We start from the raw sequence: 144,179 nt of genomic DNA on the forward strand, positions 1-144,179 counted from the left end.
ATTTATCGTTGCGTTAACTTGGAAGCCAAACAAAGAACAAAAAGGTGAAAGCACAAAGAAGGATTTTTTCTAAATTTAGGTTGAAAAGAGTTTCATAAATGTGGCAGCCGGCTGCAGCACATATGAGCATTACATGTTGCACATGCCTTCATGTCTTCACACGTTGCCTCTGTATGTTAGAGGACTTGCAGATGCAAAAGTATGTTCCAGGTTTAAAGCAGTAGCATGTAGTTCAAGATACAACACATGAAGGTGACACATATTCATTTGGACAGGGGGAAATCCAAACATTAAGATAAAGAAGAACGCCATGGATTGATATCTGTGTGGGCTGCTTACTGAGCTGAGAAGAGGAGAGCCCTGACCCAACAGCACAGACAGCCTGAGAACCTCGAGTAGAGACGAGAGAGAGACTGACAGACGGGGACACAAAAGGAGGGAAAAGAAAGGCAGCAGCAGAAAGGGGATGAAAGGGAATGTGAGAGAAAGAGGTAATGGCAGATTAGACGGGAACTCAGCAAGTGTAAAGGAGAGGCAAAGAGAAAGAACGCAGGAAGGGGGAGAGATTTGTCTGGCTCAGATGGAGTCAATATTTGCTCCATTCCCCCAATCCTGTGCCAGGGTCCGGATCAAAGCAGGGCGTGTGTGCTCTAAAAAGGGTGCAGAGAGCCAGAGGAGAAAACGGTTGACATCTTTACAGTCTGATAGAGAACCAAGAGAGACACTTTTCCACTAAAAGCATTCCGGCTTGAAGTTCTGTGAAACCGTAAGCACAGGTCATTGATGGACCTCAGGTAGGAAGATCATTGTGGATGAGAATAAAAAAGAAAAGGGAAACTGAGGGTTCAAAAAGAATAAAAGAGGGATATACGAGGATCGATCAGTGGAGCGCTCTAATGAGGAGTTACAGTTGTCACTGGCGAGACAAGGGCATGAGAGGGAGAGAGAGAGCGAGGTCAGCTCAGTTGGACCCTAATTGGCTGACAAAACTGCTGAAATTACCATGTTCCAATTATTCACATAAAGAGCAATTGTTGCCCATTCAGAGAAGCCACTGGGCCACATATGTACACATAACAACAACAACAAAAAACAGGATCTATGTCTGTGTGAACGGGCATGTATGGCTTGGCACAGTGCAAGCATGTTTGGCCCCGGACACACCGGCCCACAAGAGATTCTAAAAGCAGGACGCAGCTGGCTAATAAAAGCTTCGGTATGTTTATGGTTGATTGGTTAAAGACTGCTGTGCGTTGTATCACAGCCTAAATTTCAATTAACTGCTACTACCGCTAGTGAATTCCTGTCATGTTTATTCAAGGAGATCTCGGTCGATGATGACAGACCTGACAGCCATCCGTAATGTATTGTCATTACTTTCACATTACTGTGCTATATTTTACAGAAAAAAAGTTCTGTTTAACTTAAAAAGAGAGCAGCAGGTTTTGGCAGGTGTACAGTAACTAGAGAGGTTAAAAGCTATTCATGCTCTTAATAGCTCTACTACCATTAATACAAATAATCACGATAATCAGAATAATTTGAGATTTGGGAAAGCTATGCTGATTTGTGTATACTCTGCAGCCATGCACGGGGCTCTGTGAGGCTGTACTTAGGGACAGCAATGCTTTGAGCTAAATGCTAACACCAGCATGCTAACATGCTCACACTGACAACGTGTGAAATGCACCATGAGCCCCAACTAACTGTTGTGTGAAGGGGCCCGAATCTCTACACAACAGAGACGCAAGACTGGATAATAATGTAGGACTCTGAGAGAGGCCCCCCATCAGTTGAGTTGATACTGTGCATGAATAGTGCACATTCCCACACAAATTAGCATTTAATCAAATAACCCATGAACAAATGAAACAAGGTGAATTTGGGGAGAACAGGGCGCCTCGGCATTTGGGGCCCTGCGGCAGTGGACTGCCTTGCTTGAATTGTAATCCAACCTCAATAGAAACAATTCTCCCTAAATATTATCCGAGTTCTGAACGCTATGTGAAACATAGACAGTCTGGAAGATTAAACTCTCTGAATTTAATGTCAATGTGTCTACAGAAAAAAAATATTGTTTAAAGGAATAGTTCAACATTTTGGGAAACACAATCAAGAAAGCGAACATGTGATTTCCCAAAATGTTGGACAATTTCTTACATTTACACGACCATTAGATTCAAATTCTCTTAAAACAACTAATCATCTTGTTTGTCTATCCGTACTGTATCAAATGAACTCTCTGCCATGCATATTTAAGTCCAACGATATTGGAATGAAATAGTATAGTATATATCAATCATAACACAGAAAAAGTTATTAAATAGCTGTGTTTCATTTCATGTTAAAGCCCTGCAACATTTCTAACATGCCCTGAGCCACTTCCATGTCAAGGATTTGGCCGTGTACTCCAGCACCTCCTCCCCTCCATTAGCCTTGTATGAACTGACCGGTCTGTCTCTCCTTCCCTCGGCCAGGTTTAAGTTACAGTACCCTCCACAAGCAGGAATCCTGAAAACAACCTAAGGTCAAAGCCTGAGGTCAGCCTCTCCTCCTCTTACTCCTCAAAGCTTCACTACTCTTTGCACAGCATACTGAGATGAGGAAAGGGGGTGAAAGTTTAATCAACATGCTCTGGATGTACTACATGCACACATCATTGTAGAGCTGAATTTCTGAATAAACACCTTCTACTGTGGCTTCAATTACAGTTATGGCATAGTTAGAAAAGAAGCAGTTATTAATTGTATTTTACAATAAATTATCTTTAATAACGTCTGCTTTGCAATGATTTCTAATATGTATTCCATTAGTGCAGTGATAAATGACTTTCCAGTAATAAAATATCACATAATTTTCATTCAATTCAATCCAATTCAAAATGTTGTGTAAGCAAGTGAATCAGCTCTTCCAGCTATCAGTTGTCACTATTAAATAGTTAACTTGCATCTTGGAAGTCTCTGAGTCTGGATGTACACCCCACCCTCAGATTTTCTGCCAGCCCCATGATTTCTTGAGTCTGCCTTGGTTCTGTTGCGTCCTGTCAGATTTTTGAACAACACAAGCAGCAGTGTAGAATATCAGAGCATGGGCGTCTTCCATATGGGTTGGCACAAAGTCATGCAAGCAAATTCAAAACTGATGCTTGCCTCACGAGCCTTCCCTTCTTCTCCTCCTCCTCATACAAAATGTAAGAATTCACAGTGAGTTGCAGCGGGAGCAGAATTGCAACTGTAAATATTTGTAAATTCAGAGAGGGGTTGATTTATTCTCCTCGCGTACAAACCTGGCCTGATAGTCAACATGACCTCTGACCTTCCCCTGAACCCATAAACTCCTTCCTCCTGAGAGCGATTCAACAGGTTGGCTAGAATAATAAACCAAATGCCTCTTTCGCACAGAGAGACTTTTCTTTCTCTGGCCTCTGTCTGCTCTCTCTTCTCTCTAGGTATCCCACTCTGATGAGAGCAGGAAAGGAAATCAGGTCAGCAGTGTGTTGAGCATAGCAGACATATTTGGGAACAGACTGAGGCCAGGCTGAGACTGTACACTACTGTGCTGAGTTATGAGCTATCTGTGTGTCTTTGTGAATTTTGTGTGTCTTTCCCCGGACTGGCACAGTCACCAGCTCAGCGTGAGTGCATGCATGCAGGAGCATCTATTCCCTTAAAATTAATCTAAAGCCAAGTGCAAGCACACGTCTAAATCAAAGGCCTGAACTGCGCACCGGTGGATTAAAGTGGAGACCGTCTGACGGGTTGAGAGAGCAGCCAGATCAAATAAAGAGCAACATACCCCAACAACTTTTTGTATAAGCTGAGAGTTGGGTGATAGGCCAGCAGTTACCGGACCCAGAAAAGTGAGGGGGAAGGAAAGAAGAGACAGAGAGGGAGTTGGCGAGAGGGAATGAGAGTCGAGCCTGTTTGACCGCGCAGCGCGGGTGGGCTGAGGTTTTGGGGTTGAAGAAGAAAAAAGCTTTCTGGCAACTTTATTCCGCAGTTCTACATTTAAAAGAAAGAATATATCCTGATTGTTGCCCAGGCAAACAAGAAAATGAGTCCCAACACAGCTGCATAGTTAGGTGTTTTTATGTGTGCACTAGTGCTGCACTGCTGTAATATATTTGCATGAAAAACATTTAACCCCCCGGGACACCTGTTGAACTGAGTAAACAGTCCAAACGATCTAGTGAAATTCCCTCAGGTGGTAAATTACAAGCCCATTTACAAACATTACCGGCTTAAACACACACACACACACACACACAAAGGCATGGAGGCTGAATATTGGTGGGAGAAGGAGGGTTCTATTAGTCCAAATAAAGTGTGTGTGTGTGTGTGTGTTTGTGTGTTGAGAAAAGGTCAGCGGAGGGTCTTGACAGCTGGGTACCTGTCACAGTTTGGCTCTGAGCTCCGGGACCTCCTGTTATTGTTTTCAGTGGCTTCACTTTCTAAGGCTGCCTTGGCAGTGATCACATTTCTGTCTCTCTGCTCACACACTCTTTCTTTCTTGCCCCTACTCTAAGCACAAAATATGTGTTTTAGCACACACACACACAGGTTATTTATAACGGGGTGGAAAGGAAAGGCAGCCTGTGGGACCTATTTTGGAAGGTTCAGCCCTCAATCAGTCAGGCTGACAGTTCCTCAGTGATACCAGGAGAACAATACAGAGCAGCCTGTTTATCTTCCTCCAGCCAGCCTGTCAAGCTATGCCTCCCTGCCTGGGTCACCGTCACCGTGACTCCCTCTAGGAAGTCACCGTGACTCCCTCTAGGAAGTCACCGTGACTCCCTCCAGGAAGTCACGGTGAAGACTTTTGTCATTGAAGTCCAGGGCCCTCCAGGGCAAAAGTAATCTCGAAACAACTGCTGTTGGGCTCCCATCATGCTTCTTTATTAGGAAATGCTTTCTCTACCCACTGTCATTTTAGTGAACACTTAAAGCTGCTGAAGACTTGGCTTCAAATCTAAATTACTTCTCTAAAACACAGATATTCATGACTAAATAAGCAAAATACATTTTTAAGGTATGATTTATAAAGAGTTTGACACTCAATGATTAGTCAGTTAATTGATTAGTTGAGCGACAGAAAATTAATCAGCTATTTTAAAAATCAAGTCATTGTTTTAGTCATTTTTTTAAGCACAAATGCTGGTTCAAATGTGAAGATTTTATGCTTTTCTTTGTTAATAATGATAGTAAACTGAATATATTTGTGGAATTGTGGATATTTTTCTCTAAATTCTGACATTTCATAGGTAAAATGATTAATCGAGAAAAGAATCGGCAGATTACCCGATTATAATAATTGTTAGTACAATAATAATAACAATAGTCGTTAGCTGCAGCCCTGACTGACAGTGACTAAATGCTAAATCCCAATTGGTGCACGAAGTATGTGACATCAACTTTTCCCAGTTAAAAGAGTACAGAGACAAAAAGGAAAGTTCTTTATGGTTTTCCCAGTAGGACTTCTCTTATATTACACTGCTGTAGATATCCATCTATGCCTCCCTGAATGAATTCTCTTTATTGTCTCACTATATACTAAAAAGGTTTGTTTTTTTCTACACTGCCTCACAGCAGCTTTCTTTTTTGGTAAACCCCTTTAGCTAAAAATAATTTCCTATGAACTCTCTGCGACTCCACCAGTTGAATGAAGGAATGCTTTGTGTGGGGGTAGGGTAGAGGGTGGGAGCAATGGGAAAGTGAGGAGGGCGAGGGGAGCCTGATATTGTTATCTATTAAGTAAAGATTTCAGTGTTCACTGGAGCTAATGGGTTGTGTCATCACTACGCAACTACTGTACAATGCTGGCTGGAAGCTGTGCCACATTTAGCACAAAGCCGACAGCAGAATAGGAGCATAGGCTCGCAACAAAGAGTACTATAAATATTAACGTGGTATGATATTAACAAGAAATCAGTGAGAAAGAACTTGTGTGTATTCTGCTTCATGTGCTTGTGTAACATAACGCTGAAGTGAAATAACTCAATGGATTACATTTGGTACAGACATTCAAGTCCCCTTCAGGATGAACAGTAACAAATTTGACCTCCTGGGATTTTTCATCTAATGCCACCATCAATATTTCAATTTGTCCAATACTTATTGGCGTAGGACTAAATACCTGCAAAACTAAGCACAGTCTCACAGTGCTGCTAGCACTGCTGTATACTTAGTCTTGTTTAATTGCTGTTTTTCCAACTGTGAGCAACACAAATTAAGTTTCATTCACCTCCATTATATTACGATGCCAGCAGAAATCTCATGAATGTCAAAACCTGAGATGTAAAACCAACTAGAATTACCACCTTGCGGTTGTTATGCCTCTGCAACCAGTCAAGTTACAGTATACCCTTTAACACCATACTGTTGGGCCGCAGGTCTTTTGAAGGCCTTCTGTGATGCCCCCACTTAGCATTACCCACCTGTAAAGAAAGAGAGGGATTTAGAGGCATTTCTTACATGTTCTATTACATCTGTGCGCTTGAAACATGGACGCCATTGACTTTTTTTCAGCCCAATCTGAGCTTGTTGAAGACCTTTTTTTTCAATCTGTGTCTGACTTACAGTACCACCTTTCCCCTCTGGCCCACTAAATGATCTCCGGAAGACCTAAAAACACAATCCCCTTCACCTTTTTCACAACCAGCTTTGTTTAAGGGGCTGCTTTTGTCCAGTTGACCCAGTTTATTCTCTCCGAGTACCATCTCGCCCTCGGTCACTGTTGTGACTGATGTCTTTTCCATCCTGCTTCCATCCTGAAAAACTTCCAATCTTTTTGACCTTTACCTTGACTTGGCTGTTTCCACTAAACACACATGAAAACACACAGCTCTGACACTGCTGCTCCCTCTCCTATTTTAGCCAAATCCCCCCTCGTATTCTCCCTTTCTTCCAGTCTTTTAAAGGTATGTCTGGTTTTCTATTCTGATATCATGACACACACTTACGTAAGAGGGAGGTTTGCATATTTATTGGATTCTAGCTAACAAATTGCAACTGTAGCAGAGTATTGCCAACATGAGACTGATAGTGATCTTAATATAGCCTTAAATCTCTTCTCTGTACTTTTTCAGACAGATTTATCAGCGGATGTCATTAACGGACAAACCAACGAGTAAGGAATCTTTTATATACTTTAATTACAAATTTTAGCAGCCATCTCTTTAGACAAAGACAAAGTATAACAGCTTGAACATGTAAAACAAACATTTATTACATCAATGACTCCTTATTTCCAGGACTTTTTCCATTAAAACTCATCTAGGTTGCTCCTGGTGTCTCGTAGCTGGGTGAGGGATGTCAGCACCTCCTCTGTCGGCCTCCTCCCAAGCTGTTTACCCCCTCTGCTCCTCACATTTACCGTTCCACTCTCACTCTCCTTATCCCCCACCACTGGACAAAAACACAAAAATAAAAATGTTAACATTTAACATCAGTAGCAACGAATATATTAAGTAGCCACAGTTTTCATCCTATTATTCATCTTTACCAAATATGTAGTTGTACTGGGCCAGTTGAGCAGAGCGAATCTTCTTATTTAAGGTTGCTCCCTGATCATCATTCAAATCTGCCATGAAGCCAGCTTCACAGAACTGCCGGACCACCTTAACAGAAGAGAGGCACTTCTATTAACATTGTATTTGTACTGTTGTTCTCAAAATAACAGGCAAATTAAAAAAAGTACAACATGTAATATATTTACTGTAATAAATCCTAAAATGACCCAAATGCGTTATCAGATATTAAGGAAACATGTTGAAATACCATCTTTTCTGACAACAATGCTAATGCCAGTATTTTCTCCTTTTGAAATTTTCATTCCGTGAAGGAATTTATGTTTATGTTTTGATCTGTGTGTTGTTATCAACTGCCCAGTTTGACAGCCAGGCCGGGGTGCCAGCTATACCTGTAAAAACTTAACCCAGCGCGCTACAGCTGTAACGTTAGTACAGCCATGAAAGCAGCAAACAAACAAGATCAACTGAGATAGATTCTACCCGACCTCAAAAAAATCAGCATGTTTCTAACAGTTGCGTGACCAGAGACTTAACAAACCCCGGGTAAATATTGGAGATGTATTTGAAAGATGGAGACAGCTTAGAGCCCAAAAGGACGCAGAATTGGTTAATTTCCTCCTGAACAGGTAATCATTAGCTTCAGGCTAATTTATCACGGCTACAAGGGACGGGTATTTTATGTCATTTCAACACTTGTGAACTCACATTGAATTATATAGCTAGAGTACCTGAGTTGGTTACTCGCAAAAACAATTGAGACATAGCCAGTAAAGTGATCCTGAATTGAATTAAAGTGATTGAATTTGTACTGCAATAACTATTTTTAAACACTAGCTGTCAGTATTACATATTGCACCTAGTGATGGTCAAATGAAGCTTCGCGAACCACTGTCTTTATTTTCTGAGCTCACTAGCGCTCTCTGTTCAAAGAAAAAGGTTAAATGAATGACAATTCAGTGTGTTTTCAAACACTTTGTTGAATAGTGAGCGCCATCTAGTGAGCTCAGTAAGTAAAGACAGTGGTTCACGAAGCTTCATTTGATCATCACTAACTGCACCTTTAATTATGACAGAAAGAAATAATCATAGACTGACCTGTTTGCTGTATGACTCACTGTTGCCCCCAACAGGAATTACCATGACCTGCGCTGGGGACAACCACAGTGGCCTGGGTGAGGTAAAAGGAGAGGAGATGGGTTTAGGTACAGTGACTGCATCATAAACAGCCTAATAAAATGCATCTGACTCCACGTGATTATTAATGTCTTCTCACCATTTCCCTCCAAAGTTTTCAGCCAGTATAGCGATCATTCTCTCCAGTGATCCCAGCACTGCCCTGTGGATCATCACTGGCCTGTGCAACTGTCCGTCCCGACTGACAAAGGTAAAAAGAAGGAAAAGACGGTTAACAATAGAGTGAGGGTTGGGTGATATAAGATATATATAATGTCAGATGACGTAAACCTGACTTCCATCAGAGATTTTGCCACAGCATTTATACTGTAGCAGCTTTCGTTTAATATCTCTTTGATTATTAATCAATGTTGCAAAGCAAAGGGCCGGACCCCTTTCTGGAAAAATTCTTTTGGTAATCCACTTTGGTAAAAGGAGACCATGAGGGAAGAAGGGCAGACTAATAAGAGGCAAAAAACTGTTTAAGGCAGAAACAGGGAAAACGTTGGCCTAAATTGATAAATTCAATAAAAAGGACTGATCTTTCATGATCAAATTAGGTCCTTAAGAAGTTAGACTTCTGCCATTTTAACTTGAGCAATTACAGGACATCCTATACAGCAAGCATGTGGGTTCTACAGAGAAGAATATGCTACAAAAGCAGCGTGCAGATTTAAATTACTACACATGTAGGAATGTTTAAGATTTAAAGCCAAATGCAGAAATTTATGACTGACTCACCCGACATACTGAAGATCAAATCTGATCGGCAGCTGGAAGTCCAACTGGATTGTGGCACACTGGTGTTGTCTGCCAATAGCATCTTTGATCTGGATGTCAATCTATGAAGAAACATGTAGGAGTGTGGTAGCATCAGGCTTCACTTCTCTGTTGTGATGCTGCAGGGGACAAACTGCATTTTTGTGGACAGAAGTGGTAACAGATGGATTTCCAAATTATAACCTGATCTAGTTGTGGCTAGCACACCCTAGCTAGATGACTGTGAGGAATGTTTGTTTGTTACATGGAGCGTGTCAGTGTGTATCTAACCCAACCCTGACTTGACCTACCTCCACTCTCTGTGCCTCCAACATGAGCTCGATCACATAACATCTGCCTGAAGCTAACTTCCTCTTGTTGCTTACTGACTTGCACGAGTAAAAGTGAAAATGAAATTGCCTCAAAGAAGACCAAGGTCATTCACAAGTTATAACACTTTCGGTTTTCATAAAACGCAAGCAGCTATACATTTTCTATGAACAATCATCACACATTTCTGTGTTTTAAGGGTTCCTGTGGTGTGATCTGTATCATTTAATGCTCAAAAAAGGTCTCTTTGCAGAGCCACAAGGAAAACAAAGACATCCGTGTCACTCTCTAATCTGCAAGAATCCTTTAGATTGGTTGAAGATGGAAAATCTACACACTATTTTGATAGTTCAACAACTTGGGAAATAGGGTTTTCTTCCTGAGAGTTAGATGAGAAGATTGATATCACCCTCATACCTGTCCATTAAATCAGATACCAATAGCAGATTAGCTTAGCATCAAAAACAAATATGTTTTGGCTGCGGTTAGCAGAAACTATGATAAACAATATCTACACTTGTGTGTGGAAATCAGTTTCCTTTACTGCATGTTGCCCTTTCCACTGACCTTTGGTCCATAGAAGGCTCCGTCTCCTGGGTTCAACTCCCAACATTCACCAAAGTGCTGCAGACTCCTCTCCAACTGCTACACACACACACACACACACACACACACACACACACACACACACACACACACACACACACACACACACACACACACACACACACACACACACACACACACACACACACACACACACACACACACACACACACACAGAAGTTAATGTAAGAACATTAATGCACCACCATGTTGGTTGGTCTGTGTGTGTGAGAGCGAGGAACCATAATGTTCAATTACACTCAATTTATTCAGCTTAAAGTGCCACTGGGCCTATTTAAAAGGCATCCTTGGGGATTTAGAGATATACATCTAGCCAGCAGCCCGACGCGGAGCAGTACCACTCGTATAACTGATTGTGGAAATCATTACACCATGTCCTTGTATTTCGTTTCAAGATTTTTTCCTATTGCAGCGATAAACTGGGTCCAAAATACAGTGCATACAGATTTAAACAGCTGGACCTGTCTAGGACTAGGTACCGAAACCAAACGGCTGGTATCTACCGGACCGAATGGCACGCACATTTTGGTGCCACTTTAATGCCTGCCCTGCCCTCCGGTGCTCTGAAATGCACGTCGCAGGCAACAGAAGCATCACTGCACATTTCACTTGCAGCAGGTAACGTTAGCCTACTACATTACATTATATGTCATTTAGCTGATGCTTTTATCCAAAGCAACTTCCAATTAAGTGCTTAAAGTACATTAGCTTTAAATAAGCAAAACTACAAAAGAGCCATATGAAAGTGCAGCTTCAAGAAAGATATACACTTTTTTTTTACGTTTATCCTAGGTGTAGTCGGAAGAGATATGTTTTTAGCCTTCGGCGGAAGATGCGTAGGCTTTCGGCCATCCTGATGTCAATAGGGAACTAATTCCACCATTTGGGAGCCAGGACAGCAAACAGTTGGGATTGATTAGTTCTCCCTTGCTGTGAGGAGGCAGCAAGCAGGTTGGCTGATGCAGAGCGGAGTGGGCGGGTTGGGGTATAGGGTTTGACCATGTCCTGGATGTAAGCTGGGGCTGATCCGTTCGTGGCCCTGTATGTAAGTACTAGTGTCTTGAAGCGGATGTGGGCAGCCACTGGTAACCAGTGAAGAGAGCTGAGGAGCGGTGTAGTGTGAGAGAACTTGGGGATGTTGAAGACAAGTCGAGCTGCTGCGTTCTGAATGAGTTGCAGGGGTCAGATGGCACATGTAGGCAGGCCAATCAGGAGGGAGTTGCAGTAGTCTAAACGTGAGATGACTAGAGCCGGAACCAGAACCTGAGCCGCCTTCTGCGTTAGAAGGGGACGTATCCTTCTGATGTTATGCAGCATGTATCTACACGATCGGGTGGTTGCAGCGATGTTGGCAGTGAAGGAGAGTTGGTCGTCAACCCAGGTTTCTAGCAGTCTGGGTGGGGACTACCACAGAGTTGTCAATTGTTATAGTCATGTCTTGGGTAGGAGAGCCCTTCTCTGGAAGGAAAAGGAGCTTAGTCTTGTCAAGGTTGAGTTTCAGATGGTGTGTGGACATCCAAGAAGCTGGCTTAAATCCAGTTAAAATGCTTAAAGCTAAACGGTCTAAAGTGTGGCTGCATTTCACTAGAAAAGGATTGCAACACCAGGACGTGTAACAGTCTGCAGCTAAAAAAACAGTGTAGCACTGCACTTTCAGACACCATGGCCACTGCCAGTTGGAGATACAACACAGACAGGACTTCAGGTGCACCTCAAGAAAATGAAGCTGTCGTTGTAAAGTACCCTTCTGCCATTTAGTGGTTCTTCTTTTTGTTGTTTAACAGCAATTGACTAGTAAAATAAGTTATTGTTATAGGTTATTATTACATTTTAAAATGCAGTGTTTCCTCTATGTTGATTTTATTGTGGCAGCCCGCCATGGCAACATTTCCACGGAATCAGAAATAGGGCAGACGCACAATGTAGTCGCGGTTGCCTTTTAAATGATCCTGCTGACATAATGAACCCGCCGTTACCTGCCACTCACATTGCAATTTAACAAAAAGTAGAACTATTCAGAGGTTATTGGGCCAGTCCAGTTTAACTCCACATACTGTTGTGTTGATTTAGTTTATTGTCAAAACATTCACTTTCTTCCAAGTCGACTATTAAACGAACAGCTCCACCAAAAACGTTACCGGCTTTGAAACGCAGACACCAAAATCAAGGTAAGAAATAAACAACTAAGGCTAACATTACAAGAAACATAAACAGGCTAGCTAGCTAACTGTTATCGATCTCACGACGTGACTTTTTCCCCCGAAGACAGCGTTGTGGAGAGTGAAGCGGGAGACTAGAAAAAGGTGTTCAGGTAGTGTGTTGTTAGGATGGCTACAGTAAATCATAGGCTCCTGTTATCTCAAATATTTTCAATGTAATGGCTCAATATCTAAATGATTTTGACAATGTGGATGAGGTCGTTATAAGTGGATGGCCTGCAGCTTCAAGCACAATTTGTTTGGATACGAGCATTATATTTTGGAAGATAGACGGGATTCTGAACAGCGATGTCCATGACCCCTGACCTAGGACTAGGTATAAATTAAGTAGATTTGCACAATGATGGGGGATCTTTTATTTAAAAGATTGCCAAAGAAAAAACACTTATCCCAATAAGATGCTGAAAATAACATATCGTTTGTCAGATTAATAAAATTCTACGCTCTTTCAGCTTCACGAGAGCAGCCATATTGTATACTGTGTGACACATAGCCATGTGATAAGAATTCCTCCAATCTGCGAATGAGACTGCAAACAGCAACACAAAGAATACACACAGCCTAGTGTTTAGCAGTGGTGGAAGAAGTATACAGATTATTTACATAGGTAGATGAACTAATACCACATTGTAAAAATACTCTATCACAAGTGAATCAGATTAATGTAGTGGATATTTCTCTGAAATGTAATGGAGTAGAAGTAGAAAGTGGCATGAAAAGAAACAGACTCAAAGTACAAGTACCACAAATTTGTACTTAAGTACAGTACTTGAGTAAATGTACTTAGTTACATTCCACCACTGGTGTTAAGTTTGTAAAAATGTAAATGATTATTTGTGTGAATGATGTGCAGCCAAAATTAATTTTGAATGAGCCCACAGTGAGTAACAATGTGACGGAAGCAAAAAAACGCTCAGAAATGGCTTGGCGTGAGGTGGGTTGAATTTGACCATATGGCCTTAGCAATAAACCAGCTATTATAATGTCGCTGACGGTCGTTTTGTGCTCTTTTATAGATTCAGGTACTGTTTAGACACCAACATCGTTTTAAAAGTCATTTAAGCACCAGTATCGAGCCTATGTAGGACTATGTATGATTTTGGCATACCACAATATGATAAAGTGTGTGCAATGGAAATGTGCATTTACCTGCTCAGCATTATCCCATTGTTCAGGCTCCCCGAGGCATGGTGTTGGACGTGTAGACAGGAGGCAGTGGAAGGAAAATCCAAAAACTTGATACACACTCCTCACAAAATCCAAACATGCCACAATCTCTTCTTCCAGCTTGAAAGAAAGTTGAAGACAAGGGCAACAAGAGGACATAATAATAATGAAAATTAAGAGACTTAAAGACAGGGAAGTTTAAATTTAAACCAGGGTGGGTAAAGAAAAATAAATCTAAATATAGATATATATGTACAGTATTTAATGTAATGCCTCCAGAGATTGAATCAGTATTTCAGTAGAGTGATTATTATCTTGTGACTATGATGTCTGTGAATTAACAGAATGCCCAAAGAAGGTCTGGAGGAACGCAATCAGTATCATGGGAACTTTCCAGTGCACTATTTAGGGGATCAGGATTATAGAGACTGTACAGCCAGAGTGATGCACATATGGAGGTGTAATGTTTGAGCAGGACAAAGACTTTCATTCATGCAGGCAGAGGCCTCCTGGAATGTCTTTGGAGTTATTTGTACAGCCCATCTAATCACTGTAATATGGTCCCACATGTGTCCCATTCAATTTCTACCACACTTAGTTAAATCTGTAACAAAATATTTTGGTATGCATATCTGTATGTGTTATGTGTACCTGCTCAGGTGTGCAGAAGATGTGAGCATCGTCCTGGCAGAACCTTCGAACACGAGTGAGACCTCCCAGCGCTCCGGAGAGCTCATTTCGATGCAGCGCCCCAAAGTCGGCCCATCGCAGAGGAAGCTCCCTCCACGAGCGAACACGCTGCTCAAACATAAGACTAAACACAGGAGAAGAGAGTGAGGTTAAGTCTCTATTAAGACACCAGAGTACAGGAATGTGTGCATGTGCGTGTCTGTGTGTATGTGTGCGTTTATGCGTTTACCAGTGCGCAGGACAGTTCATAGGTTTGAGAGCGTAGGTCTGAGAGCCCTCTGATGTCACAGTGAACATGTTCTCGCTGTAGTGTTCCCAGTGGCCCGAGCGCTCCCATAATGCAGTGCTGTACAGGGTTGGGGTCACGACCTCGTTGAATCCTCGCCTTCGGTATTCACTCTACAAGATGTCAGGAAGGAAGGATGTGTGTGACAATGAGTGCAGGACGGGGGCAGACTGTCACAACAGTGCAATAACTGAAGGCTAACAAGAGCAATATCCTGACATCTGGTATGAACATGTATATTGTCCAATCGACACAGCTTCATGTATTATGTTAATGCATGTACAGGTTTGTGTGTGCGTGAGAGATGTTAACATGGACATTACAGTTTTAACCCAATGAAGGAAACATTCTAAATAAAGTAAACAGCACTTTCTGATTACCTAAACCCAACTAAGGTCAAAGTTGGAGTTTGCATAATCAAATTAAGATGTGGGGTATTTCAGCTTTAGTTGCAGAAGTGCTAAACAGGGTTAATAAAGTTTTAGTTCATTTTAAGTTTTGCTGCAGATTCAATGCAACAGAGGGTGTAGGAAAGTTATAACTGGGTTTCTTTTTATAATTTGTGTCTGGGATGGCCAGTCAAAATATCGAATATTGGGTTATACTGTAATACCATAGTCATTCTATTGTAACAACTCTGTACTACTGAAATCTGTTTTCATCCTTCCACACCAAAAGCTATACTACACTTATACTATTTCATAATTTGGAAGCCCTCCCCACCTTGATAAAAACAAACAAACTTGTGTCTATATGGCCATTAGAGTGGTGTTTCTGTTTGAGGTTCCATTTGTATTAATCTATTCTGTGCAACTAAAAAAAGGTCTTTAGCACAGATTTCTTTTGCAAAATTTGCAGAACACCACAAGGGTTTATAAGCAACAATACTTCCTGTCCTGTGATCTGAACCAAAATGGGAATATGAATGGAATAGTTCTATAACTGAAGGCTTGAAATATAAATAATCAAATAGGCCTATGATTTTTTAAAGGGGTGACAGAATGCAAAACCGATTTTACCCTGTCATAGTTGAATAACGACAGTTTGGAGGGTAACTAGGACATACATAGAACCTCAAAATCCCATTGACACCCCTTTCCTCTGCAAATCTCACAATTTGAAACTGCCTCTGAAAACAGGCGAATCTGAACAAAGCTAAAAGTTGCTGTCAACTTCTCAAATCCTCCTCATTTGGCTCAACCTTCTATTTTTGTAACGCCCCAAAATTTACATAGGCCACTAACTGATCTGAGGTCAGTTAGTCTTCTAAATCTAGGTCGTGCAGATCTCTGCTATTCCATTACAAAATTCACTTGAGTTTTTTATGCGAGAAATCAACTATGTAAAGCTCAAATATGGGCCGTTTTATGAAAATTGATGGCTATTTGCAAATTTGGTAAGTCAGTGTCGGACTTTACGAGCTCCACAATCTGCCGAGACAGGCGGCGGCTACTGGCCGGGTTTGCTGCCTTCCCTGTCGGCCTCTCCCCCTTCACAGACCCGCTGAGCTGGAGCTCGGTCAGGATCTCACACACGAGCTGCGCAGTGTACTTTAGAAAAGAAGAAAGTTTGGAGGTTTTGCAAGGATATTGAAAATGGACCATGTAAATGCAGTGTTCCAGACTGTACAACAGAATAGCCTACTGGCCCAGAGAAAAGGGTTTAGAACAAGTATATCAGACGAGAGGGAGTTGTGGATCTAACGCAGCGCTGCAGAGGCAATGGGAGAAGTCAGGCTTGCAGGGGTTCACTCTCCTCTCCCCGCGCTTACTAGCTACAAGGTGAGTTCATTCTTTGGTGAAGTTTTTTTATGTCGCAAGAGTAACATTAGAACAACACTAGTTATAATTAAAAGTGTCGAAACGTTTTTATTTTGTCTCGGCTAACAGCCGCTGCGGCTCTTGCCTGGGCATGTCTGGGCATGTAACAGACTGCGTTTGTGTGTGTGCGCTGTGCGCAGGGCAGCAGTGTGTGTGTGTCTGAAATATGAGACCTGCTGTCGCGTCTCTAATGTGTGTGTATTGGGATTCGCTCAACCAATCAGCGCGCGTCTCTAATGTGTGTGTATTGGGATTCTCCTCAACCAATCAGCACACAGCTCATCTAAATATTCATGAGCATACCATATTTGGAAGAAAAGCTGTCGTTCCATTTTCTGCCCAACCAATGTTACATACCCCATTGGGAGACCTTAAGGAACAGTGTGAAATACCCTATATAATCATTCTATCACCCCTTTAAGTAATTCAGTTTGCATAGTTCTCTTGTAAAATGCTCTTATATAGAATCAATTGTAAAGTCAGAGTATTGCAGGCCAATTACATGGAGTCAGTGACTGTGAATAGAGTGTATGTTCACCTTAATAAAGTCAGTGAGGGTGTTGTAGATGTATGCTCCTTTAGGCAGGAAAAAGCAGCTGCCTGGACTTACATCATTAAAGAAGAACAACTCCTGGTCCTATGCAAAAACATGAACACATAGCCTTTATGACCAGAAAACACATCTTAAACCATTTGCTTTATTTGATTTCATTTTATGCACCTTTTTTAATTTAGATTTCGTCTTACCGTCCCGATGCGTCTGTGGTCCCTTCTCCTCGCCTCCTCCTGCTCCCTCTCCCACTCCTCCTTGTCCTTCTCTCCTGGAAAGGCTACACCCAAAAGACGCATCAAACCTGAGGACTCTGTCTGATTGGCCAGAGTCACGGGTGACAGCTGAGAAGAGGGAGAGAGACAATAATGAGTGAACAAAGAGGTGACAAAAGAGAAAGGGGAAGCAAGGGTCAGCTAGAAAAGGGAGGGTAAACTGATGAGTGACAGCACGTCTGATGGATGGCAGTGTGTTTGGGCTGAGAACAGGAAAACTGGCCTCTGACAAACAGCATACTGCTGCTGATATTTCCAGCATGGCTGCCATGGAATCCAAACCCTATGGCAGACCAGTACGGAAACTCCTCCCTCTCCCTGGATCAATAAATACGAGGAAAATTCTATTTGCCCAGCATGTGTCCCACAGGGAACTGTGCCAAATGGTTCCTAATAAAACTTTTTTTTTTTTTTTTTTTTTTTTTTAACCATAGACTATTATTTGTAATGACAAAAAAGCAAATGCAGAGTACAACACTGTAGGATCAAATTAGGCTATATTATTTTACGTTAAGTATAACAATTTCACTTTAGTCACAAAAGGCTGAAGTGCAACTTTGCATTATAGATGTTCAGTCTTTTTATTCTGGTGTAACAAGAACATTCTGGACTGCTAATGGAAAATGTAACAAATAAGCAACATAGGTGTCACTAAAAAAACAGACATGCTGCCATTCTTGAACTTAATACTTGTCTTAAAAAATCCAGAGTACAAAGTGCTGGCTGACATTATGTCTGTGGCCAAAATGAAAAGGATTGATGCCTGATGATTGAGGTATATGATATGCCAGGCATATATCAGGGGACCAATGAATTAAATCAACACCTGTTTTCTGAACAAGCACGCTACAATCAATGGTTTTGTTTTGAGGGAGGAAGTTACTTTAGAAAAAAAAAGTATACACTGCTGGACTCGGTTGAGACCCACTAGAATATTTGGCAAATCCAATGGCCGAGTCCGAGACAAGTCAGAGTCCAAATACCAACGAGTCCAAGACAAGTCCGAGACAATAGAAAAACGTCTTGGGTCCCGACTCAAGTACTACAGCCTTGCTCTGATGTCTTTAGAGGACAAAAATGTCTGCATCGCAAAACTGCCATAGAATTATAAATTATTATTTTCCACTTTCACAGAGTTAAATCTTTTAACATACTTCAGTCCTGAATATCACTACCAAATATTCAATCATTTTCAGAATTTTAACCCTTTAAATGTTGTTTGTTTCTTTACATAATGGCACTGTTGACATAAAAAAATTCAAGTCAACAAAAACGAGAGAATAGTCAGAGTACATAAAATTACAAAGAAGCAAGCAGAGGACAGGACACAGACACACACACACACCTGGATTGTCTTGAAGACCTTGAGGAGGCCAGTGTGTGGGAGGAGGGGGCTGTCGCAGACCGCTATACTGTCTCCACACCTGATCCACACAGAAAGCATGAAAAATGTTTAATCTTTAGGTGAAAGTCAGGGGTGGGTGGGTGTGTGTGTGTGTGTGTGTGTGTGTGTGTGTGTGTGTGTGTGTGTGTGTGTGTGTGTGTGTGTGTATATGTATATTAATACCTGTATACTGTGATGGTGGGGCCATTCATCTGCTCCTCAACAAGCTGCATTCTTAGCTTACTGTTCTATAAGATGAAAAAATTCATATACAGTATATAAATCAATATGGAAAGCGGGACAATAGGAAGGGGCCTGACCTCATAAGTAAACAAGGGGAGGGATAGTTGAAAATATCACCGGCACACCAAAAACAGGAGCCACTCCAAAACAGTAAGTAATATCATGGCTATTCAAATAAACAAACACTCTGTCACACAAGCTGCCACATGACCAGAGCAGTTCAACATTAATTAATAACAAATAGCACAAGAGCAAACTAACAATGTTTTTTCATTGCAATAATATATTATTCTGTTAATACTTTGACTCACTGTGAGTTACAAAAAGTACTGTGCCCAGGTAGAAAAGGTTCACCAAGCCTACATTAAGATTCATCTGCCAAATAACATAATTGAAAGGAAAGCACAGCTGTAAGTATTAACATTAATAACAACAGAAAACAAAAGACATTAGTATATCTGACCTGGAAGAGCTCTTGGACCTCTTCTGTATTCAGCTCCAGTCTGGACAGAGGAAGTTTGAGGGCTGCAGCCTGTTTACATCTGTCCCCCACATCACTCAGAGGCAAGGCACTGCAATTGGAGAGGAAAAATACAGGTAAAATACCAAAAGCCGCAAAATCTGCAGCAGTAAGTAAAAGGAAGTCAGTGGCTCTGTAAAGATTATGTGAAATAAACATTTAATAATCCCTGTACTGGAAAAGGGGTTATTATAGTAGCACTAAATAATGTATAGATATAAAGAAAAATTATATTGTTAACACTGATGTGTAAATGTGAAGAAGCCACCTAAGGCAGGGAAGAAAAGCCCAAAATATTAAAGAAATACTCTATTTTGTTGTGTAGGTCAGTAATTCTCTACAAGTGCAAATGGTCCACACAAGGCCATATTGACAGATTCTGCAGACTACATTGTGGCTAAAAGCACACACCTGATCTTGTTTCCAGAACAGATTGCACCTGGAGTCCTGTATCAGAGACCGTTACATGAAAATCTCACCTGTTGTCCAGCAGATGGTCGCAGTAAAGCCCGAGCTCCGATGCTCCTTCTCTGCACACCTCGGCACCAAATACCTTCTCCAACACTCCGCCCAGGACACACGCTCCTGTCCTCCATGCTGCCTAGACAAGGAGGGTGGTAAAGACTATTTGTAGAGATCTAGAGTGTGTTTCGAACAGTCTTTTTGAATAAGAAATGTCCACAACTGACCTGAAAACATCCATATATATATATATATATATATATATATATATATATATATAATTATTATACATGACAATATGAACTATGTTATGTGACTTTAAATTTATTTGTAATCTCTCGATGACAATTTTTGTCTTTTTACTGACTTGTGTTTCCTTCTAACCGATACTTCCTTCCCTGACTTCAGGGCATTTTCCACTGAAGTCAAGGAAGGGGTACTGAGAGAAGAAACGTGACACAATCAATTACAAACAAACTTAAACAACACAAAAGCAAAAAACAAGTGTGATCACCTGTCTTCCTTCAATTGTGTCAAACCCCAGAAGTTGTAGTTCGCAGTCTGCCTCTAGGGGCCGTCCAAGCTCCCACAACTCTCCATTCACCTTACTGACCAGCGCACCTTTCACACTGCAAGCAGAGTTAACAACCCTGTTATATCACTTAAGTAAGAACAAAAACAATAACGGAACACATTTCTGTAAAATGAATTTACCGGACACTCTGAGCAACAAAGAGAGGTGTGGTGACACCAGCTGTTCCCTTTACTGTCCGGCCGTCAGCCAGTCGGATAGTGAGGCGAGTTTCTGGAACTTCAAATCTCCTCTTATTGCTATGTTTTTCCCTGAAGGACTCAAAGACTCGCAGTCGCTCAGATGAAGCTGGGCACACCTGCAGACGAACAGGAAAGACGTAGATCAAGATGAAAAGGGCTGAAAAGAGTGCAATGCAACCATGAAGTTAAATAAACACCTCTATAAATCGGTTTAAAAAAAAAACTGGACATGGTGACATTCATTAAGTTTTGATTTACTTCTGGGCTGTTGTATTATACTGCATTGGTTTTAACTGGGTGTACCTAACAAAGAGTGTGTATTGATACACAAATATCAATATTATGATGAAACAATGTGTGATAAAGCTTCAATTTTGTCTTTTCCTCAGCTTGATGGCTGCATTATGGGGAAGTGGTACCTCATTCTTTAGTTAAAGTATCTATTACCTTGATAATTTTTTTCTCACTTATTTTAATCACCCACTCAGTTTACATTAAATTGTATATAAAATACTGAGACATACCCCAAATAATGTTGAGGTATTCAGTAAAAAAAAAATATTGTGATTACTTTTCTTTCTTTCTTTTTTAGGGAACCACATGGGAACTAAATGAGAGAGGGAGAGTATGGTGGGGTCTATGTCACTCATATGAAACACTGTAACGTTACAGAATATAAATTACATTACAGGTATATCCAAAAAACAAGTGCCAAACCATGTCCCATACAACTGAAACTGAGATAGCTCTAGAACTAAAAAATAAATAAGGTTTAGCACAGCACAAAACAGTTTCACACATTTGTCAAGCATCAAGAACAACCTCGACCTCTCAACACTGACAGAACACAAACTGTACTGTTAGCTAGCTAACGTTAGCTGTAGCTTCTGTCCGGCAGTAATAATAAGCTCGCGCACCTTACTGTACCTCCTGTGCACGCGAAGCGTCGCACGAGCTACCGACCGACAGATAACCAGTCGAAACAGCTGTGCCACCGCCATCCTAAACACACGCGGTCATTTCCAAATACCCCACATTACTGTCACCCTTCTCTGCAAGCGGCCATAACACCGGAAACCCAGATTTGGACAGCAGCAGTGACGTTGGGGGCGTAAACATATGACGCTATTATGAAGCAGCGTGCGCGCACCCAGCCGTCCACAGGACAGCGCGCGTCAACACAGGAGCTGCACATACGGGACACGTGCAATTGTTAGAGGGCTAATAGCTTGATGTTAACACCTAAAGCCATTCACATTGAGATCAGGTACTTCTGGCAGGGTTAAAATATGGTGAAATCTTAACGAAACTCTGCATACTCGGGAGTTGGCGATAGGTGAAGCATAACACAAGCCCACCAATGATCTCAGGGCATCAGCTAAACTGCGCCTGCAGTTCACTGATCCACTGGTGTGCAACTCAAAAGTATTTTCACACAGAAACTTACAGCATCACGACAACAGCAACAATGCTGAACAGCAAAGTCGTTGTGCTCCATTATGGAGCTGCGCACTTTCGCTTTAAGAGCCGTCTGCTGTAAACTATAGCTGCATTTAGAGCCAGATGTTAGTGCCAGAAGCATTGATGTCTTTGAGATCTGTTGAGTAAATTGAGAAAATCTAACTTACAATTCATATTTTATCCTCACGAAAACCTAAACTGTAGTTACTAAGATTAGAAATGTTACACTTACATCTGACGCACTGATCATTAAATATTTTTAAACAAGTAATAACTGTCAGATGGACTGCTATGGCCAGGTTAAACAAGTGAATTAACTCAATTAAATGTGAACTAGGGACGTGACTGTATTTTGGTTTTCACCATTTTCAGAGGAATAAGCAATCAGAAGTACTGTAGTCACAGTAGATTTGTTCGATCTAAAGACTTAAGAGCTGACGTACCACTGAACTGCCACTTGGGGGAGCTACACCTCTTTCGGAAAGAATATGGTCCATCTACATAGTAAAGAAAAACAATTATCAATATTGAAATACATGTATGCATCTAATTGTATAAAAACTTTGAATTCAGACAGCTTTAAGTGTTCATCTCACCAATATCTAACTGGCCACATATAGACCATTTTACTGTGGTGAACCCAATTATGCATAAACCTTGTATGGATTTCAAAATATGGGACCACCTTTGGTATTTGCTATTATTTCACGTCATGTCCATGGAGTATAATGGAAAGCACACAAGTATATACATCAAAGTTTGGCTAATAAACAAGTTAAATGTTTACAAGCAAGAGGTCTGTTGGTCTTTGCCAGACAAATGCCTAAAAAAAAAAAATAGAATGGATAGTTTTGCCTAATTATATCAGTATTTAACATTAAGGAACTGACTTGGCTGTACAATTAACAAAATATCACCAGTTTCACTGTTACTGTAAAATAATGGCACAGAGGCCTTTATAAAACATTTCCCTTTGAATGTCTGGTGAAGCTGAAAATATGCTTTAGCAACATGAATGCACAAAGTAATTCATCCTTAAATCATATTAACTAAATAAAAAAAATAGTTATTTATTAATAAGTGTACAGCCATTGCTTAGTGTTAGTCTGTTAATGTTGTGACTGAGGTTATGGCTGGTCCATTGCAACTGGGTCATCAAACCGTCTCTATGTCACAATGTATTAAGGGAATTCTGTAAATGCGGTCCATGTACGGTTATGATCAATACCGCGGTGTAAAGCTGACATCACTAAAGTCACAAAGTTAATGAATGGCATTTCTGAAATGTGGCTTTCCAACAACAGTGTGCATCGTAGTGCGCAAATGTATAGCAACAATCCAAAAAAATAAAAATAAAAATCAGTCTTCTCAAGGAGGTAATGAGAGAAAATGTTGAGTTGAGGCAAAAAGTCATAGAAAACAGGAAATCACCTCCCTGTTAAATTAAGACCGCACCGACTGCTTACAGTCACTGGTGCAAAGACAAACAAAATCACAGATATACTAAATATGTGAGGAAAATTAAAACTCCACGAAAGCACTAAAAATGGTAGTCTTCCTTATGGATTCTGTAATATGCTTTGTGTAAAAACAAAATAAAACAATTAAAAAATTTGGACATGTATTTAGCTTTTAAAAGTATGCATATATTGACTGTGACAATAATAGAATGAGTGCATGTTCATCACACCAGAAAGGATTGGACACTCAAAGACCGGTGATATAGCATCATTGATGAGAACAGCAGTAAGAGATTCAACTTATCAAATATACACAGACCATCAGCTTTTGTCACATCTTCAGTAAATTTCCAACTCAATTTGTCAAAGAGGAAACAGAGAGAGGTTATTTACAGGGACAATTGAAATGTTGAACTTGATAGGTGCTTAGTAAGCAGAAGGATTTTTTTTCCTTTTATAAGAATCTAGCTTCTCTCACAACAAACTGATTGGGGTAGATATTTAGCTGTTTCAATGAGTGATCAGAAAAAAAGACATACAGTTTACAGAAGGTGGTAACAGACTTGTATAACATTCAGTAAAACATCAGAACTCTGATGATGTGCTAACACTGTAGTGACAAATATTCTCTTCTGTAGTTACATTTTTACAATGTATCTAACTTTATGCGGTAACGTTTGCAGGTGCTCAGTGTATCTTGAACTGTAAATGAGCACAGGAGACAACACACACTCCATGATCAGACAAACACAGGAGACATGAGGCTTTGAGCAGCAACACCCAACATGCACCCCTCACTGCGTGGGCAAACTACATCTTTTTTGTTTTGACGGTTTTTTTTTACGCTCGGAAGTTTTGAGAGGTGCACAAGTGTTTCTGGACGAAGCAATGTGAGCACAAGGTAAGCACAGGGGCTTGAGGGCAAAAGCATGAAATTAGCAAAGAAACAAAACAGAGGAAGGGGCCAAAACAACTGGAATATTTAAATAAACCATTTTCAAAACAATCCTAATTAGCTCAAATGTTTTCGCTCCCGATACCATCTGTCGGCGCTGCTGCAAAACGGGACATTGCCAATTCAGTCAAGCAGAAAATTACAGCGCAAAAAATTAATGCGTGTTAATGCATTATGAAAATGGCAGCAGCTATGTAAATATATGAAAACAATTTCTCTGAAAACAGACAGATAAATCAGCTGAACAGCGCAATTCAAGTGATAGTGACCAAATAAAATACCCCCCCACCCACCCCCAGTTGAATTGAAACTTGGATTTTATTCAAGTCAATACATGTTGAAGCCTAAGGAGTAAGGAGTGTGGTTCAGGTGAAATAACCCTCCCCACTACCGAGTATCTTCATGACTCCGTCTAACTTGAAGCGCGCACAGGCACACATTTATGTTGGAAATAAAAATACATAATTATCTTCGCCCTCCTCTTCTGCATGGTGGTTTCAAAAAGGAGGACAGAAAGGTGCGACAGATACTGCAGAGTAATTCTTCTGGAGTTATAGCTTATCCAAGGCCTGAATCACAGTAAAGACGGGGCGTGAGAGTGACGATCATTGTCCTCATTGACAGAAACAAGGGCTTGAAGAGAAAAAAAAAGCTGTGTCATCTCAGTTTTTATATTTACAAGCTTAGAAATATACAGTGGGAGAGATGGAAGGGTGAAAACGGTCGAGCGAGAGAAGAATATTATTTACAGCAGGTACTCCGAAGATAGGAAAAAGTGTTAACCTCCTCTCTGCAACACGAATCTCATCACTTTAAATGAGAAACGCCATGTTAGGACACACAGCACACACCCATACACTCATGGAAGAAGAGATTATTTTGGAACTTACTTTCATAAAACATTTTTAAGAGGAACATTTTGGGAAGTACAGTTATTGGCTTTCTTGCATAGAGTTGGATGACATGAAGCTGGGGACAGGAGGCCATTAGCTTAGATTAGTATAAAGACAGGAAATGTCAGCAGAAAGCTAGCCTGGTTTGGTCTACAGTAATAAAGTCAACCTGCTTTTACTGACGACGAGCAGTGACTTCGAGTCTTGTGGCTGTGCGGTTTGAGTGCGTCAGTAGATACTCAAAGTCACTGCACCCATTCACAAAAATGTCTGGCACATGATTCGACGTAAAACATAATTTTAACACTTTCGGTTTTGTACAGATTAAATAAACATAAAGACTAAATGTGTTAATGAGTTTTTTTTTTTTTTTTTAAACCTTCGGACAGATCCAGGATAACTGTTGCCCAGTTTCCAGTTTTTATGCTAAGCTAAGTGGTCATAGCTGTAACTTCATATTTAGCAGATATGAGCATGGTATTGATTTTCTCATCCAACTCTCACGTCAGTAAGCAAATAAGCTTATTTCCCAAAATCGCAAACTTTTGCTTTTAGTCTCTTTCCTCTGTATCCTATGAGACCCGTACCTCTCGTTCACTCTCTTGCTCTCTCTCAGGTAACCCAACAATCACACAGGTATGCAAACTCTAAATAAACTATAGTTTAATTTCAGCTTGAACTATCTGCGTTTTCTTCCTAAGTTTATGGCACCTGACCTAATGAAAGTTTCATCTACATTGTATTGAGAAATGGGGGAAAAGGGATAGACAGAGTTGTTACACAACACTGCACTATGTAACTGAAAACCTCATAGCTGCACTGTACAGTGCAAGATGACCTGGCTGGCTACCTTGCTGAAGCATGAAGATTTAGTCTGCTATTTACACACAACCTATGGTAGTTTAATTCAAGCTAAATAACAGAGGAAAGATATCTGGGCTCATACCAGCAGGGCTAACACACACTCTGCACTTCAGTGCAGGGCGCTTCCACTTCTCATTCAGCATGTGTTAGATGACCACTTCAGTAGCGTGGGGGTAGGAAGGGTCTCTTCTGTGCATGGAAGGGACTGCCTGTGAATGGAGGACCGGACCGCTTGCCCCCACGAAATCCCCCCATGTGGCGATCTTGGTTAAACTGCTGAGAGGGGGTTCGGCCTCGCAGCAGAGGTCTCTGTGGGATGGGGACTGAGAGGATCGGGGGTCGAGGACTGGGCAAGTTAAGGAGGGGGACAGGGTTAGAGGTTGGATTGCGGGGCTGAGCTGGAGGACTAGTGGGGGGCTTTTGGAGAGCAGGGGAAGCGGACTGCGCAGTGAGGCGAGTGGGGAGAGTTTCGACTGAAGGAGAATTAGGCGTGGAGGGAGAGGGTGTGGAGGATGTGGGAGAGGGGGGCGGAAGAGGTAGATTCAGAGGCTCTTTCACTCTGCCCAGTAAGGGTAGAGGGACACCGGGGCTACCTAAGCGGTGGAGAGGGGGTGCATGGCGGGGGACAAAAGGCTCTTTAACTGTGCCAGGACGGGGCAGCTTAGGGGGCTCGCCTAGCAACGATGACATGAGGGGTGGAGGGGCCATTTTGCTTCCTCTGGGCCCTCCGCCACCTCGCTCTACACCTTCAGGTCTGACTGAGGGAGGAAGGGGACGGTCAACAGGGACCAACATTCCCCCCACCATGACCGCAGAGGGCACAGCGTGGTGGGTAGGTGGAGGGGAAGGGCGCTGCGGTATGGGAGGCGGAGGGGGTCGAGGGATCGGTGGAGGAGGGCTGAAGAAATGGGACTGAGGAGGAGGATGCTGGTGGAGGAGTGATGGAGGAGGAGCCTGAATGTTCTCCGTGTGGTAGGGCATTTGGAACTGAGCTTGGGGAGGAGGATGTGTGTGAGGATGGGGCGGAGGAGGGTGGAGATGTGGGAGGAGGAGATGTGGGGGAGGAAGAGGCATGGATGGGGTCCTGTCCTCGGTGCCAATGTTAAGAGGAGGGGGGGCAGCATGGGGTGAGGGAGGCTGAGCTTCCATGTATTCCTCCTCTTCGTACCACATCGCTCCCCCTGGCCGACCGCCAGCCCCTCCCCCTCGCCGAGAGCCTTGGCCAATCACACGGATGCTCTCTACCGTCTTGATGCGCTCTCCAGCGAGCGGGCGGTTTGAGTAGCCTAGAGTTTGGATGGGGGCCCCTTCAGTGCAGGGCGACACTAGTGTCTCAATACGATGGTACTGGCCCTCATTCCCATCCCCACCTGGAGACGCCTGACTTTTCCCCTCTCTTTTTCCACTAAGACCTCCATCATCTGAGCTGCTGCTGGCCTTACGAGAACCTGCAGAGAGTCTCCTTTCTCCAATCCCCCGGTTGTTTCCCATCATCCTGATCTGGCCGTGTTGTCCATCTTTCTTACCCTTTATGTCATTACTGGGGGAGGAGGAGACCGGCTTTCTCACATTCATCACTTCATCGTCCTTTAATTTTGTGCCACTCTTTTTTCCAGCTCCATACCGGGAAGAGGAGGAAGAGGCCAGAAAGTCTCCATTGCTGTTGCTTCCTGACGGGGTGATCACAGCATCCCAGGGCTCGCTGCGGTAGGCGGTGGGTGAGAGGGTATGGCCTCCAGATGACCCTAAAGATTCTGGCACACTCCCTGGTGTGTCCATGATCTCGTCCTGGGTGGGGGTGCCGGCAGCCTCGTCTCTAACCGGGGTCCCATCCACCCCATCGGGACTGACCTCACCCAGAGCAAGACTAAAACCTGGATTACCCTGCAGGAAACTGTTGATTTTTGACTCTAGGCTCGGGGGAGAGACCGAAGAAGCTGAGGGACGAGGAGGGGGTGGAGGAGGAGGGGACAGCTGTCTCTCCTTCTCCCAATCTCTGGTTCTCCCAGGTGTGTCTCGCTTGAGGCTGTTCCCCAGAGTGGGTTTTGTTTTTGGGGTGGTTGGGGTGAGCAGGCTTTTAACTGCTGATGATTCTGGAGAGGTTCGGGTGGAAGGAGCAGAGGTGCTGTTTGTCACACTTTGCAGGAGAGAGGACAAACCTGCACAAAGACAGAAATAAGGTGGGACGGGGGGAGTCAGAGAAAAAGAGATAATGATATAGGAAAAAAATATATGACTAGTCATATTTTATAAATTTATTTTTTTTATTACAAAAGTGAACTCTGTGTGTGTGTGTGTGTGTGTGTGTCTTACCGGGTGTGTTTGTTTTAGACAGAGCATTGAGTATGCCTTCAGGTGTGATGTCAACGCGTGACAGGATGCTTGCCAGGTGAGGGCTCGAAGAGGTCGTTTTGGAGGCTGCTGATTGGCCAGATGGAGTGGTGGGTGTTCCTGGAGACGGCCGAGGTGATGGGCTAGCTGCTGGGAAAAATTCAAAGACAAAGAGGGATGGGTTTTAAAAGGGAGGCCCAGAAAGTTCCAGTAAAATGCAAAACCTACATTTACCCATAACTATGCTTTTTACATGCTTTTTTTTTTTTTTTTAAAGTCTCTATTCCTACGACCATCTGATACAATACAAATTATGGCATAACTTTTTTCAGTCTCATACTTAACATCTTAAAGTAACTATATCAAGGTTTATAAAATTACGTTATAGAAATTACATTTATTGTTGAATAACCTACTGAAGCTAAAAGAGTGTCAATGATGAGTCATGCCGTTAGCCACAGGTACAATTAGTTTTTATTATGGCCAAAATACAAACACCTTGATGCTACAGTGGAAGAAAAATGATTGCAGGTTCTGACAAACACCTTGTAGCTTCTTGTGGCTCAAACAAAATGGAAAATATCATCAGTGATAATTTAATACATTTTCTGAACATGGCCATGTGTTACAAGGACAAAATCGGGGAGCTTTTAGCTGCAGGTTCTGATCATTATTACACTCCTCTTCACCCAAACCTTGAACACACCTGTATTTTTCATGGCAGATGTGAGTGAGCTGAGAATGGAGCTGATCTTTCCCAGGTCCACCTTCTCCAGATTGACTCCCATCGGGGTTGTTGGGGCACTCTGAGCAGCAGCAGCAGCAGCGGTGGGAGTCACTGGGGCCGCTGTGGCAGCAGTAGGAGTGTTGATCTTAGACACTTTCGTAGGTGTGGTGGGAGGCTTTGATGCCGCATCTGACTTGGCAACGGCAGTGGACGCCTTGTCCTTCTTGTCATCTGCTAGTAAAAATAATCAAAGAGCCGACATTTTTCAAATCTGAATCACAACAACTGGGCAACCCAATATGGATCTATATGGATAAGACAATTATCACTCTACTACAACTCTCTGGAGCCACTAACCCCCTGCTGCGGCAGCACCAGCCTCTTCATCAGACAAGTCCATGTCCTCCATATCTCTGTTGTCACTGGGTATTTCTCCATCATCCATGGCCTTGCCATCCAGCTCTGGATCCACCTGGGCCCTGCTAGCCCCCAGTCCCAGGAAGGGGGAGTCCGAGCCAGTGGGAGAGGGGGCGTCTTCAGAGGGTGAGGGGATGGGAGAGTCCTCAGGTCCAGGTAGAGTTGACTTGAGGGAATCCAATTTCCTTTTAAGACTGCCCACACGGTTGGCAAAGGCATTGTATGCCTGAGTAGATTAAGAGGAAAGAGAATTCAATGGGAGTTATGAAGAAGATAAAAATGAATCAAGTCCCAGCTAGTTTCTAGGATCAATTCGTCAACAGTCATTGATACAAAGCAATGTAGGAACAATAATAAATGTCGGAGTCACCAATTTTAAAATTAATTTTCCAATAGAGAAACAGCCATTTCACATGAATCAACAAATACCAAAACATTCTCTGCTGAACCGTTTTCAATTTCAATCCACAAAAACCAAACACTCACATTCGCCACAATCTTAACCTCCTTGTACTGCATCTCATAGAAAATGTCTGCGTTTCCCAAAGCTTCCAGCAGAGGAGGCCCTGTTTTCAATTCCTTCTCCATGAAGCTGACAAACTCCTGCAGCTTTAGACTGCCATCCTCAAAGTCCTTCGCAAACTTGTTCCCACCTGCCTTGTCTGGAATAGGAGACAATTGACAAACAGGCAAAAAGTTAAATACAAGGTTTATAGCTGTATATGGTTCAATACACTTTTCATTGAAACTACTTTTTACTGAAGAAATATTAGCAGAAATGAAACTACTACACTTCTACCGGTGTGTAAACTCTTGAGTTTTGATATGGCATGAAGAGGACATATCAAGTGTCAACTATGTTTGCAACTTAAGACATACAGCACAGGACAATAAGTGTGTGATGAAGCAGAAATAAGCTCAGTGACATCTGACCTTTTAGTCTCTTAAGAGCCTCCGTGCTGCAGACATCCACCCTAAGAGCTGCCAGCTGCTTCTCCCTCAACTCCTCTTCTGCGACCGCTCGTTTATATCTCGACAACTGCTCAATGAGGGAGTAGGGCTAGAAAAGAACCAGAGTGCAAAGAAATAAGTTAAGTAATTATAACGCTTTAGACCCATTTGAACACAACAAGGCACCTAAGATGCAAGACAACACTAATAAACAAGACTTACTGTGAACTCTGCTACAATCTTGGACTTCAGGGCCGCTTTGGTGTTGGCTGAGGCTGAAGAATAAAAGTTAAACATGAACTTAATAGCATGCAATCATAATTGCAACAGTAAATCATTTGAAATAAATGATTATGCGGTTCAAACTTTAGGACGTTCTTTCACTTTTAAAATTTGACTACTTCCGACTGTAGAGCAAAATCAAAGTACCAAACTGACCGGTTGCCGGTGGAGTCTCCTTTTCTTTTTCCTTGTCTTTCGCCTTCTCCTTCTCTTTTTCCTTTTCCTTCTCCTTTTCCTTCTGCTTCTGCTTTTGCTTTTCTCGCTCCTTTTCCTTTTTGTTCATGCCAGCTTTGAACTGGGCAATCACCTCCTCAGGATACACGCTCCTCTCCTCCCAAATTGTAAAAATCCTTTCCACTGACTTGCGGACCTTCACATCTCTGACAATAACGCAAAATGGAAACAACATTGCACACCTCAGTACTAGAAGAACGGGAAGACAGACTTGGCATTTCTTACTTGTAGATCAGAGACTTTAATCATGTTGGTCCATGTTGGCTGAATAAAAACTGTACTCACCTGATGAACTGAGCAGCATTAGGAAGGACTTCTGCAAATGCTGAACGAAACACAATGGCGTTCTTTCTTTTGCAGTTCTGTATCACATCGTTGGCAAGGTAGAAGAGATTCAAGCGGTGATTGTTGTCAGCTGGAAAAAAAAAAAAAAAGACAAGAAAGGATAAGATTTCTACGGCTGACAATCTTAAAAACCTGTATTGACATTGTCTGACTAAACATTTTCAATAATTGACAAGACTTTCAAGAGCAAGAATCACAATAATTGATATCCATAAGCTGATATTTTAATAGCTAAACAGTTAAAAAATATATTCTTAGACGCGGTTCTCTCTTGAAATATTATGTCTTGTATATTCTCAGTAGCATGGTGGGAGTGGCGCTGTTTCCTGAATCAAATAGCTTTTCAGTAGCTTAGCTCTTTCATTGATCAAGTAGTGCGGTAGCATCCACACAAGCTACATTTTCCCCAAGTATTTCTGAAGCTCAAGTGCAGCGGAGCTCTCTGCTGCGGTCTGAAATAAAACAGCTAAGGATCAGTACTGACATTACCACCATACATGGACATTGTATGTGTAGCCTTCTTTTGACATGTTGCTGTAGCTTAGCCTGTGGGGTAGCTTCAATGTAGTGAAATATGTTGGCAAATCCTTGCAGTTGACACTTCTCTTCCATTTGTTACTACTATTGTATTAATAAAAGATAGTCGTAATAAATAAAAGACAGTAGATCAAAGAAAGTAAATTCTTATGTTTATTATTTAGGGATTATAACAAATTTGATAGGTTTCAAAAGTTGCAAGTAGTCACACAGTGAGAAAAAAAAAAAAATCATCAATCATGTATAGAAATCAAACACTTTGGTGCATCGATAATCGTTTTATAAATCGCATCATAGCCTTCTGAATCGGATCGTGAGGAGCCTAGATATTCCCGTTCCTATATGGATCGTTATTAAACATGTTTTAGTAAAAAAAAAAAAGATCTATATCTGAATATAAAAAGAACAAAACCAACAACAACATCAAGTTATTATAATCAACCAGGCTATAATATTGCCATAACATAATGGTCAAAACCATGTTATAATAACTTCTCTTAATTTGTTGTATATGCACCATCACATAATATACATATACACAGATACAAATACACACGCTGTATTCATAACTGAATATGTCACTTGTGCTTCATTTAAAAGTCTGATCTATTAAACTCCTGTCAGTGAATAGAAATACGATTAAACAGAAGGCTGAAGACTGTGCCTACATTTCTCATTACAGTTAGTTTAGTAATAGATCCAGAAATCTGTTTCCATAGTCACCTCACTTTAGTATCAGTCACACATTTCCAAAAGAAATACAATATTTTGGCTAAAAAGAATACGTCTGACTCGCTACCATTTCACATTCTGTTACATTTTAGCACAGGTTAGCATCTTAGTCTGAAAGACACAAGATGTATACTTCAGTTCAATCAGCCAATCATCACGTATAGTCCAATAGTATATACAAAGAAAGTGTAGCCTATGTTAACTTAATCTAATAGTCAGCTCCGCAAGATGAAGAAAAAAGGAAAAGACAAAAAAAAACAAGTAGACAAAAAGGAAAAAAAAAACTGCAGGAAAAACTAGGGCCCTACAATTATCTAAGGAGGTTAATATTCACATATTTCAAATATATCATATCAGCTTATACTGACAATATGCACTTCACTGTTCACAACACACAGAGCAGAGATCTTTGCAAACAAATGTTTTAACATTTTTCCTGAGATCAGAACAGCATTAACGGTTTCTGTTTTTTTTATATATATATAAAAAATGAGTGAGAGATAGACACACACACGTTTTCTAACACACCCCAATTGTTTGTTTATTGAAATTTTAGCAATGAATAGCTTGAAATGGTACAAAAAGGTAAGTGGTGAACTGCTTGAAGTTAAAAAAAAAAAAAAGTATGGTTACCCAAAACTGAAAAATAAGGCCTTTTTCAGGGAACAAGAAATGGGTAAACAATGTAAAGCTGTTCGGCAGCAATGGAGGTTGATCAAGCTTTGAAAGTTGGTCCTACCAATTCCCACAGGCGTTCCAACTTGTCTGGATTACTTACAACCCCCTCGGTTTGTATAAAAGTATTGTTGGAACACACTGTGGTACCGTACCCTCGTGAGCATTATTTGAACCGTATTGTACTGCAGAAAGTTGTGTGTTGCTATAAAAATGGTGGGAAAAAGGCAATTAACAATGGAAGAGAGACAGACCATCATAACACTTAAGAATGTTGGTCTTTCCTACAGAGAAATTGCAAAGAAAGTCAAGGTGTCAGAGAGTACAGTATTCTTCACCATCAAAAGGCACTTAGAAACTGGTGGAAACTCTGACAGGAAGAGGTCTGGCAGGACCAAAGCCACAACAGAATCAGAAGACAAGTTTCTGAGAGTCAACAGCTTGCGTAATAGGCGGCTCACAGGACGAAAGCTTCAAGCACAGCTTAATAGTGGTCGTAATAAGCAAGTCTCAGTTTCAACTGTAAAGAGAAGACTTGGAGCTGCTGGTTTGATAGGTCGAGTTGCAGCAAGAAAGCCATTGCTCAGATGTCAAAATAAGAAAAAAGAGGCTTGCCTGGGCCAAGAAACATCGTCAATGGACTACTGAAGACTGGAAGAAGGTGTTATGGACTGATGAATCAAAATTTGAAATCTTCGGTTCATCACGCAGGATTTTTGTACGCCGAGTAAGCGAAAGGATGGTTCCTTAGTGTGTGACATCAAACTGTCAAACGTGGAGGAGGAAGCATGATGGTCTGGGGCTGTTTTGCTGGATCCAGGGTCGGTGAGTGAAAGGCACCCTGAACCAAAACGGCTACCACAGCATTTTGCATCGCCATGCAGTACCCTCTGGTATGCGCCTAGTTGGTCAGGGGTTCATCCTACAGCAAGATAATGACCCAAAACATAAGTCCAAGCTATGCCAGAACTACCTTAGCAAAAAAGAACAAGATGGTAAGCCTAAAAACATGGAGTGGGCAGCACAGTCACCAGACTTAAACCCCATTGAGCTGGTTTGGGATAAACTGGACAGAAAAGTGAAAGCAAAGCAACCTAAAAGTGCCACACATTTATGGGAACTTCTGCAACAGAGTTGGGAAGAACTTTTTGAAGAATATTTGATTTCCACTGTAGAAAGAATGCCATGAGTGTGTTCAGCTGTTATATCTGCCAAAGGGGGATACTTTGAGTCAAAAATAATAAATATAAACTATATATATATATATAACTATATATATATATATATATATATATATATATATATATATATATATATATATATATATATATATATATATATATATATATATATATATATATATATATATATATATATATATATATATATATATATATATATATATATATATATATATATATATATATATATATATATATATATATAAAACAATTCCCTACTAAAAGTCAACACACACACTCATGCAGATACAAAGCCAAACACACTGCATTAATTACTCGAAAAAACAGACAGACAGTTATGACACTCAAACAGTCAATTTCTCAAATAACAACATATGTACTTGAATCTAATTCTACTCCACCATCCAACTCTGAAACAGTTTGTCACTTAAAAAGCTTCTAAATGACAACGGGAAACATCAAAGCAGCGAAGGTTTTGGGACACTTGAATGAGTCATTTAGAAAAGATCCACACTATGCTGCACCAATGTCATTTAGGTCTTACCATTTGTATGTCAAACGCTATGAAACATAAAAATGACAACTTAAGTATTATTTATGTCAAAAAGGGTATAATACGTGCCAAAAGTTAACATATCATTTGACTGCTGAAACAATACATGGTGGAAACGTATCTAAAAAACAAGTTTTGTCATTATCATTAGGGCTGCAAAAACTAAATTGATTGAATCAATTAAACCTGATCCAAAAAGTCACAATGGATTAATTGGGTCTATGTTATGATGCACGACATCATACAGGTTATACTTTTATCTCTCAAACTCATTTCAGCTAATAAGCGTACGCTAAGTTGTCCTGCAGATTTCTGTCCGTTTTGACGGACAAACACACAACTAAAGGGTTCATTTTAAAAACAAACGTTACGGACAGAAATACTTGCCACCTGTTTAGCTAGGAAGTTTTTTTTATCCGAGTAATAACTGATTGATCAAAGTAATAATCAACAGATGTATCAAAGTGGTCATTAGTTGCAGCCTAATTATTATACGAGGTGAAACCGTCATGCCAAAGTAAGTGCATATTTGGGCAGAAAACTGAAGGCTTTATTTAATATAAACTAATTTTGCAACAACAAACTGGAGATTATATTAGATGTGAATCTCCTTTAACACCATAAAAAGGAACAAATAATCAATCCACTAATCATTTGTTGTGCATTTTCTGTATTGAATACTTTAATAAAAAAAAAGATTTCCCTAAATGAAGCTTTTATCCAGTACTTTCAAAGACTAAATCAATACAAGATTTAACCAAGTTGAATATCAAATATGTCATACATTCAAAACTTAGCATTGAAGCAATAAAATTAACAAACAAACTGACTTTTTATTATTATTACAAAATACAATATTTCCCTATTTCAGTTTTCTTTGGATATTGTATACACCCAATTTGCATTAATCATCTAATGCCAAGAAATTGGGTAGTAATTATATTGATCATTTTTGTAGTTGTCAGTAAACGTCATACATGAATGTATGGTCAATTCTGTTTATCCTATCCTAACTCAGTCCTTTAATGCACTAACATACAGTTCACATGAAACTATAACTGTACCTTATTATGTTTGCATCCTCATATTATATATATATATATATATATATATATATATATATATATATATATATATATATATATATATATATATTTTTATATATTTTATATGCTACAAATATCAAAGAAACAGTGGCAGTGGTGCTCTCCCACACATCTGAAAAGCTTTTTTCCTCAGAGAAGCGTTTTTCGGTCTCTCTTCTAATCTACATTACCATTCAAAAAAACAATGAAAGATGACATACTATGCTAAAATTAATGCAAACTAATGGTTCTCTGCACTGTTCTGAAAAAAAGCTGTCGTCTGCTTTGGAAACTGATTGGCATGGATTGTCTTTACTTATAATGCATCCACTTTTTAGACTTGTATAGACTTTTTTGAGATCGAACCAAATATGTCATAGCCTACAGGGCGCAATGGATGACAATCGGTAGACTGACTCTTGGTGAGTTGGTACTGCTCTCCATCAGAAAACAATGGCTCAGCCAGCACACAGCAGTACGCCGTGTGTTGTCAGCATTAGCTTTTATCATGCAGTGATAATAAATGCCTACATGATGATTTGACTGAGACACTGGCGATTTAACCTGAAACCCCCTAATGGACAACTAAATAGCGCCACATTTAAGGGCTGAGGCATCTATTAAAGATCTGCAGCACAACGTTTTTAAGGACACAATACAATTATATCACAAATGCAATCAAACTGTATTTTCTGATGTGGTTCCAGCGGCAAAATTTGCAAGACACTGTTCTAGATTAGTAATATATAATATAATAATGTGGATTCATTCATTGTACTTATTTATTTTCACATTTCATAATTAATATATTTAATACAGGTTAAGATTAAAAACAATTTTTGAATCAACAATGGTTCCTTGCATCTAGTAAATGCTCCTATGAGATGTTATAATCATTAATATTTTTACACACATTGGCTTCCATACAATACCAATCAAATTAGCATTATGTTAAAAATAAAGTCAAGCAAATGCAATCCAATTAATCTTTTAAATCCTGCTTCAAACCAACTAGGTAACATAAGGTATACATCAGCTTCTAGATATTTACTTCATAATAGGCCACCAATCTTCATACAAATTAAATAGCCTATCTATATAACTGGTATTTCTTTTCAAAAACAGATGGCAAACTAAACTTTTTAAAAAGTAAATAAAAGTAACTTTACTAAAAGTAAATAGTACAAATAGATTGGAGGAGTAAATAAGTAATAAGTAATACTAAGGAGTAAATACTAACATTCTCCACAGAATGGGGAGGGAACATGTAATCAGCTAACAGATAAAATTTTCCAACATTTGGTTCGTGAATTCTACCAATTTCGCATACTACCAAAAACACTGCAAAGGCTCAAATGCTAAATTATGCCTCCATCAAGCAGTTGCAATATCAATTATATTCATTCCTGCATTCACTAACATCTATGGCCCAAGCACAGAATATGTGGGGTACTCTGCTGCCTTCTTCTGCCCAGACTCAGCTGACAAGCTGATAAAATCAAGTCATCAATCTACTGAATAATTACTCCAAGGTTTTAAAAAAAAAAAAAAAAGTCAGTTTATAACAATAATTCCTCTAAAAAGGATTATTGTTGTCTTCAGAATGGTGTTAGGTTAGAGACCATGCACATTTCTGTAAACCTGCTAAAAGACAGCTAAATGCATACTGCAGTTCTAAGTCATAAGAATATAATTTCTGATGTTGATATTCTGAATTTTTGATATAATCTTAAAAAGACTGATTCACTTGATCACCAGAGAAACAGACAAAATGACCTGTGATCTCACGAAACAACCAAGTGTAAACATAACCACTTCATTGATGACACTGTAGTCTAAAAGCATGAGCTAAAGAAGTGAGAGCAGTTCAGTGGCTGGCACCAGGTTACCTCAATTTAATAAACTCTTCAAAAGATCCCATATTTTACAAAGACGACTATGGGTATGCCTATTTTCATACTAATGAAGTTAGATGCTGCACAGGTTTTTGTTTAAATTGTGGGATGTAGTATTGGGATTACATCTGATTTCAAAACTAAAAGTGGATCTCCTATCACCATGGCATGACCCACAATACCTCATAAGACAGAGCTACAAAGGAACTTTGTTGACATCGCTGTAGGATGGGGTCAGAGTGCTGTGTTCTAAAACATAGCAGTAATCATAATACAGATTTCAAACATAAAGCAGACTGTTTACTGCAAAAAACAAAGTGCAGTCGTTCAATCCCTTTTCTTTCTCCATAAACTGAAGCTGCCTTCAAGTGCGATCAGAAATGTTGGGATCTATACAACGATCTGACGGAAAACTAATTGTGAAATATAAATTCTACTTGTGCTACATTGGAAGGTTAAAGAACACAACAAGAGGTCACACAAATGGGCCGTTTCAGTGACACTGACACCGCAGCACAACCCTGCGGAATATCGCCGGATCCCCTTCAGCTGGTATGAACGCACCCTAAAGGCCCAGACACACTGACCAGACGGCCGACCCTCAGCAGAAAACCCTCAGAACACACCAAAGCGATGAGACGTAATACGTCTCCATAACAGCAGGCGGCACTAATCTGTATCGTCGCTCAAAAATGAAAACCGCCGGCTGATTGGACGAATGCATCACGTGGGTCTGGTTTCTCCGGAAATTCAAAGACAGACTGTCATGGCGGCTTGTTCAGAATACGATCTCATATTGTACTAAAATTGTTCAACGAAACGAGTTTCTGAAAACATTTTAAGCAAGAAATAGGCTATGCAGTTGCTGAATCTGTCTTCATTTCAGATCGACAAAAGGTCAGTTTAGTCACGCTCATTCCGCTCCGCGTTTCCGGGTTATCGCTCTACCAATCAGATGGGCCATTTGAGTCGGACTGCCGGCAGTGCTCACCCCGCCGATTATACATGTCAAATCGGCCAAAATGAAGACCGACGGCCCCTCGGACGGACGACGGCATGGAACACACCGAACAGACTCGAGTCACTGACCTCGCCAGATTGTCCGACGTAAGATTATCGGCTTAGTGTGTCTTGGGCTTTACACCAAGTTTGTAAAGGCTATATGGTGACACTACTTGTGATGCTTCACCGATAAGGGACATTTATCAAAAAGATCCTGGGAGTCATTATAGCCTGATGAGAAACGTTCTCAGAATGAGTTAGTATCTCAAAATAATGAGAATTTCTCAATGAATTAGTATCTTAAAATAATAAATTAGTATCTCAAAACAATGACAACTTTCTACTAAAGTGCTACTACTACTCTACTTACGATACTAAATCATTATTTTGAGAAAGTTTCTCATTAAAATTACTTACAGAATCTTTTTTAATCACGTTGACGGAAATGGACTTGCATTAGAAGCAATGATAATTTAGTGGGCAAAGTTGGATGAAATATTGTTAGGGTGCTGCATCAATAATTCACAACATGACATTGAACTGTGGATCGCTTTTAACTGTGTGTTGTTACTCCTGGCACCTCGTTCTACTTTTGGCAATTGGCATACTCAACAGAAAATGGACGATATAATTCGAGTAGAGTGTTTACACTTTGGAAAAATATTATCCACCGCATCAAGTCAACAATGCTTGCATGTTAAGACTACTAACAGTCAGCCAGAACTGAACTTGCACACAGATTAAACTCCAAAAAACTACTAAAGCTGACATATAACTAAATCTAACGAAGCACGTTGTGTCCATCTTTATCTCGAGAGTCCATTCTTTGAGATAAGCAGTGTAGTGCATGCTATTTCTTCGTGAAAAGCAGCATCGGTCTAATCTAGACCAGGAGGCCTGTAAACAGTGCTAGCAGTGAGACCGTCACGCTAGCAGCGAAAGGTTAGCGTTAGCTTAGCTACCATTAGCGGCTAATGTTAAGGGGTGATTACAACGCCAGCATTTCAAACACGCAGTCAATTAAACATGTGCAATTTACTTTTTATTTATCGTTTTGTGATGCATTGAATGACCATTCACTTCACTCAAAGCTATCACAAGAAGCTGAATTTGACAAGCTTGATCACGGTCAACGCAGACATGCATTTGAATTAATGTTAGCTTAAGTAAGCTAAATTAGGCTGAGTGGCGTGCTACTCACATTTCTTAAGCCACTTCATCCAGTGACGAACGATAAGGCCGTGGTGCTTTTTGTTTTCAATGCACCAGTTTGAAAGTCCTTGTATTGACTCCATAGTGTTGGATACTCCTTGAAACCGTCGGTCCAAAGACGCTTCCAGACCAACGTTGGAGCTGCGGGCACCGTGCCCGCTTGCAGCCGCTGAACCGGCCGCCATCTTTCCAGCTCTGTCTGTGTCTGCTGATCGCTCGTTGCTGATGCGCATGAAGGAGCGAAGACTAGAAACACGCCCCCATGTTTTTATTTTAATTAGAGACGGTTTAGAATAAATAGAATAGAGGTACAGTAATAGATGTAATGTAAGCGTGTAACTACGTGCAAGTCACAGTACAAAGCAGAATTAAAAAAATAATAATAGTCGAGGTCTAATGTTAAAGAAAATATGAGCGGAATCATCTCCAATTGACGGAAAAACGAACACAAGTGGTTTGAATGTTGTTTATTTAAGGCTGTGACTGTAACGTTAGAGAGAAATATAGCTACAGGCGAATACAAAATTTGCTCGTTTCTCCAAAAGAAAAACAAAATTGATATGGGAACTTGAATTATTTTTTTTTAAATGCACCTGTAATGATCACAATAAATCGTGTAATAATTTCGTAACATTACCCAGGTTTACTCTAAATGTGTTAGCACAATAACAGTGCGGTAATTCAGTAATGGGGTGTTTTTTTTAATAACTGCTTTGACTCATGGATTACTAGTGTGTACATGGGGATTTCAGCACAAAAAATGCCATAGCATAATCTGACACTATTTCTCGTCTTCACAAAAAGCGTTGGGTAAGTTATTTACATCACAGATCAATCTGTCAGATTTTATTCAATAACAGACACAACATTTGACAGAATAGCCTACGACAAAGAGATGAACACTGATGCAGGCATACACGCACGCGCGCGCACACACACACACACACACACACACACACACACACACACACACACACACACACACACACACACACACACACACACACACACACACACACACACACACACACACACACACACACACTCTTGCAAAAAGATCCACACGGTTTATTGTTCCTCCTTTTCTATGTTCAAGTCTCTTGATTAAGTCCGTCTTTCCTCAGTTGAAGGCAGCCAGTCAACAGTGAAAGCCAACTGACTCTGAGGCTGTTGGGCTCGGTTGATTGAGGTTTCAGTCATCTGTGCCGTCCAACACGCTCTGGCTGAGAGCTAGATCCCAGTAGTGTTCTGTGCCGTGTTTCTTGAAGTGTTCTCTGGCCATGTTCTCTGTGGGGCACTGCTTGAACTTCATCTCCCCAAAACTACGCTCTTTAGCTGTGCCCTGGAGAACCATAGGAATCGTTAGACTTATATGAATTCACAAACAAAAGCATTCAATTTAAATATTTTAGTAACTCAGGATGCATGAACACTCACTTCCCAAATCAGCCAGCACTTGTTGTTCCTCTTTGTATCATCATCACCATCTGGATCTAATTGAGAATCAATGGTAAAGAGTTAAGTATCCCTGAAATAAGCAAAGGCATGGCAACTTGCACAAAAGACTCAAAAGTCAAGCCCCTCCTACCATCTCTTTTACTGTTGTGTTCCTCCCATTTGATTCTGTGCAACATCATCCTCTTGAACTTTTTCTGGGACTTGGGGCCTAAAAAAGGAGGGAGAAATTTAGATTTTAAGTTTGAGTTTGATAATCCAACTACTTATCTTGTTAAGGGGATAGCAGAGAGAGAGAGAGCGAGAGCGAGAGAGAAGTGATGATTGAGTGAGATTAGTTTTCAAGGAAAATCCCACATATTATACATTTAATGATGATTATTAAAATGTACCACAGACATTATTCCCTCACAGCAATTTACAGATTATTGCAAATCACGTTTCATGAAAAGTACCAGCTGTAATTTGTGAAACAGACAATTTAAATTTGGCACTTGTCAGTGTAAACGCTTACCTCCCTCCACCACAACAAGGTTGACATCTCTGTGCAGAACTACTGTGCCGGTCAGGTACAGCTGGTTGGCATTGGCCTCCACCTTAAACTTCTTAGCAGGATTTTGCAGGTTACGGATCCTGTACAGGGAAGGTAAGGTGCTTAAATTAGACACACTTCTACGTTGCAACTCACTCTGCACTACATATTTGAACGACAGTTATGTGCTCTCTTGCTACAAATGCACACCTGTACACTGCAATGTGAACACCATTACTGAGGTCTTCTTTTAACTTCTTGACCTTCTTCTCTTTCCTCTGCTCCGCTGTGAGCTTGCGTGCTGCATTTGCCTCCTCATGAGCCCTGCAAAGAGGGAGATTATGGATGATGGATTATCATACAATGTTAAATGGAAATATCAAAATAGTGCAAGGCATGAGAGTGTAGCAGTGTGGAGATTAACTGTGTTACTAACTTCTGTCTCTTGGCCATCTGCGCTCTGACGTGGGCCTCCACCTTCGTGGGGTCTTGAACCGCCTCCGTCCCCAGCACTCTCATCAGGTTAGAGATGCGTACTGAGAAAACAAAACCAAACATCAGTTACATTTGGATTCAGTTAAATCTTTATTGTAGTAGTTTGTAATAATAGTAATTTGTATGTGGGTACCTTTGGGTTCTGGTGGAGGCATCAGTCCCAGGCGAACCTTCTCTTGAACTTCTTTTTGCCCCTCCCTTCGTGTCTGTCTTCTCAGCTTCTTCTGTTCTTTCTTTGTCAGGTATACGCCTAGCGTTACCGGCTTATCTGCGTCAACTGAGTAAAAAACACCATATATATTGTAACAATTCCAGCAAATTATGGTGGTTATGAAATAATTCCAGGACTTTAATTATATGATGTGAATAGGCTTGTAGACAGGGTAAAGATGTATAATTGCTTTCATAAATTAGAGCACGCACATACAACATACTGCTCAGGGGCAGGACAGACAGAGCATCAAAATCTAAAAGTATGTTACGTCTGCACATTGCAAAAGGTACTGCAAAAATGTAAAATAATCCGTTTTGGCTGTTAAAAACCAGAGATCAAGATGTGGGTGACAAAAACAAGTTGGAATGAAAATGCATCATCTAACCCCACATTTCTGAATCGTTGGAAAAGTTATGTTCATGATACATTGTCTATTTTCAAATTTGTATTTTTTTTACTCTTTATGAGGTCTGACTTCATTTAAAATGTTCATATAATTGCAGACCTGCCAACCTTGAAAAACTTTGAGTACCAACTTACTGATTTATTGTCGAAGTTCTGGTTCATGAACACGGCGGCATGCACGCGGAATAAATGTGCCATTAAATGTCAAATCTGTATACATTTTAAACCCTAGAAAATTAGGTTCAAGTAGGCTACTTGAATTAAATGAAACATTTTATTTAAATTATCAGTCATATTTAATACAATTAATTGGATCATAATATAATACAATAAAATAAATTACACTGCAGAAGAAGAAGAAGCAAGGTAGAGATGGAGTGACCCTGCCGGAGGAATGGAGCCAGGCCCAGGCGGCGGGCTCGTCCGGGCGGCGCCTGGTGGCACTTTTACTTGGCTCCCATCTCTCAGCCCATGGGCCCACCACCTGTTTGGGGTCGGGTGCGATGCCACATGGGTGGCAGTGAAGGTCAGGGGCCTCGGCGGACCAGACCCGGGCGGCATGGCTCTGGGGACGTGGAACGTCACCTCTCTGTGGGGAAGGAGCCGGAACTGGTGCGGGAGGTGGAGACCGTTAGATCTGGTGGGGCTTACCTCTACGCACAGTCTCGGTTCTGGAACCATACTCCTGGATAGGGGTTGGACTCTTTTCTTCTCGGAGTTGCCCAGGGTGTGAACTCACAAGCCCCCGGCTGGCGCCATTTTTGGAGTTTACCCGGTGGACGAGAGGGTCGCCTCCCACGCCTGCGGGTTGTGGGGGAAACTCTGACTGTTGTTTGTGCATATGCACCAAACAGGAGTTCGGAGTATTCGGCCTTCTTGGAGACCTTGACTGGAGTCCTGCATGGGGCTCCAGTGGGGGACTCCATTGTTATGCTGGGGGACTTCAACGCACAGTGATGGAGACACCTGGAGAGGCGTGATTGGGAGGAACGGCCTCCTGATCTAAACCAGAGTGGTTGTTTGTTGTTGGACTTCTGTGCTAGTCATGGATTGTCTATAACCTGTTCGTCTCATAAGTGTACCTGGTACCAGAGCACCCTAGGCCGAAGGTCAATGATCGATTTCATAATTGTTTCATCTGATCTGAGGCCGTATGTTTGGACACTGGGTGAAGAGAGGGGCAGAGCTGTCAACCGATCACCATCTGGTGGTGAGTTGGGTCAGGGGTGGGGGAAGACTCTGGACAGACCTTAAGCCCAAACGTGTAGTGCGGGTAAATTGGGAACGTCTGGAGGAGGCCCCTGTCCGACAGACTTTCAACTCACACCTCCGGGCGGAGCTTTTCTGCATCCCTGTGGAGGCTGGGGGCATTGAACCCGAGTGGACAATGTTCAAAGTTTCCATTGCTGAAGCTAGGGAGCTGTGGTCTTAGGATCTTAGGTGCCTCATGTGGTGGACACCAGTGGTCAGGGAAGCCGTCCGACTGAAGAAGGAGTCCTTCCGGGATATGTTATCTCGGAGGACTCCGGAGGCAGTTGCAGGGTACCGAAGGGCCCGAAGGGCTGCAGCCTCTGCCGTGAAAGAGGCAAAGCAGCGGGTGTGGGAGAAGTTTGGAGAAGACATGGAGAAGGACTTTTCGGTCGGCACCAAAGTGTTTCTGGAAAACTGTTCGCCACCTCAGGAGGGGAAGGGGAACCATCCAAGCTGTGTACAGTAAGGATGGGACACTGTTGACCTCCACTGAGGAGGTAATAGGGCGGTGGAGGGAGCACTTTGAGGAACTCCTGAATCCGACTAATACGCCCTCTATGTTAGAGGCAGAGCTGGAGGATAACGGGGATTGTCGCCGATTTCCCAGGCGGAAGTCACTGATGTAGTCAAACAACTACACAGTGGCAAAGCCCCGGGGATTGATGAGATCCGTCCAGAAATGCTCAAGGCTCTGGGTGTGGAGGGGTTGTCCTGGTTGACACGCCTCTTCAACATTGCGAAGTCTGGGACGGTGCCAAAGGAGTGGCAGACTGGGGTGGTGGTTCCTCTTTTTAAAAGGGGGACCAGAGGGTGTGTGCCAATTATAGGGGTATCACACTTCTCAGCCTCCCTGGTAAAGTCTACTCCAAGGTGCTGGAAAGGAGGGTTCGGCCGATAGTCGAACCTCGGGTTGAGGAGGAACAATGCGGATTCCGTCCTGGTCGTGGAACAACGGACCAGCTCTTCACTCTCGCAAGGATCCTGGAGGGAGCCTGGGAGTATGCCCAACCGGTCTACATGTGTTTTGTGGATTTGGAGAAGGCGTATGACCGGGTCCCCGGGAGATACTGTGGGAGGTGCTGCGGGAGTATGGGGTGAGGGGGTTCTACTCAGGGCCATCCAATCTCTGTATGACCAAAGTGAGAGCTGTGTCCGGGTTCTCGGTAGTAAGTCGGACTTTTCAGGTGAGGGTTGGCCTCCGCCAGGGCTTTTTGTCACCAATCCTGTTTGTAATATTTATGGACAGGATATCGAGGCGTTTGGGGATCTCATCGCTGCTCTTTGCAGATGATGTGGTCCTGATGGCATCATCGGCCTTTGACCTTCAGCACTCACTGGATCGGGTTCGCAACCGAGTGTCAAGCGGTTGGGATGAGGATCAGCACCTCTAAATCGGAGGCCATGGTTCTCAGCAGGAAACCGATGGAATGCCTTCTCCAGGTAGGGAATGAGTCCTTACCCCAAGTGAAGGAGTTCAAGTACCTTGGGGTTTTGTTCGCGAGTGAGGGGACAATGGAGCGGGAGATTGGTCGGAATCGGGCGCAGCGGGTGCGGTATTGCATTCAATCTATCGCACCGCCCCAAAAGAGCTGAGCCAGAAGGCAAAGCTCTCGATCTACCGTCAGTTTTCGTTCCTACCACCTATGGTCATGAAGGCTGGGTCATGACCGAAAGAACGAGATCCAGGGTACAAGCGGCGGGTTTCCTCAGGAGGGTGGCTGGCGTCTCCCTTAGAGATAGGGGTGAGAAGCTCAGTCATCCGTGAGGAGCTAGAGCCGCTGCTCCTTTGGCGCCGAAAGGAGCCAGTTGAGGTGGTTCGGCATCTGGTAAGGATGCCCCTGGGCGCCTCCCTAGGGAGGTGTTCCAGGCACGTCCAGCTGGGAGGAGGCCTGGGAAGACCCAGGACTAGGTGGAGGGATTATATCTCCAACCTGGCCTGGGAACGCCGATCCCCCAGTCGGAGCTGGTTAATGTTGCTCGAAAGGGAAGTTTGGGGTCCCCTGTTGGAGTTGCCCCCGCGACCCGACAATAAGCGGACGAAGATGGATGGATGGATGGATGCATAATGAGCACTTTTACTTTTGGTACTTTAAGTATATTTTGATAATACTTTTGTACTATTACATAGGGAAGATGTTGAATGCAGGACTTGTAACTGACAAGTAATTTGTAACTCTACAAGTTCAGCATTTCCTTGCAGCTCTGCTACAGTAGCAGATAACCTTTAACGTTACCTGCCGGTCACATCGTCTCTAAACAGTCCGCTCACAGTGAAGTCCTGCACGGATCAACAGATGTTAGAGTCCGGCGGCTGCTCGCTCTGTTTGTTACGCACACCGAGCAGATTGATGCGCTCACAGAGCCAATCTTTGCAGATGTTACCGCTCGGTGTTTGGCTAGCTAATAAGCCGTTAGCCTGTTAGCTTGAGCTTTGTCTGAACGCACCGAACGGCCAGCCAAGGTCCGACAGACACTGACACATTCCGCACATCCTCCGCTCAGTTTAACCGTTAACCCCCCGGTACCGGTCAGAGAGGCGTGTTTACTTTGTGTCCCGGGTGCGTCCAGCGACGGTTTCCGTAATAATATAAATAAATAATATTTCTCCAAAGTTGACAGGTAGGCTACGTAAATTAATTCATTTCAAAATTTCACCTATCTACATCAAATCCGTTTACCTTTGCAAGCACCGTCCTCCCTTGGGGAAACCAAAGCCGGTCTACGGAAAGCCGTTCCACTCCCTATCCAGCCCCATTGTACCGGATTTTGGTTGCAGTTCCACCAGAGTTCCACTGGGGGTGATCGCGGTCCAGTGCAAAATGAATGGGACTCTATGGAGCTAGACGGCTAAATGTGTCTCTTTCACCTGATTGTCGTTGAGAAACCTCAGATTTGATTGTAGTTTTTGCAAGTTCAACATGGGTTATAGGTCGAAAGTTGAATGAAAGAGTACTTATGTCCTTTTGATTTCTTACAGGGTGAGTCGTTGTAGCCCATAACACGCTAGCATTCTGCTAATGAATGCTGATTGGTCAGTGAAGGACTGATTATGATCGGAGATCCCGCTTGACGGCATCCGAAGCAGAACCTGAATATCAGAGTGAATATTTTGGTGTGGTCTTTAAAACATTAGCAAACCTCTTTCTAGCACGTATATTGACAGGGAGAGCCTAACCTGTCAGCTGTGTTGTCGATGCCTTGAGAGAACAAAGGAAGCGACTCAGAGCTCGCCGTAAAGCAGTATCTTTGGCCGTATATGTGTATGACGTCATTGACATTTTAAAAGGCTTTTTAGAACAAAAAAGCCACTTTAAAAAAATCGAACACCAAGCAGTGTGTATTTTCTTAGCCTCCCCTTTCGAATGCAACATTCAAATTACTAGACAAAAAATTAAAGTGGGTTTTGAGGGGTATAGCTCCATAGAGTCCCATTCATTCTGCACTGGCCTGTGAGCGCCCCCTATATGGAACTCTGGTGGAACTGCAACCAGTTCAGGAGCCGGAAGTAACGAGGGAGTGGAACTTCTTCCTATATTAGAAATTCTTTGGGGAAACCCACAGATATATGGGGGAAACCAACCAAACTAAACGGGAATGAGGGAGGAATAACATTTGCATTTGATGCTTTCGTTTTACTATCAGTAGCCGATATCTCCGCTTGACATTAGAGGAAGGGACCTGACGCTGTGATTGGTCAAACTCTTCTTCTTTAGTTTTTTTTTTCCAGCATGCTCGTGGCTGCTACGCTGTTTTAGCCATAAGTTTTAGCTGCCTACTATCATGAGTTAGACTGAGATGGCTACTGCACGTGAACGAGTGAACTCAAAGCAGTCACCTGATTTTTGCGTAGTTTAAAGTGACAAATCGTATCACCGTATTTTGATGTCAAAATGCATATCTACTACGCAAAATGCGTACAGGTTGGCAGGTCTGTAATTGGCTACCGGTATACTACTAATTAACTTGTTAATTTCAACGCCAATTTCTCTATGAGTGCACTTCTACCTCATAATGGAGATCTTTATAGGACAGAAATGTTCATCTTTTTAAACACACATCCTTTGGGAGCACCTTTAACAGTGTGCAGACTTTTTACCTTCCATACACTGACCTGGAGGGCTGATTTGGGCAGGATGTTCTACCAGGTTGGTCACACCAAAGAGCTCCAACTCTTCAAATTTTGTGTTGGGTGTTCTTCATAGGATAAGAGGGAAAACGTGTCAGTTAACTACAGTAAGTTAATAGCACAGGCTGCATTATTATTTATTCTATAGCTTCACCGTGGCAGTGACAATGAGACAAAGGACAGTTTTAACATTTAACCCTTAACATCAAACTAAGTGCTTAAGTTCCTGGGTTAGTTGTAGTTTCTTACATGTCTATGTTGTAGGGAAGGATGTAAGAGTCCCACCACTCAATGTTGGGCACCTCCCCTTCTCCAATCTCTTTCCTAGGGGCAATCAGGGCCAGTTTGGTGGATGCCTGGATTCCGGTCTTCTTTGCTGCCTGGGCAATCTCATTCTGCAACCTTTCCAACTGGGCCTAATTTAGGTCAAAATCAAGCAAGGAGGGAAAGACAAGTTTTTTTCAAACCATTATTTACTTTTATGTCTAATCCAAATAACCAGCGTGAGACAACTGCGGACAGGTGACAATTTAGGAGCTAAAACCAACCTTAGTTCTTATTCTCTGAGCAATCTTCTCAAAGCGCCCCTGGTCATGGAACTTGAAGCCTCTGCGAGGGCGCTGAGCCGGTGTAATTGTCACACGTTGGTCGAAGTAGGACGTGGACTCCAAGTCCTCTCCAGGCTTTTCCTTCAGCTGCTGACGAAACTGCTCCCTCTTTACTGCTCGAATGTTTGCTACAGAGACAGAGGGAAATGAATTGAGGAACAAGGCAATAAGTGTGTGTGTGTGTATGTGTGTATACACAGGTTACTGGACCACTGTGTACACATACCTTTCAGGGTTGGCATGCGGTGTGTGAGTTCAACCTCTTTTCCACTGGCATCCACAGTTCTTCCCTTGTCATCCAGAATAAGAGGTGTTGGCTTGTTCACCTCCTTGATTTCTACTTTTCTATAAAAAGGGACACAGAGAAAGCAGGCTATTTTCCCACTGCCACGTCACCTTTGGATATTAAAATCCTAAATACTGCAACATTACTCACGGTGGGGCAATTCCCATAGCGTGTAGATTAGCTAGTGCCACTAGGTTGTGAGGCCCAGTGTTCCCCAAGGCTCCAAGGATACCAGGTTTCATGGCTAACTGGGACTGGATGCGGGCCTGTAGCTCCGCAGCCTTGCGGGCCTTCTCGATAGCATCATTCATGAAGCTGGCAGCCTGGGAGGGGGCGATAGATGAGCCACCACCTGCAGCTGCACCAGCGGATGTGCCAAGAAGCCGTGAGACTGGAGGGGATTCCAGCTGTGACGGTGGTGTGGGAAGGGGCAATTGTTAAAGTCAGTGAAAATAAAAATGGTGTCATATTGAATGAATTGCCTGGAATTACTGATACTTTTTTTCAGTAGGTTAAGTCTTGAAGACAAAAAAGTTATTTCTTTACTGGTACAGCAGGGACTGAGGAGGAAAAGCTCAGTTGTTTCTTCCTCTCTTCAATCTGTTTCGTGGCTGCTTCCATCATCTGTTTTATCTAAACAAACAGAGAAGAGGTTAGTAAGCAGAAAGTTTATCATGAAAACTCAAAACAACTTATTTAGGAACAATCTTAACTGCACCGAGGACAAAATCTCTTACCTGCATTTTGGTGAGCATGCCAGGGCTCTCAGATGGAGGTCCAGGTATGACCTCAGGCTCCTCCACCTCCTCAAAGCGAGGGACCCGTTTCCTCTTCGGTGCTGTCCCATCTACTGACTCCTGAATTTCTCGCACTACACCTGTTTCAGGCTCATCGCCAAACACATCCTGTGACCAACCAGCCAAAACAGAAACACCAATATAACAGGTCATCATTAAGCCAAACATGACTGTGTTTACAATTATTCCAATATTATTAAATATATAATTATCTAATATGACTATTTGTCAATAATGTCCACACAGTGGATCTAGGGGTTTTGAGTAATCAAACTTAGTATGTATACAGGCTATGAAGGTTAATAGATTATTAAGCGATAAGAATTTTGACCAATTGATACAATCAGTTTACTTTCAAAAAGTGACAAAGCAGCGGTCCAAGCCTCTTTCTGACTTCCCCACTTTCATAATAGTGCATGTAAATGTGTTTCGGTATGTCATGATAATACAGCAGTGGCTAGCTCAAGTTTGCGAGGGTGTGTGCTTACCTTGAGGTCTCTCTTGCGGTGCTTTTCTCCACCTCCTTTGTTGCCACGTGCACTGCGGCTTTCCTCCAAAGCTTCAAAAAGACGCTCCACAAAACCTCCCGCGGAGTCATCAAGGAAGGGACGCAGCTGGTCTGGGGTGGAAATGAGTGTCAAACAATTAGCAATAGCAATTAGCAGGACTCCTTTGATTATTGTCTCAATTTAGGCAATTTCTCAAAGCGCCTGAAAGTTGAGTCTAGAAGGATGTGCAGTACACTACAGCCAATTACCTTCTCTGTCCTGCAAAATAAAATAAGGAAAATGGGGACCTTGTTGGCTTAGCATTTTTTACATGGATCAATTTACAGAGTAAAACTCTATTACCGAACCAGAGGGTCCCAGTATGAACCTAAGTACGGAGTGTGGACTGGTAGCTGGAGAGGTTCCCGTTGCTTGGAGCGCCGACTATGTGGCGGCCTCTTTGCTCTGACACCTCTCCTGCATGTTTATGGGTCCTGTGTTTGAATGTGTATATTTTGGGCCTGTGTGTGTAGCATAACAACAAACAATTGTAAAAATTGAATTTCCCCATTGAGGTATTAACTAAGTGCCTATTTCCTTTCTTTTGAAAATAAAATCTCTTTTTTGACTGCTGATAGCTAAAACTACATATAATGGTTTGGTCATCACTACTATGTCCCTCGTCTAATTGAAAGGTTACTTAATAAACTCTGTGGTGAGACTGCAGCTTGACAATCATCCCAAACACGGATTGTTTACCCAAATCATGGTAATGTAATATACAGTGGCGTTAACCATCACTGCAATCCTTCTCTTTGGCTCTACAGCCAAAAACAAACCAGTTGTCCTTTTCCTGTTTAAACCACGGCGACATCTTCCATATAGATTAAATGAATTATGGTTATGATTAGGCCTGTCGCGATAGTCAATAAATCGAGTTATCGCATGATAAAAAAAAAATGAGCTCGATAATTTTTCCGGCCGCGATAATTTCCATTTGCATGCTTGTTTATTTTCCTCATCTCTCCCTCTCTTTCTCTACCAAAGAGACTGAAGGACCACTCTCGGTTCCTTAGCGTAACGAGGAGTGAACCCTCTTGTCAGTCATGAGAGAGAGAGAGAGTTGGAGCAGGGTTTCCTGCAGCACTTTGCAGTATATGAGCGACATCCACCATGTTACTCGGCGTCCCGTTTTCTCCCTTTCATTCCAAACCACACAGCTGACAACCTGCAGGTGGAGACTGTGGAGACAGGCTCGGACATACACGCCGCTGTAGACTCGTCAGTCTCGCAAGCGGTTTCAGGAAAGTGGCTGCATGTGTCCGACAATGCACAGAACATTAACGGTACAAGCCTACAGCTGTCCGCGGACACGGAGTGTGGAAAGTATGTCAGAGTTGGTGCCTGAGTGTGTGTGTGTGTGTGTCGGCCCGCACCGACGAAGCTCCGACCTGCAGAGGAGCAGAAGCCGCACCTTCGCCAAAATGAAGACTGAAAAACAGAACTATTTTGGTACATTTACTCGCCACGTGGCAGATAGCCATACATATAGATTTTATTTATTAATTATATATTATTTAAATGTAATATTTAGTGTTAAATAATTGTAAAATGTAGTACAGAGTCTCTAGTCTGAGAACTTACGTGTCACAAATGGCAATTCCACAACTGTACATCAGCGTGAAAGACGACATACCAAAGGAGATCAAAGACATATTGTGGATATTTAAAATGTCTTCCAGTTCCAGTGTTAAATATTCTTTAGAAATAAAAGTGTATTGATCTTTGAAAAGGTGTACCTGTAGTATTATTATTATTATTATTATTATTATACAACATTATCATTATATTAGATGCAAATGGTCTCTCGATGACAATATTATCGTTTATCGCAATAATTTCTGGGACAATTTATCGTCCAGCAAAATTTGTTATCGTGACAGGCCTAGTTATGATATAACTTAAGACCCTGGATGGATTTGTCTTAAGTATATCTTAATGCATCTGGATAAAACACAGCAGTCTCAAATGGTCAATACAGTTACCTATGGTCTTCCTTTTGTCCAGTCCCTTTCCAACACAGTGCAAAGCAGCAGTAACCACCGTGGGCTCTGAGAAACCCAGCACCTTCTTCACAGTCCGCTCCACCCATGGCCTTAGTTCCTCCACCTCCCGCTTAGGAAGAGACATATCCCAATCCTGCAGAACATCATATCATTTACACCATGCAACATAAGCTGTGTCACACCATCGTGACAGTCCCAAACAGGGCTAGCTACATGAGCACAAACCCTTTCTACTGTCTCACTCATACCCACTTAGACATACGTCCAGTTATTTACTCATATATATATTACATGCACACAGTTAGCCCAAAACTTAGCTTTTGTTTGTAAACAGACTGGCTGACAAATGTGCTAACCAGGAGCAACACACGCGCTAAAATCAATTACATCCGCCAAAACTCCCCGGCTAACTGTTACCTGCTAGTTAACGTTAGCACACTGCTGTCTGCAAGCTACCAACATCAGCAAATAACCGCCTTAATTAAACGTACGAACCTTTCGATTCTGTCTTTATCCTTTATCCGACTTACGTAATACAAGTCAAACAGAAACGATCAAGTTTAAGAAGCGAAAATCCCCCAAACTGCTAAGTTTTCAGTAAAAACTTTCTGTTTGGTGGCGCCGTTCACACGACGTTTCTGATCCAAGACCGGAAAAGGAAATGGACGCTGTTTCTTCTTCGTGACCATTTCCGCGCAGTCGAGTCGGTGAAATGTTCGCTGTTTCCACCTAGCCGCACGCGAGGAGAAGTGGCCCGTTTCTCCTTCAAGGAAACACTTTGAAAATTGTGATGAAAAGTCGGGATTTTAGATAAGTCAGCTATCTTTTAAAGTTTGTATTTCATTAAAATAACATTAAAAAGCTATACTAGAACATGTTAAACAGTGGCATTGTTACCCTTTATGACAGAACTGGGTAAATATGTTTATATTTATAATAGCCTGCTATAACTGATATTTTAAATATTGTTTGTGCATTGAGATGAGGCAATTTCTGTCCAAATTACTTGGTGACGTTGATCTGAAGCAACAGTGGACCATAGCGGAATTATTGGGTGTCCATCAATCATATTCACATTTTTGTATTTACGATGGTTTTTACTGGGTCTTCCACTTCCCATGCATGCAGCTTGGGCTCACTTATGAAAGTGTTTAATTAAGCCAGCCAAAGTTGGTCATGTTAAATTACTAAATTTAGATAAAAAGTAAATGTGGACCGCAATAACTATTATTTGTTGTAATTATTAACTACATATACTTTCATCCTTCTTCTGTAAAAGTTGTAAGCAAACATAGAGTTGTTTGATCCATATCACAAAGTTGATATTAAGTGCATTAAATAGTCTATAAACCAGGAAATTAAAAATCCGTTTAATTCCTTTGTGGGCCGTATATCCCCTCATTCTTCTCTGTCTTTGCATGATGTGGGTCAACTGAGTGCAGTTGTAGTAGTGAGCCTGAGGCACCCCCCCACACACACACACACACACCCCTCCCTCTACAACCATCCACGTCTATGCTTTCACTCACTAACGTGTTTAGTGTCAGGATAAACTATTTGCACAGCATATTATAGTTTGCCAGACATGTTCTTTCTGCAGTCATAACAGTCATCAATGTTTCAGCCATTCATTATTGCTAAATTCAATTACTCCTTCTGAACAGCACGCCCCCATCATCAACCCCTTACTCACATCAATCACCCACTAACTCACTGTTTACATCCATGTTAACATGAGTAGACTGGAAAATAATTAACAGATTAATCAATAAGCAAAAACAAATTTTGGTTGCAGCCCTATTCTATTTCACCCTATATACTATATAACCCTTAGTCTCATTTCTTCGTGTGTTTTGAATCTGCCCATTCACCTGTGAAAGGTCACAGAGTGAACTGGGTTCAACGAGTTTCAAAGAGGCTTATGGTGGAGGAAAAGCTTACAATCAGCATTGGAGAAAAAAAAGTATACAATAAAAGTTTCTCCTTTAATGAGAGGTTTCTTTTAAATATCCTCCCATGCCAAACTGGAGGACTGCAAAGCTCAATCTGGTTATTCACATAAATCTGACTGGAGTGTTAGAAATTTGTGAAGAACTTCCATCACAATTTTGCAAGGCCAAGGTGACGTCTAAGCTGAAACAATTAGTTCATTAATTGTTTAGTCAATCAACCAAAGATTAATCAACAACTGTTTTGATAATAGATGAATTGTAATTTTAAAGTAATATTTAAGCAAAAAAAGGAAAGAACAGTTTCCAACTGGATTAAGGACTGTTGATTGGACAAAACAAGACATTTAAAGACGTTGCCATGTGCTCTGGGAACTTGTTATGGGCATTTTTTGCTATTTGCTGACATTCTATAGACCACACGATTATTTGATTAGCCAAGAAAAGAAATGGTAGATTAATGAATAATGAAAGTAATTGTTAGTTGTAGCCTTAGTGGCGTCTTCATATCCAGAAAATATGCAATTTATGATGATAGAAAATGAAAAAAATCTCACAAATCCTCAAAATTAAAAAGCTGGAACCAGAAAATGCTATTGCTATTTGCTAAATAAATGGTTTAAATGATTATCAAATGCTATCGGTTAATTTTCTGTTGATCAACAAATCAGTTAATGACTGATTTCAGCACTGTATGAGACAGTAAGGGCAAGATTAATAAATAAAGCTGGTCTGTCAGTCGGGTAATGCTCGCTCCAATTTTGACCTTAAACAATCAGGTTAAATATTTACAAGATATTTAAAAGAGTAATGGCTTAATCTGGTTGTAATCAAATGATTAGCGGGCCAGTAAACAACACATCCACACACATTTATTGATTCACCCAACTACCTCCACCATCACCACAACCATAAACACCCGTCAGCACCCCACATGTCCCCCCCCTCCCCTCTTGCCAACTCTGTTATGTAATGACACCTCAGCACATAATATAACAATACCTCAGATATTTCTAAACAAGTACACACACAAAACAAAACACACTATCACACGTGTGCACACACACGCACGCACGCACACGCACACACACACACGCTCTTACCCACACTGGCAAACAGTGACTTCCACTTGTCTCTGCAGCTAAAACAAGCATCATGAGGGTGGTGGTGAGAGCTGTATGAATTCATCTATTATATTACTGGAATGCCAGGCATTTAGTATGCAGTTATTTCAAGTCCAATATCGGCAAAGCACTAATTGTTGAGTCTCACACACACACACACACACACACACACACACACACACACACACACAAGTGTTTCATTGACTGAACCATTTCTTCCTCAACACACTAAATCACGACATGATGTCAGATGAGTGTAGATGTTCATTATTGCCACGCTATGAATAGTACATAAGTGAATATTCTATGACTTTCATTGAAGATATTCCCTATGTTCCTTCACACAGTTTTTTGATTCATCAAGTGTGTAGTTATGGTATATTTCATCACGCTGACCCAGTTTTATTTTATTATATCTGACAGGGGCTGTAAATCATCTTGGAAGATATAATCTCAGGGGACTTTACACACATGGGCTGCTAGGACCTCAGTGTGTGAATCAGTGTGAGTGCACATGCTTGTACTAAATCCCAAGTCCTCTACTGTAAGCTTTTATCTCTCCCTTTTTTCATTCATGACCCCCTACTGTTTGCCAAGTCTGCCTTCTTTATGCACCTTTCTTTTTTCTGTCATCTGTATATTCTATTCTCTATCTGGTGTTTCCCTTTTACTCACTGTACCTGAATAATTCAGCAATCATGTAAGAGGGCGTCATCACAAGCAAGCTCCCGTGAACACATTCAGGCCAAAGAAACTGATGAGGATGTTATTTGCCTGTAGCTCGGCTGTGCCCCAAATATCACACACAATGTCACGAGATACACGTGCGTCCTTGAAAATGTAGTCCTGGTTGTCTTTACCGTGTCCCCTGTTGGTGGCATCACGGTGATGGGGACCACAGATGGGGGGCAGATCAGCGTCTTCAGCCCCACACATCAAGGCCCGTCATCGCTGTGAGCTCCAGCAAGGCAGATATGACTTCGAAGTAGCTCAGATTTCCATCACAGGGCTGGCCACGGTGCAATTTTAATGAGCATAGAGGCTGTTTTGGGAGTAGTCTGCACTAAAACCCCCGAGGACTTTGGGTGAGTAAGAGCAAGTGTGTGAGCGTGATCCTACCATTTCATTGCATTTGTGTGAACCCGAGTGATTTTAGTTGTAATGTCACAGTGTGGCTTCCCCTCATGTGAGTTTTACTGGAGTTCAGTGGGTGTATTGTTAGGAAGGGTATTTCAGAATAAGCGAATAAGCACCTCATTGTGTCATTCCCTTCATTATGCACATAGAACATGCAGCAGAACTGGACAGACACACTAAAATCTTGAACTCGTAAAACCAATAACAGGACTTGGAACTACAGTTAAAACCTATACAGCAAGGGATAAAAGGGGCAGTAAGTTCATTATGTGCAATCCTATTGATGATCGCACACACACTCAGCTAATCCAAACCATGCTGGTTGGATACTCAAAGAAGAGAAAAGTACTGAGCACATTTACGATGCAATAACAATCACTGTTTTAAAATAAATAAATAAATAAGACTATTTTTTGAACAAAACTGTAAGAGGTAAAATGAAAAACACATAAACGCAAAACAAATGGGTGGAACTAAAAAAAGACAAAACAAATGTCCTCCACGCTCCCCAAAACTGAGTGAGGTCATGTCTTCTCCCTGTGCCCTCCACACATCCTCTTCCTGTCTTTTTCCTCTTGCCCCTTGTTTCCATCCTCCAGAGTAGGAAGGGGGGAGTAGGAAGGGGGGCTGGAGGGCAAGGGCTTCTCTGCTAAAAACTGCATGGATACAAGGGGGGGCCGAGAGGGAGGGAGGCAGAAGGGAGGGAGGGCGGTCTCTGTTGTTGTAACATAGCACAGTGTGTCAGAAACAGGCCCATCACAAAATCACCCAGTCAGTGTGTCAGAGCGGGTGGAGGGGAGTGGCGCACGCGTGTATTTTTACGACTCTGGGTATGTGTGTGTGTGTGTGTGTGTGTGTGTGTGTGTGTGTGTGTGTGTGTGTGTGTGTGTGTGTGTGTGCAGCATGGCTGATTTCATCCTGTCTGAGCAGAGAGAAATCAAACCACACCCTCTTAAAATGTGCCACCCTCGTGCCCATGTGCATGCTGTATCCATGGATTGGACTGGAGTGGGGAGAAAATGGTGAATGTTTCACCATTTGTAATTCAGGAATTTGAGTCAAATTACATTTAATATTTGATTTCATAAATGAAATCAGAGCTGAAACTTACATTTATTTTTATTATCGAGTAATCTGCCAGTTATTTTCTCATTTAGTCTATAAAAAGTCAGATATAGTAAATATTTTCCATCACAATTTCCAGAGACCAAATGTTTTATCTCCCCATGAATCCAAAATCCAAATACATTCATTCATTATATAAAAGTGAAAAAGCAGCATATCCTCACATTAGTGAATCTGGAACCATTGAATTTTTTTGAGTTTTTGCTTGAAAACAATTACTTGATTATGAAAATAGTTGCAGATTATGCAGTTATGAATTTATCAATATTTTACAATTAACTGCCCACCATGTGTGTGTTTGAGCTGTCAGCAATTTGTTTGTTTTTTAATCGATCATGTTGCAGAAATATAATAACCACCTTCTGAGTTTTGTATAGAAAATCAAGCTTGGCAACACAGACGTTGTATGGACTGTAACAGGAGCTTGATAAGTGATCGGTGAGGTTAACTTTTAAATCTCACCATTTGATTTTTCTGGGTGCAGAGATCAGACTTGAGCCCGTTTTAACTGTTCTGTTACTGTAGCAGGAATGCACTGCAGACACAACCATGCCAGGCTCTTCTCTACTACCTGTAGGAGAATAAAATAAACAACACACATATAAGCTGCGGTTGTGTTTTCGCTGTGTAGAAGCAGCTGGTTGGAGGATCAGCCAGCCCCCCCACTACTGCCAGTCAGATTACTGAAGCTGTAGTCTCACCCCCCCGCCTCCCCTTTCTCTCTCTCTCTCTCTCTCACACACACACACACACATCAAAATGTACAGTCTATCTGCACCCCATTGAGACACACATCTGTTTAGTGAGAGCTGCTTTCCAAAACACGAGTCTTACTCACATATTATATGACAAACATATAATGCCAATTTTTGTACACATTTAACTGTATCAAAGTTAACAAAAACAAGCACCAAATTACAGACAGTTCAGCTTTTAAAAATTTGTCATTTATTAAAAGATTTTTTCCCTGTTCATCGTTATTGAAAAAGTAGCCAGAACAGTAATATCATGTAAAGATGGGGTGAGAGAAAGACAGCGTTTACTTTAGATAGAAAAGATACTAACAGGATTGAAGGAGAGAGGGCAAGGGCAGACGAATGCAGCAGAGTGGGGGAGGGGAAGGGGAGGGGAGGGGAGGAGGGAACTACAGTCAGCTTTTACAGTTTAAGAAGAAAAAAGGCAGCTAAAATAAACAAGACATATTATTTGTGACCAATCAGCAGTGGTTGCTGTAGTAGAAAACATACATGAAAATAGGACATTAACAATGAAAAATAAGTGCAATTGGTTTCTGTCATACCACAACCGTAAACAGGAGTGGGGTGGAGCACAGCCCCAGCCTCTGATCGAGAGTCAGCGTCTGGCACGCCATACCATCACATTTTAAGATGGGGTAAGATGGTCTGACTCTGTGTCTGTGACTGTCTGAGGGTTGTACACTCTTACTCCACAAACATAGAGGCTGCCAGTGGCTCTGTGTTCACATATGGTGCTTTTTTGGAGGAGGAGACAGGTATGTGAATATCCCTCCTCTCTATTTATGTAAATAGTGTATGAATCACTCATACCAATTTTAAAAATATTTTAGTCTTAATATTTACAATACTTTCTTAATATAAGTATATCCAATCACACCACTTAAACCCCTCCTAGATTTAGAAGAATATTGTGAGTAGATTTCTCCTATCAAACATCTAAATTAGAACAGGAATCAGAATAACAATAGCAGCAGTAGAGGGTGGTGCAAATAAAGATTTCCTCCCTTAGATGTATATTTAGTTTTGTTCAAGTTTTCAAGAGCACCAGCTACTGTGGTGCAGTTCAGGCTTTCCTCTGTTGATCACAACCAACAGAAAAGCTACCAAAGGAAGGCGACACTTGAATACGTAGCCACTGTTGTTGGTGTGTGTAATAGTTGAAGGTGTAGGCAGTTTACGTAACTGTAGATGTCTGAATACTAGTGCTGGATGCTGTTTTTTTTTAAGCAGTAGATAGATAGTTGATGATACTGTTGGTTTGGATGCTGTGTGTATTAACTGTAGAAGCAAGATGAAAATGACTACATGTGGGCTTTCATGATTGAATGTGCACTGCTTTTGTGAAATACAAGCAAACAATCAAAACGCAGTATAAATGCACTTAAAGCCCCAAATGCTTTTCTGAACACATCCTATTTGGTAAAAAGGCACAGTAGTCCAAAGTCCAATCATACATTTCACTTCCTTTGTTTGTTTTTTTTCTCCTCATGATAGCAATAAAAAAAAAAAAAAAAACAACAGTCACCATCATATTCCCAATACCCTCAAAAGAATTGTAAGCCAAACTATGCAAGTGCACAGCAGGCAATATTCATCTGCCCAATAAATAAATATAAACAATAAATAAATGCAGTGTCCAATCAACACATGAATAAATTAACCGTGGGATTCAAGAGTCATAGGTCTTTGAGTGGTCCTTGTCTTTTTCCTCCTGGCCGGTCAGTTTGCAGCCGAGGACCAGGCAGAGACATCTGATCCGCGGTTGACAAGAAAAGTTTACTTCTGATTGCAATGATGTCATACCTCTCGATGCCAAGTGCCCAAACAGTTCTTGGATTGCATTCGTAATTTTATTAACATAACTTTTTCCAGTCTCCGATGACTCTTAACACACCACACGTACAGTATAATGCTGCGTTCTGTACACTGTATTTCTCACATCTCTAGCTACAAGATTATTAATGACTTCAATGTCACTTTTCCTCTTCAAGCCAGATGCCTCAATTCTATCTACAAGCGAATGTAACGTCAAACGTGTCTCCTGCTGTAAGACCTCATCAAATTCAGCTCACACTGCGTTACTCACTCTTGATTGAAGTTACCTCATCACAACAAACCTGGGACGCGTTCATTCTAAATATTGACATCAGCTTTTCAAATTTCGGATCAAGTTTGTCCCTCAAGTTAGATGTCTGCCTAAACAGTCATCTCTGAATATAGTGATTGCTTTCATGCTGAGAAGAATCTATTATTTGCTGCACAAAATTCTTCAAAATCTCTCCGATCGATCGTTACTCAACAAGCTGTAAATAGCTTTCCGGGTTAGGTGTTCTTTCTCATCCCCCCTCAACCACAACTGCTTTTGTGCCCGTTTAGATTATTATGTTATTCTGATTATCAACTCTAGTAGATTTGATTCACTTAAACACATTATGTCCTGCTGTTTGAAATATCGGTTGCAATTGTGGTTTTCATGAGGGGTTATGTATGATCCATCATTTCTCTTTTTTTAAAATCACATACAATTCTTTCCTCCCCTTCCTTCCTTTAATGCATCTATAATCACAGGCCTTCAGCCTCTTCCTCACACCGCAGCATTTAGCCCGGTGGTGTAACAAAGCAAGGCTGCCGGCTCTTTGCTTGACGTTGTTCAATGCATCAGGTCTCCAAGGGAGTGGGGCATACCTCGGGTAAAGGCGTAAGCGTGACTTGAGGAGAGTGACTTTCACCCGGACATGTCTCTGTGGTCTCACCCTGTTGTCCAGCAATTGGCTGGCTTTGGCACCCGATTGGCTTCTTCAGATTCTTGGGGTGCTTGTAAGGTGTGGTAGAAGAGATGGAGCTGTCTTGCATAGCTGGACTGCCCCTCCTGCTGGGTGGGAGGATGACAGTGACTGGCTGGTTTTCATTGTTGTCTGCCACTGTTGTGCCCTTATGTGGTGGACAAGCCTTTCGTGGGGACAGGATGGGGGCAACGTGAACCCATGTCAGGCTCGGCTCAGAGCTCTGACCGGTTTGGTATTTTGATTGCTTGCCTAGTTCCTCGCTGCCACTGTCCTTTCCCTTTGTGTCCTCATTTAGCTGGCTGTTACCAGCAACATCTGATGAATTTTGGTTTGCATCAGGCTCCAATGATGGAGGAAGAGGGCTGTCCCTTTCATCACAATCTTGCTTCCCCTTCTTGTCTTTCACACTGATACGAGGGCACTTGAGAAGCACAGGGGAAGGCGTGGGGGAGTCGATACTTGTCCAGCTGAGTCTGCGCTTCTAGAAAATGAGCAAGAGAGTAGTTTGCAAGTGAATATAGAATTCAATTTGTGGTGGTGTTTGTGTGTGAGGGGTGTTTGTGTGTGCACAATTAGGCTCTTGCACACACAGGAATGCCATTGCTCTCACCTTGACGGGAATGTGTAACTGATCCCTGTGCTTGTGCGGCGGGGTGGAGCTGGAAGTGTCTTGGATTGAGTGAGCAGGGGATGCGGCCACGCTGGAGGCGGCAGAGACAGGCTGAGGGTGGATCTGAGGAAACCAAAGCTTCAGCATCATCTCCACCTGGAGCAGAGTGTTCAGGTACTTCTCCCTACAAAACATAAGACACGTTCAAAAAGACAATATAAATATAAAGTGAGGAACAGATGGCCATGCAACAACACATCTGGACGACTATCGTCCTGCATATAGATCTAGATACATTTTCTTCTGAAGTTTGGTATTTTCTGCACTGCCGGTGAATGCTGTAACTCTACCTACCCCAAGGACTGTTCAATAAAACAAGGTTCAGGCGATGAGACTTAAAATAGAAAGAGTACCTTACTGGTCCTTTCTTGTTACTACAATAACTACAATTTAATAATCACTTACATAGGCAATGATAAGGCATACGCAAGATAAGAACGAGTAAGAGACAGAAACACTGAGGCTGGATGGTGGGACAATGTGAACAACATCTTACCCGCTGTTGGGTCTCTGTAAAACACCCACGATCCTCTGGATCCGATCCATGGCGACGCTCTGCTGGAAGCTACTCAAACCTGACGATCAAAAACAAAATTCGCCAGTCAACATTTGCACTGTTAAGACTTCACAGTCACGAAAAACGCATGTCCACGTAGACATGCACGCACACCACTTTCACTTGTGATATCATTACATTACACCTCATTTAGCTGACGCTTTTATCCAAAGCAACATACAATTGCCACACACACACACACACACACACACACACACACACACACACACACACACACACACACACACACACACACACACACACACACACACACACACACACACACACACACACACACACACACACACACACACACACACACACACACACACACACCTCTCAAGCAACTAGGGGTTAAGCACCTTGGTCAGGGACACATTGGTTGATGTATCACAGTGGGAATCAGACCCAGGTCTCCCACACCAAAGGCATATGTCATATCCACTGCGCCATCACCACCACTCAGTAAATGCTCGTGAGCTGATGAGTCACTTCACACACTCTGCACTTTGGACTATAGGCTTGTGCAAAATTCAGAATTTCAGAATTAGCCTAATTGGAATTAGTTGAATTGGAATTGGAATAACAGGAAGTGGAATTAAATTCATGGCAATTCAAAGAACACAGTCACACAACAGAAAGAATGACTCACATACATTCAGTGTTAGGAAGGTTACTTTAGAAATGTAATTGCTTACTGTTATAAGTTACCCATTATAAATGTGGTTTGGATTACTTCATTTTGATTACTTTATTAATGCAAAGCAATTTCCTTTTAATTTGATTAGTAACTAATTGAATTACACATTTTACCTCAGTAATACAACTAAATACAATTACATTAATTTTGTAATTTAATAACATAATTTCATTACACGTAACTAGTCACTCCTCAACCCTGCATACATTTTGTTCCAAAATATAGATCACTCTTTAAGAGAACAAATATTTCTATTAATTCCACAATTGCCAAGAATTGTTTTTTTGATTTACAATAAGTAATAAGTAAAAAGTGTGCTTGCATGCTTTTAAACACATATGATATCCAGTGTTGGGGGTAACTCCTTACTAAGTAATGCCATAATATAATCACATTTGGCTGTAACTGAGTAATGTAAGACATTAATGTTACTATTGGGTTGTGAGTTGAAGGTGTGTTTAAGCCCTTTATGAGATATGTGCCAGGCTCTTGTTGTGTTGCGCAACAGTAATGTTATGAGTAGAGTAATGAGTTACTATCCATAGAGAATAACAACTAAGGTAATGCATTATGTTTTTTTTTTTTAAAGTGAATAATGTGTATTACACGTTCTTGAGTAGTGACCCCAACACTGATGATATCAAATATCAGTAGCATAATACCACCAAAGAATGGTTTTCAAAATAAAAGACTGTCTGTTAACTTCCTTGTAGATGCCTTTTGAAATTTGAAGTAGCCTTTATGGAGCACTGCAGTGCTTGCATATGACTTTGTGGTTTCCAGGTGTTTGTGTTGGAATTGGTTCTTCAAAATGAACTAGTACAGATGACCTTTTAGGCCTGCTATTATTTTCCATGTCACGGTTAATACAGGTGTCAAATCTATAAACGTTTGTAATCTGAAGTTGTAGGGGACTTCTGAAACTTAAAAAGTCCAGTGTTGACCATCAAATTGTGTAGAAAAGAAACTTTCACACAAATGTCCACCTCAAGTTGTTTGGCAACCATTTTAAATACTTGGTTAAATTAAAGCATTCTGGGAAATGGAGTCATGTTCCATTATGTTCCACAAAATTACAATTACAATAAATCAATTATTATTATTATTATTTGTTCTATGACTAGAGCTTTTAACATTCATTACTGGGGGAAAACATTTACTGTTAATGTAATCTGTACAAGTAGTTCTAACTAATATAATTTATAGAATATGTAATGCAATCATATCTGACATATATTGTAAAGCGTCATTGTTAAACACTTCATTGAAATTACGTATATGAATTTCTTTGAATTTTATTGAATTGCAATTGTGCTTTCTTTAATTCAAATTCGAATTGTAATTCTAGATACTGTTTTTGACATCAATTCAAATTCAAGAATTGAATTGGAATTTAGGGGTCATTCTCAATTCAATTCTGAATTGTGCACAAGCCTGCAATACAGACTGCTGCACACAGGAACACTCTATTGAAATGGACAGAGGCCACTCAGATCATATAAACATGTTTTCAGCAACTACAACTTTAGCTGCCAGCCTGCATACATGGCAGACTGAAAGCAGTGGTGTAAGGATGCTTACCTCGATCAAAGCGGCCCCTCTTCAGTCCATTCAGCAGCTCCAGAAGGGGCCTGACAAAACCCTGTAGCTCAGCACACTGACAGAGGAAGAGAAGATAGATTACTACTGAGTTTGGGTTTGGCCTTGCTGTCTGAATCAGTCTGCTGGGATTTCCTCTGCACACATTGCTCTGTCATCCCTCTTCTCATCAGTCCCTTACCTTTTGAGCAAACAGCAGGTCTCCCTGTGATTTAGGAATCTGGCTTGTGGGATCTGTCTCGCCCAAAATGATGTGAGCTGCCTTGGTGCTGTTCTCCGACCTGTATGACTCCTCCTCTTCCTCTTTATCTGTGAAGCCGTCGCATGTCCACTGGCACCCGGGACTCTCTGACCCTCCGTCTCCATTAGTCGTAGCCCCATCCACACCATTGATGATGACAGGGGATGAGCTGTCTGTCAGGAAGACGTCTGTGTCGTCCTCTGCCTGCTCTGAGTCGCTCAACAAGAGGCTGTCACTGAAACTCAGGGAATCGAAGGAGGGCTGAGAGGAAGTGCTGCCCTGGGACTGCATTGCTGTTGGGGCAGAAGCAGAGGGTTTGAGTTATTATAACATTCAATTCAGCTAATAAAGAAAAACAAAGGCTTGGCGTAGCACTTAAAACCAGCAAGTTGTTACAATAGTGAGAGGTGAGGCAAATTGAGACAGAATCATATCAAAGAGCTGCATTCCATTTGGCATATAATACTCAGTATTTCCCTATCTCGCTACCAAAAATATATAGCCCCAATTACTCAAAATGGTGGGTAGACCAATGCCCTAGTTTAACATTGTGCAGAGTGGGACTGGGGGTAGGCAGTAGGCACACAATGGTAGTGCATGTCTGGCTCCCATTGAGGAGATTGGAGACTGGAGAGGAGAGTAAAATGTGAGGGGGATGGGAGCTTGTAGAGTAGTGAAATCAGAATAGGCAGTCTCTCTTTCTCTCCCAGTGCCTCTGGTGCTGTCTCTAGCCCCTCCTCTCTGTCTATAGCCCCTCCTCTCTGTCTCGGGCTTGCTCTCCATCCCCCCTTGGGTTTTCACACACACAGTCACACACACAAACCTCTTCCTCTACGGCTGTATTTCTGTATGCTTCTCATCTCTCTGCTGCTCTCCCTTCAGCTCATCCTGTTTGTTATGCACACAAGGCTGGTGCTCCTCTTTCTTTTCCACAGACCAGACATTTCCTCCTCCTTCTCTCTTATTCACATTTTACATTCTGTATCTTTGGCCATGTGCACCTTTCTCTCAACTGTCTTTCCATTTCTTTTCGGTATCTGTGTAATCTCTGCCTGCTGGTCTTTGATCCCACCAACACAGAGGGGGGAATTAAAAGGGGTCCGATAAATAAACAAGTACACACAGAAACACAGATTTTATCAATATGAGAAAAAAAAAGTCTGAATTTGCTCTAAGACAAAGGAGAGTGATACAGTTGTTTGCAGTGTGGCCACAATGACGAAAGGGAACAAGAACTATACTCATCGAGTCCACACAATGTTTCTCAATATCAGGAATATGGAAACATTTTCAACAAGCATGATCAGCTTTTACAACAAAATGCCATTCAAATTGTATTTGAGTCTGCTGGTGGGCTTATCTTTTGGCAAGCTGATTCCTCTTAAAACCAAATGTCACGTTGTTTACATGCATGTGCACGAGTAAACTGAAAGAAATAGTGGAACACTACAATTACATTTGTAATATTTCCACGCCCTCTGCGCTTTAGTTCATCCACAACAGGAATTTCTAACAAGGCTAAATCATTTAAAAATATCGTGAATAAACCCGGATGACATCACAACAAATACCAATTACAAGAGAAACATGTTTTATCAATGTAATGTCCTGGCAGTATAAAAGCCTTGGTAATCATTACTGCACGGTAATGTTCTATTATCAAAAATAGATGGAACAAAGCCACGTGAGAAAAGAAATAGCTTTTGGCTAGCTATATTAACAAATAGTACCGGGAGCACAAACAGGATACAGCGGGACAGGAAATTCCTTTAGGCTAGCCTACCAACTTCGGAATACCTTAGCCATAAAACAAAAGAAACGTTAAGTTGGATGAAATACTCACTTTCAGTAATGTGAGCCTAAACAGCAGCTTCCAGAAACAGTCGTTAACGGCTCTATCTCCTACTTTGATACGACTGATCCGTCAATACACACTCAGTTGCTTGAGCAGCATCGGGGCGTCCAGCATCAGCTCTCTCTCTCTCTCTCTCTCTCTCTCTCTCTCTCTCTCTCTCTCACACCCACCCACTACTGACACCGGCAGTTCATCGGTTTGTGTCTTTGCTAGCTCTTTCTCTCGGCAGTTTACGAGCGTCAACATGTGCGCAGATCCACGTGCCCACGTTTAGCGCGCATTCTATTGGCTGCCGGCCCGGCTGTGTCGCACGTTATTGGCTGACCCTTCCAGCCAGTGATTGCTTAACTAGCTGCTGATTGGACGGCGAACCGGGCACTCACGGTCCTGCCTACTCGTGTCGTGTGTCGCCCGTGTGCGTGGTGTCGGTGCAGGCCTGGGCTGCTCGGCTCTACTACAGCATACTACAGCGAGCGGGTGTAAACACACGCACGCGAAGAGCGTTTTATGCATCGGATGTACACAGTATTTATTACCCCGCCTCCTCACACTCACTACCAAAACATTAAAGCACTCGCGCACTGAACGCACCATAAAATAAATAAGGAACCATATGCACCTCAGCTCACCGATCATAGGCTACTGATTATGTTTAATTGAATATATGCATGCAGAACTAACGAACACCAGCAACGCATAGATGACTTTTCCTACTCGCTGTGGAAGACGACGAACATTTAATTAGAGGAGAAGAAGCCAGATCAGATGGATAAATAGGCTACAGTGGTGTTGGGATGTAAAATCCACTCAGGCACAATATATCACTCCTCATCTCTATCGTTCATACTAATTGATACAATATTGAGAATGACCTATGTCAAAAGAAAATATAATTTAAAGGCTGCCACTATTTTTTATAACTACGTTATTCCAATACAATTCTTAAACCCTATCTGAGATATCTTGGCTATATATAATGTAATGTCACTCTAAATGTGTGATAGTTATATTGTTTTAGTTTTGTATATTTCTTGGAGTTTTACTTCAAGAGATGTACATTTGTCTTGCATGTTAACCAAAAAACAGGCTCTGCGACTGAAATACTTAGTGTCATTACATTCCTTAACATAGCATTCTCTTACAAAAAGTGTTGTCAGTGTTCAGGTTACGGAACTGGAAAACATGGCTAAAGACAGGAGGTAAAAGGTGAAAAAATTAAATAAATAATAATAATAATAATTTATCTTTTTAGAAATGTAATATTTGATGCTATATTGTGTCATTGTGGTTGTGTTGTTATATTAAGATCACTAATACATCAACATGTAATTGATGTGAGAGTAAGGGATTTGACCATAATGCAGAGCAAAGCCATGTATAGCAGCTTCCCCCACTACTTAAGGCTACTACAGAGTGGAGCGAACTCAGTAACCCTCACGAGAAACATGCAGTGCAGTAAACCACCATATACACAAACACACACACACACACACACACAGATTTTATTTCCCATACTCATCATATGTATTGGTATTTTCTCTTCTCATAAGAGTTGCTGGCTTTTACTGGTATTTTTAGAGGTGAAATGCCAGATTAAAGCATAAGGAGTGGTGGATGCCTCTAAGCACTTGCATGTCGACCCCTTCATCCCTAGAGTTATCAATGCCCTTCCCCCACTAGCCTATGTATGTACATGAACCCACTGAACCCACTGAACCCTCTCCTCAATAACAAGCTATGTCCTTGACTGATTGACAATACATGTCTTTGAGCCTTGTAACGTATGTATGTACTGTCACGCTTAGTCACCTTTACACCAGGTGAGCAAACCAACCCCTCCTAATTTCAAAACACAATAATGGTTGACCTTTGGTAATAGTGAACCAAAGAAGGGGTTTCTGTTTATGTGCAACAGGGACCAGGTCAATAGAAAAAGCTCTCCAACCCCTACAGCATTCCTCTGCAGCACATGAACCCAATGAACCTACTCTGAGTTCATGGGTGTTGAAGACCACCCCCATCATTACCATCTTTTCCTTTCCTTTCCGTCCCATCCCCCACCTGGTTTCTACGTTTTGTGTCTCCAACCTCTTCTCATTATCATGCCCTTGTATTTACATGCTTGAGAATTCAATAGGAACATGTCAAGCCTATGGATGGAGCTTTTGTCACTGAAGTGGTTCAAAGTGCAGTGCATAAAACTGGTCCCTAATATAGAAAATACAGCCTTCTTCTGTTGGGTTACGCAAAGTGGGAATGGAGCGATGTACATAATAAAAACAGACATGTTGCCCCTGAAGTTACAAAGTTGTTAATGATTTGTAGACTCACTGCTGAGGCTTGTGTCCTCAGGTGACCTGCAGCACAGTCAATGCTTCTGCAGTTTATGAGAGGACGAGACTGAAATAACTTTATGTCTATGTCATATTTAATAACATATTGTTTGATATTCATGTAATGACTTTACCCAGGAGACATTTGTCTTGAAGTCTTAGGCCCGACTCATTGTGAAAGTATGCAAGTGTTCGGGTAGTGAAAGCATGCAGGAGTTCCTATAAGGCCAAACGCACAAGCAGGTGTGGTCAGAGCAAGACACCACAACAGAAATCTGATCTGCCTGAGGAAAGAGAGAGGCCTAAAGAGAGACTACATTGTAAACAGTCTCCCCCATTCTCTTTGCAGAAGCGGAACAACAAATCATGTTTCGCCTGGAAACAAGTACAGCAGGGAAAAAGGTACACAATACTGCTGTGTCCTCATTGCACTGCACCTGTCTGTCTGTCTGCCTGTCTGTCTGTCTGTCTGTCTGTCTGTCTGTCTGTCTGTCTGTCTGTCTTCTTCATCCTCCTCTCAAATACAATAATTTTAATAATAACTGGCATACTGCAATTAGGCCAAACAACTTTGACAAAGAAACACAATGAAATAGGCTATACATTCATTTTCTACTGTTTGTGTATGGCAGCATGCCTCAGTATCTTGACAGTAGGCCTACAGTTCATATTTAATGCCATGACATTCAGGAACAGTAGGCTACTATTAAATGATTATTTATTATTATTATTATTATCATATCTAATATGACCATAGATCACTACAAGCATTAACGTTACAAAACCAGTCCTTCTGCCAAGGCTGCAGCGTTTTCCGCCCACTCACATTTGCAGAGCTGCTCATCAGTATAAACAGAGGGATCCTCACATGGTGACAGATGATCTGTTTCTAGATTTGTGAATGAAATCAGAAGAGAATGTTCTCTAACCACGCCCCTCAATGGAACACCAAGCGACCAATGGGAGGCCACAAAGGGGATTGCTGTTGCATAATTTGGCTGAAGCGCTTCACGTTGAGCGGGTGACACAGTGTGAAGAGATGGAGCCGAGAGACAGAGAGAGGAGATGGAGAACAAATACAGCTGTGACTTTATAGTTTCAGAGATTTGTGCTCATGTGAGACATATTAGTCACCGATGAAACAAATTACTGTAGGCTTAATATACAGACAGGCTTGTCATTAGTTTTGACAAAATGAAACTTTGTTGGTTATCTCGTGATGTGATACAAAAATGAGCCCATATTTCTTACAGGAAATAATCCAGCTATTGTAGTCTACCCCGGGACACACACAATGTTTTATACTTAAATAATAATAAAATAATAACAATTTATTCAAATTAATTCAGGAAAAAAGTAGCCTACTATAAGAATTTGACAAAACTAATAGTCTAGTAATAGCCTAATCAATACTTAATACTTAATTTAGTAGACTACTAATCAGAAAGTCATATAGTCTCTATCTATCTATCTATCTATCTATCTATCTATCTATCTATCTATCTATCTATCTATCTATCTATCTATCTATCTATCTAATTTAAAGTCTAATAAAGACTCTTCTAGAGTTACCATACACAATGCAGTAAGTGATGTAACATTTTGCAGTTTGCATTTTAATGTTTTAAGTTTATCCTTGACTCCTGAATGTGATGTAATCTAGATCAGAAAACTCCCAGCTGAATTGCCTTTGAGAATTTAAAGGTAAATCCACCCTAAATCACAATTTGAATTAGAATAAGATTTCTTTTTTTTTTTTGCCAAGTATATTTTCATATAAGGGATTTGCCTTGGTATTTTGGTGCATAACAACAAACACTGTAAGAGAAAAGAAAACAAACAAGTGCTGCAAAGAACATTTTACAATACAAAATGGGAAAATATGTTTTATATGATTTTTTAAAATAAAACAGCTGTGCAGCGTTTGAAACAAAGAGGATGGAATATGATAAATATTGCAAACATTTGGATTGACATTCCATTGATTAAGTAAAAAAACACCTAAAATGTATAGTATATAGTAACTATCTAATCAGTGCATCTTTTGGATGTTATATCCAAATGATTTTTCTAATGTAGCTGTGTCTCACCATTTCCCATCAAAATGACTACCGTTGTTCTGTTATTCACTGTCTATGGAGCAGTGCCAGGGTTGTAACAAATCTTTTACAAGGTTAGGAAGGAATGTCAATGTACATCTTTCAGGTGGATTTTTCAAATAAGGAATCAGCCTAAAATATGTCATGTGGAGAGGGCTCCCCCTTGTGTTCAAACCTGAACAAGTTGTCCAATAAAGTTCCTGTACAATATGTTCAGTTTATACAACCTTTTAAATTGAGACATACTGTAAATCCGAAACATAACATTTAAAAAAATAAGTCTTTGTTCTACAAAAAACTTAAAACGTGTTCCTACACAGAATGATGTAAGCTCATGCAATCCTAACAGAGACAATTAAAAACATTACTACTAAAAAGATTATACACTGCATTTGGAAATGCAGAGAACTGAAGAGGAAATAGCAACAGACCTTTTTCACCGTAGACATTTTGACTTGTCATAGTGAGAAAATCACAGGTGTTACTGATCACATTAATAATGGCTTCATTCTGTTCGAATGTCCCAGTATAAATCCTGACAGTGTGACACTGAACCAACATGCACAATACCTGAACCCTAAAACTAAAGTAGCTAAATGGAATTCAGTCATCATTAATTTTATTATTTACACGTGCTTTTATAGCTGTAACAAAATGTCTTCTGTGAAAAAGGCCATGTGTGTTTGATTCTGGCTGGTTTAATTTGATTTTCTTTCAATAAATTACAAATTATTCTTAATCTCTTATATTTTATGCTATTCAGAACCACATACAGTATTTATACTTTAGTAGCCTGTTTTGCACATGAAATAAACATTCATATATATATAAATAATGTGTGTGTGTGTGTGTGTGTGTGTGTGTGTGTGTGTGTATATATACTGTATACACACACACACACACATTATATGACATCATATACTGCATAATGAGAAACATATAAAAACACACAATATATAAAGATACCATACCTATACAGTATATTACACAATTATAAAGTAATTTGTTTAAAATGGCCTTTTTGAGTTTCCCAACATGTCGGTGGGAAACCACAAGGGGTCATAAGATGAATGATGATTACTCGGGTAAAAAGAAAAGGCTCATTTTACTGTACTGTACTTCACTGTGTAGTTTCAGCTATTCAGACCTCTAACATGTATATAAACCACAACAATCTATACAATACAATTATTGTACCAAAGCACTAAATGAAAAAAATGAAAATACAATACAGAATACAATCAAAAATATAAGACGTAGTGTAAAAAAGATGTCCCTCACAAAGTGTAGACCATAAATGAGCAAATATTCACATTTATATGAAAGATATTGACATGTTGGTATAGGCTGAAGTACAATGGTGTTCAGAAAGGAAGATCACTCTTTAATTGATTGCTCACATATTGTTTATTGCTTCGTTTTAAGCCGTTTATAGTCAGGAACCACTGTGTGATACACCCTCATCCTCTCTTTGCTGTTTCTCTCAGCTCCTTTCATTGCCTTTTTAATTTAAATATATTTTTTTAAGTTGACTCTGAGAGATATGCATAGTAATTACAATCTACCTTTACTTCACTCTACCTGTGCAAATGGCAAATAAATGTCTTGAATCTTCTTTTTATATCTAGTATTTGCTAATAAAGTTATGAGGACAAATGAGGTCAGAGTTAATTTATTGTCAACCTGAAACAACTTTCTTGCAAGAATTCAGAAACATTTTAAAGTTTTTTTAAGTTTAGCAAGTGAGACACCTTGTCTCAGATTCATACATTTCTCCCCTGTGATCTGTGCTTTTTTGCGTCATATGGCCCCTATTGCCATCCATTGTCTCCATGCAGTAACCTCCTATTCTCAGTGCTGTATTCTGTCCTCTCACCCTAACGCTGAATTAGTTCTCACTCACTGGTCCCTCTTTGCTTCCCGGATTTATCTCCATCTCTGCCTACTCTTTCTCTCTGTTCTCTTCATCTCTCTCTTCCTGAGACCTGCTGTGGTGCCCTGTATGTCAGAGTGGAGCCGGCATGTAACACACCTACTCTGGCTGTTAACAGGGCTGTGGCAGGTGGGATCGCTGGACCCACTCGGTCTCCCCCCCCATCCCTCTCTCTTTCTTTCCCTCTCACTTGCTCCTCATCTCTTCGTTCGCTTTTATTCATTTCTGTGTATGGGCAAGGAGGGCTAACATGGACTATTTGGGTCTTTTTATCTTTCTAATGCTTCTGTGTTTCCAGTGGACAACTGCCCCTGCTGCTGGTAAGGTCTTAATCTACCAAATAATCAGCATCATGTAAGATTGTTTTGTTTTGATAGTGCTGTTGTCGATTGTTTGCGTATTCAGTGTAAGATGTAGTAAAAATACTAAAATAACACTTGGATTTTAGTAGTATTTGTGCATTTGTTGTTTAGAGTTGTACTGAAATGATATTAGAAGCAGCACTGGTTGTAGATAAGAAGTGATGAAAACACAACATAAATAGTTGAGAAATTCAAAATATATAATGTTTAATCCCACAGATGTGATGCTTTTAATGTGGTCAGTTTTTGTTCAAAATCAAATTTAGAACCACTGTGAACTTAAAGAACGGGCTAAGAATAAGAATTTTGAAGTTTATTTTCTTTTTATTCTTTTTCAGAGGAAATCACCTGGACCTACACTGGTGAGTTGAAGTTTATTTGTAGAGCAAAATCTCATGCAATGGCGATTCAAGAGTAAAAGATGATGATAAAAAAAAGACAAACAACAACATATACATACAACATATGATCTAGATACATTTTACGTCAGACATAATGTATAATTTGGGGCTAGACTATCAAAAGCTTTATAGACCACAAACAAAATCCAGAAGAATTAGAATTTGATATGATTGATTCTTTTTGTTGAAGTTTACTGAAAATAAATGCAACTTTCTGAATGAAACTACTCATATGCAGTCTTTTCACAGGTTAAACATGCATCTCTAAAACATTAAAACTATCATAAAAGCTCCTATAAGTGTAATGATTTGTGCTTTCCCCCCCTCATATCTCCTAGCCCCTCACCCTCTGTTTTTCTCTACTTCTCCCTCTGTCAGTATTAGTTACAGTTCAACAAGCTGGCATGAGCACAGCAGTCACACAGAGATGATGAAGGGTTGGAGGGAGATAGAGAGGAAGAAATCAAGAAAAAGGCAGAGAGAGAGGCATGCGGAGGGAAGCAGGTGCACAAGGATGAGGGTGCTCGACAGAGAGAGGGAGATGGGATGGGATGAAGCAAAAGCATACCAAATCGTGCCCTGTATTGTAGTAGCGCACAATAACCTATGTGTTTATTGTGTTGTGGACGCACACTGGCTGCCTATGCCGTGGACAATGACATTGTGGGAATGAATGGGGCACACAGACCCCCACTCTCTGCATGTATTCAGGAGAGCTACACCAATCTACAGTACATGCAGAATACACAGCAAACTGTAGAAGCTGTGACTGGAGCAAACTGGTATCTATACATGCCAGGCCATTTAGGCATTATTATAGTAGATAGGGAAGCAAGTGTATTGTGCAGAAACATGTGGTGTAATCTTGGACTGGTTGTCAATATGTTTATTGACATGTGTCTTGCATTCAGATGGGTTTAACCTGTCTTTTTGTCAAGACTTTGAAAATAAAATTCACTGGGATTCATCCAAGATCCATAATATGGACTGAGGGTGTGTGTGTGTGTGTGGAATGTTGTGTGACACAGCATTGCATGATGTGGCCCTCGCTGAGCGTTAGCTGAAGTGGAAAGTCAGTTTTGTTATGCACAACATTTTGTCACATGAAAGAGCAAAATTACATGGTTTCTTTCCACCAGGGACGGAGTGTTACGTAAAGAAATTGAGGGAAAGTCAGTCCTACATTCCATCATTTTGATCATGCTTTGAGTGAGCGAATCTGCGTGTGTGTGTGTGTGTCTTTGTCCCTGTTTGCATTCAGGACCGGGATGGCATGCTAGGAGAGGTAGAACATGCGCAGAGGCACAGAATTGTCGGCCTCTGGTTACCATGGAGACCTCCATGGCGACCAGTAGCGGGCCGCGGGACTCACTTTTGAAGTTGGGTCGCGGTGGTGGGCTTTGCTGTGGAGAGTAGTGAGGGGCAGGGGGCAGAGAACAGATTAGAGGTGCAAGGTGGGGGTTGCAGACACTGGAAGAGCAGTGGGAGGAAATGTGTTCACATCATTAATGTAAAGTCCCCTCCTCACAGAGAGAGAGAGAGAGAGAGAGAGAGAGAGAGGGGGGGGGGGGGATCACCAACCCCAACCAAACCATAATCTATCTCACATGGCACTTGCATTGTGGGGTTTATTCGGTCTATAACTTTTGCTTCTTCTTTTTTTCATAAACATACACACTTGTTTTTAACAACTTTAACATTTGCAAAATCTGCAATTGCAAATATGTGATTTGACACATTTCTTTGCACGCTACAGACACATTTTTGTGTGTGTTGTCTGTTTTCTAAAGCATTCCTCTCCATGCAATTGAAATTCAGATTTTTTGACTCACATGTCACTCTCTTTTTCTTTCAGACTCTTTTCTCTAACTTTCTTTTATTGTGCAATGGGGAGGCCAGTTTCTTTTTTTACTCAGTGAACCAGAGCCTGAATCACTCTCATCTCCCTGTTCATCTGTTCATTTTATAATACTATCAACAGCAAACCCAAATGGCTCAAAAAATGCCTGTCACAGATTTTGTATGTACTTCCACTGCCTATTGTGATCATTGTGAAACCCTATTTATTTATTTGTATTATACTCTTCATTAAATTCACCACCACGAGCCTGTGAACCTAAAGAGAACAAGAATAATTGTCTTGTATAATAAGAGACTGATCAATGGAGGCTTTTCACTGGGAGCCAGTGGGCTGTGTGATTTGGTGAGATCACGGTTTTCTGTCTTTTCTCTTGTCAAAGGCTTGGTGGGTCAGTCCGAGTGGTCGCAGTATTTCCCCGACTGTGGAGGGACTTCTCAGTCCCCTGTTGATGTGGTAACCACCCAGACTAAATATGACCCTAGTTTGATCCCTCTGACCCCACTGGGCTACAGCCAGCACGGCAACAAGCCCTTCACTCTGTACAACAACGGACACACAGGTAACCATGGCAGCTAGCCGTCTCCCAGGTAGTTGATCTGTTTATACTGCACCAACCTCAATCAAAACCTGGCAGCAAACCTTCTACTCCCCATTTACAAATTCAGGAGATTAGTTTACATTTTGAGATTTTTTATATACATTTTTTTATGAAAAATCATATGCCTACAGAGTTATTTCTTGTCCAGTTATTTTTCCCCATTTGTCTGTTGAACTCAGAGAGAGAAAATCAGCTTTTGTTTTGCTCTTCTCTCAGCGGTCATTGACCTGCCAGACTGGATGGGACTGGGGGGGCTACCCTGGCTCTTTACAGCTGTGCAGATGCACCTCCACTGGGGCAGCGGCGGCCCAAGTCACGGGGGCAGTGAACACACCATCAACGGACTGAGTGCAGATGCAGAGGTACGATCAAACAGCTCACTGTAAATAGTAAAACCCAGTTATGATAGAGTAAAGGGGTGGTCAAGTAGTGTAATGATTGTAATATAATAATAGTTTATACAAAACTATAAACTGAGTGTACCGCTTGTGATTATGTCAATTTGGATTTTATTTAAATGGGAAAAAAACACAAATAGATGTACCACAATGTCCAAGGTAAAAAAAAATGTGTCAATTCTACCAGGCTAATAAGGTGACATTTGTAGGGTTAAAAAAATTAAGATGAACCAGGTTGCCAACTGGTGTTTACAGGAATACATTTTCTAATTTGTGGCAATAAGTGTAATTTAATTGAGCCTTTATAGTTTTTTTTGTTTTAGTTTTAGTTTAATTGTATTTCTATGCCATGCCAAACATTTTAGCCCATCCCACATGGGATTACAAGACACCACAAACTTAACTTATTTAGCAAACTTCCGGTCGCATATACAAATCCTTCAGAGGAATACATGAATACAAATATATACATACACACATACTGTATATACATACATATATACACACACACACACACACACACACACACACACACACACACACACACACACACACACACAGTATATACAAACAACAAATCTTCATCTACAGATCATCTCGATAAAGAACTTTTTTCCTCTTCTCCCAGGTTTTCTCAAGATAACTGGCTAATTTATATGTTTCACATGTGAACAGCCATCTCAGTCTTTGAGCATCATCCATATTTACCAAATCAATCTCTGCTTTTATCTTATGAAACAAAAAGTCACGCTGTTCAAAATAAAAAGGACAGTAGAAAACAAAATGGAACTAATTTTCTCTTTATAATTACACAAAGATTTTAACAGTGTATGAATATATTTCTACTGGACACACACAAGCTTCCATTGGATTGACATGAAAGTCGGAAAGCAAGCAAAGCCTTAACATTTTGTTCACATTATTGTGAACGCAATGTATGTATTAATCCGCAGTTAATCCAACAAATACATAGTAATGTTTGCTAAAAGCTACAGTGCCCAGCTGTAAATGTTTGTGACCCGCAACAATTAGTTGATTAATTGATTAGTTGATCAACACAAAATGTAGCCGTTAATCGTTTCAGTCATTTTTCCAGCAAAATTGACAAACATTCCCTGGTTCTAGCTGCTAAACGTGATGATTTGCTGTTTTTCTTGGTTATATGAGACAGTAAACTAAATGTCTTAAGGTTTTAAACTAATAAAACAAGCTAAGTTGAATACATTACTGTGGCCTTTGGGACAAGTAGGGACAAATGGTCACTCCACAGACAGGGATTGTTGCAGTGAATTGAAAGATGGGGTTATGGTGTAACTAAAAGAAGTTTGAGTCCCTATCTTTCTTGCTACATTTACTCTCTTCTCTTCTGTGACTGTCCCTCTTTCTTTCTCTCCCTGTCTCACACACACACACACACACACACACACACACAAATCTGTTATAGCTGTGTCAGCTTGGTTTAGGGATACGGATGTAAACTGCACAGAGAACTAACATCCTCTAGAGTAAGCTGAGAGAGGGGTGCAGAAACAGACAAGCAACAGACGATCAAGTTTTGGGACAGATTGCTGTTGATAAAAAAAACCAGGAAGACGTAAAACTTGTAGCGACTGGATAACCTTTGCAGGGAGGGGTGAAGATGGAGAAAGAGTGGAGAGAGAATGGAGTAAGGAGGGAAGGCAAGCTGCACCTCAGTTCCTCTCCATCTGTCACTGTCTGGGTTTGCCAACACAAAGGTTTTTTCAGGGGTGAGCAGTTGGAAGAAGAGGAGGCGAGAGGGAATTTAAGCAGACTAAAAAGACAAAAATCATGCGATGAATCAGTCAATGAAATTATAAGAAAAATGAAGGAGAGGACAATAAAAAAAAAAAATGGAACCTGTCATGCATGAGTGGTCTTATTACATAATGAGACAATTAAGCTCTTTTTCATTCCCATCAGTCTCCTCGTCGCTCTTTATTTTTTTGTTCAGTCATACTCTCAGAAGGAAACCGAGTTGCACGCAGCCTTCCCTCGCCTAGTTTCTCCCTCTCTCTCTCTCTCTCTCTCTCTCTCTCTCTCTCTCTCTCTCTCTCTCTCTCTCTCTCTCTTCTTTGAACCCTCAGCTGTCACGAGGATAAACCAGGACATCTTTCTCTTTCTCACCAGTGTGAATGGACAAACTGACAGTGTTCTTCCTCTCTCCAGCTACATGTGGTGCACTACAACTCTGAGCTCTACGCCAACATGTCCACAGCAATGACGCAGAGTGACGGCTTGGCTGTTTTAGGAATTCTCATTGTGGTAATAAAAGCAACGCTAGTAAACAGTAGCATTAGTTGTATTTTGAGCAATGTAATAAACATTTAAGCCTGAGTTTTTGTTTCCCAGACAGGTGAGGAAACCAACCTGGCATTTAACAACATCCTCAACTACCTGAGCCGCATCAGACATGCTGGTAGGTTGTGGCCGGGTACATGTATAGAGGTGTACTCCTCGACGCAGCGGTCGCAGGTTCGACCCCGACCTGCTTCCCTTTGCTGCATGTCATTCCCCCTCTCTCTCCTCTTTCATGTCTTCATTTGTCCTATAAAAATAAAGGCCTAAAATGCCCAAAAATATATATATATATATATTGTGTAAAGGAAGTGTGTGCCAAACAACAAAATGTGTTTTATATCAATTTCAAGTAGACCTACCAGCATATTTATATATATATATATATATATATATATATATATATATATATATATATATATATATATAAAAAAAAATATGCTGGTACCAGCATATTTTTTTTACCAGCATATTTTTATATATATATATATATATATATATATATATATATATATATATATATATATATATATATAAACAAATATGCTGGTAGGTCTACTTGAAATTGATATAAAAACACATTTTGTTGTTTGGCACACACTTCCTTTACATTTTATTTAAAATTGAGTGATTTATGAAAGTTTGTTTTCTTCTAAATTAAACAATATTTTAAAAGGTTAGTGAATAACTTAGATCTGTTTCTCGCACTACTCAGTAATGTGCAGTTTCCATTTTTATTACATATTATTATTATTATTAAACATAAAAAGAAACACATTGCTTTGGGAATTTAAGATACCGATGGGACAATGATGGAGAGATGAACTCAGCACATCAGTTGTTTTTCTTCTGTGTCCTGCTACAACTAACTCTTTAAAAAACAAAGGTTGATCATATTTGAGTAGTATCTATAAGACCTCACATACTCTTTTTCTCCTCCTTCCACCCACTGGCAGATCAGAAGGTGTCCATCCCAGCCTTTGACATCCAGTCGTTGCTCCCTAAGGATCTGGGGCGCTACTATCGCTACAACGGCTCCCTAACGACGCCGCCCTGCTACCAGAGTGTGATCTGGACACTGTTCAATGAGAGGGTCCAAATCTCAAAGGCACAGGTGAAGCAGAGACACCGAGACTCATCTAAAGCGTACAGAAGTAGACCCTACAAACCTCAACTCAGTGTACATCTTTGATGCAGACATTGATTGCATTGTTGATCCATGATGGATCTTCAATAAGACAAATTGATCCAACATGTACTGAAATGTTGTCTAATGCCTAAATAAAACACTTTTTTTTCTGTATTGGCCCAACACAGACTATCTACATAACAGAAGTGTAATCATTACTGTTAGATACATCTAGATGCTAACACCTCCAGTCACTTTCTTCTGACTGTAGTTTTCGGCCAGGAGAAGATGTCGTCAGGTGGCGTCCAACTTTCATCAGACGTTTCGACACTGAATGTTCTCCAGCTGGCGGGTCGACAGTGGTGGCCAGTCACTTAAATTATTTCACTGTTTTAACCTACATCTGCTGATTATTGTCCTCGTAAATTATATTCTTGAGTTTACATGCTATATTATCAAACCACCAATTAGCATTTAATTTCTCAATTTGTAAATGGAATAATCCTATACTGTTATAAGAAGTGCAAAAAAAGAAAAAAAGATATTCTCTCATCAATTATGACCTAATTGCAGTAGAGATGGAAATACAGTACATTCATGTGCATTAGTGTAAATTACTTTAAACTGATAATTTTCTTCTTCTTTCCTTTGCATTGATGGTATTGGTGGATTTGCTGTAATGTTTGTTGATTAAGTGCAGCAATTGTCAATGGGTTTTTTTAGTGGAAGATTTCATCTTACAAAAACGTCCTCATTAATTCCTTTTTTAGGCTTGTATGTAATAAGTTTAAAGTAGAAGTTACATTATAAACAAACTGTGCATTTGGGGTACCTATTAATATGAATATGTGAAATGGTTTGTACGTCTGTTCATGTTAAAAATGAAATTATTGAACGGTGGTGAAAAATGTTTTTTAATCACTACCGCCATATATTGTGTGTCACTGCTCTATAGAATTAGCATAAGAGTAGAACATTCTGACTGTGTAGCTAACTCATTCTATTTCTGTGGTCAATGTACAGTGCTGAGCAGCACCATTTTCTTAAATGACTCACTGAATTAGTTTACTCAGTGACTTTTACTGTATTTCTGTCTTGGAGTTAACATTGCTAAATCGGTCACTTACTTTCTGTTAGAAATGTAGTGCCTCAGGACTGTAACTATTTCCCCCCATCCTTCTCCTCTTCATCTCTCCACTCCAGCTGTTAAAGATGGAGACAATACTTTACACCAGTAAAGTTGAAGATCCAGACAGAATGCTGCTGCAGGACAACTACCGCGCAACACAGCCTCTCAACCACAGGGTCGTCTTCGCCTCCTTCACTGCAGGTTAGACAGACAGATCATATGAAGAAAGAATTCATCATCATGTTAACTGCTGACATGAAGGATAAGCACATGCTGTGTTAGGAATCAGACATTTACCGGAAAAATGTTTTTCAAATATTACCTGATTAGTGTAATATATAAGTATATTCTTAAAGTTTATCCTTTCAGATTGCACAAATTTGAAGCTGCAAAATGTCACAGCCAATCTGCTGTGAACTTAGCCTAACAACACATCTACTTTGGTGAATTGTAATGCCAGCATGCTGCTCATAATACAAACCATAATAAGAAGCCAGCAGGAGGCCGTGTGGACCAAAGCTAGCAATTAGCACACTCTACGGTTAGAATGAAAAGTGGAATGTGGCGAAAAATGTGCAAATATTAAGGAATACCTGTGACTTGGTCTGAGTGAAAAGAGCCTTTGGATAGCAGGAATAGAGAGAGAGAGACAGAAATAAAGGGGGGAAGGGATGGAACATCGAGGGAGAGCAGTGTTTGTTTGTTTGTTGCAAGCTGATTAGAGAAAAGGATTTGCAAAAACTAAACAGTGACTCCATTGTTATCACAAGAGTCTAACTGAGAAAAAAGGGAGAGGAAAAAAAGACAGAGATGTGAAAGAGGGAGATAGAGTGGTAGACAAGGACAAAGGAGAAAGAATTTGTGTAAAGTGCTGATTGTAGTGAGTGACTGAACTGGAAGGCCTGTGATATCAGCACTGTTGTCAAAGGCAGCAGGACTAACCAGACATAACAGCTGAACAGCAGATTCTGCCGAGATAAACCAACATATAAAAGCGTATGCACAAACATTTTCTGTGATTTGTTAACAATTTATTCAATCTTTTATTTTTGTTTTATTGTAGAATCAGGAAAGGAGCTCTCTTCTGGTAAGACTACATGGGTTTTTTCTGCATGTTTTTGAAAAAAAAAACAACAAAGTAACTATCTGGCCGATGCTACTGATGATCACTCAATACTCTAAATAATTCAACAGCTCTCGTTTTTTTTTCTTCTGCAGGTGAAGTCACAGCTATAGTAATAGGAGTGATGTGTGGCTGTGTAGGTCTGGCTGTAATAATTCGCTTCATCGTAAAGACCATACGGTAAGAAGCTTAGCTTTGTTGCTCGGCCATTTCTCTGTTTCTTCTAATGGCTGCAGCAGTCTGCTGTTGTTCTGTTTTAACTGGGCGATCTGCAGAAAATTGTGGGAGCTGTCACTGTGAAAGTATCCTGTCTCTTCTCATTCTCCATCTCCTATCTCTTGGCAGATTTTTTACACTCCTCCACCGTGAATCAGTCGCGGTAAACAGGTGGTTTACCTGATCTCATTACTGACAAGGAAGCACAGCTTGCACTGACAGTGTGACTTCTTCTTTATCTTGTGCTTGACAGATATCCTTAAGCGCAGATCTTAGATCAATAAAACCCTGATGTAAATCAGAGTCTGACATGGCCTATATTACTGGCTGATTTTGGCTCATCACAGTTGATATTGGTATATATTTCACCAATAAGTACATTTTTGTATTTTGTAGTGTGTTCACCAGAGAGCACTGACAAGTTTATTTTTTGTAAAAAATCCTATTCAATCCAGGTTTGGTTCACAGTTATTTAATAGCTAAATGTGAGCCACCCTCATCAAAACCAATACCCTTATTGATATGAATTGCTAATAAATTGATAAAAAAAAGTTTGGGTCAGGAAAGCTCTTCAAACATCAACGAGAGACAAGATACAATGACTTGATGAGTCCTGATTTAAAAAACAGCTTTCTTTGAAAAAACGGTCAAATAACATTATTGGCATTGTGTTGGCTGGACTCTATAATGGAAATACCGGTAAATGTATAATCCTCTTGGTAAGGTTTTACTATTAAAGTTAAAAGCAACCCTAAGATCAGCGCTGAGGATAATCTGATTCTCTGACCTCTGCTGCAATAACATGGCTGTTCCCCAATATTTTCTCTCATAATCACCACAGATTAATGAAGGTATGTGGTGGGTCCCCACCAGTCAGTGATTTAACCTCTCCACTGCTTTAATCAGGGGTTCCCAAAGTTCCCATGTATGTTCCAGGGAGCCTCCAGAGTGCCCCTACATCCCGCTTTGGGAACCACTGGCTTTCATAATGTCAATCAGCTGTGTGCAATTACTTTAAAATGTCACCTCCAATCCTTCTATCTAATGTGAGCGGAGGAGGGAGAGAGAGTGAGTTTTTAACATTTTGCACACTGTCTCTTTGAAATGTTAAATCCAAGTTTTTCTCTCTGTTTTGGTTATGTGATTCTGTATTTTTTGATCTGTGACAGCTCTACCTCTAGCTGGGACGTCCTACCCAGTAACCGGCCTGCTCCCATGTCAAGGTCAACGTTTCAAAATTACAACTTTTGACCTCAAAACCTTAACTTCTCAGAGTTACATTCCTGACCTCATGTCTTTGCTTTAACCACCCCCATGTAGTGACTTATCCCCTTCTTTAACACCTCTCTTAATAGCAGTGCTTAAAGACATTCCACAGACTGTAAGGAAAATAGTATTATATATATTTACTTTATAAACTTTTAGAGATGCCTTTGGGAATTCCCATAGTGTTGCCTGTGGTTTTAGAAATTCTTTCACATGAGTAAAAACTAAAAGAATAATCCTTTAATCCTAAAGTTTTGTCAGCTGGTTATTAGTCTCGCATTGCCAGATCTCCACAGCACTGTGTCAGCGATGGAGTATGGTTGGGCTACTCCACCTATCTATTCTGGGATAGGGGGAAAAAACGCTGTGGCTTGTTTGTATTTCTTTAAACCAATCACAACCATCCTGGGCAGCGCTAACGGCCGATAGCGGAAATAGCTAGAGGGGAGGGATCAGGCAGGTCAGGGTTTATCCCACTAATGTACATCTTTTGAGTCAGACTAGCTGGCTATTGATGCAGTGAAATGACAGTGTAAAACCCCCAATGTTCACTGGATACAGATGTTCTAGCTCCGTCAATACCGAAACATGATAACACATGAAATCATGCCGGCCAAACAACTTAAAACTGTATTGTAAAGGTCTCCACTTCTGAAATGCCTCCAGTGGACATACAAACCAAGATGGAGAAGGGATGCAGCCATGTCCATGTTAACACATTTCTTCCCTCTTTGTTTATTATAACATGACTGATACTTATTTTTCCACCTAATTATCATATAATATCTGTCAGTCTTGGAGGCCTAAAATTATCTCATGGTTGACTTTAACTGAACAACATTTCGGGCTCCGCTAGTTATTTCATAGTACACTAGAGCCCTTAACTCATGCACAACCTTCCATGCTTTCTTTAACAAATAAGGACCTCTGCTGGACAACATTACAAACTACACTGACAGCATACTTGCAGCATATGTTAGACTCAGTGGGAATGACTCTTCCCTTTCATGTTTCAGGATGAAGGGGCCAGAGAAAGCGAAAGAGAAAAAACAAGACATGGCTCTGAATTCGACCCCTAAAGCAGAAAAGAAAGAAGAACCCTCACCGTCTCCTCAGACTGAGCCCTAGCGGAGGGCACTTCAGGGCTTCAGTCCAGACACATGCAAAACACCCTCTCCTTCCCTCTTGCCAATATGTTATCACTGATCCAACATGTTTTTCCTCATCAGTTACAAAAGGCAACAGGAAAAACATTTTACATAGTAAACTGGACACAGAACAAATCACCTGCTGCCCCGATCACTTCACTGTTTCCAGTTTTTTTTTTCTCCCACCCAAATTCAGCGATGTTGGCTGTCTTAGTATCGGATGTGTTTTTTTCAGTTTGCATGTGAAGCACTTGGTGTAAATACGTCAGTGACTCTGAGTCGTATGTTTGCTCTTGCAATGCCGGGGATGCATGATTGGTTCATGTAAATACTTTGTAAAATATATTTTGTTTTTTGTTTCACGTTTGACCGTTATTTCATCTTCCTGCCTTCCATGCACACTACATTGTATGCCATGTAATAGACTTAAATAAATATGTACCTGTGTATTCATACTCAATGTAATATATATATTTTTTTGCCCCTGAACTTACACATTGACACACAGAAGGTCCTAGCAAATGAAAATCTACGATGAAGGTTATAAGGGATTTACAGTGCTACGTATAAACTGATGCTGTCCAAACTCTGCTTAGTAGTTCAAGTCCAAGTCTCTGAAGTCAATATAGTGCATTATATTGTAAATGGATTGGAGTTATATTTATGTACATGTTTTCATTCTTTTGGAAACACTGTTTTTGGTGCCACATATCTTTGTCTGATTTTTTTTATTTTGCTGTATATAACTCGTCAACATGGGCACCTCATTAAAATACTTTGAATGGCAACCTCACCTGCTTTGATTTCTTTGTGTGTGTGTGTTGTCCTGACCACATTTCCCAAAAGTTAATTCTAAGCGGGAAAATATTATACTGGACTGCAACAATGCAACGTTTAGTCTGAAGCAAACAAAAACAGCAATCTTACAAAAAACCTCCACATATTGTTGACAGAACCCCAAAGACAACAAGGAGACAAACTACTAGCTTCGAAGATCCACCCATGGTTCCCGTCTTCTTCTTGTGGTACATTGCAGCAATAATGTTTTAAGAACCTTTGTGAATTATTTGTCCATTAGATCCCCTTGAGAGATGAATTATCTCAAGCGATCTAGTAAACAATGTAGTAAACTCTGGTTAACAATTTTAAAAGTTAAATACAGTTAACAGCCTCTAATTGATTTGTGTATTTCATAAGACTTCCAAATAAATTAAGGACTTTTAACACCAATCACTTGTTGCTGACAATAATTCAATCTTTTGATTGATTCTCACTTCATGCCAGAACTTCATTCATGTGTCAGTAGAGAAACATTTAATTTCATACAAAATAGATAGATGATGATTTAACTATGCAGACTATGGAGACATTAAACAAAGCATTTGATTTGTCTCAGAATCGTGACTGGCTTATCAAAATTACAATAAATCTTTAATTTGGGGGTTTGAAAAATACTAAATTAAAGCATTAACTGCCCAAAGATTTATTGTCATGGTATCATTTTTACTCCAGAAGACCGATGATTGTTCACAGTGGAGCTGGACAGACAGAGAAATCCAAAATGAGACAAGACAATGAGGAAGCTTTCTATAGTTATATTTTACTTATGAAAGCATTGTTTTTCCTTCAGTTTGGAAGCCCACTGCTCTACTTTTGTCTGTTTTAGGTGATGCCTTTATGATGCCATTAAACTATTTTTTTATTTATTTGTATTAAATATCATGTTACTGTTTGCTTAATGTGGAATTACTGGAATTGTTGGGTCTTTGTAAATTATAGAGTGTGGTCTAGACCTACTCTATCTGAAAGTGTCTTGAGATAAATGTTGTTATGATTTGATACTATAAATAAAATTTAATTAAAATTGAATTGAATTAATATTATCAGTTAGACATAAAATATATGTTTTCCATATTTATTCAGATTAAACTGAATAAAACCATATGAAGTGTGTAACCATGTGTCAACCGTGAACCACTGTAGATCTAACTGGAAATTACCATGATTTTGATGCCCCTATTTGGGCATATTTAGCAGACACACACACACACACACACACACACACACACACACACACACACACACACACACACACACACACACACACAGAATCAGGACCTTGCTCAATTGTATGACAACATGTTGTGCTATCAGTTTATCAGAGAGGTGTGTAGTGTATGGAGGTGTGTAAGTGTAGCAGTGTTAGAATGCAAAAGTAACTCAACCCAAAGTCCAAACAAACCAAGCAACCTTGAGGAGGGAGAGAGCCAGAGTGACTGCCCAGGAACTCCTACTCTTATCATCAGTCCTTATTAGCCAATCCCCAGATCCCAGCAACCAAAGGGACTTAATATGTCTTGAGGCCTAGGAGCCGTCACACCCCCCCTCCTCAAGAACAAGGTCCCACCACCACCAAAAACAAACAAAACTGTTAGATTATAGATTTATATTAAACACCTGACCACGTCAATATTATCTCTAACACCCATTCAGGTCAGCGCATTATCTACATAACCCAGTGGCCATACATCCAAGGAAGCACTTTAATGGTTCATGAAACATGAAAATGATAGGCAGTTCTAACAAACACAATGGTGCACATGACAGGGCATCTGCTACCACATTGTCCTTGCCCTTAATATGGTGTATTTTCTTTTCTTTTTCTTTTTCTTCCCCTCTGGATAAATGGCCGCTTGCGTCTCTGAAGACGAGACTGTATACATTGCCTTCTCTATTTCAGGGACCTCTGGAGTTTCTGAAACTAAAACAGACATACAGTATGTATTTGTATTGGCTGGTCAGGTAGGTGTACACTGTTTGGTCTTACATCATCTGGCCACACACGACCTCCTACCAGGTCATTTCCAAAAATAATGTCAATCCCTTCAACTGGTAGTTCTGGATGAACACCTATCTTCTATTTCCCCTTGTGCCAATTCACATGACAGACACACTTTGTGCACACGCACACACATAGTCCGCAGACCCAACCCTCGAACGGGAACACAGCTACCTGTGTCTGATAATGGAGAAAAGGGCAAAATCTTTCCCCTCACAAAGCATTGCGATGCTCCTGAGTCCCTACATTTTTTTATTGGAACTTTTCTACTAATCACTACATTGTTACTAAGCAGCTTTACAAAGCCTTCAGACACAAATGGAGTATAACAAAAGTCAATCTCTGAAGTATTTACTGGTTTAACCTGCATCTGAAATGGAGCCACCAGTTCTGCTGTAATACCAGGTGTAGGACTCTGAATAGTGGCAGCCAAACCAGCCGACTTAACATTGTACATCTTACTTTTTTCTTTTAGCAGAGGACACTCTTTTTTCCAATGACCTTTGATTGCAATAATTACACACAGTTGGGTCACTTTTTTCCTTAGAATGCTGTTCCAACTTTGGGGACATAAACTCTGCATTGGGAAAGTGTTCATTGTTGTACAGCTCACCAAAGATACGCTTGTGTGTCAACACATATTCATCGGCCAGCACTGCAGCCTCACTTGGACACTTGACCTTGTGTTCATTAACATAGGTCGCAACATAATTGGGCACAGACTATTTAAACTAAACTATTTAAACTAGAACCACTAAATCACACAATGTTTCAAATGTTGTAACACCCGAAGAAGAGCACCAACGTTTAAAATGTAATTTCAAATCCCTGGCAAAAACTCAACATGTGTTTGTTCACCAGTCTTTTTGCAGCCCCTGAAGCGTTGGCGATATGCCTCAGGAACAAGCTCATATGCCTTCAACACAGCTGATTTGACCGTTTTGTACTCTTGACAGGCTTCAGAAGACAAAGCTGAGTAAGCCTGCTGTGCTTTACCAGTAAAAATGCACTGTAACAACAAAGTTTGCTCCTCATCATGCCAGTCTCTTGAATCTGCAACCCGCTCAAACAAACTGAAGAAAATCTCTACATCCCTTTCATTTAACTTTGGCAACAACCTCAAATTGCTTGCAACATCAAAACATGAATGAGGCATTTCTAAATTCAGAGTGGATGCAGAAAGTTTGCCCTCTTTCAGCAATGTCAGTTTTTGAACTTCCAAATCAAATTTCAGTTGTTCCCTTTTGAATTAGATTTTCTCCAATTCTTGTTCATGTTCTATTTTCAAAACCAATAATAGGTTTTGTTGTTCAAATGTTAAAGCATGCGGTAGAAGTACTTACACCACTCTTACCTCCCTTGTCCCCCAGCACCTCCTCTTCCTGCAAATTGGCCATTATGATACACTTCAGGGTTTCCTTTGTGTGCTTGGGGTCAACATCAATAGATTAGTGCTGAGCTATCTTCAGCTGTTCTTTATTACATTGCTCCAGCAACTCATTAGAGGGACCCTGAATGACATTTTACACAATATTAGACATTAAACAAATTATCAAATGTAGCAAACTAGATACTCAAATTGAAGCAAACAAATCCTCCCAAGAACAAATGGCCCAAAAATATATATAAATCCAAACAAACTGGAGTCTCCCCATTCTAAACTAACTAGTACAATAAACTAGCTAACTAAACTCATCCCCAGTCTTCAGACAGGTACAGGTTGCATGTATTTATTCTCTATAAACCAGTGGGTCTGAAAAAGCCCCTGCTATGCAGTTACCCTCAGATCACCACGGATGTGATCCCGAGCATATAGCTCCAACCACTTTCCCCGTCACCTAGAACCTGCTGCTGAACGCCAGCTAAAACAAGGCCATACCAAACATTTAAGCACTACTAGTTTACCTCAAAAGAAAAGCCCTCTTTTAAGGTCTTCAAACTAAACTTTACCATCTAAAGTCATATGTGATACTCCATCCCAACATAACAAGGAAAAGAATTGTTACCAAATCTGATTTAACAAGCCCCCATGTCATGACCTGGCTCAAAGGTATGACAAAATGTGGAGATAAACGTGCTATCAGTGTGTCAGTAAGGTGTGTAGTGTATGGAGGTGTGTAAGTGTAGCAATGTTAGAACGCAAAAGTAACTCAATCCAAACTCCAAACAAACCAAGCAACTTTGAGGAGGGAGAGAGCCAGAGTGACTGCCCAGGAACTCCTCACCACACACACACACACACACACACACACACACACACACACACACACACACACACACACACACACACACACACACACACACACAGTGAGGCATCCCAAAAATAGCTCACTGGAGGCTGTAACTGGATCCCCGTCTCCCCATGCTCTAAAGCACAGACATGTGGACATATTTAAGTAATGCACACGCTGTTGGGGCCACTCCCACTCCCTCACATAGGAAGTGAAATGTGGAAGCGCAACTGAAGGATACAAGAAAAGATCCCACATCTGGAGCTTTTAGGTCACTTGTAGCTCACATATGCTGCTACACTACTGCTGCCAAAACAAGGTAGGGAAGTTCTGTCATCAAGCAGCTGTTTTATACACCCTCCCCTGCTTTCATGTTTAAAAACAGAGCACAGGCAGACAGACAGCTGTGGCTTTGTCAGACTCTGCTCTTCTGCACAGATTGTTTTTGCTTACTGTATGTCACTTATTTAGTAAAACAGAAAAAGTAAGATGTAATAGATTACTAAAGTCTGTACAGTGTTTTTTTGTCCTATAATCCTGTTATAACTTTGCAGTCTTTGTTTCCCACTAGGACTGCTAGGTAATGGCTGCTCTCAGGGCTTTTCTCACTCTTGCCGTCGGTTTCCTGCTGGGACATCAAACATTTGCCGCCAAAAACGATGCTCCCTGCCAGCTCTCCAAATGGAACAACGGCTTCAACACCTTCACCAAACGCCACATTCCCGCTGGTACTCCTACTTCTCTGGACCAGAACGAATGGGAGAAGTACATCAAGAATAACGGGGACTGTGATAGACCCACCCAGTCCTTCCTACACCCAGGCGACCTGGACAGGGTGAAGGCCGTGTGTACAGACAAGGGGGGGGCGGTGTACAAGGACAACCTGTGCATCAGCCGGCAGTCTTTCACTTTTGTCACGGTGAGGAGCGTACAGGGGACGTGTGGGATCAAGAGCGTCCGAAAGGAAACCAAACATCTGATCCTGGCCTGTGAGGAGCTGGGCAATCAGTGCCTGCCGGTGCATTTTGAGGGAAACCCTGACAATGCAAAGCCAAACAACAACGCCAAAGGCTGCCAGGACCCACGCACTGCTGGTCGGGCTCCAAGCCCTGCTGGTCATGCTCCAAGCTATAAAATGACGTGGCTCTGGTTGTTTTCTGTTATTCTTGTTATTATTTATGGCTATCAAAATTAATTTGAGAAACTAACAACAAGTATCCTGAACACATTTGAGTCTTGAAATGTTCATTTGAAAAGTGTTTTAAAACGTTGTTTTCTATTCTTACTGTACCACCTTTGTATCTCGGAGAGTTAATGAAAGGGTTGGTACTCTAAAGGCATTTCATTTAAAGCTACAGTAGTTAGTGCATGTATGGCACAGATGTGAATGTGATGCTGAATTCAAGTCATTCACTATGTTGCAGTACAAAAGGGATTTAACTGAATTTAATACATGTATGGTATGCTTTAATAAACAGAAGATTTATTCATCTACAGTCATTTACACACTGGTTTATTATGTGCATCAAATGGGATACAGATCATTGCATTTTTTCAATGATGAAAGTAACTTTAGATTGTTGAGCAGAGTAGACAGCCGAAGGCATTTGGAATATCAGACGATCAGCCCATTTCACACAGAACATTAATCAGGCTCAACATGCTCTCCTCACATGCTGAGACTGCAGACACACAGATGATGGCAGTATTGCACAAATTTGTTGTTTGTCAGCCGAAAGAGGTCAAAGAAAAACGTTTCCATTATTTTACAATTTTTACATGCATACTGTGTTTTTAGATGTGTGTGTCTAACTGTGGATGTAGGCTGACGTTTGTTTTTTTCCCCCTTCATATCAGCTGTTTGCATCCGCCCAATATTTGAGCACACCAATCAACCATGTATGTCTCAGATGGATGTTTTCCATCAATCTCTCTCTCTTTTTTCCACAGAGCTTATTGTAAATCTTTCCATGCTATAGGCCAACATTGTCTTATTCTCCTTGATTTTTAATCCTAATTTTACCTTTTACAAGTCTGGATTAACCTGCTGTTAATGAATAATTAGAAGTTGACTAAGCACAGATTTATTAAGTAAAATGCACCATAAAAATAATATTTAAGTAACAATGGCGTTAAAACTAGATTTTAATTCAGGGCCCCTCTACAAGGTTATGTAATAATGCAGGTGTTACCACCAGAACTTGATCAATTCAGTTTCTAAAATGCTCGCTAGTGTCCTCCTCCATTTTTATTCGTTAATTTCCTTAGTTACTTATTAGTTTACTAATAGGTCAAAAGGGCACTCAATAGTTCCAGAGGATAGTGTAGCTTAAGAGTGCCCTCTGCTGGACCACAAGGCAAACTACTTTAAATGGTCTGCTGCTTATAAACTGTCAATTTTTCCAATAGCTCATTACAGTTTCATTATTTATTTTTTCCCACATAACTTTCAGAAACTAATCGCCACATGGTAAACATGAAGCCTTTGGCCCCCCTGATGGCCTGGGGCCCCTGGTTGCTAACCCAGCCTGGACCTTTTTGACTGTCGAAATTGTACGGTAACTTTGACCTAACCTTATTTTTAAAACCAAGTCCTTAAGCCCTAAAAAAGCCCTGGAACAACTGGAGGTTGTCACTCTGCAGAACTCACTGTAACATTTCCTCACAGAGCATCAATAGATATGCTGAAACCTGTTGGCTGAAAAAGCTTTTTTCTGAGGCAATGAACCTGCCCGTCTTTGAGCTGATTACATTCCCAGTGTCAAGTGGAAATAACTCCAGACACTGATCATTGAAACTTTTGCAAAAAGTAAGTCACCAACAAGCTTTTATTTTTTTCTGCAGTAGTTGTAGTATGCAGTAGTGTGCAGATGCAGCACAACATGTTAGTTAACTTGTTTTTTGGTTCCCAGCGAAGCTCCAGGCATCGAATGTGTCTGAGCCGGTAGTAGTGCTAACAGATGAACCCTTTGGAAAGAAATGCAGTCATGGTCTTGTAAAACTTCTACAGTTTTCCATTCTGCCACAGAGTGTTTTTCATTTTTTTTTTTTTAAATAATTTCCTTTTCTCTGTAGCTAGCTTCTATAATGTTCTTCCTCGTGATTCTGTTGCAGAAACAGAAAAATACAAGTGTTTTGTCTCTGATTTATGTTTCTATCCTTTTATTTTCCCACAGGCCATTAGCAACGTCATATGAACATGAATATATCACAGGAGCACAACTTGATGTAATTTTTCTGTTAATGCCCAGAGGACCCAGGGTATGATATAGCTGCTGAGTGCTACTCAGGACAATTAATAAAACAATGAAACACATAAATATGTCACAATTTCGACCCACACTGCTCACATACAGTAACAGTGACCACAGGTTGACCTCCAGTGAAATATTCAACTATTGCCATTCCTAATCCATGACATTATCACAGGGTCACACACAAGCGCATGCACATATAGTCACATGCACAAATGCACACATTCGGACACATACACACACATGGCTGAGAAAAAAGCAAAGGCAAACGACACCCGTTACCTCTGGTCAAAGAGGAAAGGCAACGGGAGTATAAAAGAATGAGTGCAGAGTGAGAGGCAGTGTGAGGGTGGAGGGGCAGAGCTGTAGGATGCGAGAAGAAGGAGGGGTAACACAATAAAAAAAAAAAGGGCTGCACTTTAATTGAACTTTTTTGATGGTTTTTAGAAAAGAACACTTGGACATAAAATAAAGTGAGAAGCAGCAGTGCTTGTTTTTCTTCTCGGCTTTCCCTCATTCTACCTCTTCTGACTTTCGCTCACTGTACTTCACACGACCATTCTCATGAACATCTCTATCTACTTCACTTCCTTTCTTTATTTTATTTGACCTCCTCCTTCTCAATCCTTCTCTTTTGTTGTCCTCTAACTTCCTGTTGAGCGTAAAGCAATTCAGCATCATTCAGCCCATACAATGCTGTTTTACAGTGCTGTAGTCACGTAGCACCTCAGAGGTGCCCGTGGGCTCTGTAAACTGTAGGTGGCAGCAACAGAGTGCAAAAACTGCAAAAACATAAACTTAAAAAAAAATAGTTTTAATTCAGCATGTCTTCAGCTCTTCTGCTTCCTAATCTGACCTCTCTCAGGTCCCGCTCTCCCGCCGTCCAGACCAACTCATAACAAATGAGCGCGATAATTAGAACCACAAAGACTCGAGGGGGAGGGAAGAGAGATTTTAGGAGTTGGGGGGTGGGGGTGGGGTTGGGGGGACAAAAGGAAACGAGTGTGAGTAATACAGGCGTCTGGGTGCAACTGCCCAGGCATCTGGAGGTTCAGTCTCATGTACACAAGGAGACTCAGCTTGACTCATGTACACACACACACACACACACACACACACACACACACACACACACACACACACACACACACACACACACACACACACACACACACACACACACACACACTTCCTGTAAGATACGATTTTACCCAAGAATAAGATTAAATGAGTAACCAATGTCTGGAAGAGGAAGATTTCAACACACATGCATGCAGGAGCAGGAGCATGCACACACACACACACACACACACACACACACACGCACACGCACAAGCACACGCACACGCACACGCACACGCACAAGCTGCATTTACAGCATTCACACAAAGCTGGCCTCCTCATGGCATGAAACAAGAAACTTTTGGAACTTGGAAGATTTTGATTTCACACATTATGCACAATATCCCAACACACAAGAGCAGAATCCTGCACGTGCACACTTTCTCTATTCTCTTTCTCAGTTCCTCTTTTCTTATCTTTTTCTTCTCTGCTCTTTGGCCTCCCTCACCCTCTGCCTCTCATTTCCATGTACATAGTTAAACGCTGCCATCTTCTCTGCTCTAATCAAACCCATATGGTTTTGGTGGGTCAGCATGCCAGTAGCCCACAGTGCTGCAAACACTTTTGGCCGTAAGTGAGTGTGTGTGTGTGTGTGTGTGTGTGTGTGTGTCTCTCACACTGTGGCTGATTGTTTTGCACAACTGTTGTGCAAGTCACTGGGCAGTGGCTCATAAACTTTTTAGCTTGTGACCACTTATAATGAAACTCTGTCTCCCGCTGTACATGCCTATGAGGCGTGAGTGATGTCTGCATGTCAGACTGTAATTTTTAGAGCCCGGAGGAGGCAGAACTGTACAGTTTATCACAAGAAAGAAGCAAAGATTAAAGAAAAGGAACTGACTTTGTGTCACTGAACATTTTTTGTTTCTTTCCTGTCCAGTCAATCTTCTCACGACCCTTCAGATTTATCCTACGACCCCTTAGAGAGGTCCTAACCCCCGAATGGCACAGAAGTAATTCATAAGAGAAAGATACTGTAATCCGTGGCACTTTTGTCTGCATGCATGTGCACATCTTTGGCCAATGGCTTCCTCTGAGGGTAAAGGCCAGTGATAATGACTTCCAGGAGTTGGCAGTTGGGGAGGCCAGGGTCAAGTTCACATCTGGGATTACCGGGGTTACTGAGGTGGGCAGTTTTTACTGGAGGTCATCTGAATGATGAAGTTGAGAATGCCACTGAAGTGTGACTTTACTACGGGCAGATCACACACACAAACTTTAACTTGTGCAGACAAGGTGCTCCTTTTCAAAAACTGTGACTGCATGAATGAGACAAGGGCCACAACTGGGATAGGACACCACTATACTAAACATAAAGCAAATGTTGCATAAAGTATAGTATGGTGCATGTAGTTTTCCATTCCACACCCAGATAAGCTCTCTTTAGGACAATAAATAGTCTGTACACAGACTGGATGTTCCACAGATATGGTTCAAATCTGTGTTATTTGAATGAGGAGAGGAAATAGGAAACAATAAGCAGCACAAGAGGAAGTGAGTGTTAGAGATATAGTAGAGTTCACCCCGGGGAGAGTGTTGATACAAGTTTCAGACTGATTTGAATGACACAAGCCACACAAAACCAGAGACAGACAGAGAGGGGAATATTAGCAAACTATGGACTCTATCCTGCTGCTGATACAACTGTATCTCAATGTCAGAATTCAAGTTTTCTGATTCAAGTTTTCTGATCAATAACGATCAATTTGTAGTTAACAGAAGTAGTAACAGAAAAACATTAAATACATGGACATAACAAGATAGAACTGGAAGTTATGAGTACTTTTATTGTCGATAAATCTATTGATCATAGATAACCAAGATGTTGAAGAATCCAAGGAGGTGTCTTTAAATTGCTTGTTTTCTCCAACCAACAAGAAAGAAAAGCAGCAAGCTGTAGACAGCAAATGTTTGGATGTTTTGCCTGATAAAGGAATGAAATGATTCAATGATTATCAAAAAAGATTGTAATTCATTCTTTGTCAATCCATAAATCAGCTAATTCAGCACTTTCAAATTGTAGAATTTCCAAAACAGAAACCAAACATTCTATGTTAATGTTGCTGTGAATTTCTCTTGTTGTGTGTTTTTTCCGTAAACTCAGGCTGATAAGAGTCAACCATTATTGTAAAGAAATCACAATGCTCTTTGTTTTGCTTACAACTGGTACAGCCTGTAAATCTGTTGTGAATCTGCGCGTTGGCAGTTGGAGATATCAGTTACTAACAGGGTTTTTGGGTATGAGCGAGAACACAGAAAGATGAAGATGACGGAACAAAAGTAGTGAACAGTATACGGGCGGATAATAGTTGGAAGGAAACAAAAGGAAATGAGGAGGAGTGAAATAAAGTTGGCAGCGGAGGAGCAAACTAATACATCCAAAGACAGAGGACACTCTCTTTACATAGCCTGTCGCCCTTACTCTCTCTCACTGTTTCTCAACCTCTCCATCTCTGTCACTATGTGTTTGCCTTTGATCTCCTAGCTCTCTCTGCCTCTGTCTCTCTTTGCTGACTCACTCTCCCTATACTTTCCTCCACAACAATAAGATAAAAAATGACCTGCACTCTAGTCTCTAACTTTCTCACCGTTTCCCCCCTTTTCTTTCTTCTCCTTTCCATCCTTTCCCCTTCTGTTTTCCCCTTCTCCCTCTCTTCAGCGTGTTTGAGGAATGTGTCAGACCAGCACAAAAGAACAAAAGCATGAAAGGAGGAGGAGGAAGAAAATGAGAAGGGGGGAGAGAAAAGAAAGTTGCATGAGGTAAAGGAGAGGCAGAAAGGAAAAGGGGGAATGGAGGGAAGGAATGAGCGGAGAGAGAAAGGTTGAGAGGAGCAGAGCACGGTTGAGTGGATCTGAATGCTGAGCGGTGCTTTGTCATCACGTGCTGACATGCAGCATCACACACATTTCAGAGCTCTTTATCAAGCCCCCTCTGGACAGCACGCACACAAGATGGGTGAGGCTGTTGGTGCTATACTGCACGGCTGCCTGTTTGATTCAGTGGCCTTTGATGCATTTCTTGTTGTGTCATGGTAATATGCTAATGTCCTGCGGCGAGGCTGAAGATGAATTTTCCCAACACCAGACAGCTTTCTATTGTAACCTTTGTGTTTGCATCAGTCACTTTCAAACTGGGGGCATGATCAATCCCCTTTTTCTGAACAGACCATGTTAGACAGACCACCATAGCAGAAGTGAGGCAGCCTGATGCTGTGTTTGCTTGAATATTTATATATATATATATGCCCATATATATATATACAGTGCACAGGTATGATCAGAGCTCTAACAGTCGGTCACTCATATATATATATATTAAATGCAAGGTGGCACAAAAATATATTATATATACAGTATATATATATATATATATATATATATATATATATATATATATATATATATATATATATATATATATATATATATATATTCTTGTGTTAAATTGGATGTGGACCTATCTTGCCTTTAAATTGTAATTTTCTACTTTACTGTACTTCATTTCATTATTGAAGCAAACACTTCAACAAGCAACACTCAGGGTTAACAACTGAAATTACAGTTGATATGGTTGTCTGATGGCTCACCTCTGTTGTTTGGACCAGGAGGAACTTGTAAGGACATGTTGTGATTGTGGCATGGTGTGTGGCCAATGAGTGGTGTGTGTGTGTGTGTGTGTGTGTGTGTGTGTGTGTGTGTGTGTGTGTGCGTGCGCGCGCGCTGATAAAAGGAAACAATGTGAGCAAGCTTTGTTCACATCAAACACAGCCGCAGGCCACAATGCAAGGCACTGGATTTGGACGCGGGTCTGTGCGTAAAAGCGCGTATTGCGTTACCAAATATCAATCTGAGGCTGTTATTCACCTTTGTTAGTCAGTGTTCTGTTATAAGTCTGGAACTGATCTGGTGTATTAGCGTGGTGTGCACGTGTAGTCTATGGGGTGGGGGGATGCCTCCCCCCATTCGCAAATCACCCGGTTTACCCCGCGCTAATTCGCCGTGCAGTGTAGCGGATGGGATCATCCATCAAGAGTCAATAGTTAACGTCGCCTTTGTCCCTTTGCCATCCATCATCAGCGCGTGCGTGTGCTGAGACATTGTGTGTGTGCGTGTGTGTGTGCTCTTTATAGGACTACCTCCGACCCGAGGGGCCCCTGACCCTGCCCTGTCCAAATGCCCCGGTGTCTCCTCCTCTTTCCCCTTTCTTCCGTCCGAGCAGCGGGGGGCGAAAAGCTCTGAGGACATACCACCTCTTATTTTAATTTGTGCCTCTCTCCTTGCTTCGGGGTGTTTTTCCCTCTTACGCAGGCCCCGTTAAATGGATAGCCCACCGGCCGAGGCCAGAAGCTGTATCCCATTACCACCGCTTTTATTTTTATGAGACACCGCCGTGGCGCACAGGAGGCTGGGGTGAACTTGGCCCCTCTCTCTCTCTCTCTCTCTCTCGCGCTCACACACACACACACACACACACACACACGCACGCACGCCAGTCTGGCAGTTGACTGGTTCTTCCTTCGCACCGCCCTGCCAAGACGACATGTTCTGTCAACAGACGGGCCTGGCTGACATCCTCCCTGATTTGCACTAATAATGTTCACTGTGTTGAAGTCATTAATTCAACTGTGCCTTTACTGGCTGCATCACAAGTGGCAAAACACACCATACAACTGTACATATTATATAATAGTATATCAAGTCTGCAGACTGGACAGACAGGACAGGACCATCAGGGTGCGGCCACTTTGGCTAAGGGCCTTTTTACAGTCGCCGTCATTCAACCTACGCGCGTGGATGAGAGGCGTCTCCGAGTCCAAATGTATGGAAAGCCAAAATGCTGCATGCATGGGCTGCTCTGAAGTGCACATGTTGCCTTCAGGGGCGTGGTCAGGTTGAGGCGCTGAGGAGCTCTGCCTGCTATCTGTTGGCATGAGGGGCGTGTCCGCATAGAAAGGGGCGTGTCAACCACGACAACTATCTTTGCCTTCCGTGCCATTCATTTATAACGCAGCCACTTATACGGTGCACAGGCACGTAAGCAATATCAGAGCTCTAACAGTCGGTCGCTCATCTCTGGAAGAGTACATAAGTAATTGGACGGGCAGAGTCAAATCATCCGGCGCGGCCACACACGAGATTCAGAAGGGACAGTTGGAGCATTTTGACGCAAGACGCGCAGGCACAGCAGCGCACACACAACACTTGGACCTGACAGTTCACCTATTAATCCGCAAACTACCTGCAGTCTAACATGGAGCGCAAAATCCCTAATTTTGCCGGCACATGGGAGATGAAGAGTTCTGAAAACTTCGAGGATCTCTTGAAAAAGTTGGGTAAGTGATAGAAATTATGATTTAAAACTCACCGTGGCCTAATGTGGCAGCTTGACAGTTTTTTTTCCGCGAGTGGTTGAAGCTTTTATTTCTGTGCGTAATGACACAGATTAGATGTGTCAGCTCAAACTGTAGCTTTCTCAGCACATTTATAGGTCAAATCTTCCTATGTGCCCGTGCACAACCCTCTGTAACGCATGGGTGGGGGGTCTTTGTCATTCTGCAGAACCCAAAACTCAGTACTTGGCCCCCAGCCAGCCTCACCCCTCTTCTCCCCCTTTGGCCTCCCCTACTAACACAATAGAGACAAACGGCGGCACATCTGCCCGTGTCGCAGCCTCAGAGTGTGTGTGTGTGTGTGTGTGTGTGTGTGTGTGTGTGTGTGTTGAAGAGGACCTTATGGCACTATACAGTGCAGGACAGTCACATCGTTATCTGAAGTGACAGCCGGGGGAAAAGACAAACTGCTTGCTGAGATTCACACTGTTTTGTCACGTCAATGGTGCATATGGAGTCTGGGCAGGCATCAGTGTGAGTGTGTGTGTGTGTGTGTGTGTGTGTGTGTGTGTGTGTGTGTGTGTGTGTGTGTGTGTGTGTGTGTGTGTGTGTCTGTCTGTCTGCATCAGAGCAGTCCGTCATTGGGCCTAGTAGCCAATTCCCATTAGATGACTTGCCAGTGCACACCTCTAATTTATATCATCACGTAAACGCAAACGGAGAAATGACTGCACCAAACAACGCCGCCTTTTCTCTAGGACACGCACGCACGCACTCACGCACACACACACACACACACACACACACACACACACACACACACACACACACACACACACACACACTCTACTGCATATGGAGATTATTGAATATGAAATGCCACTATTGTTCTAAATGTAGACATATCACCACTGGGCGTGAGCAGAAATTCCAACTTACCTGTTAGACTGAAGCACCAATTAGCGTTTAATGTGTCTCTAACTCTGTCTGTCCATCTCAAATGTATTCTCTCTCTCTCTCTCTCTCTCTCTCTCTCTGTGTGTGTGTGTGTGTGTGTGTGTGTGTGTGTGTGTGTGTGTGTGTGTGTATGTGTGTGTTTCAGGCGGAAAGTCGGGGCTATAACAAAGGGAAATATGGCAGTGTGATGATATGGCACTGTGCGCAATGACAGGGCAGGGTTGTTTGTGTGCATTTGTGCATGTTTATTTGTGTATATGCTTGTGTGTGCTTTCTTAATGTACTGCAATACTGTGTGCAATACTGCCAAAGACCGAGGTGTAAGACAAGTATTCCTGGAGAAAGAACTGCAACAGTAATGCAGGTTAAACTCTGAATGCAGGCTAAGTTACACTGTTGTACGCAATACTCTTTCTCCCTCACACACTAATACACAAACACATGTGCATGTGTTCCTATTATTTCCCTCTGCATTGGCATGACTTACAGAGATAAATAGCTCTTAGTTTCATTGGGGGGCAAAGCGCAGCTGTACGCAGCCTGTCAGCACCCAGCACCCTCCATCCTCTCTTCCTTTCCTCACTTCTGCTCTCCTCCCCTCGTCTCCCCTTGTCCCAAATGCTTCCTCTGCCCTTTGCTCTTTGACCTCTGAACCTGACCGTCTGTCTATCTGAGTGTGTACTCATGTGGCCAGGTCTGTGTGAATTTAAGCATTTTAGTCCCAGGTTTGCAAAAGTCTGTTCAGGTAATTTCTAACTTTGAACAACTGCAGTTACTTGAGAAGCTTCAGCCCCCTCTGTGGCTCCCAAATGGTCAACAGGCCGGCACTTGACTCCTGTCTTCACACTGAGCCAACAGACTGAGGAGAGGAGTCAGTTAGTGTCTGCAGGTTGGGTTGTTACTTGAAAGAATCAAAACTTTTAGGAAGGAGACATTTTTGTTTTCAAGCTGTTATATTTTCAACTAAGGTTTCTGGACATATAAGGAATGTCAATTAATCAACCAATCATTTTTGCACTACCAGCCTTTGCCACCACATTACTGTATGCAGTGGCGGAAGAAGTATTTATATCCCTAACTTAAATAAAAGTTGCAATGCCACACTGTAAAATAACTCATATCATATCATATCATAAATATAAGGTAATGCATTTAAAACCATTCTAAAATAAAAGTAAATACGTTTTGTCAACAAGTACCAGCATATTGAGTCTGTTTCAGGCCAGGGTTTCAGATTATTATATATATTACATAACTGGGTTGTTATTAATATGATAATTTTAACGTATTTACATGCTGTTGCATAGTTTAATCTATACCAATCATATTTTTGTAAGAAGTTTTGGATGTGCATTTTTCTTCAATAACTGTCACATATTGTAAATGTATTGCAGTAAAAAGTACAATATTTCCCCTTGAAATGTAGATTATTAGTATAACATAGCATAAAATGTAAATAATTACGAGCACAGCAAAAAGTGCGCTTACAGTAAGTACAGTACTAATTTCCACCCCTGACTGCATGTCTGTGAAACTAGTACCAAATATATGAAAATGAAAAAAGATGATAAAAATGAGAAGACACTGAGTATTACACAGTGAAAAAAAAAAATGAATCTGCACACAATGGCAATGCACAAAAAACCCGGTGTTATGTCTGCTGTAAGTGCATACAGTGTGCAGCCTGGACATCCTGCATGCATGCTGAATGACATGTGCATTTCAGAGTGTGTATATATTTATGCTTGGTGACAGGTGGGAATGTGTGAGAGGTGAGAAACCCAACTCGACGGCAGATACACGCTGGACGACGTACACACTTCCCCTCACACTTAGGCAGAGATCTTCACACACACAGACCACTGGCCCTCGTCTGTCTGTCTGATTCCCTCCCTCCCTCCCTTACCGGTCTGCTCCTGGTTCCCTCTCTTTTCATGCTGTATCATCAGTTTCACTGCAGCACACTATGGAAATACGAGCTCTCTCTCTGTGGTTGAAGAATAATAAAGTAGAATAATGCAGATTACATTGCAGACAGTACAAATAACCATATTGCTCTGTGTGTTTGAGTCTATGTGTGTGCAAGGATGATTAAGTCTGGGGGAATGCAGATGTGCTGGGCATTACCTCATTGTTTCCTCTGTCATCATTATTGGACAGAGCTGTGCAAAGCTAGGCTGCTCTTTTTAGTGTGCAGGAGAACACTGTGAACAAGCAGCAACTCCACACCACTCAAACATACACCAACACAAATCCTTTAAACCAACCCTGTGTGACACAAAAAAGATCTGTCCTCCTGTAGCTTTGAACTGCTTGCATGGGTATCCACAACAGTTTGTGAAAGCAAGTGTTTACATGTGTCTTTGTGTGTCCTTTATATGAACCCCAAATTTCATTTTACCTATACTCTTTCTAGTTTTGTCATCATTTCCTTGTCTTATGTGTGTATGTGTGTGTTTGTTTTTTTTAGGTGTGAATGTAATGCTGCGTATGATTGCGGTGAAGGCAGCCTCCAAGCCACTGGTGGAGATTACGCAGGATGGAGAAACGCTGTCCATTAAAACCTCAACCACAGTCCGCACCACCCACATCACTTTCACTGTGGGCCAGGAGTTCAATGAGGCCACGGTGGACGGACGTCCCTGCACGGTACGCAGCACGCGCACGCAATCGCACGCACACACATACACAATCACACTCAATCGCATGCACACACACACACACACACACACACACACACACACACACACACACACACACACACTGAATGGGCATTTGGGGAGGGAGGGGTCCCGATTACATCAATCTGTTTAATTTGGCTTTTCATCATATTTGGATTGATAGCATATCTTTACTCCTCCCTTAGTCTCTGAAGGCCTATGCTACACTATGCTCCCTCACTCTTTACGACCCCTTTCAACTTCCCGTCTTTCCTCTGTTCCCCCTTCTTGCCCTCCGTCCCTCCCTAATTCTCCCGTTGCTTTCCCCGTTTTCCCATACATGGCCTCTGTTTGGCCGTCTCCAAAGCAAACACATGCAACCAGCCAGCGCTTCGCTCTAGTAACGATGAGCGCATCACAAGTTATCACCTCTCAGAGATGGGCCTGCTCCACCTTTGTTGTTTTCTTTCTCCACTGGCCACTCTCTCATTATGTCCCTTCCCTCTGAATAGCGTCATATAAATCTGTGCATCCATTCATTTGTACATTCAACAGCTAACATGATGTGTCTAAAGGTTTTTCCCCTTCTCGCTTTCTCTGTCCTCAGAGTTTTCCACGTTGGGAATCTGATAGTAAGATCAGCTGTGAGCAGACTCTGCAGAAAGGAGAAGGGCCGAAGACGTCCTGGACCCGAGAGATTACCAACGATGGCAAACTGATCCTGGTAAAGCACACAAACTATTCCCTAATCAGAGTTTAGATTGAGAACCAACAAGGTTAACACTTTACTGTAGATTATAGAGCACCATTTACAGTGTAATTATGTTGTACACTTGAGCTATCATTACAATTCTTAACCGTATCTACCTTTAGTGTGTTGTGGATGTGGATGGTTTTGGGTTTGAATCAGACTAGTTACACATCAATTTGACTTTGACAGAAACTTTTGTTGTTGCATTCAATGCCTTTTTAAGGCCACCATGTTTTTTTTTTGTTCCTCCCTTTTACCGAAATCCTTGCACTGGTAGCTTCTGGTATGTATTTTATTAGTACCCTATTTGTACAACAAAATGACATTTCCAGGCTATAATCTGAACATACATAATTACATAATTATATAATTGGGCTCAGAGTACTATAACGCCAATCTAATTATTCTCCTGGCAGAAGATGAAAGAGCTTCTGTCAAGATTACAATGCAGGTACAGGCATCAGCTTGATGTCATGTTACTGATGTGTTTACTGAAGGATGATAAAGAAACACTAAACAGGTCTGGGTCAAATATGATTTGAGTTTTGGTTTACTGACAGCTACCAAAACTCTCTTCTGTGAATAATAAGGGGCCTGTCCATCAACAGAACTGTATTTATTAAGAAACCCCACACAACTGGCAGGTTGACTAAAACTAATTTTAAAAGTATTTCAAATAATTATTTGACTCAATACCAGTAAACCAGTCCAACCAGAGATGGCACATGCATCCTACACAGTCCTCTCTGGAGTAAATAGTTTTTTTCAGAAAGTGTATACAGAATAAGTATGGTATTTTCTGGGTGATGTTTGCTTGAGGGTTGTCAGGAAGTTCAAGTCTAAGACTCATGGCGTACTCTTTAAAGCACCAAACATAACAGCTTTTTAGAAGCCAGCAGAAACTGTGTGAGTGTTGTGCACGGAGTTGCATTTTTGCATAAACAACTTTCCGTAAATAATGTTTTTTTCCAAACAGTCTGGCACAGTGAGATTATTTGGGTTTTAAATGCTGGAGACATTAAAAATAGCTCCATTTGGAGGTTTAATGGCATGTTCTACAAAAAAAAAGTTTTAATTTGAATGTGAATTCACATTGATCTGTAGATAACCATCCACATTCTCCTCTCTTTTCAGACCATGGGAGCAGATGACGTGATATGCACCAGAGTCTACGAGCGACAATAAACAAGAGCACTTCTCACTTTTCGTCCTTCCAGCTCCCCGTGTCCTGCATCACCACTTGCGTCTCTACTCCCCCTTTGTTATGGCAGCCTGTCTATAGTTTTATTCCAGTATCTCTTCATTATGTAATACATGTGGTAACTGTATCTAGTATGTCACATATCTACACGATGGTCTTAGCTCCTGAGTTATCCCCCCTGTCTCTCCAGCTCTATCAAACGTGACCAGCTGGGTTTTAAACATGAAAATGTATGTTGGATTTGTTGATTGACAGCTCATTTATTTGGCTTTGTGTTTGTGTGTGTGTGTGTGTGTGTGTGTGTGTGTGTGTGTGTGTGTGTGTGTGTGTGTGTGTGTTTGTGAGATAGAGAGTTTGTGTGACAGCAGAATAGGTGTATTCTGTAGAGACTATATCTGTAGATGTGTAAACCAATCTTTGAGCTCTTCCAGTTTTAGGTCAGTTTTGATGTGCCCCTCCTGACTGTTCCTTTAGCCTTGCCCAACAATTTTAACCTTTTTCTATCTTATGACGACGTTTTATATTTATTACTACACTAGGAGTCTGTTACAGTACTGCTAAAGTTTTTACTTTGCGTCTCTTTTATATGAAATGTGATCGTAGGAAACAACACTTTCTATGGGAAACCAATAAAGCACGACACAAACTCAGGCTGACGTAGACTCTTGGCCCTTCTGTACTGAAAACCATTAGGGGCATAAAAGTATTTAACAGTGCACATGTTTTATGGTTTGTGAGTGTAGCTGCAGAATATGTGCACATTAGATGGCTCCATCTTATTTTAGGCTTTCTGTCAGCTGTCTGCAACTAGAATAACTTGTCTGTCCCCTCCCGCTCAGTCTCTCTCGCTCCCTCTCAGTTTTTTTTGTCTCCCCATCCCTCCCGTCAGTCTCTCTCTGTCAATCATCTCTCTGCCACATGCCCTCGTTATTCCTCCCTTGCTATGCTAAGGCGGAACATTTTTCCATTTCACTTTTTTTCTCTGTCTGCTCACTTTTTAATCACACATTTATGTGGATCTGCTCATCCGGCAATTTTCCGTGGCATGTGAAGTGACATACAGAGAGCCAGCTTCTGGAATGCCACTATTAGACTCTGCTCTGTTTTATTTCCAATTCACTTGCCAATTTTTTAGGTTCATATTTCTCTGGAAAAGTCTTTAAAGGCTGCTTGATTTAAAGGAATGGTTCAACATTTTGGGAAATACACTATTCACGTTCTCTCCGAGACTTAGATGAGAAGGTTGATACCACCATAATGTGTGAGAGTGGTATTAATCAGAAAGCAAAGAAGCGTTTCCCAGAATGCCGACCAATTCCTTTAAACATTCTTATTTATGGACCATATGTTGTAATGGTAACCAAGGAAGGTGATAAGAAAAATAAAGGTCAACTTGGGACCATTTGGGGTCGGACAGTGACCAATAAAATGGTCAGTGGGTGTGTCTACAATGGCAGGAAATGCCAATTGGATTACAGGTTACAGCTAATTGACAGCAGATGTGCTTAACAAGGAGTGGGCTGTTAAGGCACCTGGAAATGAAAAAGGGGCTGGGGAGAAAGATGGATGACACATACACACACAGACACATACACAAGGAATTTAGTGATGCTAAAACTTTTTACAAACCATCTCTTTATTTTTCTTCTTGCCCTGCAGCTGTGTGTAGTTACAGTGTGACCCCAATAAAGTCCCCTCCTCTGCCTCCCTAATAAAAGGGGTAAATAACTACCCCTCCCTCACTGTTTATTACCCCCTTGGGCAGTAAAAGGCAGCTGTCTGGCCTCCTTCAAAACACCCGGCCTGCTACGGACCCCTGTAAAACACACACACACACACACACACACACACACACACACACACACACACATACACACTCATACACACAAACACACACACACACACACACACACACACACACACAATAAGACACTCAAACTGTACACGCAGCTCATAAAACACTGTTGTGACTCACCCAAAAGGTGGACAGATAAAGACGAAGCCCAACAAGAGGGTCTGAAAAAACAAGAACAAACTCAACACATCATCTCTGACATCCTGACTGCATCCATATCCCTGCAGGTTGTTGGCTTTGCACGTAACAAGGAACAGAAGACAGTTTGGCAACGTTGGGACATACATACCTAACTTCTACACTCCCTGTAAGTCTGGAAATAAACAGTGACACACTGTTGAAAGGGCAAAAACATGCATGCATACCAACAAAATAAAAAAATACCTGTGGGAAATTTAATATATAACATACAAATGTAACCATTGTAGCTATCTGAATAGAAACCAAACTTTGGTGCTATTGTGTGAGAGCAGGTTTGTTTAAGTGCCCCGGGGCCACGGCTGAGTCAGCTTGCAGTTTGATAAATGACTTATGTTCAGGGAGGAGTGGAGTGTGTGCACTTGTCCGCATACTTGAAAGTATGTCACAAAAGGTAAGATGGGTGATTTGTGATCTGGTTGACGCAATTATTGCCACATGGGTCAAGTGTATTCTGGGTTAGATAGTAAAGAAGAGGGAAGGCTCGTAGAAAGATTCCCCCGCAGGGGGCCGAGTGGGAGAGCATGAAAAAGAGGCACATATCTTTGTGATAGTCTGCACACCAAACACAAATTCATAGAAAAAGCATGCATGTGACAGTCTGATGACAAGTGAGTGTCATTAAACACCCTCACATACTGTACTGTCTCTTTCAAAGATATTGATTTACAGCCGCACACACACCTGCAAGCATGTACAAACTGATACACACATCTAACAGCCACACGTAACATGGTAAAGAGCACCAATCTCCTGTGGCAAAAGCAAGTAGACCACCCAGGAACCTTTGAGGCCTCTTGTAAAACAATGGTCAAGGATAGTACACATGAGAGCAACAACCACACACACACACACACACACACACACACACACACACACACACACACACTTTTTTTTTTAAATATCTTAACATTTCCTTCTTTTCCCTGTCAAGATGTAGAGTTAATAAGCCACAGAAAATGCATGAGAGAGTGGGGAAGGTATTCAGTAAAGGTCATGGGAAGACATCTGGAAATCAAGACTATATGGTTGGCACCTTGGCCCACTGAGCCACACAGGACACTCAAACCAACAACCTTTAAAAACTCTCCTCTTTAATGTCTGGGCAGAGAATCCTTCCATTAGGGAAAATAAAATCAAAGAGTGGAATGGAATGGAGAGACGTGGAGACGTTGAGTCAGATACTAAAAGGACAGGCGAGGTAATGGTGAAAGCTCCTTTTAACTTCCTAGTATAATTTTATAAAAGATGATTAATTCACTTACACACAAATGGGCCAAAGATTTACCTATGTACTATGTTCAGACATCTGCAGATCTACTGTCAGCTTAGTGGGGAATATCCCCGATGAGAATAATCGTCCTGCTCCTCCGCTAAGTGTAGGACAATGGTCTCACAGTATACCAGAGGACGGCTGAATGAAGTCTTTGTAGAGATAAAGAATTTAATAATAAATCTGATTACAGACTCTGACGTGGCTGACCTCTGCAGAAACAGAGGGAGATGATGAAAAGATGGAAGATACTATAGACAGAATAAGAAAAAGGAGACAGTATGGGAGAAGTTAAAGAGGGAAAAGAATTCTCTTATACGTACAGTACGAGGAATTAGACATTGCATTGTTTTTTATACTATAAAAGTATAGCTCAAACACTGCAAAGTATAGAAAGCAGATGGAGTGCACTTTCAAACCCAGTTGGGTACAATTTGTTGCAATCTAACTGTTGTGCCATAAATTCTATCTTTACAACTTTTAAAATGTTGCGTTTTTGTTGACATTGTCAAAAATGTGTAAATTCAATAATATGTTTATTACTGAGGTTAGCCAAATTATTTCAAAATTAAAGATGGTTTTTTACTGGACTACATTACACTTAGATGTATACAATTTGTATCCTCCTATTTTCTTACATGAGGGGTCAGAATATTAGAAACATCTCTGAATATGATGCAACACCACAGCTAAGTAATGTATAATGTAAAGTATGCTAAAACATAGTTCAAACAACACCTGTATGACAGTGTCAAACCATTTTTTAAATTAAAGGCATCATATAAGTAGTTTTTATGGCAGAACAGTTGTACTGGATTGCATTAGATTGTGTAGGTGTACCTCATGAAGTGAACACTGACAGGCAAATTCATAAAAGGATTGCACGTTTTTTTGTGGCAACTAAACCTGTACAAATATGACAAAAATAAACAGTGTAATTCTCAAAGCACCCTACGCTGCCAAAACAGTCCAATTAATAAAGATCAGCGCTAATAGCCATGCAATATTCACTGGCAGAGTACCTTCCCTTTATTGCCGCAACAGTAGCCTACACCCATATGTGACAAGTACTGATATTAATACTGCTGGTTATCATATAACCAGATATTTTTCACATGTGTGCTTGTAAATGTTTGTTATCTTAAAATGCTAATGCATATGTTAATCACAAAAAAAAGTACACACATACATGATTGTTGAGCATCTGATTCCAAAAACATGGCCTAATATGCTGCTGTAACAGCCTCGACTCTTCTGGTTTCAGGCTTTGTGCAACAGGGACAACAACCTCTTCCACACCAAAATCAGAAAACCATTTCTGCATGGACCTCACTTTGGGAACGGGGACACTGTCATGCTGAAAGAGGAACTTCCCCAAACTTTCGCCCCAAAACTTGGAAGCATCCTGTAATGTTAAAATATAATATAATATCTGTTAACAGATGTGGGCAGATGTGTCCACATACTTTGGTCATTTAGTGTAGCATCTACACATGTAGCCAGCAACATAAGAATTAGATGAGAGTGAAGAGAGGCGCCCAGGAGGATCATCAGGCTTTACAGGATGATCAACTGTCAGAGCTCAATGACTAATTCCTTTTTTATAGTAATCGCTCAATGTCAAAACACTCTCACACACCAACGCACAAAGGAACAAACATGCAAGCATATGCCCATTTCACCCACAACTTGTTTTGTTAAGGCAAACGTGTATCCTCCACAGCTACTGTTGCTTTTGTTCCGGATCAACCGATTTATTACACAAAAAAACCTGGAGATGAGTGTATTCAATACGTTAAGCTTCAAGTGATCCCTGAGAGCCTCCAGGGAATCTAAGAGAAGGTTTAATGAGGTATAGCATTACAAACTCTTCAAAGGAAAAATAATAGCTGGAGGTAGATCAGTGGTACTTTTAAAGAACCTGCATCTCTCCATACATGAGGTTCAGCTTATCACACTCTCTTTTTTCCCCCTTTTTTTTTTCTTCTCTCCCTTCCTCACTCGCTCACTCTCTTTCTTCTTTTGACCAGCTCCAGACAGCAGCCAGGTTAACACATACCGGAGACCAGCATGTCATAGCTGGACACAGTGTGGCTGGCCGAGGTGTGCTGTGGTGTCGTTTGATTGGTTGCAGAGGACTGTGATTTGGGAAACAGGGGTGGGAGGAAGCACACCTTGTATAAAAAAATTAAAATAAAACTACTGGCTGCTGCACATGCATGCAATCTCACACAAACACACTGAAACATGTGAATAATAAATGAAAATAAATCCAAATCTGTGATCCACAAGTTGCTGTATGTTTGAGAGAGCAACGTTTTCTGAAATAGCAAAGCCGTGCACTCTTCGTGGGAAGAAGCATTGCACACTGACAGAACATCATTATTATAACTACAGGCGTAACATGTTTGGTGCGGCTGCTGCCAAACCAAGCAGGATTGACGTCGCAGGAGCACCTGCTGACAGATAGAAAACAGGCTTGTCTGCTAACACTACGGTCTAACTAAATCCACAAATCGCAGCTACAGTACTGTACTGTACTGCACTGATGATATAACACGCCAGTGCGATGGTCTTCTACTGCCCTCCATCTATCTATCTATCTACCCAGCCAAACTCATCCAACAGGCAAAATATCCCATGGACATGCCAGCTAATGTAGTACTACGTTCAGACATTCCTTTTGCTCCTCAGCCTAAAATGTGCATTTGCTTTAAAAGGGGAACTTGGGACACTAAGCATTAGACATCAGTTCAATGTCCAATCTCTGCTGCTGTCTCTGATAGACCACACATGAAGTTTAGAATATTTTTTGGTGCTACATTTCTTTATTTTAGACCAGAAAATACATGACTGCACATCTTAATATAATATGCACAATCAGGAGTAAACATCAGCATCAGAGACCTAGTCTAAAACACTAAAGTCTAATTTGCTTTTAAGGTCTGTGTAGAAAACATTAAGGTGACTCTTCAATGTATAATCAATGTCAAATTTCTTAGTGGACACAGAGAATAAAGTATGGCCGGAATCTACCTGTATTGAGTGTTCACTCTACTTTGCACTTTGTAAAAGCTGTAAAAGTTATCTACTCTGCATTTATTACAGCAGTGTGACTCCTGCAGAGTTTGATTTTATGCCTGAAGGTAATTGGCTCCTGCATAGCTCCTAGTGGTGTGAAACGGTTTGTAAGTGTGTTTATTTTGGCTCTCACTCCAGTTGCTCTGTGTAGGAATCAGTGGTTGTGTACAGGTTTGGTTGCATGTGAGCAAGCGTGTCTGGCTTAACATACGGCTGCCAGTCAGCATTACTTTGTTGCCAGTCAAGTTACAGCAACAGCCACCTTCCAAAAGAATTATTACTATGTGGGTCACTGCAAACATAAAAAGTGTATGTGTCTCTTAGCGATATTTGAGATGAGGACCAAAACAACCAAGATCCGAGAAGAAGAATATGGGGAAAAAAGACAAAGACAAAGAAGAGGAAGGCAATAATGGCAAGGACACTGATGGAGACCAATGTCAATTAGGCAGTAACTGTAAGTGCAATGATGGAGAGACCGAGGTCAATTATCCAATAATCATTATCTTTAACCCCACTGGATTCATAAATCAAAAGCTAATGAAGTTCTTCTCCTTTTCAGATGTATTATGAGTTTTTGCACTCTCTGTCCTAGTCCAGGCAGAAATCCATCACCATATAAGTCTCGACTGGGAGAGCTGATTTGCAAGAGACAGAAAAAGACACTCTCCATTACTACAAATGTGAAAGGAGGAATTCAGCATTATATCAATCAGCTGACCATCGTGACAATCAGTAGACAAGCAGGCCTTGGAGGATCTTTTGCAATTTGCTATAAAAAGCAAAACCCACCAATTTCGACTGGCTGTTACAGTACTCAAGCACTCCGTGCTGCTCAGACAGGCTTGGAAATGTACAATAGTTAAAACAGAGCAGCACCAAGTGGTGACAAGTGAGAATTGTTTTAGCAGCAGCCAATAACTGCGTTTTTTTTGCAATGACACCACAACATCGAAAACGTCTCTGGTTGAACCATTGAACCCCTTTGAAGCAAAAACACAAAATCCTCCAAATCTCATAGGTTACAGTAAACCTTACCTTCAGATAATGGGCTACATAAACACCATCAAATACATGAAATACCACTAAATAACAATACAAACTAGTAAGACAAGATAAGAAAAACGTTGTCACAAGTGACAGATATGTTTGACAGGGCAGGCTCAAATGACATAAAATACATATAAGATACATATAGAAACAATGCAAAAATAACAGAAGTATAGAAAAACACCAATGCAGACTACTATATGACGATAAGTAACAATATGCGTTTTCACAGGAATTGCTAGGCTATACCCTTTTAACATTGCAACAGCATGTGACTGTAAACAGCATCAGATATCAGCAGCTTCCTTTTCTGAATGTTGTTTTAAGTGAATTTTTAGCAAATATATCCACAAAAGTTTTTGCTGCTGTATCACCACTGTGGGAAAAGGGAAATGCTTTGTCCTGGCACTTTTAAAGTGGATGACTATGAATGCAATTTTTTGACTTGAGCAAATAACACATTTGTAAAATATCTCTGTGGTAGATATGGGCCAGTGCAAATTAACTACACTGTATCCACTTTCCAAAAGTCAAATTAGCATAAAATTAACTGGAATACAAAATGTTGCAAATGAATGTGTGGATCAATTAAGAGGAATAACAAATCATGCATGTGTCAGAGGCCTCCGAAATGAATTGTTTTTATGTGAATCGATTATAAAATGGAGATTCTCTTTTTCCCTCCAGTGTCTCAATATGTGATAGACATCTAAAATAAGTCAAACAAACTGGAACTTTGTTTTTAAAGACAGGAAACTCATTAACTTTAAATCTGACCCAGTTTAAAGACTTTCATGTTAGTAATCTCAGCTATTCCCTGGTGAAGTGTTTCTTGGTCCCCAGGGGTCAGAAGAAACAAATTGACAGAGTTGAAGATTTATGCTTAGCTTATAAAGTTGTTAGCCAGAAACTGTCTAGTTACTTACACATGCAGCAAAAACACGGTTACAGGATCAACGCCGAGTTCTTCTTTATGGCCATCTGGGGAATATTCCCATATGTTATAGTCCTCGTTTGGTCGGCCAAGTCTTAAGAAAAATATCATAAATGTACCACTTTGTTCACCTGTCACTCACCTCACTGCTGGGAAAGTAGCGTAGGCTACAGTCAGCTAGCCAACCGTCGCAGATGGCTACTACCGGGAAACCAAACATTTCAGTCATTTTGGTTTTTATTTAATTCCTTGCGGGAAAAATTTTGTAAATGTGAGCTCATTAAACGGAGGATAATCTTATTGGTGCATTATAAGGTGGGGAAAAATTGACAGCAGGTGGGTTTAAAGTAACAAAAACATGACTTAGTCTGATGGAAAGGAGATAATTTCTATTAAAAGTTGAAAGAACCAACTTTAAATTAAAGATGGCGCAGAATTTCTTTCTCACTCACCGACTGGAGTGCTGCTGAACGGTACTGCTGCCACTAATGGGAGGTGAAATGGTGCTAGTGCTGGGTCATTGGCATATAGAGGCTACATTTTTCTATTCAATTTAAGTCACTGGTTCCCATTACATGGAAGGTATTGAAAAAATATGAACTTTTCATAAACATATCTATAAAAAATAGGAGAAAAAAACACTAAAATCCCATATAAAGAGGTGTGTCCAGATACATTTTTGTATTAAATTTGAGTAAATGGGACAAATTACATGAACATTTTTGAGAACAAAACATGGATATTCCATAAAAAATATTAGTAGAGAATAGAAAAGCACTAACACGTCAGTGTAAGGCACACTACACTGTGTTGCAAGAATGGTTATTGAGTCTCTGATATTGTGTTATTCCAGATCAGCACTATACAAAGGCTACAGTGGTGAGCTTCCAGACCCATCACCTCTTGACACTAAAGCTGCCTGTATGCTGGCTTCAAACCAGACTCTGCTCCACTTATCTGCACCAGGGATATCTCACCTGATAAACCACTTGTGGAGTCCATCTTTGGGAAAGTACAGGCTGGCACCCTCTTGTATCAGCATGCACCTCCTACATCAGATGGTGTCATCACCCATTCCATGAGGATGCCTCCACATTCCCAAAACTGCCACTAGAGGGCTACCAGTTAAAGCCAACACACACGACATATTGTATGTGCCAACAAACCAAGAAATGTTGCATCTGACATCACTGTCTGTGACTTTGTCACAGTTGCACAAGATTGAAGAAGCAACAAGGTGGACTGGATCTGGAGACATGTGCATTATGGGACTCACTGCAACTCAGAAAACCTGAACTTGAGAAAATGTGGACTAGTGATTCATCCTGATGCTCGGGATGTACGCTCAGTGGAAGCTGTCAAGCAACCTGAGATTTCACCGGAAATACAAGACACTGCTGTGCATAGAGCGTATTGTCACAGTTGTAATACTAGTGGTGGAAAGTCATTAATTTACTTTAGTATTTCCATTTTCTGCTACTTTATACTTCTACTCCACTACATTGCAGAGTAAAATATTGTACTTTTTACTCACTACACACACTACTTTGCAGATCCAGATTAATAATACAGAAAATAATCAACAAATAAACAATGGTGTATCATTTTGGATAAAGATTATGGCATCTTTTAAAAAAGCAATGCACCTCATAGAATCACATGCATTCGGCATAATTGTGCCACTGTGGACATGTGGAGGAGTAACTGTAGAGGCCTGAGAGTGGCGCCCAAGAGCTTTACAAGAATATTCAGGACAGATGGGTCCATGTATTACAGTAGGTGCAATTCATTATCCATGTGTAACATTATTCACATTGACATTATTTCATTATTTGAATTCCGTCTAACTCCCTCTAGGTGTGGTCCAGGTAACAGCTTACTGCACAGCATTTCATGCTCTTATCCTCATTTACACATATTCGCATGTCCAGAACAGCTTCAGTGGTCATTGGTATGATCTTCCAAGTGTCTGTGTTTTGAAGACGAAGGCCATCAAATTTGATTCACAACATTTTCAAACTCATCAAACCAGTGTATCTGTAGATGGGGGCATTGTCATCCTGGAAGAGACACCCATCAGGATAGAAATGTTTCATCATAAGATACAGGTGATCAAAATACAAGTAGATTTTAGCTCAAACTGTTAAAAGAAGTTTTTTTTTCTGTAAAATCTGTCTTGTAGCCTATATCTGAAATAATTTGGCTAACCTTGTCAGTATCAGGGCTCTAATGTCTTCATCATTCCCTTAATAATCACATTCACCAACCTTTTTCACAGCACACATTTTGACTTGTTATAGCAAGAAAAGTACAGGTGGAACTAATAAGATTAACTTCACTTTCCAGCATTTAATGTGACACAATGCAGCATTTAATTATGTTATTAGTTACACCGGTGTTCGACATGCCAGTGAAATGCCCCTTACAACAGAGCAACTGTAGGGGTAAAACATTCAGACACGTACCATTCACCTTTATCTGAATTTGAATAATTTCAAATTAAAAGGCTGATATAACGTTCTGGAAACTTTATAAATGGTTAAGATGTCATTAATTACTTCATTAATGATTAATACATCAAATGAATAATTGACTAATGCTATATTTGTAAGCCATTAAAAAGAACAACTTTTGGGTTGCCAGGTTGTGGAAAGTCCTCTTCCAGCGTGACACATGCTTTATCTTTTTACAGCTACAGCTCCTCAAATTCATCAGGAACAACCCTCCCCAACCACTTATTTTCTGGAAAAGGGCATCTGATCAAGAATCACACTTGATGGATTGTTGTAAAAACCCTTTATTGATTATCGATTAACAATATAACATTATAAACATGTATAACTGCACGTGACTAACTAAACTAAAGCTTGTGGCTTAGTGAGATTTGAAACATAGTAACATTGGATTTTCCACTACCTGGCAACCCAAAAGTTGATCTTATCAATGACTTATTAACTGATCTCAATTTATTAACCAATAGCCAACAATTATAGCATATAACCTCTTTATAAAGGGTACTTTATTAGAAAGTGGTAGGCTACTTTGTTTTAGTTTTTAGTTATTTTCCCCAAAGTTGGAGATCTTATGTGTGAATGGCAACTCAAAGAAAAAAAATAAGCAAGTCAGAGGTGACCTGAAATATTTGACAGAGAGAAATCGTCGGAGCATGTTTTAAAAAGAAAGAGAGGGAGAGAGAAATGTGGGTTTGAGGTTTGTCAATGTGAACCAGTTGCTCAGAGAGGACTCTGGTGGGAGGGAGGGGAGCTCTGAGGATAAATGCGCTCTTTCATTTCAGAGTGAAAGAAATCCGTTACTAGAGGCACATAGACTATTTACATCGACAGAAACTCCCGACAAACAACCGATTTGCTGTTAATGTGAGAAAATCAGCGGAGATAATAATGGATAACAAGTTATCTGAGAAACCTCACCTCAAACTTTTGGCTTGATGAGAGAAGTTTCTGTCTACAGGAGAGCTTGATCTTCAAAGACGCGCTCCGGAGTCAGGAGGGATAAAGCGCGGTGCTAGGAAGACTGTTTGGGAAGGTGTTACACATTAGTAATGGTTTAATCAGTCTGAACTGCGGCCTCTTGTTGGATGGGACAGGTGTAAGATTTTCACGCCCAAAACATGGGTCACTGAGGTGTCAATTAAGTTTTTTTCTCTTTATCCTAAAGAGCTTTTCGTGCACTTATAATATAAGTTTCTCCTGTGGTGCCAAATATTCCTACAGAGACTTTAGGAAACGCAAAAATCACGGACAGGAATTCTCGTGTAGAGTAGGTTTTTTTTATTTTCATCTATATTAAACAACTCGAAACTGCTTTTGTAAACGAGCCCGCACACGCACAGCAGACATGCCACTGCAGCACCGTTTGACCGGATTTTACGCATCTCTTGGGGAAAGAGAGAGCTGAAAAAGCGCGTGTGTGTTTATGTGTTTGTGGTGGACACCGATGCACTGCATTTTCAACAGCTCAGGGGACACCACTTTGTAAACAGGGAACAAAAAGAGAAAAATAGAGACTCTGCTTTCATTCGATTTTATAAATGGAGCTGCGTAATTACCTGTTGTGCCTGGACTTCATCCTCCTTCTTAAAGGTAAGAACCACTTTATAGTCATTTTTTAAAAGTCATAATTTGGTTTAGAAGTCCCAAGTTTTAAACGGGTTGATGTGTTGTTTTCTTAAATAAGATGAAAGTACTTAATGATAACGGGTGAATGAACATGGGGGGTAACTTGTGAACTTTGGAGAACTAAAGTCGACCTCTTGTCCATGATTGATGCCTCTTCACCTCCCAGTTGCTCTCCTGTCCTCCAGCACTGTCTCTCTAGGTGATATGGTCATTAACCTCTACAACTTTTGCACTTTAACAGACAACATGTGTGAATGATTGTGTCACACGTGCCTCCCTGAGTCCCAAAGAGCTTTATTCTGTGTGACAGTCAGTGACTGACCATGAAGACATTCCTAACATGATTGTGTGCAGGAGAGGAGAGAAGCAGGCATATTAAAACATATGGCCACACTGCATTTGCCAAACAGATCAAAGGTATAAGAAGTTGTGCATGAGTCCAACAAAGTCATGTTCAAAGTCTGATCCTTGTGTAAATCTATCAGTTATGTCAGTAGTGAGGAAGTATTTCATTCTTGCTGGAGGCCTCCAGCTACCAGAAGATGTTTGGAGCGATCACAGATATTTGCATGTATCCTCTGCCAAAAGGTTACTGGTTCATCTCCTCTTACAGCTGACACCTTCTGACTCTGGCAGCTGTGTAACTTGACCCCACCCCGCCATATCAGCCATATCCATAACTTAGACTTGATGTCTAAAGTTCCCCTAATAAGGCGTCTATGCCATGTGTGTTTTCTGAACATCAGCTCCCTTCATGTACTCATGTTCGTTGTGGCAGAGCAGCCTCACACACCTCATTGAGCCATTCCTGCTCACCAGCTAGAAAAAGACCATTGTTGTCTACCAAGTGTTTATGCAGCTGATAAGCAGAGGTTTAACTGCATGGTTTAATCATAGCATGCAGCCGTGACGCAAAATGATATCAATAGGCTGAGGTATTATGTTGTGCAAGGCATGTTAAGTTTTTACCTGCTCTAAATCTCTCTCACACACACACACACACACACACACACACACACACACACACACACACACACCACACACACACACACACACACACACACACACACGCTGAAGTCAATGTATCGATTGTGCCAAATTTTTGCATGTAGACGGAAGAACAATTATCCACCCAGCCAGTTTTCATGCTATGCTTCTCATCCAGAAGCTGAGGAATGAACGATGACCACAAACGTATACACTCACACGCATGCGCATACACGCACACACGCACGCACACACACACACACACACACACACACACACTTTTTTACACATGCCAGCAGCCAAATGTTGTCTGTGGTTAAGTTTTACACACTGCACTCCATTATCAGTTTAAATCACGCATGTACAGAAAAAATTGTTTCCTTTTTTTTTCCTGTGCAACCTTTCATTTAATTTGTACTGTAGCTTATGTGATCTTATCTTAAGTGTTCCTGCATGTGTGTGAGTTTGTTAGCTTGTGCATGTGTCATACAGGAGCATGTAGGTGAGTAAGTGTGTGTAATGTTAATGGTTTCAGCAGAGCTCCCCTGATGTGGACAGCAGGCATCCCATGCCTGTTACACTCTGTTATGCTTTACTGAGATGCCAAACACAGGTGTGTGTTAGTCATTCATAAATTGTTGCTATTATTCTCCCAGCTATCTTCTTATGTTTTTTTTTTACTCTCCCATTATTTGCTGACTTTCATTACTACTCCCCCTCTTCTTCCACCCCCATTCCCCAGGAGAGGGTGACAAAGATGAGAACAGAACACAAACAAGATAATGGAGAGAAAATCTGTTAAAAGGGGGTGAGAATAGGTGAAGGAGGGGGATGCATGGGAAACATTATGAGTCGGTTAAATAAAGATGATATAAACAGACAGTCGAGCATTTCACAGAGGTGCTTTGAGTCAGGGATATAAATTAAAGACACAGAGAAAAAGACAAGGAGAAAGGGAAACTTAAATATGTTAGTCCAATTAAAACAACATACATCAATGTCTCTGCATATGTAAGTGCTAGCATATCTCTATAGTTTTCAAAACATTGTAGTGTGAAGTTCAGTTTCTGTGCACACACATGTATACATAGCCTATACTGCACAATCACAGCCATACACATCCAGCAGCAGTAGTGCCCAGAGCTGAACGTGTGGTTGAGAGAATCTGGACCCAGTTTGGCTTGATAAATGTTTGCCGTCAGTTGTCATGGCGATGGGTGGTCAGACAGGCTGCGGTACAGTGTCATATATAAACCCCAATGAAAATGGAACCAGAGGAGGGAGGACAGGACAGGGAAAACAGGGAACGATGGTACACTTCTGTGGGTTGGGAAGGGAGGGGGCCTTGTGTTACAGTGTGTGTGTGTGTGTGTGTGTGTGTGTGTGTTAGGAGAGATGGTAAAAGAAAAGAGCAATTTATGGTTTATGAAAGAATGAGTGAAATAGGAGGATGACAGAGAAAATCAGTAGCAGCGGGTTGTAATCGGAGCTCTGGTTTGTTGTGGAAAGCAATTTGGAATCAGAGAGGGTGGGTGATGGTGCCACAAGAAGCGACAGAAACATTTTACTACACTGTGTATAAAAGTGGTGGTGGGAGAGAAAATGAGAGAATAACTCGTTGCAACAAAGCTGGATAGATTTGTATTCATTCTGGCCATGAAAATGGAAGATTTAGTATTAAGGAATGACTCTGTCCTTGCCTACGCATATTCCCATAGGTGAAGTGTATTAAACATCTGTGTAGAATCAGATAGCCTAGAGATGGAGAAATCTCATCAAAGTCACCGGAGGTTTGGACGTTGAAATATTGGAAGCTCACTCAGATCTGCAAGATATGCAGAAACAAGACGTCTACAGCTGCACTAGCAACTCTGTGAGGCTCTACTTACATAGGCACAGTGGTGCTTTGAGTTAAATGCTAATGTTGGCATGCTAACTTACGCACAATGACAGTCCTAACATGTTGATGTTAAGCAGGTACAAGTTTACTATGTTCACCATATCAGTTTAGCATGCTCTGCAAATTAACACTTAAGTAGCTACTTCTGAGGATGTCATTTTGATTGCAGGTGTTTGGTCATTAACCAAAGTATTTCACAAATTCAAATTTTGACCTGATCATGGCACTAAGACAGCAAACAGTTGACTAAAGTTATCACAATCTTATGGAAATCCATCAAATATAAATTGAGGTATTTCAGTCTGGACCAACTGGTGGACCCATCTGCTAGCATGACTATAAAACACATATTTGTAGTTGTCCACTGAGTAAATCTGGGTACAAGGAAAAGAAGAAACTTGGCTGAAAATGCAATGACATTACAATGAAAAACATCTGTATAGAAGAGAAATGAAAGCGCAGGTAGAAAGAACATCAGTATGTGAGAAAGGCAGCAGCAGAGATGGAAGAGAAACATATCTAGTTTCTCTTTCAAAACCAAGTGGAATCACCCTCTGGTTGACCGGTCCGAGGTAACTGTCTGCGTGTGTGTCTGTGTGTATTTGTGGGTAAGTATCTGTATACAAGTGTGTGAGTAGCTGGTGTATAATCACAGCAGCAATGTTCGGGTCTTTTTCCCCATCTGGATTACTTTTCTCCAGTGGAATCACTGAGTAGTACAGTAGAAGAGTTACTGGAGATGCCCCTGGATGCTGCTTAATTACATGTCAACTCAAATTTACTTTAAAAAATCCCCTTTTACAAAACACAGCCAACACACCCTGCTTTCCATGGTTACAAATAACATTTAGTAGATGCATAAGTGGGACAAGTTAAATATCAACTGTCTAGAGTAGCATAGCGTTTATCTGAGACTGAACTAAAAAAATACAACATAATGCTGCTCTTTAATTTAGGTGGAATTGTATATCTGAAGGAAATAGCAAGGAGAGTTTATTTCCTGTCACACTTTGCTGAAACAGGAAATAAATGTGGATTCATTGTTATCGGTCTGTACAGTATACTGTGCATTTTTATACATTTAATACAAAGTTTAATCCAAGTGTGAACCAAACAAAGGGCCTACTTGGTATGAACCTAACATTTCCTCTAGTGCCACTATGACGTTGACATTTGTGGTTTTGAGATAAATGTCTCAATAACTATTGGATGGATTGCCATGACATTTTGTGCACACAGTCATGTCCACCTCAGGATGAATTATCGTAACTTTTGTGATCCCCTGACTTCATCTTGTGTCATCATCTTTGGTTAATGACATTCCCATCGGCCTTAGCTGTATTTTGTGTTTAGTACAAATGTGAGCATGCTTACCATTAAACTAAGATGGTATACCTGCTAAACATCAGCATATTAGTATTGTCATTGTAAGCATGGTAGCATGCTTAGCATTTAGCTGAAAGCACCGCTAATGCCTCACAGAGCCGTTAGCATGGCTGTAGACTCTTAATTTCGTTATCCATTAAAAGTAAATGTTTTATTTGGTCAAAACCTTAATGAAAAAAAAACAGTTGTGTATCTAGTATTTATGGTTATTTACATTTCGTTTAAAAGCTCTCATGACTTATTGATGGACTTTAGGGTAGAAACCAGAGCCAACTCAGACCTGATGTAGGCAAGGTAACCGACAACTGGAGAAAACTTGTGCAACTTGTTTAATTTTAATTACTGTTTCCAGAAAACTTGAAATTCCTGGATCCACAACTCCTAATAAATCAATTTACTAATGTGAAGATCTGCAATGCGGCTAACAAAATTACTTATCCTATTTATTATGAATTCTAAAAGGTCATCAGGAAGCTCTTGTTTCATTTGTTCATTCAGTTTCACTTTAATTAACAAAGCAGGAAACATTTAATCTATGTAGGTCTGCCTTTATGTATTTTTTTCTGGTGTTGGAAAACCATAGTTAGACTTTCCCCTTCAGACTGTGAACAAACAAGATGTGTGTCTTTCATTTTGCCAGTTGCAACATGTTTTCATTGCTTCAGTTTACACCTAAATGTTCACAACGTGAATGTGAACTGTCTGACTACCATCTTGTTGCTCTCTGTCTTCCTCTGTCTCCCTCACGTCTCTCTCTCTCGTATGAAGGGCAGGCTTGTGTGTCACAACAGGGGGCTTACTATACTCCATCGTTTTTCTAACCCACACCCTTCCCTGCCTTGCCTCTTCTCTCTCCTCTCCTCTCCCTCTTTCTCCTCAAACTGAACTCCCTTTTTCCTCAAAGGTTGCCTTTGGTCACTATGTTTATCCATCGTTTTAAGTCCCCCTTCTCCCTCCCTCAAATCCCCTCTCCCAAGTCCAAGAGGGGAAATAATAATCTGACTCTGCACTGTACATGTACGGTTGTTTACACACAGTTTTTAGCTTCCTGTTTTACATGCTCTTACTAATTTTAACAGCTAATTCATAATGTTTGTGTCAACGGGTATTCTTATTGGGAAATGCGCTTTATTACTTTCTTGCCGAAAGTTAGATGTGAAGATTGATATACTACGCTCATGTTTTACAATAAATATGAAGTTACTAAAAAGTAGACCGGCACTAAGATGGTGATTTGTGTTTTTTACACTTTTTTATGGGTACCTATTAAACAAACGAGATATAACGTGTTATTTTGCAATGCTTCAGGTGTGCTGGTAGGCAGATTTCGTTACCTTTGGACAGAGCAAGGGTAGCTGGTTCCCCCTGTTTCCATTCTTTATGCTAAGCTAAGATAGCAAACTTTTGGCTGCATAACTTCATATTTAACAGACTATGAGAGAGGTGTCGATCCTCTCATCTAATTCTCGGCCAAAAGCGAACATTCAGTTTTCCCCTTTTGTGGTCAGTTTACCTTGTGTATAGACTGATAAATGCACTTGCAATTTTGACCTTTTAACTTTGACCTGTGTTAGATATTGCTGCTATTAATCCGCCGTCTTTCTAACACATTTGTCATACTTGTGTTTTTGGATTGAGAGACAAATAAAGGATTTTGAATTTAATTATTTTCCTTTAAGTTTCTTAAAGGTTGGAAAAATCATCTTATTCCACATTGTCTGTCAGTATCACATCTATATTCTGTGTGAGCTTGTTCCAGCTCTTCGTTTCAGCTATATTATGTTTACACTGAGTGAAATATTCAAACCTAGGACTCCATGTTATTTTATGACATCACCATCTCATTAAAAGAAAATATTGTAGATATCTTATGAATCATTTTATATACATTTTCTCAAAAATCAGCCTGGCATATTGGACATCTTTGGAAACTTTGGGATCTTCACTAGAATTTAATATAAAGTTCTGTGGGACTGAACAAAGTTTGGCTGCGCAGCATGAGTTTGTGATGACTGACTCACCTGCCTTTGGGGTTTGGAGGTTAAGGGAATGACAATTAAAAAAAAGTGTTGTCTTTAGGTTTGTGTAATAAATCTTTTCTGTTATGTCTTTCAGGATTGTGTCAGTGTTTCAATATAGATGTAAAGAATCCGCGAATCTTCACCGGTCCAGAGGATGCTCTGTTTGGCTTCTCTGTTTTACAACATGAAGCAAAGGGAGAGAAATCGTAAGTGTGTGTGTGTGTGTGTGTGTGTGTGTGTGTGTGTGTGTGTGTGTGTGTGTGTGTGTGTGTGTGTGTTGAAAGTGTCCTAATTCTTACATAAAGAGGATGTGCAATGATGTTTTGATGATAAATGACTGACTGTTTCATTCTGTTGAAGGATGCTGGTCGGTGCTCCCTGGGACGGCCCGCCCAACAACAGGAAAGGAGATGTGTACAAATGCGTCATAGGAGAGGAGAAGTACTCAAACTGCAGCAAAGTGAACCTAGGTGAGAGAAACAAATATCCTTTACAAATCAACTCTCCCTGATGTGTTACCCAGATGCTACAATAAACTCTATCTCTCTCAGGTGAGATTGCTCTCCGGAACGTTTCTAAAAACCTGAGGAATTCTCACCTGGGAATGACGCTCACACCAGACTCACCTGATGGCTTCCTGGTATGTAGTTTCAACACTCAGAAACAATATATTTTGCTACGTGGCATTTGAGTCGAGTGTGGGAGCCTAAAGGCTCTGACACGCCAACCCGATTATTGGCCGTCAGTGCTTCTTCCACAAGAAGAAGCCCGAGAGCTGACGACGCCTTCTTATTACTAGCCATCGTATTTTCTTCCGTTCAGCGAGTAATGACAACAATGATTCTTTTTGACTACTATCAACACTCTCTGATGAAAACAATGACTGACGACAGCGTGCTCTGTGTTTACTGGGTCTAGAGAGATGTTCCGTCATTTCTGGTTTTCATTTTTTTGGTTGACAATACAGATTAGCGCCACCTGCTGTTATGGAGACGTATTACGCCTAGCGCACGCGCAAAACATACGCTCAAGTAGGCGTCGCTTCAGTGTGTTCCGAGGCACTTTTTTGAGAGACGGGAACCGACTGATCAACGGTCGGCCGTCGGATTGGTGTGTCAGAGCCTTAAAGGGATGTGGTGAGACCAGGTTGTGTTTGTTTGACAGAATTTTTAATGAATTATCTCTGTTGGTGTGATGTGACCATGTGCGGTTCACTGATCCACCACTCTGAATACCTTTTTGGAGATTTATATGCACATTTACAAAGTAAAACACAGACTAAACTGAGACCATGCTTTCAATGCATAGGCATAATATTGTAATTACTGTACTTGTACAAGTTGTGAGGCTATGCCTGCCTTCCTCTAGCTGATCTCTGTATTATTTTTGTGATATTGTAGGAGGGACAAAAGTTTTTGTTCTCAAATCCAAGTGAAATCTCAGAGCAGTCAAGTGCAAGTCCTCATTTTTGTGACTTAAGTGTAACTCAAGTCTGAGTGTCACATCTTAAGTCTTCAACTCTGATACACACATCTCGCTGTTGCTCTCCAATTTCTCCAGTTTTGAGGCTTCTGGTTTGCAGAGGAACACACTTGTATCTGGGCCAGCAAGCAGAAGTGTATGTGTTTTGTATGTGAGTTACTGTGTGTGTGTTTGTGTGTGTGTGTGTTAAGCAAGTGTGCTTGCGTGTTTTGGTGTCTGCCAGGTTTTTACTGCTGCTCCGGGTGTGGAGTCGTGTACAGTTCACGAACGCGATCCAGCTTAGCCCATTTAATGTGTGTGTGTTTATCTAAACCCCAGTGGTCAGGTCTATAACAGGATCGGAATGCGTCTCCGGCCCTTTGTTAATGACAGACCTACCAAAAGCCATAGCACCTCTCTCGCTTTTCTCTGTCCTCTCCCTCCTTCCTTTCTCTCATCCCTCTCTCCATCCCTTTTTCTCTGGCTGTCTGTGTGCCTGAGGAGAAACCCTTCTATAATGACAGGGCGAGCAAAACCAGGATGTTTCTCTTTCTCTCATTCTCCCCCCATTTCACTCCGTTTTCGGTCTTTCTCTTTTGTCTCTCTGCTGAATTCACAAGTTTCTCTTTTATCTCCTCTTTCTGCACTTTCCCCCTTATTCCTCCCTCTTGGTATGAAAGCCAAATAAACGGCATGCTTTGAAGACAGAAATATTTTTATATGATGCCCCCAACCCACATTCACCCCCCTACATTTAGCACAATCAGATTTAAATTGCTCTTGTGTTCCAGCTCTGTTAAACCACTCATGACAGCAGTGACTGCCAACATGTCAACAATAGTCTCTCTCTGTCCCACCAAACCACACTATTGTAGTTTTTCCATGACTTATTCCCTCTCATGACTTGTTTTCTTTTTTTTCTCCCGTCGGCCCTCATTTGGTCTTTTCTTCTCTGTTTATTCAGTCACCCGACCACATTTGTGTTCAAACCCTTTGATAACGACCCCCAAAAAAACACCTAGACGTCTTGTGAGCGGAACACTTGAAAATATAAACTGCTTTCATTGACTGTAGATGCTCTTAAAATTGCTTCACCTGTAAGACAGATGCTGATGTGTGTTTGGCAGGCATGTGCCCCTCTGTGGTCTCAAGAGTGTGGTACGTCTATGTTCAGCACTGGCATCTGTGCCTCTGTCAGCGATGACCTAGAACCAAGAGGGACCATTGCTCCAACAGCGCAAAGTAAACACACACACACACACACACACACACACACACACACACACACTTAGGCAGAGCAACATGCTGCACAGGCCTGCTTTAGCCAACAAAATATTTCTTTTTTAATACACACATGTGACAGGGTGCTCCACATACATGGACATCGTGATCGTGCTGGATGGCTCCAACAGTATCTACCCCTGGTACGAGGTCCAGAACTTCCTCAGCAACATCCTCAGCAAGTTCCACATCAGCTTGGACCAGATGCAGGTAACAGTGCAAGTCGATGCGTATTTGCACTGCCTACAAATATTATTTACATTAGTAATGGAAACTTGTGGGTTTGAATTTTGAGTGAGTCTCCCACTTAAATCTCTGGAACCCCTTAGCTGTTGCCCAGAAGAGTAAGACAAGCTAGTCCCTTGAGTGAAAACATGCACAGAGTGACACATGCAAAGATCCAGTTTGGCAAATAATGACCAGAATGAATTGCTTTTGTAATGTAAAGGGACGTGAGCCGAGCTAGCTTGAGGTTCAAGAGGAATGGAAGTCTGAGGGGGGGAATCTGGGGATGTGATTCTGAGCTAAATAACAAGAGGAGTGAGAGGGGGTTTGGGTTTTGAAAAGGGAGGGTAGGGGGTAGCAGGCAATGTGAGGTGAAGAGGAAATACCTCTGGTTTTTGAATGAATTCAAAAATTCCCCAAGTTCACTGTTTGCTTTAAGAACAGGATTGGTACTTAAAGAGATAGTTCACCCCTGAAACAAGAGTCTCAGATGTTGCTTTCCACAACCATATGTGCCAGCATGACCATGAACATGTGGCATTGTTGAAATACTTGTGTGTGTTTGTGTGTGTGTGTGTGTGTGTGTGTGTGTGTGTGTGTGTGTGTGTGTGTGTGTGTGTGTGTGTGTGCACGCTCACATTCAGGTTGGTATACTGCAGTATGGTGAGGTAGCAGTCCACGAGTGGTCTCTGAAGGACTACCAGACCACACAGGAGGTGGTGGAGGCCGCCAAGAACATCAGCAGACAGGAGGGACGAGAGACGCGCACTGCATACGCCATCCACACTGCCTGGTAGGCCTGTCATTCACTGTTACTTCACTTCTACTAGCTGATGTTCTTTGTACTGAAACATACTGTAGATTTGGCTGGCTAACTGGAAACTGTCTGGCTGTTTAGATTTTGGTATAGCATTCTTAGATTCACTGTATAATTTGTAGTTATAATGACAATCAGGTCTATTTTTTCTAGTCTGTTCTTTCGAATAATATGCTCCAGTGTGATCCCATCAGGCTGCTTTTGATTAACAGCAAGATGTCATACAAGGATTAGATTAAATATTGGGTATATAAAGCTGCTCCAATTAATATTTTGATTTTACATATGGATGAAATTACTTCACAATGTGAAAGGAGTCGATCATAGTGGCAAACTCTTTAGCATCTTTCAGCTCATTGTTTTGGTTTGATATCCTGCTACTTTACTGTTTTGGTTCATTCTCACTACTCTCATCAAACACGTTTCCAGCCGGAGCAGGCAGTTGTTATCAGCAAAAAAAACCTGATGAACCCATTACATACTTGCCCAGTATCAGTGAGCTCACAGACAAAGTTAGTGACTAGCTGGTCAACGTAGTTGAGCATTTAGCAGCAAAAGAGAAAGATATTTCCATCAGAAGTTTGTGGAGACTATAGACTGTAAAAATAGTGGATGTAACATTAGTGCCATCACCCATTGGTTTGTGGACTGCCATTTTGAAGCTGGGAATTTGCATTTTGGCCGTCGCCATCTTGTTATTTTGGAGCCGTGGACAAAAGGGCAGAGCTGGGGAGGATGACACATCTAAGCCAGTGTTGTGTATGGTTTAAATGGTGCTGCGCTAAGCTAAACACCAATGAGGGAAAGTCACAGATTTTTAACCCTTCTGACGTGAGTCATCCAACATAGTTTTGCCGGAGGGTAAATGCAAACCTCCGGGCCTCCGGGCCTCCGGGTACTGGCACCATACAACTAAATACTGTAAATGGCAGTACACAGACCTGGTTGAAAATTGGCAGCCTTTCCCTTAAGTTAACAGCTATCACTAGTGTTAGCTAGCTAGCTTAGTTGACATAGCGCAGAACAAGACATTTTATGGTGACCAAAATGTTCCAATCAACTATGATTAAGTGAAAACACACAGTGAGAGAGTCAAAGTTTAGATGAAAACATGGACAACACCCATAACAATTTCAAGGCTATTTTAATGTAAACAGTGCCATGAATATACAATCCATGGTAAACTAGTTGTTGAGACCATAAACTCATTAGGAAAATGTTTACTGAGGTAATAAATTAGATAGAATGCAGGTTTAAGGCACTTCCCCATTGGCTTTACTTTTCAGGCCTAGAAGTTGCCGCTTTGTGGAGACCAAAAACAGAGCTAAAAGTGAATATTGGATTTTGCTAGCTGAACACGTCTCTAAATTAATGATTAGGTTGCTTTGTGTTTGCTGGATGAGTAAATAAGCAACTGTTTGCTTAGTGTCGTGTTAACAGTTGCCCCCCCAAGTGACCAAAAAAAATCAATTAATGCAGGTTGAAAGAATGTTGTTTTAGCAAAAGTTTTTTTGAAGCATGTGCAAGTGACTGAACAGAGATTTAGAAACGATAAAATCCTGACTATCTTTAAAATACTCTCCTTTAACTGTATTGTTGCCCAGTTAGGTTTATGATTTTTCTTATAAAGCACGTTGGGGGTATTTAAGCTGGTAACCCAAGTCTAAAGAAACAGCTCTATAGGTTGAGGGTCAGCGACTAAGTGAATAACTCTTAAAATATATTTTTCTTTTCAAAATAAAATTCCTGCTTTATTAAAGTCATACCCACATGGAGCACCACACCCAGACCCGATGTTTGGCCACAGCTTCCTTTTTGGGATGTGTGTGTCTTGGAGAGGTGTTCCACACGCACGCACGCACGCACGCACGCACGCACGCACGCACACACACACACACACACACACACACACACACACACACACACACACACACACACACACACACACACACACACACACACACACACACACACACACACACACACACACACACACAGGTAATTGGAGAGTTCCTGTTTTCTGGTACATTTAAAGGTAAAAAATTGAGAAGTTTAGGAGAAACATTTAAAAGGTAGTTGAAAAGCAGTGACTGGAAAATGGAGCCAGTAAAAAAGTGTAACTGTGGCATTAAAATACCAGTGACGGGAAATCCAGACACTGCTACTACTACACACTCTCTCTCTGCGCTTTACCTTTCAATGTCACTAATTAACACTAAATAACAGATGGTGACACCATTAGTAGACTCCTCATTGATCATGACAAAAAAAAGAAATATGAAACTTGTTACTCAGAAGTCTTTTTTAAATCGCTAACGTGAAAGTTCTCTCAGGTGTTTGTGTCAGAGTAAAGAAATGGGGGTTACAAGTTTTTAAATAGTTTAGGAGTAATTTGTAATAAAAAAAAAAACTCATGTTTTGGCTGCAAATATACAGCACGTACTCCTGCTCTCACACACACACACACACACACACACACACACACACACACACACACACACACACACACACACACACACACACACACACACACCTAGACACAGATGGACAGATAGCAGAGCTGGCACTAGGCAGGAAAGTGACGGGCTAGAAAAACAGTCAGATTAGCTGAGCTGGACTAGTCAGCTGCTGGCTCAGCGCGGCTGCAGGTGTGGCACAGCCTGACCCAGCCTGGTCAGCCAAGTAGTGCTTCTACAGCTATAATAATACACACACAGACACTTACAGACTGTTAACAGTACATACATGCACAGATAAACACAGACACACCATAAGGGCTCACCATACACTCCAATTCACATACACACATTGTATTACTATTCTTACAAGGGCTGACATTAAATGGCATTCATTCCTTGTTATTACTAACTCTGAGATGAGTTATCTACATTCAAAGACAAGCTCACTTGACTTGACTGTATAGTGTTAGACTTGCCTGATATCAGACAGAATTGTCAATTATTACACTCCGTTAAGATCTGGAATGTTTGACTTGACTTGAGACTACAAAGCAAAAAAATTCAAGCCTCATGTTTTGACCTTGTAAAATCTCACACCAAGAAAGTTTGAAAAATTAAAGAAGAAACTGAATAAGACAGCATAATAATTAAGACAGTGCCATGCAGGCTTTACATGGCCACACAGCTTGAATATTAGTTAATTAACCAATTATGTGTTGAAGGAAAAACCTTCCCGCAGTGTTGTCGGCGTCATGAGACTAATTGCTCATGGCCAAGAAATAGTCCAGCTCATAACCCCCGGTACCACTGTAGTGCATTCTTTTTACACTTTGTTTTTTTTTGTTTGGATTAAACAAACCAGATATAATGCGTTAATTACTGAACTTTAGGGTGCTGGTAGGAAAGTTAGACGGAGCCAGGCTAGCTGTTTCCCTTGTTCCCAGTCTTTATGGTAAACTAGGTAGTATCACTCTGCATCTATATAAATAAATATAGATGTTAAATAATGGCAAGAAAGCAAAATAGTTCATTTCCCAACTAATCATTTGAAAGGACTTGGTCTCAGCTTTAAAAATAATTTAACACATTTTCAAAAAGAAAACTTTGAGCAAATTGAGCTCTCAATAGCCAAGCAATAGCCTACGTAAGTGTGTGTAGGGAAATAAAATGTAGGCTAAGTTGCTTTGAGTCTGCTTACAGTGTGATGTTGACGTGTAAATGATGGTAATGGAGTGCACAGAGGACAGTTTGAATGTAGAGTAGTTGACAGACTAATGCATGAACATCAAACAGCCTTCTACAAGTGGATTAGCCAATGATTTTTATATTGCTCCACTCGTCTGAGACGCTCCCGCTCACCCACACACTCACACACAAAAGTACACACACAGACCGCTGCGCTGTGTCATTACCACACTGCGCATGACACCATAAAATGGCTTGTAAATACAACCAGGCCTCCCAATTAGCTCCACTCACTTTCTCACCTCTTTCATCTCCCCTTCTCTTTTTCTCATCTCGTTTTCTGTGCTTCCCTCGCTTCATTTTTATTATTCCTACCCTTCTTACCTGTTTATGTCTGTCTTGTCTCTCCCTCTGCTCTCCTCCACAGCTTTCCTTCCCCTTTTATAACTCCATTCTCTCTTCTCACCAGTTTTATTTCACTGTATATCACATAATCTTAATACCACATCAGAGCAGGATTTGCACTTCTCAGTTGTAATATTTGGCTTCATTTTATTGTCTTTTTATCATTCTTTTAATTTGGATTCCCAACCCCTTTCTTTCTGTTACAATTACCTTCACTAGTTTTTTTTCCTCTACTTTTTCTTTAGTGATTTATTCTATATTTCCAGACTTGTTTACCTGTTTGCCATCTTTCATTTATCATTTTATCCAGTCTTTTACTCATCCATTTGTCCCCATTATTTTTCTTTCACTCCTTTCTTCTCTTTTCTCCTCTCCCCTGCACCATATGTAATTTTCAGACTGCATAGAGAAACGGTTGTTTTTAACTCTGCGTTTCTTGCGGGTGACCACGATGTTATATTTAGACAAGGGCTGGAGTTAAGGCCTGTAAATGACTGAGTTCACTTGCAGTGACTACTCTTCCCAGCTCACTGTGTGTGTGTGTGTGTGTGTGTGTGTGTGTGTGTGTGTGTGTGTGTGTGTGTGTGTGTGTGTGTGTGTGTGTGTGTGAGTGTGAGTGTGTGTGTGTGTGTGTGTGTGTGTGTGTGTGTGTGTGTGTGTTGGTCTGAGGCTTACCAACCCTATTCAACACTTGAATCAGGTCCTACTGAGAACAGGTTTCCTGCAGACAAACAGGGTGTGGCTTGGGTCTGTTCGTGTGTGTTTGTCATTTAGGTTTCCTCTCTGTATCATGGCCCAACCGGATGGGAATGCACAGATGCGGTCGCTGTGTGCAATGACACATGCACGCTGCACGGTGACCAAGAGTCAAGTGGCAGCTAATGTATGTGTGTCAGTGTGACTAATATAGTTGTGGAAAAATCCAGTTGTGATTTAGACCATTTATATATCTGACTTGATGGGAAGGAACTTAAATCCAATCTCTGTGTTTTACTGGCTATTTATTTTCTCAGTGAAGCACTTGAAATTGTATATTATCTTATAGGGGATGTTTATTTGAGACTTTAGGAAACCAAGTGACTGATATTCCCTTGTAGGCTCCCTCTCCCTCAGGTGCTTTCATTCCTTGCACTTTCCTTCTATTTTCATTCTGTTTCGTTCTTGTATTCTCTGTCTCGATTCAAGATCAGTCAGCTGGATGTTAAAAACTAGCAACTTTTTATTTTAGGCTGTCTTATTCTTCTGTTTCTTGTAGCACGGAGGCATTCAGTGCTGAGCGTGGAGCAAGGGATGGCGCCACCAAGGTGATGATTGTAGTGACGGACGGAGAGTCACATGACGGGGAGGAGCTACAAGACGCTCTGGACGAGTGCATAGACAGAAACATCACAAGATACGCCATCGCTGTGAGTAAATCTCATCAAGTCTCGATGCTAATTTAAAATAATCCGAATTTCTGGGTGAGTTGTAGTGTCTTGTGATGCTCAACATGTTGATTCAGTGGGGCTTTCTACAATCACAAGAGTGAAACTATTGTGAGAAACACAAACAACTAACCTACATTATCAGTGGGGTATGTAGAGCATCCCTGACATTCCTCACACATTGTGTGAAAGTGGTACAATAGCCATATACACCCTCAAGCAACCACACAATACCACCACCACTCCCCCCAAAAATAACATCTCCAAATTACCAAATGAACCCCTTGGGTTTACTAAAATAGCCAAATGGGAACAAAAACTCTTCCTTTCTAGCCCCACCCAAAACCCTCAACACACAGAAACACGCTGAGTGGTGGCATGGTTTTAGTGTCAGAGGGGCAGACAGACTCTAGGGACATGACTGGTTGCAGAAGACCCCTCCCGTCCCCACAAAAGAAGCTGGGGAACCTCCAGACTCCAATGGGACCACAGAAGATGAGAACATGAGCCAACATGGAGGTCTGCCACTATAGAAATATGTGTAGCCGATGAAGATCAGATATACCGTATCTAGTATATATATATATATATATATATTTATGGATGGAGAAATTCAGCTACAAGTCCCAGTTGGTCACACTGTGTTTGGATAGTCCTGAGGTTAAATTGTTATAAAGGTTTGTTAGTTTGTTCTGTGCTAAACACTAGCGTATCCAGAAAAGAGCTGTGCAATGTGCATCAGAAAAACTGGGTGTGCCACATTTATGGTCGGATTAATGTGCACCTCCACAAATATATAGCAATATATATAGCAATAGGCCTTCATCTCAGCTGCCCAGTTGGTAGATGTTATTTATATGGCAAAACATTTGGCCTAATAACTCCTGACCTGGCAACACACAGTCATAGGTTTTGTTTGCATTTGTGGGGAGACATATGATGAGGGGGGTTTGGGTGTCATCCCCCAGAACATTTTTAACTTCCTGAATTCTTGTGAATTTTTATGCACCTATTTCTACCTTTTCTGCATCAATTTATGTAAAGGAAAACAAAGGTGACAATTAAAACTATAAAACTATAATGGAATATAATACAGTAAGGCTCTCAGGTATTTTGTATTTCTTTTCAACTATTTATTCTCCTGTAAAACTTTTCTCATTATCTCTGCTGACTGAGTCAGCACACATGTGGGCATAATGTACTCTTCTCTCTTTCGCGTTTTTTTGTTGGAGAAGTAACCTCTTTAAATGTGCATGTGGCACTTGTTCACCTCATGGATACATTAAACCCCTGGACTTTAACAGCTGAGATGTGTTTCAGCGAGCTTTCTGCTCATGTTTAAAACATTCTGCACATTCAAAATTCAACTAATTCCATCTGTGTTCTCTCATATGTGGAGGAGTCGTGATGTTTTGAGAAAAATAAAGGTATTATATTACAAGAATCAAGTCACAATATTTCAGGAACGAATCCATCTACCTGCCTTATTGTCTGCTGTGCATACATTGTTGCTCTGCTGGTAGTAGTAGTAGTAGTTCGGACAGACACAGAGCCCTGTTTGGGTCTCTGAATGAGACAAAGTTTAGGGAAGAGGCTGAACACTGCTCTACATTGGAGGTGGAAAACTACAGCGGAAATATATGGAGCACAAGCGCGACACATCTTCCGCAGCAGAGCGCGTCAATTACTAATTAGGTGTGCTAGCTGCCACTGTAGGTGGCACCGGCACACCCATAGCTACGCCATTGGTGCTAAACCTTTGTTTGGAAGATTAACTGTCAATCAAGTCATCAGTTTTGCAGGTGAATTGAACATATTACAAATTTGACCTGTTGATGCCAAAGTGATTAAAGATGATTCATCCTGAGGGGGGTATGAATGTGCCAAATTCCATGGCAATCCATCCAGCCGTTGTTAAGTCATTTCACTAAAAAAAACACAAATACAGCTATATATAATAGAGCAATGTAACTAGAATACAAGTCACAGGATAGTCTGGGAAACATTAATGGAGCAAAGTGGTAGACAAACAGACAGACAATGCCATCCCTAGAATATTCAACAGCAACATCTTCCCAGAAACAGAGTGCCTGTTACTCTGGAGAACCCACAAGAGGCGTGTGGATTATCCATAATACGACAACTCTATCATACATGTGCACAACATAATGTTAGGTCAACAAAAGTTTAATTTGAGAGAAGAAAACAGACTGCCAGAGACAGAGTCAAGGTGGAGCAGCCTTCAATGCAAAAAGAAACAAACAAAACTGGATGAAGAAAACAAGAAAGAATGAGGTAGGTTTTGTGGGTATTTGTCCAAAAAGTCAAAGTGATGACAGGTAAGGGCTACTTGTACGTGTGTGTGTGTGTGTGTGTGTGTGTGTGTGTGTGTGTGTGTGTGTGTGTGTGTGTGTGTGTGTGTGTGTGTGTGTGTGTGTGTGTGTGTGTTTTGACTGAAAATGGCTCACAGGGGAGGGCAGAGCTTTCAAAACAAGAGCTCAGTCATTGCAGACTGTGTTTTATACATCAGTGCAGGTCAGGGGCTATAAGTGGGTTTGTGGAGGAGTTTATGCAAGGAAATGTATGTATAAACACTTCCATTGTATGTCCAAGTCCCTTAAATCTGAAAATGTGCTTTATATTTTAACAAGATATTCTCTTTTCTGTATTTATTCTTCTCTTTCTCTGTTCGTGACAACAGCAGTTGGCAGCCTGAGTGGAATTTATAAGATCTCAATGTACATATTTATATGTAGGCTCTTTACACACTACGCCCCTCTCCATCCCTTATGCTTTGAAAACAGAGGACTTCCTTAGTTTGCTTGGCAGCTGGAGTCACAGGGGGAGATTCTTGGGTTTGGTTTCTCTTCTGGAATTTTCTCATTTGTACTTCAGGCGTTAAGCCATGGGCCACTACTGCTACAGTATATCTTCTGCTTCAGTCATCTCTTAACCTCGTAGCTAGGCCTGCGCTCCTCATTTACAAATCTCTGGTGGCTACCGTTTCCTCCGTTCTTATGTTTTCGACTCAATTTGTTGCCTTTTGGTATTGCTTAATTACTATCAAATTACACAGGCAGTAAAACAGCTATGAAGTGTGTTTATTTTTATTTTATTTACAGTTAAATCCTGCAGCTCCAGGGTACTTGTGTAGTACTTAGGTGTGGTATTAGCCCTCTCTTCCAATCCCATTTAGACTTCTATATCTCTCATTCTCTTCTCACTGTCCCTCAGAAACATGGAGAAGTGATTGCTCGGATACATGTCAAAGTGTCTGTGCATCTGCTCTGTTTCCGTCGCTTTTACCCCCTTAACGTGCTTCTAGCTTAATCAGTCAATGTTTTATAGAGCTTTTGTTATCTGCTTATTGATTTATTGTATTTTCTCTTTTAATTTTTTTTTATTTCCCTCCCTTCTTTTTTCCTCTCACGCTGGCCTCCAGGTTTTGGGTCATTACATCCGGCGGCAGCAGGACCCAGAGACGTTCATTAAAGAGATCAAGTCTATCGCCAGCGACCCTGAAGAGAAGTACTTTTTCAATGTGACCGATGAAGCTGCGCTCAATGACATTGTTGATGCCCTGGGAGATCGCATCTTCACTCTGGAAGGTTTGTTATACAGAAAAAGGAGGCTCTGGCTGAATGATAGATGCACTGTTTAAAAAAATAATAATAAAAGAAAGCAGCAATGTTGCAGTTCTTTAAGTCACTCATGATTAGCTGCGAAGATATCTGGGGTTGCAGACCAAATGAGTTTTATACATAGTTGTGTCAGATGATGGCATGTACTGTACTAGCAGTTTGTCAGTTATTTTCTTCGCAAGACAGCGATTAATAAATCACCTACTTTTACATATAGTTCTTGTATATATTAATACAGTATTTTGTCTGCTGTCACTATCATTTGATGCCATTTTTTTAAACTTTAAGATGTACAACACCCATATGATATTGAAGATTTGTAATAAACTCCCTGATTTACAGTAACACTGTCAGATTAATCAACATGCCTTGCCATAACAAATTAGATAAATTAGCCAACCATATAAGGGACACAAATGTGAGAATACAAAGAGTCTGAGAAAGAAGAGGTAGGATGAAATACAAAAATATGAGACAGAAGTAGAGAAAGAAATTTAAGAGGATTAGGCCTATGGGACAAAATAATCAGTAGTCATGCAGAGAAAGCAAGAAAATTAAAAGACGTAGAGGGAGTGTACAGCTATCACAATAGTTGCGGCAGGAACATGAAAGAAAGGCTGATAAAAAGTTATGCCACCTTTAAATGTTTAGGGAAATCAGAGAGGAAGGGACAGGAGGAGAGGAAAAGGTGAGGCATTTCTGCCCCGGTGAGTGAGGGTGATAATGATGCCATCTAGATCAGATCAGGGAGAGGAAGGAAGGAAGGAAGGTGTGCGATGGTTAGGGGTAAGCAAAAAACGTGAAATGGAGAATACTTACTAATGACTTGCTGTCCCTGTCCACTTGCAGGCACTCTGGGCAACAACGAGAGCTCGTTCCACATGGAGATGTCTCAGATCGGCTTCTCCACACACACACTGGATGTAAGTCCGGTAGCTGTTCATATCTACTGTATGTGTGAAGTGCATGTGTTTACCTTTGTGTGTCATCCATGGCCTTCTCCATTGCTCAGGACGGCATACTGTTTGGGATGGTGGGCGCCTATGACTGGGATGGTGGAGTGTTGAAAGAAGGGACCAACGGACGCATCATGCCGCCCAGAGAGGCTTTTGAAAGCGAGTTTCCACTGGAGCTCAAAAATCATGCTGCTTATTTAGGTACCCACATAAAACACCACTGAACACAAAGGATCATACTTGCTGCTTGGACTGATTCTTCCAGGGCGGTGCATTCATGTGTTGGTGGACAGCCCAGATATTAGAAACTTCAAGAGCTGGCAGCAGGGCTGGAACCCACAAATGGGTGCCAAATCATTCACCACCTACAAGTTAGTTTGATCATTATTTAATTAGGACTACAACGATTATATATACGCAATCAATTCATCTGCAGATTATTTTCTTAATAAATCAATTCATTGTTTTATCTATAAAACATCAGAACATGAGACGTGAGAATAGTTTGTTACAATTTCCTAAATCTCAAGGTAACTTGGCTTACAAACAGTCCAAAACCTAAATATATTCAATTTAATATATTGCCAAACAGTGAATCTGGTGCCTTTTGGGGTCCTGAGTGGCAGTTACCCATTTTGCACTGTTGATAATCCAGTCTTGGCTGGCTACTAAACAACAGAAACATCTTTCAATGTAATAAGCTTCAAAATTCATGTCATCCTTTTCAAAACATCCTTGTTTGTTTATTGTTTATCTTAACATAACTTTTGAATGAACTTCTGTTCTGGAGCCAACTCTCAAATCACAAGTTAGTGCGCTTTCCACCAGCACTCAAAAACCTACCGCCCTCGGAGTAGTCTAAAGTCAGACCACACTTTCAATTGCATGAATGTGTAACATGATGCAAAACATTGACAACAAATATAAAACGCCAACAAGATGTGACATATTATGCAAGTTCATGGATAACACATTCAACAACACCAGTATGAATATTTAACTCTTACACTGCAACCTAATATATGGATATTAGGTTGCAGTGTTAGATGATGTGTATTTAAATGTGTTTCCAGGTTACACAGTATCATCTGTGATAGTTGGTGACTGGAAGAGGCTGTATGTAGCTGGAGCTCCTCGATTCAAGCACAAAGGCAAAGTCATCCTGTTTGAACTCAGTAACGAGGGCGATGTCAACATTGTACAGGCCCTCAATGGAGAACAGGTAAAGTTCTCTCCTCATGAGTCTCTCATCTCTCTTCACTCACTTTTATTTGTTTATTCATTGTAGCAGAAATGTCATTTGTCAGAGATTACAGCAAGGACTCCACCTAGTGGCAGTAAACTGAATTGTCCCTCTCTGTAGATTGGCTCTTACTATGGCAGTGAGGTGTGTGGGATGGATATTGACCAGGATGGCATCACTGATGTCCTTCTGGTTGCAGCTCCAATGTACCTCGGTTCAGGAAACAAGGAGACCGGTAGAGTCTACATCTACACCCTCAGTGGGGTAAGACGGCAGTGGCACTGATCATTCTTCTCCTCATGGATTATTATGCAATCAGTCTATTACCTCCAAACCTTCCATCTTGTATCCCTCCTCTTCTCTCCCAGGAGGAGGTGTTTGTATCTAATGGTACTCTGAAGTCAGAGGATAAGTCCCAGGATGCCAGGTTTGGTTACGCACTGGCAGCCACTCCAGACCTTAACCACGACAGCTTCACTGACCTGCTGGTGGGAGCCCCGCTGGAGGATGAGCACAAGGGGGCCATTTATGTCTACCATGGAGACGGTATTTACATCATCCACAATTACAAGCAGGTACTTGTCATTTGCCTACAATTACATTGTCACTGGTGTGTTTCAGGATTCACTCAAACAGATTTTTCCTATGTTCTTAGCGTATTTCAGGGTCATCGATTTCCCCCTCCCTGCAGTATTTTGGCCGTAGTGTGAGTGCTCGGTTGGACTTGGACGGAGATGAGCTCATAGACTTGGCAGTGGGAGCACAGGGCAGCGCAGTACTGCTCAGGTGGGTAGAGGCAGAGTTGGGGAGGGAGGAAAGGCCACTGCCAGAACAGATTTAACCCTTGTGTTGTCTTCCCGTCAACCTTGAAAAAAACTCTTTTTTCCAACGTTTTTGACGCCTTTTTTCACAGTTTGTTTTTTCTTTTTCCAACGTTTTAAATTGTAGAATTTCTCTTCTACAAATTTTCAGCGCTTATTTCTACGTTCTAGATAATGAAGGTACACAACAGATTAAACATTGGGATGTAATCCTGTTTTATCATCCACTGTCTCTCCTGTGCCCAGCTCTCGAAGCATTGTCCAGATCAATGTGAGTCTGTCCTTCCAGCCGCACTCCATCAATGTCATTCAGAAGACCTGCCAGAGGGGTGGCAGAGAATCAGCCTGTCTCAATGCCACTGCCTGCTTCACAACCGTGTCCCGCTCCCCTGGACCACAGAGCAACAGCTTCGGTATAATTCTTTATTTCTTACCCTCTCTAATCCTTTTTACAACTGTCTGTGAGTGTTGTGAATTGGCCAGACAGGCATAATAAATAGAATGGGGGATTATTCAACACTGCTCTCTCCTCAGATCTGTGGGTGTCGGCCATGTTGGATGACAGGAAGCTGTCTGCGCGGGCACTGTTTGACGACAGCTCCCACCGACAGACCCAGCTGGCAGTCCAAGTTCACACAGGACAAACTCTCTGCTACAAACTGCCCTTCCACGTCTATGTGAGCGTTGCTACACACATCAACTACAAGTTTGACATTCATCATTCATACACATGCAGCAAGACAAACTAAGTGACTTTATTTTATCTTTGTTGTAGGACACAGCAGATTACATCCGTCCAATTAGCTTCTCGCTGCGGTTTAAGATCAACAATACAGAGAGTGGTCCAGTGTTGGATGAAGGCTGGCCAACAACTGTCAAGAAATCCGTGAGCGGTTATCATTTCTAGCTTTTTTACCGCACCACATTTCCTCCCTCTGTTCTCCATCAAACATGCTGTCCTCTCCACTTGTACCTCTACAGATCCAGTTCTTTAAAGACTGTGGTGAGGACGATGTGTGTACAACAGACCTGGTGCTGCAGGCTCATATGGACATCCCTGGGACGAGGTACAGATTTGAGAATACTCTCATTCTCTTTTTCCTTTCCGCAGCAGTTTGACAAGATCTACTCAGTTGTTAGGTTTCAGTGAGTTTTCATTGTTTTTCCTCCACAGACAGAAGCCTTATGTGATTCGCAGCCCTCGTAGGCGTCTGGCGGTGGAGGTGCAGCTTCAGAACAGACTAGAAAACGCCTACAACACCAGCCTGACGCTGCACTATTCACGCAACCTGCACTTCTCCAGCCTCAGCATTAGGGTAAACTACACACATATATACATGCAGCACCATATTTAACTCACCCTACATATTTACACAGATCTACACCGACAAACTAACACTCAGTTTCTGTTTCTTTCGTTGTAGGAGGATGTCCACTTTAAGATTGAGTGTACAGCACTCAGTGCCAACAGCCACTCGTGTAACGTCAGCTATCCAGTATTTCGCTCCCAGTCAAAGGTATGTCCATGCCAAGGAAATAGCTGCATCACTCTCTCCACTCAGCCCACTCGTACTTCACTTCCTCCAGGTGAAATGTGTCACTTCAGCAGGCCGTTCTATGGTTTTGTTTGCAGGTTAACTTCATGTTGGAGTTTGAGTTCAGCTGCACATCTCTGCACAGTCGAGTGCAGATGAAGCTTCATGCTGCCAGGTAGTTCACTACAAGGAACAAGTTCTGCATACTCCACGCAAACACTTCACAAATACTAAAAACCTCAATAAACATGAGGTTTTTTTTAATATTGTTTCCACAACAGGAGATTAAAAGTCTAATGCGAAAAAGCACCTAAGTTTACCCTCTGGTTATTTTTACAGTGACAGTGTGGAGAGAGTGGATACTTTGGAGGACAACAGCGTTCAGCTGCAGAGTTTTGTTCAGTATGAACCCGACTTGTTTGTTAGCAGGTATGTGTGTGCAGCATACTGTATGTATTATTCAACAATCAGATATTTTAGCTACTTTAAATATTTTTTTTGGTGTGTGTGCAGTGACTCTAATTTGAACCGATACGAGGTCCACCCCACTCGGACAGTGTCGGAGTCAATTGGACCAGAGTTCTACACACACCTCAGGGTAAAGCTCACATGCGCATTTTAGAAACTTTAATGCAACACAAAGTTATTGTAAACTTCGAGCACTTTTTGTTTGCGTTTGTAGCTGCAGAACCTCGGCTGTTACTCCGTGAGTAATCTGGAGCTGAGGCTGCATCTGCCCTCTGTGGCTGCAGGAGACAGAGTCTTCATGACCGTCACCGATGTCTTCTCTTACAACGTGAGTTGTGCTGCTGTGTGAGTGTTTGTATCGCTTGATTAGATCTTATCTGACATATTTAAATTGCCCCATAGGCCACAGGGGTGAACTGCAGCATGCTGAGTGATCTGGCCCAGCTGAAGGCCAGACAGAGAGATGTACGCTCCCTTCATCCCGAAGACATGATGCAGAATGACATACTGGTGAGGCCCCTGATGGCACAGCAGCTACTGAACACTGTGCAGCATCAATATATACAGTACAGGCCAAAAGTTTGGACACACCTTCTCATTCAATGTGTTTCTTTATTTTCATGACTATTTACATTGTAGATTCTCACTGAAGGCATCAAAACTATGAATGAACACATATGGAATTATGTACTTAACAAAAAAGTGTAAAATAACTGAAAACATGTCTTATATTTTAGATTCCTCAAAGTAGCCACCCTTTGCTTTTTTGATAGCGCTGCAAACCCTTGGTGTTCTCTCAATGAGCTTCATGAGGTAGTCACCTGAAATGGTTTTCACTTCACAGGTGTGCTTTGTCAGGGTTAATTAGTGGAATTTTTTCCCTTATTAATAAAAAAGCAAATGGTGGCTACTTTGAAGAATCTAAAATATAAGA

The 144,179-nt window shown here is 41.1% G+C and overlaps 7 protein-coding genes and 1 long non-coding RNA gene across 16 annotated transcripts in view; 4 read left to right on the forward strand and 4 right to left on the reverse strand.

Moving 5' to 3' along the window:
• Nucleotides 1-7,126: 7,126 nt before the first annotated feature.
• Nucleotides 7,127-40,899, reverse strand: LOC114557862 (threonine--tRNA ligase, cytoplasmic). 6 transcript variants are annotated; one of them, XM_028581555.1, is made up of 18 exons: nt 21,725-21,907; nt 20,748-20,923; nt 20,548-20,662; nt 20,051-20,172; nt 19,515-19,623; nt 18,992-19,056; nt 18,770-18,848; nt 17,347-17,493; nt 17,210-17,236; nt 14,723-14,892; nt 14,455-14,617; nt 13,786-13,923; nt 10,358-10,435; nt 9,443-9,543; nt 8,802-8,903; nt 8,624-8,696; nt 7,501-7,615; nt 7,127-7,403 (listed from the first exon to the last, which is right to left on the reverse strand). In XM_028581555.1, the coding sequence occupies exons 1-18, from the start codon at nt 21,806-21,808 to the stop codon at nt 7,261-7,263; spliced, it is 2,007 nt and encodes a 668-aa protein (XP_028437356.1). In that variant the 5' UTR covers nt 21,809-21,907; the 3' UTR covers nt 7,127-7,260. The 6 variants fall into 6 exon arrangements, with proteins under 6 accessions (XP_028437356.1, XP_028437355.1, XP_028437354.1 ...); XM_028581554.1 differs by having other exon boundaries at nt 17,138-17,236; XM_028581553.1 differs by lacking the exons at nt 7,127-7,403; nt 7,501-7,615; nt 8,624-8,696; ... (12 more) ...; nt 20,548-20,662; nt 21,725-21,907 and adding exons at nt 26,523-28,599; nt 28,754-28,918; nt 29,478-29,732; ... (5 more) ...; nt 31,668-31,797; nt 40,610-40,899 and having other exon boundaries at nt 20,847-20,923.
• Nucleotides 40,900-41,072: 173 nt separating this feature from the next.
• Nucleotides 41,073-54,038, reverse strand: prpf3 (PRP3 pre-mRNA processing factor 3 homolog (yeast)). The gene is made up of 17 exons (XM_028581556.1): nt 53,839-54,038; nt 53,323-53,476; nt 51,278-51,408; nt 50,730-50,897; nt 50,539-50,625; nt 50,143-50,399; nt 49,933-50,051; nt 49,647-49,834; nt 49,348-49,514; nt 49,084-49,166; nt 43,236-43,379; nt 43,044-43,143; nt 42,818-42,931; nt 42,590-42,708; nt 42,209-42,286; nt 42,058-42,113; nt 41,073-41,962 (listed from the first exon to the last, which is right to left on the reverse strand). The coding sequence occupies exons 2-17, from the start codon at nt 53,465-53,467 to the stop codon at nt 41,813-41,815; spliced, it is 2,106 nt and encodes a 701-aa protein (XP_028437357.1). The 5' UTR covers nt 53,468-53,476; nt 53,839-54,038; the 3' UTR covers nt 41,073-41,812.
• Nucleotides 54,039-59,603: 5,565 nt separating this feature from the next.
• On the reverse strand, nt 59,604-68,081 carry LOC114557040 (uncharacterized). Of its 3 annotated transcripts, XM_028580285.1 has the most exons (7): nt 67,832-68,081; nt 66,812-67,048; nt 65,929-66,281; nt 65,730-65,805; nt 63,389-63,467; nt 62,833-63,016; nt 59,604-62,703 (listed from the first exon to the last, which is right to left on the reverse strand). In XM_028580285.1, the coding sequence occupies exons 2-7, from the start codon at nt 66,846-66,848 to the stop codon at nt 62,095-62,097; spliced, it is 1,338 nt and encodes a 445-aa protein (XP_028436086.1). In that variant the 5' UTR covers nt 66,849-67,048; nt 67,832-68,081; the 3' UTR covers nt 59,604-62,094. The 3 variants fall into 3 exon arrangements, with proteins under 3 accessions (XP_028436086.1, XP_028436088.1, XP_028436089.1); XM_028580287.1 differs by lacking the exon at nt 66,812-67,048; XM_028580288.1 differs by lacking the exons at nt 66,812-67,048; nt 67,832-68,081 and adding an exon at nt 66,501-66,790.
• A 5,229-nt stretch (nt 68,082-73,310) lies between these two features.
• ca14 (carbonic anhydrase XIV) lies at nt 73,311-86,135 on the forward strand. The gene is made up of 12 exons (XM_028580770.1): nt 73,311-73,316; nt 74,507-74,528; nt 74,909-74,932; nt 77,212-77,391; nt 77,647-77,792; nt 80,016-80,111; nt 80,199-80,265; nt 81,101-81,258; nt 82,477-82,603; nt 83,597-83,705; nt 84,911-84,964; nt 86,024-86,135. Exons 1-12 carry the CDS (start codon nt 73,311-73,313, stop codon nt 86,133-86,135), a joined length of 1,101 nt encoding a protein of 366 aa, XP_028436571.1.
• A 5,256-nt stretch (nt 86,136-91,391) lies between these two features.
• On the forward strand, nt 91,392-92,725 carry LOC114557720 (uncharacterized). 2 transcript variants are annotated; one of them, XM_028581348.1, is made up of 2 exons: nt 91,392-91,544; nt 91,797-92,725. In XM_028581348.1, exon 2 carries the CDS (start codon nt 91,809-91,811, stop codon nt 92,418-92,420), a length of 612 nt encoding a protein of 203 aa, XP_028437149.1. In that variant the 5' UTR covers nt 91,392-91,544; nt 91,797-91,808; the 3' UTR covers nt 92,421-92,725. The 2 variants fall into 2 exon arrangements, with proteins under 2 accessions (XP_028437149.1, XP_028437150.1); XM_028581349.1 differs by lacking the exon at nt 91,392-91,544 and adding an exon at nt 91,623-91,709.
• A 7,879-nt stretch (nt 92,726-100,604) lies between these two features.
• Nucleotides 100,605-107,156, forward strand: crabp2a (cellular retinoic acid binding protein 2, a). Its single transcript, XM_028580629.1, has 4 exons — nt 100,605-100,934; nt 104,359-104,537; nt 105,156-105,272; nt 106,434-107,156. The coding sequence occupies exons 1-4, from the start codon at nt 100,853-100,855 to the stop codon at nt 106,482-106,484; spliced, it is 429 nt and encodes a 142-aa protein (XP_028436430.1). The 5' UTR covers nt 100,605-100,852; the 3' UTR covers nt 106,485-107,156.
• A 990-nt stretch (nt 107,157-108,146) lies between these two features.
• LOC114557244 (uncharacterized) lies at nt 108,147-115,116 on the reverse strand. Its single transcript, XR_003692772.1, has 3 exons — nt 115,034-115,116; nt 114,884-114,938; nt 108,147-108,316 (listed from the first exon to the last, which is right to left on the reverse strand). It is a non-coding gene; the product is annotated as an uncharacterized LOC114557244 (long non-coding RNA).
• A 3,074-nt stretch (nt 115,117-118,190) lies between these two features.
• The window catches only part of itga10 (integrin, alpha 10), a 27,338-nt gene continuing 1,349 nt past the window's right edge, over nt 118,191-144,179 (forward strand). Inside the window, exons 1-26 of the mRNA XM_028579507.1 lie at nt 118,191-118,994; nt 125,419-125,530; nt 125,685-125,794; nt 125,876-125,964; nt 127,913-128,027; nt 128,149-128,276; nt 128,936-129,084; nt 134,413-134,563; nt 138,024-138,189; nt 139,072-139,145; nt 139,235-139,379; nt 140,252-140,400; nt 140,542-140,685; nt 140,790-140,996; nt 141,077-141,207; nt 141,489-141,655; nt 141,777-141,919; nt 142,018-142,128; nt 142,224-142,309; nt 142,417-142,558; nt 142,667-142,759; nt 142,876-142,952; nt 143,117-143,206; nt 143,291-143,375; nt 143,460-143,573; nt 143,648-143,755. Coding sequence (XP_028435308.1) covers nt 118,943-118,994; nt 125,419-125,530; nt 125,685-125,794; nt 125,876-125,964; nt 127,913-128,027; nt 128,149-128,276; nt 128,936-129,084; nt 134,413-134,563; nt 138,024-138,189; nt 139,072-139,145; nt 139,235-139,379; nt 140,252-140,400; nt 140,542-140,685; nt 140,790-140,996; nt 141,077-141,207; nt 141,489-141,655; nt 141,777-141,919; nt 142,018-142,128; nt 142,224-142,309; nt 142,417-142,558; nt 142,667-142,759; nt 142,876-142,952; nt 143,117-143,206; nt 143,291-143,375; nt 143,460-143,573; nt 143,648-143,755 — 3,138 coding nt within the window. The 5' untranslated portion in view covers nt 118,191-118,942. The remainder of the gene's footprint in view (nt 118,995-125,418; nt 125,531-125,684; nt 125,795-125,875; nt 125,965-127,912; nt 128,028-128,148; nt 128,277-128,935; nt 129,085-134,412; nt 134,564-138,023; nt 138,190-139,071; nt 139,146-139,234; nt 139,380-140,251; nt 140,401-140,541; nt 140,686-140,789; nt 140,997-141,076; nt 141,208-141,488; nt 141,656-141,776; nt 141,920-142,017; nt 142,129-142,223; nt 142,310-142,416; nt 142,559-142,666; nt 142,760-142,875; nt 142,953-143,116; nt 143,207-143,290; nt 143,376-143,459; nt 143,574-143,647; nt 143,756-144,179) is intronic.

The sequence above is a fragment of the Perca flavescens genome, chromosome 6 (genome assembly GCF_004354835.1).
Source record: "Perca flavescens isolate YP-PL-M2 chromosome 6, PFLA_1.0, whole genome shotgun sequence".
Taxonomy (NCBI): domain Eukaryota; kingdom Metazoa; phylum Chordata; class Actinopteri; order Perciformes; family Percidae; genus Perca; species Perca flavescens.

Excerpts from the sequence above, each read along its gene's own strand:
- crabp2a (XM_028580629.1), top strand. The coding sequence starts at position 100,853 with ATGGAGCGCAAAATCCCTAATTTTGCCGGCACATGGGAGATGAAGAGT. Across the intron at positions 100,935-104,358 it reads GGATCTCTTGAAAAAGTTGG|GTGTGAATGTAATGCTGCGT; the intron begins GTAAGTGATAGA and ends TGTTTTTTTTAG. Across the intron at positions 104,538-105,155 it reads TGGACGGACGTCCCTGCACG|AGTTTTCCACGTTGGGAATC; the intron begins GTACGCAGCACG and ends CTCTGTCCTCAG.
- ca14 (XM_028580770.1), top strand. Across the intron at positions 74,933-77,211 it reads AATCACCTGGACCTACACTG|GCTTGGTGGGTCAGTCCGAG; the intron begins GTGAGTTGAAGT and ends CTCTTGTCAAAG. Across the intron at positions 80,266-81,100 it reads GAGCCGCATCAGACATGCTG|ATCAGAAGGTGTCCATCCCA; the intron begins GTAGGTTGTGGC and ends ACCCACTGGCAG.
- LOC114557720 (XM_028581348.1), top strand. The coding sequence starts at position 91,809 with ATGGCTGCTCTCAGGGCTTTTCTCACTCTTGCCGTCGGTTTCCTGCTG.
- LOC114557862 (XM_028581550.1), bottom strand. The coding sequence starts at position 40,853 with ATGCGCATCAGCAACGAGCGATCAGCAGACACAGACAGAGCTGGAAAG. Across the intron at positions 31,529-31,667 it reads AATGCTGCTCAGTTCATCAG|AGATGTGAAGGTCCGCAAGT; the intron begins GTGAGTACAGTT and ends CGTTATTGTCAG. Across the intron at positions 28,600-28,753 it reads GTCTAAAACAAACACACCCG|GTTTGTCCTCTCTCCTGCAA; the intron begins GTAAGACACACA and ends GTCTTTGTGCAG.
- prpf3 (XM_028581556.1), bottom strand. The coding sequence starts at position 53,467 with ATGTCTCTTCCTAAGCGGGAGGTGGAGGAACTAAGGCCATGGGTGGAG. Across the intron at positions 50,400-50,538 it reads CCTCAGTCCCTGCTGTACCA|CTGGAATCCCCTCCAGTCTC; the intron begins GTAAAGAAATAA and ends CCACCGTCACAG. Across the intron at positions 41,963-42,057 it reads AGTGCTGGCTGATTTGGGAA|GGCACAGCTAAAGAGCGTAG; the intron begins GTGAGTGTTCAT and ends ATGGTTCTCCAG.
- LOC114557040 (XM_028580285.1), bottom strand. The coding sequence starts at position 66,848 with ATGAGAAGCATACAGAAATACAGCCGTAGAGGAAGAG. Across the intron at positions 63,468-65,729 it reads GAGGGGCCGCTTTGATCGAG|GTTTGAGTAGCTTCCAGCAG; the intron begins GTAAGCATCCTT and ends TTTGATCGTCAG. Across the intron at positions 62,704-62,832 it reads AGTTACACATTCCCGTCAAG|AAGCGCAGACTCAGCTGGAC; the intron begins GTGAGAGCAATG and ends CTCATTTTCTAG.